This window comes from Thalia democratica, chromosome 8 (assembly GCF_965202585.1).
Source record: "Thalia democratica chromosome 8, ktThaDemo2.hap1.1, whole genome shotgun sequence".
NCBI lineage: Eukaryota > Metazoa > Chordata > Thaliacea > Salpida > Salpidae > Thalia > Thalia democratica.
The window spans coordinates 35,641,726-35,785,904 of NC_139172.1; the positions used below are offsets into that span (position 1 = coordinate 35,641,726).

Genomic DNA, 144,179 nt, shown 5'->3' on the forward strand with positions numbered 1-144,179 from the left:
AATCACCAACTATCAAATTTCCGGCAAAGTGGACTAGTCAACCTGCATCGAAAAAATTATTGCCAATCATTCGAACTAACTTTTGTTCAACACATTCTGACACTTCATCTATACAACTTTACAAAGTGTTGTTGCTTAAAGAAAGAGAGCGTAAAAAATTACTGGTGTTTTTATAATAAATGACTTTTTCCAGAGCTGTTTTTAAGACAGGAATAAACGTTTTATCTCCAATAGTGTGAGGCAGTCCTTGTTTAGCAACTATGAGAGACATATAATAAGAAGCTAATTGTCTATATTCAATACTTTGTGTAGATTTCTTGAACATGTTTGTGATTTTACACTGTTTTGTTTTCTCATCTCGACGTTTTCTGAAAAACTCTGCATTCTTATCTACATGTTCAGAATGAAATCTATACTTTACTTAAACAAAACGGATTTTTTTTGTTAAAGTTTTCCCTCAGGGTCAAATATTTAATGGAAAGCTAAAATAAGTAAAATAACAAGATAGAAAGTAGAAATTTTATGACTGCCCAAAATTATAAAATTGCCCCTCATTCGCCCCCTTACTAATTATCGCCCCCCCCCCCTTTCGCCCCTTTTCTAAAATTCGCCCCTCCAACATACTAAAATCGCCCCCAGGGGGGCGATATTGCCTACTTTGGGAAACTCTGTACTAAAGAGATGAAACGACACATTTAGCTAGCAATGTAAATCATTTACAAAAACTTCTAACTTAAAAACAGTTTTCAGCGCTAAAATCATCAAAATTAAACTCAAAAAGAATATAAACCACTAAAATGTTACAGTTAATTCAGTTTCCAATTGAATAAAATCATTATTTTAAACTGCAGTTTATACAGGTTTATATTTGTTTTTTCAACATTGTAAGTCCTTCCACGGGTTCTTATACGACCGGAACGATGCAGCTCATTCTCTGTCAACACTCAATCGTCAACAAAATCTTTTTAAGATAACCTAGATTTATTATTAGGATCCAAACAAGTCAATACATCATTTCTCTGCTTTGCAGAGGATTGGCTTTCATCCATGCAATTTGAGTCTTGAGATGGAAGGAAGGTAGCTGGTGTTGCTTGCAAATCTTGCCAAAGTTATCTCCAGCTTTGAAACATATTTCTTTCTGGAAGCGTCAACATCAAAATTTTCCTTGAAATATCTTTTCTCATTATTACCAGAAAAGGGTATACTATCAAAAACAACCCGTGTTCATAACCCACCCGATCAAAATCCACCCGTGTTCAAAATCTACTTGATTTTTTTTAATACTTTCTTTATTTATTAATTTATTTTATAATTTTTTTTCCAATTTTTTGTTTATTTTTCACTATCAGTTTTACCCCTAACCCTTGATCGGTAAGCGGTTCTCGAATTTGACTGGGTGGATTTTAAACATGGGTGGATTTTGATTGCCAGTGGATTATGAACGTGTCCCCTAGAAAAGACAAACTCCTGCAGTAGTATATTTACTTTTTCAGATAAGGGATACTACTTCGAGATTTGCAACCAGGAGGATTAAATTTTCTTAGAAACTTGCGATTTGGTACAGTTAAGCAAGCTGATATATCAATCTTTGACACCATAATGATGATAGTCCTTTATTTCCACTATTACTCCACTTTTTTAGGAAAGTTTGGTTTGGTATCATGGTATGATCACCACAATTCTGTGGTGGCAACGATTTTGTGTGCTCAATTAAATTTCTGAGAGGCTTAAGATAACAAGACCTAGAGCTTCTTCCTTTTTACTCCATGCATTACGCCACATGTTTAAGATCTGTGGGTTATTGTAAGCCATAAAACTCTTTCTGATGTAAGGTTATGAGTTTTTTAAATTTCGTCCCAAAAGAATCTGTGCAGGGGATAGTTTGCATCCTGAATCAAGCGTATTTCTTTGTATAAGTAAAGCTTGTACCATTCTGTTGTTATCTACTTCACCATTTTATTATTATATTGTTTGTTTTGCAATGTTGGACTTAGGTATCAAAACCTGAGCCACTTAAGGACACACAATGAGAAAGATTAAATTAAAATATTTATTTTCAACAACAAAAAAACATAATCAAATCATCAACATAGTTAAAATTATAAAAGCTCATAAGTTTAAACTTTTTGATTGATATAAAAGGCGATAACTTAAGACTTAGAAAATTATTTGTACATAATTGATAAAATTAAATAAACATTTTGTCAGGGGGAGGGGTAAGGAAATAAAATTAAGTAATATTACAAATAGAATAATGAAGAAATCGGTAGCTTATTTAGATGAGATAAATATTATACAAATCTTTATTTTTTTCTGTATTGTTTTTGTGAAAAGTTACTGAATTTTACTGATATTTATACTATTTAAATTAAATCTTTTTAGTTTTAAGCGAAAATGTTCCACATTCTCACACAATACTACATCCTGTGGTAATTTGTACCATATAGTCTTTGCTCTTTGAAAAAATAAACCTTTCAAAAAATTTGAACCAACTTTATCCATTAACAATCGATTCGTGGCTTTTACTGCTAATTCCGCCCTACCGTTTGACATAGGATGATACGCAGATAGCATACAATGGTATATACCTCATTTTTAAAAAAAATCTTTGTTAACTTTTGCAGAAAACTCTGGACCTCCATCTGAAGTTAATTTAACTGGAAAACCAAAAGTGGCAAAAATATGGTGCAAAGCTTAACAGAGCCCTTTTGAACCAGAATCATTTGTACATAATTTGATTACTTGTTGTTCTGTCCAGCCTGAAAATCTGTCAGCAGCTACAAATAATACCACCCTTTGAAATGAAAATTATCACAAACAATTGACTCAAAAGGAACTTTTGGAGTCAATAGTTCAATAGGAGGTAGGCGAGGATTGCTTGGTGCAATTAAGTTACAACTATTGCAATTTTCCCGACAACCTTGAATCTCATTTGTTGTTACCGGGCAATAAACAATCGATTTTGCAGTGACCCTTTGATGAGCAGAATGCAGCACTCCAAGAACCTCTTTTTTTAATGATGGATGAATAAAATTTCTACACACATCATCCTGTATCATACTGCTAGGTGATAGAAGCTTATTATGATCATGCTTTCTTTTACGATCACCACACATGATGACCCCATCCATCATAAACAAAGAATAGCTAACTATCCAAAACTCATGCAATTCTAATGGTAGGTGGTCTTTGGAAAACCAGCTTGAATATAATGATTAAGCTTCATCATTTGTTTATTTTTCAAGGTTTCTTCTTTAACTCTGTCAAAAGTCACAGCTTGAAAGTTGTCACCTACTTGATTACTTACAATGATACACCCACTATCTGGTAAACGTATCCCAGCTAAAATTTAACAAGCACTTATCTCAACTTTATCTTTTTGTTTTATAAATAGTTTCCAATGGATGACGTGACATTGCATCTGGAGCAAGGTGTAGTTTTCAAGGTTTATGTAGAATCTTGAACCGCCATAAAAGACATCTTTGCTTTAACCGGAAAAGGCGGGGTTTTGCAATCTCATCAAATGTTCTGTCTCCACACTGTTTTACCAGTGCTTGTGATCAGTCAGAACCAAAAAAATATCACATCCTTGTGTGAAATACCGTGATTGCTCAAGTGCCCAAACGATTGCAAGGCTTTCCCTCTACTGCAGCATAACATGATTCTGAACGTCTAAGAAAGCAAGAGCCTGCCAAAACAATACGCCATCTAGTTTGACAACATCCTGGCACAGCAGAGCGACAAGATCAATGTTTCTGCGACAAAAATAACTAATACCAGTTGTGAACCAGTCTGGTTGTATACAAGTGGGCTATCCTAATCAAAGATTTGTATTCTCTTTGTTATGGCTGCAACTATAGCTTATTTTAATTTTTAGAATGTATTATCTAGCTCATTGTTCCAGTAGAACTTAGTTTTGAGACTTAGTAACAGTTTGAATACAGTCTTCAAAGATGTCAACTAGTTATAATGTGATATTTGGTGCACTAAGCTAAACTATGATCGCACATGTGTTATAGACTTGGGTATAGGAAAATCCCTTATAGCATTAATGAACTTTTTTTTTGGCTTAATATCATATTTCGTAATGAAAATCCAGCAAAGTCAATTTCTTTTTGTGCAAACTGGAATTTCTCAGGGTTAGAGATTAAGAACAACTTCATTTTTTCCCATTAAATCTAAATTGTCAATCATACGACATCAATGATCAGCCAACTTCTCATGCCATAAAACAGTGTCATTAACGCATTTTGTCTTTCTAGGTATGTCAATTATAATTTCATCATACCTGCGCGTATATGCATCTTCGTTTGCCAAATAACCTTGTGGTGCCACTTAGTAGTAGTACCTTCTTCATGGAGTAAGAAATGTTGTGAGATGATGATCTTCCAGTCGAAGTGGTACTGAATGAAACCCATTCCATGCATCAGTCACACTTTTCCAAGTGTTTGCTGGAATTTCACTTACTTGAACGAATGGAGGCTTTACATGATGTGTTTCTCAAACACAATACTTATTTATAAGTGAGAGATCAACAACTCTTCTACAGCTACCATTAGCTTGAGCAACCACAACCATACGATGTACACCAACTGGAGTCTTACCAAGTACACCTAATCGAGTATCCCTATCCAATGTTTCTTTTACCTCATTTTCCCGATGTTTAGAACTGGGGAAGCTGTTGATATTGCTTAAGGAATGGCATCTGGGTCAATATAATTTTTCAAAGGTGGACCTGTCATTTCTGAAAGCAATTCATGAGTTAATTTATTAAATGTAGATGAAGCGCACCTAATTAAAAGCCACTCTCTCATCTTATGATTATTTGCAAGATTGCAAGCAAATGGCAATTCCTTTGGCCTATCAGGAGGAGGAGTTTTAGGTATACAATCAGAAGTTTGCAATTCTTCATGGACAGTGCAGGATTCAATGGTCGCACAAATGCGAGGAAAATCACGACTTATTATACAAAGTTTTATGCAGGCTTTTCTTAAAAGAAAAAACCTGTCAGTACATGGGCTGATATATACTATTTCTTTTGCTATATGAAGTTTACCTTTTACATCTTTTACATTTTTTTTCCATAAAGATAGCCCAAGTTATTTTGATCTGTTTTCTGTTGGCCGCTACCATTTTTCTTTTAACTGGTATAAGGTTTGACTTCTTAAAACCATGTTTTAGGTAACTACTAAGGTCCCATAAGCATGACTGTGCACCCGTATCTGTAACAATGTTGATTTTGTAATAATTTTGTCTAGGTAATTTTATATTCATCTGAGTGTATGCTTGTTTATCAATGGAAGCTTTTAGCTGAATTGTAGGATGTTTCAGTTATACTGATTCTTTCCATCCACTCAAAGAATCAAAGACGTAGTGGTCAAGTTTGAATACATTGATACTATCATAAACATCAACTGCTTAAGCAAAATTTTGTGTTTATGATCCACCAACCAGAAGTTCATTTGTCTCATCTGCACATTTGTTGTCACCTTGATAATCTTTTTCCTGGATTTTATCCAGCATTTATTACAGGCATACTTGTTACTTTATCAATATACTTGTTATTTTTTCTGCTCCAAATAAATTTTCTACATATTTTACTACATATATTACGAGTTATTTTACCACTTTTTTTTGTAGTTCATAAGGATTTGTTTGAGTAAACTGAGGCCGTAATAGCAAATTATGTCATTGCATCACGTGCCATATCTTTTGCTTCTATAAAACTGATTGTCTCAATGACATCTTCTCGTCTAGAACTCCTCATCCTAACACCTCTTTGCGGATATCCTCATCTGCTAGACCAGTTTTGAAAACTTTGCATTAATGTGAACATTATTGTGAATGATAAGCAAAGAGGCAGCTACAGAAGCATCGACATCTGGTGTTTGATACGTGCAACTCTCAAGAAGGCATTTAATCACAGGCATTGTTAATTTAATTCAGCAATATTTTTTCATAAGTAAATACGTTTCTTGCTTGAGTTTATTGACAAACTAATTACAAGAATGATAAAATCTGTTCTATGAAAGCTTAGTAAATACTTATTATGTTATTATGATATTATGTTATTTCATTTTATTATGGTTCAATGCACAACTTTAATAACATTTTTCACCCAATCAGAGCACGCCAATGCCTTGTGCAAGTCGTACGAATCGAAGCGCGACGATCTGCTCACCGAAGCGTTGCGGAAGAGTTTCAGGATGACGTCACAGTTGAAGAAGGTCGACTGGAAGCTGAACCCAGGGAAAAAGGGCGCGGAAAAGAGCGTTGACCTGAAAATTTTGGTGAGAAATTTAAAAAATGTTTTAATAAAAAATTAAATTAGTAGGAATTCTTTTTAGTTTCTATTGAATTCCGATTTTAGTCAACATTATTTTTTTTAATAAGTTTTAAATAGTTTGCATCGGCAGTAGTTGATTTAAAAAATTTTGATCTTGATTTAAAATATTTTTACTCTTCACGGTGTTATTATTACAAAATAAGTAAGTCTGTTTAGACTTGCCTGTTAATTTGATCATTAAAGTAATCAAACAATTCAACAAATTTGTTTGTTGTATAACTTACTATGTATCGATGCCGGTTACAACGAAAAATAAAAAACTTAAAGTTTGTTGTTTAGCTGTTTGCTTATTTAATGTTTAAAGTAAATTGTATTTTCTCCTTGTTTAAGAAATTTATTCATTAAAAAATATCATTTAGTTAGTGGATCCTGCCACTGATAAAGAAGAAATAATTTCCTTTACAACGTCTGCTACTAAATTGAAGGTTCTACTGCACGGTCAGTGTTTGTTGTTTTTATGCTTCTAAATTGATATGTAGATTAGGGTGCTTATAAATACAGCAGCTTTTGAGTTTTCAGCTGGAAAAAGTTTTACGTTTCGGAAAGATGACAGAAACACCCTGTGCAAATTTTAAGATTATTTGTAGAAACTTTCGCGTTGACGGAATTTGATTTTCTGACAACCAACCCGATTCAAACTGTTTGGGTCCTAAAAATTTCGACGTTTGAGTTTTTAGGTTGAAGTATTTTTAACTGTGGCAATTAATTACATTGTTCACAATTTAAGAAAATTTAAATATGGTGGCACTTAATAATTTTTTGAAAAGTTAACTGAAAAATCAAAATGCATCCTTAAATTTTCTTTAAATCGCTAAATAAATCGTTGAATAAATTGTGCAAAATGTGTTTATGTGAAAAATTGTCACATTAAAAAAAAAATTATGCAAAAAACTCAGAACATTCAGAAAATCGAATTCCACCAAAGTGAAAACTTTTTCAAATCATTTAAAATTTTGCACAGGGTGTTTTTTTGATCTTTCCGAAATGTAAAGTTTTTCCATCCGGAAACTCAAAAGTCCCTGTATTTATAAGCATCTTATACTTAAAACTCATAAAAATTTAAGTACTATTTAGTTACTTTGAAAAATATTTCTGTATAAGTGATTATAAAGAACATTTTAATGTGTTGATATAAAATTTTGTCTTTAATTTTGTAGCTAACACATAGAATTGGCTAAAGTTTTCAATTTTATTATTATATTTTTTCCATCAACTTTCATCTTTTTTTACTTATTAAAACTTTAAATAAAAATTTATACCTGCTTACTTTCTATTGTCCTTTTTACAGTTTTTCATACTATTTTGGCATCTAAGAATTGTTCAAAGTATTTATTTAAACTTTATTATATATTTTTTATATCTATATACACATTTTTAATTTTTATCAATTAGTTTATTACACTAAATTTTATAGAATACAGATATTACATAAACGTATGTATACTAACTTTATTATATTTTATTTGTTCTAGTTCTTATTAATTTGTATAAATATAAAACTCAAACTTTTTATAACAGAAGTAGAAGTCATCAAAGGTCAAATGGATTTAGTTCAATTATAGATATTTGTTTTGTTTTCTAAAACACGTGCAATCAGTTCATATTCAGGATTCTACTTTCAATAGATATTTCACTTCTTTATAGTTAATTGTTCAGTTTTTGTAGGTCTTTGACTTAAATTTTGTTTGTTTCCGGTTTTACATGATTTTTAAATTTATTATATGTATCATTATTTTTTATTATCTAATTCTATTCACCATCATGCAGTTTGAGAAGATTATTAAGATATATTAGTGTTTGACAATTTTTTTTCTTTATATTATAAAACTAAACGTATAAAAGTTTTGCTTTTTAATTAGTGACATTCTTAAATGTATGATGTATTTTTCGTTTTTGAAATTTTAGTATTTGTTTCACTACTAAGGTTTAAATTTTAATGACTTATGAACTTTAGTCTTAAGTGATAAGAATTTATAAATAAAACATTTGATTTTTTTTACATAAACACTTAAGTAAAATCATAAAAATTAAATTAAGGTCTTTGTACTACAGTTATTTTTATTAATTGTTTTAAATTATTAACAAATCATTAGTTTCATATTAAAATGAGTTTTAACTCTTAATTTCAATCAAGCTAGTGTAAAACTTATCAAAAAAAGATATATGATTAAAGTTGAAACATTTTAAGTTTTACAATTTTTATCAATCTTATTAATGATATTTTTAGTCAAAAACATTCGTAATTTTTTACTTACCTATAAAGTAAAGTTGAAAAAAAAATTGTAAAGAATTATCAAATAGCTTATATTTTCTGTTACCTTATTTAATGGTCTTTACTAAAATGATATTGGAGCTATTTTTTTACATTTAACGAGAACATTACTATATAATGTCTTCGAAAAAGCTTGATTGAGAATCAAAAAATATTTTAGTTAAATTAAATAAAACATAACTTCTTTAAAAAAAGAAATAGTAATTTTCAATAGTAAGAAAATATTAGTCTCAAATTATATCTTTTGAAACGATAAACGTTTTCTTGGGCAAAATCGATATTTTAATAGGGTAGGTGTAAAATATGCAGGAAGAGTCACTTTTAACGGAGGTACATTTTAGCACAAAGACACTTTGTACAATTTTGGGTTTGTATAAACAAATTCTATTAAACTACAGTTCGAAATAAATTATACGGGTTACTAAAATTATAGAACTAGCACAACTAGTGATCAGCCACGTTTTTTAGCTTGTTTTATGCTTTGCAAATTTTGATGTAGTAAAGCTATGTAATTCTAAAAATGGAATTACGTTTTGCTTAACTATCCAGGTCATTATCGCTACGTGTATTTGCTTACCCACGTTTTTTTACCAAGCTGTTTTTCTCACTAGACGCACACGCAACTAAATCTAGTTGTTTTAAATTTGTTAGGTTGTGTTAAAATATTCTTCATGCATTTAAATAAAAAAAGCCTTTACCTTTTGTAGTAGTTTAGATGATAAATAATACACTTGTTTTTGAATTAAAATAAAATGACTATGAGAAGCTAATCAACTTTTTTGAAAGATTAGTTAAAAACATAGTTTAATTTTATGCTGATACATTAGAACTAAAACGCCTATTTTGATTTAAATCACTAAACTTTTTATTTAAACAAGTAAAATTAAACATTTTTGATCACTACTTAAAACTCTGCTAGAGCAGTAAACTTTTGTATGAAGTTTGAAAAAAATATATACTACAATAGTTTTTTGTTTTTAATTTACACCTTTTAAAGTAACTACACTCAGATGCGACTGGGATGAGTTAAAGACGTAAAAATTAAGCTTATTTTTATCAAGCTTTATTAATTTCTATTACTAGAATTTGTTAATCATTAGTTTTAAACACACTTTAAAGCTTACACAAAAACAGAAGCTATAAAAAAAGCGAGTTTTTCTAGCAACTATGAACAAATCATTTGAATCAGGTTTCTTGACAGAAAATAACGGAAAGATCATAATAGGTTACCAATTTGTTGTCGTATATTAAAATTTTTTTAAGCTTTTGTAGCTTAAATTAAGTTAAATGTAGCTTTTACTTAATTAAAATAAGTTCAAGCATAAAATAATCTTAAAACTGATTTACGTTGTACTATCTAAAAATATTAAAGAACAGTTACCTATATCAACAAAATTTCAACGAACTTTTTTTTTTGGTTAAAACCATAACTCAAAAAAATCAGTACGCTAAAGAAAAGAACAATTAATTTAAATTTATAATAGACAAATTTGAAAAAACTAAACAAGTGTTCGCTCTTTTCTAAGATGACGTCTCTTTACTATTTGTTTACTCATAGTATAATTTGCTCACATATATGGTATTGCACCCTAGCAGCGTTAGTTGCCCTAAAGCTCTGTTTAAACTTTTTTTAAAGTTTGTAAACTTGAAGTTACCTCAAACTACGTAATAAAAGTATTTGGCATCTTGTGGTTCCTAAAAGGATAATAATTTAAGATCATATTTCAGAAACTTAAAATGTTACCCGTAACACCTTTGTTAAATTAACTAAAACTTCACATTAGATTTTTTTTAACAAATTTCAAGTGCGTTAAATTTGAAATAGCTTTTATTTGAGTTATTTATGTTTTTATTTGAGCACTTTAATAGAAAATCAAAAAATTAAATAGTGCTTTCGATGTTTAATTTTTAAATTACTTTAAAAAATATTAAGTATAGTTTTATCTGGTTTTACATATAATCTAGAACAGGGTTTCCCAAACGTTTTTTCAAAAGTCCTCTCTTTAAAGAAACTAAAAAAGCTATGGCCCCTCCGAAAAGATTTTTCAAAACATACCATTAAAAACGACTAAAACTTTTTTTTGTTTTTATCAAATCCAAAATATGTAGTATAATTTCAAATTATGACCTCTTTCAGTGGTCATGCCCCTCCTCTCGCTTTGTTGCTTATGGACCCCTAAAATTCTAAGGGGGACACTAAGCCCACTTTATGAAACCCTGATTCAGACATACAATCTAGTATGACATCATTAAAACATTTTAATAACCGTAAACCGTTTTAGATGTCAAGACCATACATTTCATTACTACTTTTTTGTCATAAAAAAAAAATTGTGCAGTCTCTTAGATAAAAAACAAATATATGAGAATTTATACTTTTTTATATGTTTACAACATTCTTAAACAACTAATTCTAGCCTGATGTTTTAGCCACAAAATTGTTTTGGCAGCTAAAAAAAAACAACTTTATGTTTTTTTGGCTCAAAACAACTTTTAGCTTGTTTTGAATCTTTGATTAAATCAGATTCCGGTACAAACATTTGATTTAATTTACTTACAAATGTTTTTATTTTGAAAAATATACCTAACTAGTAACGAATTAACTGGTAAAATAAGTTAATACATAAACTGAAAAGATACAGTTTAAATAATTGATCTTTTTAATTGTATTAATTTCTAAACCTTTTAAACTCGTAAAAGTCAGCATTTTACAATTTCATAAACAGACAGTTTTAAGTAAAATATTTATTACACACTAACGAAATTTTCTAATCTAAAGTTATCAGATTTCCTAGAGATGAAGCAAAAAAAAAATACACAGTTTCTCCAAGCAACACCATCTAAGACTGGTTTCTTGTATCATTCTTCTTTTTTAATGACCAGCTTTTTTTTCCCAATGTCTGTTTTGAAAAATTTAAAATATTAGAGTACTTAGCGATTGCAGTATGTTTTGTAACTTTTAAAATTAGCTTTTTTATAGTAACATCAGTTTGTACAGTACTTTTCTTTATTTTACTGCTGACATTTCTCTGTGTTAAACAGTCAACACAGTTTAACAGAATTCTGAAAAAAACAAGTACTGCAATAATAATAGAGAAGATAAAAAAAAATCATTTGTGTTCTTGAATAAACAAATTAATTTTTGTTTTGTAATGTAGTTTTTACAAAAGATAGTCTTATCATAATAATTAAAACACTTTAGAATTAATTAAAGTACTGATTGCTATTTTTTCCAAACCTTTTAATAGTCCACAGGTCACACAAAAGCAGACAACGTAAGCGATTACCAGCAAGTATATTTTGATGACGTCAGACCAAAATGCTTCTTCATCCTGAAACCATCCTGAAACAGTTAGCTTTTGTGATAAACAAGTTCTTAACATAACAGCATAACTTAATTAAAACAAATGAAAGCTTTACAGCTAAACTACATACAGTTGATAAATGGTTGCCACTTGTGTATTCAAAAAATTGTTAGAAACATTTGCTAAAATAAAAAACCAAAACTAAGAAAGTGAACAAAAAAAAAATTAACTGATGCATTAAAATAAAAATTTTAGGATTAATATTTACAAGTTATAAGATATTTTTTTATGCTAATTTTATGGCTTTAAAATCAAGTTTAGTTTTGTTTTATCTTTGTAAAGTAAAAAGAAAATTTGATATTTAGTACTTAGTAATTGAGCTTAGCTTATTTTTTGTACAAAAACTACAGATTTTTCAAACTAACGTACATAATTAAATTATTCTGAATCTAAACAATAAAAGACTTAAATGGAAATCTAACAGTTGGTAATGTACACTTTTATTCTTATATAATAAAAAAATCAAAGTTCATGAATAGTGGTTTTTGCTGTTTTAAGGTTTTTCAAAAAGTATGTACAACTTTGTAACTTTTTATTACTAATTTAATCAGTGAGATTCACATTATTTTAAAAAGATTACCTGTTGCTTGAGATACTTTTGTTATCAAATATTAAAATAGTAAAATTCATGACTGGAAGTGTATAGAAAATTATAGTTGATGATAAGTAAAAAAAAATATTTTCAAATACAGTATTTTACAAGTTACCAAATTTAGGTTGATATAAAAATGTAAATCATGAATAAACCTTATAAACATTTTAGACAAAAACGAAGTAACAACAATTAATATCAAGTTTTAACGGCTTGCTGCATTAGTAAGGTTTTAACATTTTGTTTATTCATTTTTATCTATTTTTCATTTTTAGTTTATTATCAAAAAAACAATGTTTCGCTCCCATATTGGCAGATAGGAGATCATCAGTTGTCATAAACAAAATTGAAAAAAGTTTTGAACAAAATAAATGGAAGTTATGTAAAATATTAAGTAAAACAAAATGAAATTTAAAGTTTTGAACTTATGGTTAAAAAGTATGTGGTTCAACACAAAACACAAGTGTGAAGTTAGCTTGGTAACGTTTTTCAAAAATTTTAAAAAAAATGCCCAAGTTTTAGACCCAATTATTTTCCTGATCTAATTAGCTAAAATTTTTTTTTTAATTCTAGATAACGGTTCTTTGTCTTTTAAAAAAAGTTTATTGGATCGGGGTTTGACTTTTAGTGTGGGGCCCCTTAGAAAAAATAAGTTTTGTTATCAATTTTTACTAAGCTTTTCAAATTTAATAGAAAAATAAAGAAACAAAAAATATTTTTCAAGATTTATATTTATTAAATGGCATACAACATTTTTTTTCCAATTTTTAATATTTTGTATTATTTGGCCTTATTCTAAATTTCCTAATTCTTGAATAAGGCCAAATAGTACGAAATATGAGTTTTGTTATCAATTTTTACTTAGCTTAAATTAAAAAAAAAAGTTAAATTTTTTTTTTTTTAATTTTTATATTTATACATGAATAAATGCCATTAAGGATTTATTTTTTCAAACTGTTACTATTTCGTTTTATTTGGTCTTATTCTGGAATAAGGCCAAATAGTACAAAATATTAACAATTAGAAAAAAAAAGTGTTGTACCGCATTTATTCACAAAAAAATATAAATATTAAAAAAAGTATATATAATTTTTTCTTTATTTTTCTATTAAGTTTGAGCTTAGTAAAAATTGATAACAAAACTTATTTTTTTCTAAGGGGCCCACACTAAAATTCAAAACCCAATCTAATGGTTTTTTTTGTAATTAATGAAAAAGAACCGTTCTTCAGAAAAAAAGTCTTTATTTAGCTATAAAGATAAGGAAAATAATTGGGTCTAAAGTTTGGGCAATTTTAAAAAATTCTTGAAAATGTTACCAAGCAAGCTAACTTCACACTCGTAAACAAAACTTAGTAGTACTAAACTTTAGTAAAAATTAAATACTTATGTTACATTTTATAGAATTTTATAAGCACAATAAACTAAAAGAAAATTAATAAACTAAAAGTTTCACATTGAAGTTACTTGCAAAAAATATAACAATAAACATAAATCGATTACAATCCTTTTTTTTTAATATATTTTAAATTTTGTTCAAAAACTTTTTTCAGAGTTGTTTATAACAACTAATGATCTCCTATATCCCAATATAGGAGTGAAACATTGTTTTGTTGATCATAAACTATAAAAACAAAAAATAGATAAAAATCTCCTACAGCTCACTAAATCGAGAACTTTTAATTGTTTGGACTAAAGGGAATCACAATATCATTCATATTATGTGTAAATACTAGCTTACTAGTATTAATGAGAAACAGTAAAATAACAGCAGTGCATTTATCAGTTTTAAACCTCTAACTTTAAGCAATATTAAAACTAAACCATAACCAAAACATGTAGCGTAACCAAAAAAAAATATTTGCGTAGTTAAAGCTTACAACAGACAAAAACAGAATTTTAGCCAATAAAAATTGAATTGTACTACTGCAGCCAGCAGGAAAAAAAAACTACTTCTTTCATTAAAAATATTTAAAGTAGAGTACCAAGTTAAACACTTTGGTTTAGGTTTTCTTAACGAACAGAAATATAAACATAATATAATTAAGTATGTAAAACATATTATTTTTATTTTGAAGTAACTTTTCGATAAAACTTTAGTTTAGATTGTGCTTGTTTTCTCAAAACATAGGCTCAACAGATCAGAGCAGTTTCAGAAAAAAAAAATTTTTATAATTTAAAGAAAATATGTGCCGATAATCTTTCGTACAACAGATAACTAATATATTAAACGATAAATCAAATTCGGAAGATTTTATTCCGGCGTTTTTAACTCTTTTAAAAAATTTAAAATAACATGTATTATAGAAAAACAAAAAAAAAAGAAACCGTTGTAAGTTTAATCAACAAGATTTTTAGATTGAAACTAAAAATAAAAAATAAAATGGTTGTAAAAGTTTTAGTGTTTTTCAACGCATTTTGAACCGTGTTTTTTAAATGTGCGTGGCCCTTTAAACATTACTTCAAGAGTTTAAATTATCTTCATTTGAGTTGCCTTATCTTGAACAGTCGTGCACACCAACAATACAAAAATAAGTATAATTTCAAAAATTAATGTGTAAAATGAGTACACGACCATTGTGTATATAACTATTAAACTTGCGAACGGGTCAAAGTTGCACGAAGACAAAGTTGCACGAGTTAAAACTTTGCTTGGTAGATAATTTTTGCACCAGAGTGATAAAAAAAAAAAAAGAAATGACAAAAGAAACTAAAAGATAATTTGAATAAAAAAAAACAAAAAGAAAATTAAAGTTACTAGCCGAGGGTAAGAGTTAGGGGTAACAGTGATAGTAAAAATAAAAAAAAACTAATAAAAAATTTAATCAAACAATATGGAAAAAACAAAAAAATGAAAATTAATTAATTATAAAAAAACTACTAACCGTGGATAAGGGTTAGGGGTAAAAATTAAAGAAAAATAAGGTAAATTAAAAAAAAAAAAATAAAATAAATAAAAATTTCAACTAATGCAAAAATGTCTCCATGCAAAATTTATAGCTTGTGCAAAAGTATCTTTCGTGCAGTTAAGTCCTCTCATGCAATTTTGTTCACTCGTGCAAATTTGTCACCTACCCATTATATTTAATTTTGTTAAATATTCTATATTTATGCTTAAAAAAACGAAGATTAACTTACTTTGAGGAAAGGATAATTTAAATAAATTATTTTTCTATTTAAAAAAAAGAACATATATGCATGATAAGTAAAAAAAAAATAAAACTATGAAAAGTATGTAATTAAGCTGAAACAAAATGTTTAAACCAATATGATTTAAACTTAAATCAGAGTTGTAACACAATCAAACTACTCTAGCCATTGGGACTAGTTTCAACCTTTAGGAGACCTTAGAGTAGTTTGTATGACCAACTTGTATCTTTTAAGTAAAAGATAATAAAAGGTTTAAAATCTTTTGAATAGAACTAAATCACCGAAAAGACATTGTAAGGCTACCTTAAATCTTTTTTGTAACAGATAAAACTCAGAGTCGTAACTGTTATATTTTGAACAGTTTTATAATTAATCCAAACGTATTTTACATATATTTAGTTAGTTGTGAAATTTAGAAAATGCTCGCAATTCTGCTCTAGATGATATATAATTTGTTTTTATATTTAGTAGTTATTTCTCTTGTTAGTTAAATATAACTATTGTTTAAAATCCAGATTTTAATTTTTTTTTCCTTAACTTTAAAATTCCGATTTTCATTTAAATTAGCAACTCTGGAAAATTTATAAGTATTAAAAGCTTTCTATTATTATTTTAAGCTGAATTGTGCATACAATTATATCTCATTAGCATCAGTTCTTAACAACTTACTATTTTAACAGTGTTTTATTTTCAACAAACTTGGTTTCTGCATTAAAAGACCTTACAGTAAGTTTCAGTATTAAACGTAGTAACTAGCTAATGATTAAGTTAAACATCTTAAGCTAAGTATGAACCAAGTCTTAATAAAGTCTTAGTTTGATTGTTCTAGATCAGTTACTAACTTAAAATGGCCCTAAAATTTAAGTGAAAATGTACAAACTAAAAAACTTTATAGCAAAAAAATGTATGAAAAATGTTTTCTCTAGGTTAGGGATGATCAACTTTTCAGGGTTGAACTCGTTTTTTCAAAAATTTTTCCAGGTTTTTCAAATTTCTTTAAGGTTTTTAAAAATACACATTTTTTGGTCAAAAATTAAGTTTAACGTAAGAAACTGTATTAAATAGTATAAAAACAATGAAAAGACACTGTAAAGTTACTAAGAATTTGTAAAAAAAATTATGATGACAAAAACATCTCATTTACAAGATAGATTTTTTGTGTCAAACCGAAATTTTACTACTGAACATGTTAAATTTATTAAAAATACAAGGTTTTTCCAGGTTTTTTTTCAAAATTTCTCAAATTCCAGGTTTTTCCAGGTTTCCAGGTATAGTGGCAACCCTGACTTTTTCAAAAGGTAGGAAAATACTATCAAACAAAAAGATGTGAGCCAGACTGGTTTAAAAAAAAGTTACTAAGAGGAGTAACTAGTAAAAATGTCTGCAAATCATAAAAACTAAACTACTCACATTAATACAAAATCTTTAAAATATTTAAATGGATAACTGCTATAAAATTTTCATCTGAATAGAACTATTGTATAGAAAACATCACATTAATATCAAGTATGAACAACGTTTCTCATTAAAAGTTTAATCTTATTTAATTTGAATAAGATGTTTTCAAAATAACGAATACAATGCGGCCGAAACTTTTAACTGGCTGGCAGTAGGTTTCCCACCTTTATCAAGGTGACAGCTTATTTATAAAAAAGGTTAATTCATTTATCTTGTGACAAAATAAACAGATTTCAAAAAGTCAAAATACCACGTTGATAAACTACAAGTGCTTTACCTTGGATTTATGCAGTAGGTACAGTGAAGACTGTTAAAATAAAATTTAAAACCAGAACTAAAGTCAAACCACTAACATATAAAAAGCAAGTTATTAAAAAAAATGAAAATAGTTTATAGTTACAAGCTAGATAAATAGTTTACACAATTTTTTTTGTTATATATGTTGTTTATAATTTTTTAATAATTACCTCAATATTTATTAATAATTAAAGCTCAGTCTACTTATCTAGTTATAAAACATACTAATTAAAACAAAACCTCTAATGTAATAGCAAGGAGAGAAATAACTACTTCCACACATTCTTCTCAGATAAAATAGTAACCTCACTTTTAGCTTTGCAAAAACTTTATTTGTTTAAAAGTTCAGTATTCAAAACTAAAGTAACTTTGTTTAGTCAAGGAGAAATTTTAAAAGTTCAAAATACTTGTTAAGAACTTAATAACGAAGTTCTAGATTTTTTTTTATACTATAAAACTTATTTGAAACATGTCTCGCAACTATTAAATTTTGTTTTACTTGTAGTTTTTTATCTTAAAATTTAAAACTTTTGATTTAGTAATTAATTCTTATTACCTGGTCAGAGCGATAAGTAAAACATATTTACAATATCACATTTAAAAAAATCTAAGTAACCATAAAAAGAAAATTTCGTAAAGTAAAAGTTTTTAGTTTTTACAATTTTGATAAAGTACAGAATAAAAAGGAATTAATTGTTTAAAAAAAGTATAATGCTTAGTATTTTTTATTCATTAGTATAGTGGAGATAAATTTTATTAATATATGTTATGAAATCTGTATAAATTATTGTCACTAGCTTTATACATTATGTTAATAGTCTTTATTGTAATGCTTTAAAAAAATACTTTTGCAAAAAAACTATTAATAGAATTAAACTAGAGATTAGTGGACGAGCTGTTTGAATATCTAATTTAAATAGTTGAAAGAAAAAAGTTAAGCAGGAAAGTTAAAAGCTTAAAGGATAAATCAGATAATTTATATTTTTTTTGTTTTATTCATTTTTCATTTTTTAAAGATCAATTTTTACTTTTTACAGGAAAGTTCTCCGAAACAAGATTGCATCGAATACTTGGCGAATACTAAACTATATGCTGCAACATCCATTTGTTTCTATTATGAAGATTAATAACCTAACTATAAATTTTTACCTTTGTATATAATACAAAACATCAGTCATAATTGTTCAAATTTTGTTGACAAAAAATTGTTAGTTATTTTAAATAACTCTTTTAACTATAGAATCATAGTATTAATGTTAGCATCTTAACATTTGAAATGTGTGTATATTTGCAAAGATTTTGTGGGTCTCAGTGTGATAACACTTTTTATCAGCCGACGAGTCTGTTTCGTAAACCCCAATGTTGAACTAAACTTACCTTGACTGCGTATTTTAATAATAACAAGCTAGTTTTGCTTAACTAGAAAGAAAAAAGTTTCAAGTTAAAACCTCTGTGTCTTCGTTTTCCTTCGTTTTATGAGTTTCAACTTTAATGATAAGGCTCGGCAACATTCATAAAAATGTTATAATTTTCTATAACAAACAAACAACGTTTTGCTTTATAGCTTGATTAATTTAATTAAGTTGATATTTCAGAAACAAACAGTCTCTTTCATTGGTTTAATTTTTGGAGGTGTCCGTTTATATAACTTAAACAAACTTTCTTGTTTTGAAATATCATAAATTCATTTTAAGACCACATCAGTCTACTGCCGTCATATTTTATTAACCGAGAAAACATTTATAGACTTTTGTAGTTTGCCTCAATAAAATTTTATTATTATTTGAACACGTGTAAATGTAAATTTACTTAACAAGACGCAATGAAATTCTGAAATATGTCTTGTACTTGTATGTGTAGTTTAGTTTTTATTATTTGCAGACTTATTTGCATCTGGTGTTTCTTTTAAAACAACTTTTATGTGGCATAATGTTCTTTATAAGAATGTTATTAAAGTGTTGAAAAAAAAGCAGTAAAACAAATATGGCGTATAAAACAATGTTATCGAGTGTTCTGTGAATTTTTTACAGATTTTATATTTCATATATTTATGTTATATTCAGTCATTTAAATACACTCATGTATCAAAATATTCTTACAACTTACCAAAGCAACTAAAAATATTTTTCTATATTTGCAAAAACAAGCAAAACTTTATATTAGAGAAAAAGTTTGAATATGTAGTTTTACTTTAACCAAAAACAATTCTGTAACTTTTACTTATATAAAGCATTTAAACTGTTTTAAATTTTTTGTTATATTTTATTGTAATGATAATCAATTTCTTTTTAGGATGTAGATTTTGTTTAAATACAACGAGCAATACTGCTAAATTTAATATATGTAGACTTAATGGACAAGTTCAACTTTAAAAAAAACTGTAAAAGAAAAATTTAATTTAAATTGTAAAAGTTAAACTAAAACTAAATTATTAGATATTTGAAGCTCAAAAAATTATTACGTTCAAAGCACTTAAAATCTATGTTTGTTCTAAAAATATATTTAATATAGCAATTGCGTTAATGTTACCAAGTTCAAAAAAAAAAAGGGCAGATAATAACGTTCAAAATAAGTTGTGTAAAAAACGTTGTAAAAGAAACAAATAATTTTCAAGTATATTTTTGAGTTTCGTCTTATGCTATTGAAAATACATTGTTTTCTTTTCCTTCTTTTCTGTAGAAAATTTTGCTTGATTAAATTAAATACTTAGGAAGTTAGTGTGAACAAGTTTTCAAACGAATTGCTATTAATTTTTAAAGAGTTAGCAAAAAAAAATCTTCATACTTTTTTCTACATTGACTGGTTAAGAAAATTAATTTTAACTTTGATAAATAAATTTAAATGAGAACATATGTTACAATTTAAACAGAACTCAAAGTTAAGTTTTCAATCAGAATTTTTAGAGTTCCCTTTTTACAAGAACTCTTCATACAAAGTATTTACATACAATATAAGCGTGATTATAATACTTTCAAGGACCGATATTTTAGTAGTACGTTTAATTTAAATACTAGATATTTTTTTAGCAAAAGTCATATGAAGTTTCAATAAAGTTATTTTTAGAAAAAAAACCTTTGGACTAAAAGCATCTAAAATTCAGGTATCATAACTTAAATTCTAATTCATTTGTTTTTGTAACTTCTGATTAATTTATGCACTTCAGACTGAGTTAGGATTTTTTTGGTAGGTAGTTTAAAAACTTGAAAACTTACAACGTCTTAATTTCGTTATCTTATTTTAAATAAGTTTTGGTTTTAAAAGGTCCCAAAAGGTTTAGAAAAATCTTCTGTCACCAAAGAAAAAGTTTAACCTCGTAATAGTATTTTTCAATGGCACTTTATGTTCATAAAAGTACTCGGCTTCCTCAATAGTTTCCATGGAGTCAATATGCCGAGTTTCTGGAAACAAAAGCGACACGATAACTGCTGAGAACCCTGTTATTGTTTTATGTTAACAAGCAAGCGAACAGTTTAGTAAATGTTTAGGTTAATTAAGTAAGCTGTAAGGCTAATATTAAGACATAATCAGCTTTTCGTAGGGCAGTATACAGCAAATATTATCAAACTTATCAAAAAAAAACAGTCTTTAAAATAGATTAAAATAAACTTAAAAAACAAAATATCAAAAGTATATTTTTTACAGTTGATGTTCAGTACTTGTAACTAATGTAAAACCAAGTAGTTTAGCCTAGTTTAATTACATTTGAAGAAAATCTCTAGAAAATCTTGCATATAAAACTACTACAAGATCTATTTTATCAACAAAATCTACACCAGGTTATTCTTATTTAATTAACAACTTTCAAACAGTACCTAACACTGTGTACACAGCACTGGGTAGCCAGCTGACCGACGTTTGGAGCATTATTATGAACGGAGCCGAAATGCTCCCTATTCGGATCGCAAAACTCATCATTCCCATCCCCGTGCTCCTTTGAAAAATTGATTTGTTTTTACCAGTTTCAAATTAACCTAAGTAGATTTTAGAAAATCTTTTGAGTTTTTCTGACCAGTTTGTATTTTGAAGTATTTTGAAATAAATTGAAGGAAGTTACCAAACAAATTTATTTGTTTAAATATCTCATAAACTTATGTTTATGTTTTAAAGCATTGTAGTATGTACTGTAAAACATGTTTTGACTAGAATGGACTGCTTTTTAGCATTTTTTGTGTCAGATGAGCTGCTCTGCAAAGAAACGACGTAGTACAATAAAAGTAAAACAAAAAAATTGTTCGACTTGAATAAAACCTTTAATAAATATAAAATCTGTTTAAAAGTTAAACTCAACAAAAAGGTTAATTTACATATTTGTTCATCGTTTATTGTAGAATAAGTTGTATCACAAAAATATCTAAAGTAATAGTTGTTAGTACTTTAAATCTAGCATTATTTTAAATAACGATTCTATTAATGAATAATTATCATATCAAAATAATTGAATAATTAATAAATCTCATATAACTTTTTTTTATTTATTTAAAAAAAATATTTAACAAAGATTATATCTAGTAAAAGAAAACTGTAACTTCTATACTTAAAAGCCAATTTAAAACAAGTGTGTGATTAAAAATAAAACTATAAAATATTTTTCTAAATTAATTTAATTTTAGTACTAACCTTATAACTGATGGATAAATTTCAGAGGAATATAAAAATATAAAGTTGTACGTTGCACTGATTCCAAACTTGCCAATGAAGGCAAATACAACTCCTACTATTTGAAATTCTAGACAAAGTATTTATTGAAACTTAGCGATTGATAAAAAAACATAGTTTTTTGCTAAAGATTAATTTACAAAGCTAAACATTAGAAAAACTAGATAATTAAAAAATTTTTTTTTGCTGTTTTATTTAAAAATTTGAAAAATCATGATCAATAAGACAAAACTCACTTGAGCTTTGGTCGAGAAGTTCAACAATGAGCAATGAGACAATGTTTCCGATGCTACCCACAAACAGCCCCCCTGATATGGTCGGTCTGCGACCAATCTTTTCCACTAAAATTCCTCCAAGAATTACAGAGGCGATTTCAACAATTGCATCTGAGAAACAATAAGGTTTACTAACAAGCTTAAACAGTTGGTATGGTGAGCTTGATAGAAAATGTTTATGATTTAATTATTTAAATTAAATTGAAAACTTGAGTTTTGCTACTAATAAAAAGGGTTTGCTTTATATTTGTTAATATTTAACTCTTACTTATTCCGTTGTTCAAAAATAAGTTTCCAGCAAGTTTTGCAGTATTTAATGAAATTCCATAATAAACCAAGGAAGTTGCACCACTGTTGAGTTTATAAAAAACTATTTGGTCTAAAATTATTTGTATAATATTAATGTTTTTTTTTTAGGAAATAAAACTTTATATTAAAGTAAAACTTCAAGATGGTTTTTTCTGAAAAAATACTATAATAATCGATACTTATAAAAGTATAAATAAAGTTTTGTTTTGACTTAGTTATAAGGTTTCTTATAAAAAATTGTACTTGAATTTTGTATCGTTTAGATATTTAATCTTATAAAATAAAAATTTTAGTTTAAATAAAAGAACAACAATCTTAAACATTTTAAAGATACGTGTAGTTTTATACTTAATGTAGTTCAAAATAAAAGTGCATAAAAAAATTATATTTGAACAAACTTAGAGAAATAATTGGTAAAAAAACAGTTACTCTAATGCTATTTATAGATAAAAACAACCATTCGAATTGAAAAATTTGCAAAAAAGTAAGGGAAATGAAAAAGTTTTTTTTTAGGTTTACTTACCAGCAAAACATTATTTTAAATGTTATAATTCTCAATTGAGGATTTGTAAACAATTCGATTGTAGAGTGTTTTTGCTTTTTCTTGTCCTAAAAGTAAACAACCTTTTAAAAAACTCATATCTAATATCTTATGATAATTTAAAAACGTTCCGTTTCAGCCATATTACTGACAATTTGTTTATTTTTCCACAAATCTTCATCACATGACTTTCTGCTTAGAAAAGCCATTCTTCTTATAACCTTAATACAAAAAATAAGACTGGCAGTTAATATAAACATTATAGAAAACAATGTTTTGTTAACTCTGATTCTCAGCAGATTTTCAAAAAATTAAAACAAGAGAATAAAATAGTTATATTTTTAAAAAGTAAGTAAAAATAACACCTATTTATTTTACAACCTGTTTTCCTTGCTTGTTTTTATTCTGGGCAAACAGCCATCTTGGAGATTCAGGGATTATAAAGGAAAACAAAAGGTAAGGAGTAGAAATTATATTCACTATTAACTGAAATAAAAGGTTATGTAAAAAATTAGTACCAAGTAACTTTGTTAGAACATTTAAATTTGTTTCAAAATTTTTTTGTTTCTATTTCGTTATTTTGTATATTCATGTTACTTATTTTGTTGAAAAGAAAAAGCATATATATTGTGTTTTTTTAAAAGCGTAAACAACAAGTTATGCAGCAAGTTATAAGTTGAAAAACTGTTAATAGACTTTACCATAATGTCATTCCAATTTCTGAACTTGTAAGCAACAGCCGACTCTATAAGACAAGCTAAACCGAACATGCTTTGATAATATACCATGACTTTTGTCCGGTGCTTCGATTCCGTGACTTCAGTTGCTAAAATTGTTACATTAGGAAATTTAAAATCAACTCATCTAGCTTCACCCTACATATTTAGTTTAGTTTAGTTTAAGTTTTAACCTGTAGTAAATAAAAAGTACGTAAAGTTAATTTTAACTTGTTTGCTAGTTTCAAATAACAGTTCACAATATTAAAAACTTATAGTCGATATTTTTCCAATAATTTCATCTTTATTGATTTGTTTTTTTAATTAGTTAATACCTACTAATAATTCTTATAATATTTCCTCTATTTTTTCTTATTAAATTTCTTAAGTTACATTTCATACTAAACCGAAAGTCATTGTTGAAATAATTATTCCGATGATGTTCACGGCAGTCAGAAACCGAACTACCATGTAACTTGCAATTGTGTTGCATTGTGACGTAAGAAAGCTGCAAGTAAGCGCACAAGCAACTGTAAGTATGCTCGTTCGTTTTCTTCCTATCCTGTGTAAAATGTTGATTCAAACACTTTTCAATTTTGAATACGTATATTAATATGTAAACTATAGCACTTTAGATTCTAAAGAACTTCTAAAACAAGTAAACTTTTTTTTGTTCAAATGATCTTTTTTTTTATTTACGGCAAGTTTTAAATGAGTTTTATAAAAACGAACGAAAAAAAAAATAAAAAGTGAATTTGCTAACTCGTTTTCTACCTATCCTGTGTAGAATATTGTTTTGAACAACTTATAAAACAGCGAATTTTTCTGAAAATATAAGTTAAATCACTTTTGATTCTGAAAAGCTTCAAAAAAAATTACACTTTTTGTTTGTGAAAATGTTTTGTTTCATTTACCAAAAGTATAAACGAGTTTTTTAAAAATAGAAGTTAATAAAAAAAGTCCAAAAACTACTGAACTTTTATCTTATATAGTCTGTGTAATTTAGAACTCATGTTAATTTTTTCAGTTAATGTAAATTATTTTCTAAACTTTAAAACAGTTGATGCAAACAAACATGAAAAAAGTTTTTAACGTTTGGAATTTTTATCCAAAAGGTATTTTATTCATTTAAACTTTTTTTTTTTTAACTTTTATTTTATTACAGTGAACATACTAAAGAATGTTTATCAACCTTTCTAAGAAACATATATTTTGTACATCATCGCGCCTTAGGTATACTATAACCATCTTTAATATTTTTATATAATTATTTAATTAATACTTTTATGCCAAAGTTGTTGTTTATTAAGAATTTTTAATTTTACTTTAAAAATAATTTAGTTTTAGATTTACATTAAAAAGCCTTTTTTCTTGTAAACCGAACCCTTTTAAACTTTAAAGTTTTGAAATTTTTTCGTAGATATTTATTGCACAAAAACGTTTAAATAAGTATATGATCATCAAAAAGGTTACGAAAATCCTACTTATCGGCCAAATTTCCAAACACAAGAGAGCCAATCAAACTACCGACTTCGTATACGCTTGTTGAAAATGATTTCAGGTTTGATCTGTCACATACCAAGTCGTACTGAACAAAATAAGTAAATTATAGTTCGAAAATAATGCTGTGTTAATTTACGTTTAGAGTTTTAATTTTAAAGTGTGTTTGAAGTAAAAGAACAGTTAATAACTGTGTTTTTAAATATCAAAGTTATATTGACTTTGACAGAATATAAAATTCCAAAAAATCAATTATTAAACAAAAAGTAAACAAATAAGTTTAAATAGACTTCTAAGTCATTCATTAAATAGAATATGTTTTAGATACTGTATTTACTTTTAGATTTATTTTAATGTCTCTTAAACAGTGATTTTGAAAAGAGGTTATTAGTTATTAAAGGTTTTTAAAAGCGATCTGTAAAATCGTTTGTTTGTTTAAATGTTTTAAAGAATTTTTATTGTCGATCATCTTCTTTATCGACCTTATTGACAAAGTATACATAAATAGTTTAGACAAAGCTAAAAATTTTAATCACCATCTAACTTCCAAAGTAGAGCACAATAAATTTAGTCACAAAAATTGATTTAAACTAAGCTAATATAAAAGTAACAAAACAGACTAATCAGAAAGTACAAATTACCTTTGTAACAATAGTTTCTGTGAAAATAGAGTCATCATAGATATATCCTTTATCACATTTAATTGTTGGTGCTGTTTTGTCTACACAACTTAAACTTGTTGAATTACATTCGGAAATGTTGTAGTTATACCTGATATATTACACAATTAATATAAAAGAAATGAGATTCTAAAAACTGACCTTTAGCATTTAAAAAACTTAGAATACTGTGGTGTATAAACTCTACAACAACTTGAAAGGTTTTAGCAAATTTAAAAAAGTATAATAAGTTACTTACAATTTTGAAAAGAAATGTTTTTTTTTTCTTAAAGTTAACTAAATAAAACAAATTTTTTTTATTGAAATTTAAAGTATTTATATGTATGATAATTTAATAAGTGAGAGTTTAGTTTTTTAAAGGAAATTTTAAAACAATTACAAAAAAAACTTAAAAAAACTTCTATTGTACTTTAAAAAGTTAGTTTAGATTAAAAATTCTTAGAAATATAAAGTTTATATCGATAAAATGAAAACACTAACTCAACTTAAGTTTTCCTAGTTTTAATTTACTACTACCAAAAAAAGTAAATAGATGTACTAAGTGTTACATAAATTGTTTAATTGCCTCATTATAATTTCCACATTCTACTTGTAGTCTTTACAATTTTTTAAACTACATTTTGTATCTTTATACTTTGTATCTCACCTATTTTTCGTACAAGCTGCTAGATTAAAATTTAACGAGTTTTCAGTTAATTAAAAATAAAATAAACTGTTTAAAAGATATTTGAAAAGTTATTTTTTTAACCTTTTGCAACCGTCGTATTCACCATTAATCATTGGGGTCGTGTAGTTTAATAAAATTGTTTCGTTTTTTATGTATTCGCTCAAAGGCGCTACATCGCATCTATAAATAGTATTATTTAACTAGTTTAAGTTTTAAAACTTCTATAAAATATTTTATTCTGTAAAAAGTTATAAAAATATACTTTTTAGCATAACTATAGAAAGACTCTGGGAGACTTATGTTTAAAAACGATGTTAAGTCTCTTAAAATAGTGATTAAATTTTTTTCTTAATTTAGTTGTTTCATATTTAATAAAGTTCAATTAATTTGTTTTCTTAAATTAAAAAGCTATAAATAGATCAATAAAATAAATTAAACGTCAAACATTTTAGTCAATTTAAATAAGTTTAAAAAAAGCCTTGATTTGAAAAAAATTAAATGAAGGTAGTTAATACTTTTGATACTTACTATAAAACCTTTTGTTTTAATGCCAATGCTTTTAAAAAATATCAGTAAAAGCATTTAAAAACAAATATAAATTTTAATCACTGTACTTATACTTATTAGTATTCGAAAAAAAGTATTTAGTAGATCTTTAGTTATAAACAAAAAAAACTATTTACAAAAAAAAAAAAATTAATAGTTTATAAGTTGCTCTCATATGTGTTCTAAACTGACCTGTAACTGGGTGAATAAGAAATAAAAACAGGAATAAACGTTTGAAATCCCTGGAAAAGCATTGCGTATGACAACATGAATATAATCACTAATTGGGCTTTTCCTATTAGTTTTGATTGTTTTGCGATAGCTTCATAGTCAATCATGATTTCAACGAGTTTTCAATAACAGTAAATGATAATAGTAACAACATCCAAATAAAAAACAGTCTATTTTGAAAAAAAATCTTAGGAGTATATCTTTGTATATTTTTTATAAAAATTATGCTTACTCTTTGAAGATAAGCTTACTCTATTTAAAGTTAAGTTTACTGTTCAAAATTAATGAAATAAAAAAGAGTAGATTTAAGTTTTGCTCGATTTTATACAAAATTTGAGTCTAGCTTAATAAAATTTGGTTATTTTGGTTTAAGCAAATAAATGAAACGGTATATAAAAGTCGTGTTTTTTATGAACATTTTTATAATGTTTGCCAAAAGGGATATATTTTTTAATGTACATTTAATACTTTAAATTAAGTAACACTATTCTGCATTGCAAAACTTTATTTTTTAATCGTAAAAAATTTTTAGGACTTTAAAGTTTTATTGATCTTCCACGTTAAAATTCTTAATATAAATTCCAAGTTCAAGGTGAGTACATTTAAATATACAAATAATGTAAACAATTTTGATATCATACGTCACAAAAGAAGTATAAATTTAACTGAGTATTTAAATATAAACAAACATATAACTACACCAGGTACTTAGACCAAAATTTTTGAGCGCTTTTTTATCGTAAAATAAACAATATTTTGTTTGCTTTATTTTATATCTATGCGTGTTTTCTTTTCAAGTGCTTTATTGTTAAATTTGCTCGAATTATAATTCCCGATTCCAACTTTTGCGCAATAAACCACAAAACAATAAGTCACAATAAAGCATATTGACAATAAATTATATGTCTTTGATCAAAAAAAACTTTTTTTTAAATAAATATATACTTGTATCTCAAATTTTATAACAATATATATTTTGTGCTTAACTCTTCAGTTTTTTGTTAAGCAAAAATAATAATGTTTCAAATCTAGCTTATATAGTCAAAAGGTAATCCATGTAAAAGAAATAATGCTAAGCAAAGGGTAACTAACAACACATAAGTACCAGTGGCGTAGCGTGGTATTTTGGTCAGGGGTGCGCAAACTTTTTTTCTCAAAAAATTCCTTAAACTAAAACTTTTGTAATTAGCTATAAAAAGATCTTTTTATAAGTAATATAATTGAAATAAATTCATTAAGTAAAAAAAGTTCGAAGTAACTGTTTGTTACTTTAAAGTTTTTAGGTTAAAAGTATACTTTTTAAATTTCATTTATCTGATTGTATTTGTTTGAAACAAAAATTGAAAACAAAGTTTATTTTTCATAGGCCGACACGGTTTTTTTATGTTTACAAAAATAAAGATCAGAAAACTAGCAGTAGTCTAAACATTCATTGTACAATAGAAAAATAACTTGTAAAATTGTTTAATTTTCCTTTAAGCGTGACGTATTTTTGTAAACTTTTTGTAGAAAAATCTGTCATAAGGTTATACTCTTGCGGTGCACTACATTAAATGCGTGCTTTTGGAGTCTAAATTCTTATGAAGTTATAAAATGTTTCCTTATGGAGTTTTCATCAACATCGGTGCGCATTTTCGCTTGCGCACCGAATCAGTATATTGAGTAAATTCCCTAACTTGTCACTAATTAGTATTCAAAATTTCGTTTAACTTTTCGAATACTAGATAAACATAGTTGAAAAAAGGCAAATTAAGCATTAAAAATAAAGGATAAATATATTAAATTCTTTTAATTATTTCTTTCTTTTTTTGGGTGGCACGCATGCGCCAGTGTCCCTCCCCACGCTACGCCCCTGATAAGTACTAACAATTACAATGCAGCTAAAGACAAATAAAACAATTTTTTAAATTTATAACACTATTTATGAAAACAAAGAAACAGCATAATCAAAACCTTTATGTTTACACAACTTAGGTTTTCTTATTAAAATACGTATAAGATTAAACATTTTTTGACACTCTATTAATTTATTTCAAAAAAAAAAAACACAAGACTCAAATTTCAAAACAATATATATTTCTGCTTAATTCGTCAGTTGTTTACTAAGAAAAAAAAAATTAAATCAGCTTATATAATCAAAAGGTAATCAATGTAAAAGAAATAATAATAGAGCAAAGGGTAACTAACAATACATACTTTTAATTAAAATGCAAATAAAAAATAAATAAAAAATACGTAACAACTTATAAAACTAATTATGAAAACAAAGAAACAGAATAATCAAAATCTTTATGCTTACAAAACTAATATTCTTATTAAAATTCATATAGCCTAAAGTTTAATTAAATTAAAAATTTTAAAACAACTTTTAATTTAGATTTTTTCACGATATAATTACTTGCACAATCATGGTTTTTAACTAGGTGTTCTGCAATAGTAGATTTTTTGTTTATGACATTTACTACTCTTTTAGATCTATTTTTCTTGTAACTCAATTTACAAAATTCATCAATATTTTTTGGGATATGATCGTTTATATTTTTACCATTTTTATATATTTGTTTATACAGCTTCAGTTTATAAAACATCGAGTAAATATCGACCGATGGCAAACAAATCGGAAGTTAGTTTTGATGTTGGGGAAACACCGGAAGGGAAAGAAAGTTCCGCAACTCCGATCGTCGTTGAGACGGAGAAGGAAAATGGAGAGGAATGTGATGATGGGGAAATAGATGGTGGTGAAAGTGATGATGAGCTGGCGCAGTTGAGAAGTAATTCGTTATTTTTTTAACTGCTTACGTATTAAAAATACTATTAACTTGATTCTTAGCGTCTCCTGTAAAAGCTGGTAGGCATTTTTTTATTAGATAATTTCAAAGACGATTTGCTTGATTCACTTTTGTGAAGGCGCAATTAGAACTGTTACCCCTAATCCTTACCATCGGTCAGTAACTTATTTTTTCTACTTTTTGTTTTTTTATAAACTTATCTTTTCGTATTTTTTTCTTGTTTTTATTTTATTTTCGCGCAAAAATGACCCTTCGTGCATAAGTGTCTCCGTGCATATTTGACCTGTTCCCATTTAAATAAAGCTCTTAAAACCTAAAAAAAATATATCTAAAATATTTGATAGTCTAAATTTATGATAAATTTTTAGTGGTCTACTTGGCATTCGACAACGAACTTTATTCATCTGCCTAAATAACTTGAACAGTCCAATTGGATGAATTGTGCGTCCTCTGATAATGCCAACAACAAAGGTAATAAAATAAACATTATTACTGTAAATACTACAAAAACAAACATTCATACCTTACATGACCAAAGCGCCGACAACAGTTGTGGTTTTCCTAAAAGTTATCTAAGTTAGCAAAACTAGCTTGGTATCGCTAAAGTACGCAGTCAAGCTCAGTTTCGTTTGAAATTGCGGTTTATGAAACAGACTCATCAGGAATGTATAAAAGTTGTGTTTTATATGAATTCAAACTTTTTTGTATTATTGTGCATTAAATTGAAAATACATGTCATCATGCTTAACTCTTATTAAAACTTTAACAATGCACAAAATAATGAGCAAGTTTGTTAAATGTATATTAATTTAAATAAACTTATAGTTCCACCGCATCTTCAGATGCACAATAATGCAAGCATTTCGTAACAGCAAATTTTATTTATTCATGCTGGCACTGGGTGTTCTGAAAGTAAAAGTTGTTAAAACATTAAGCGAACGTTTTAACAAGCTGAAGAAAAAATACAAATGTTTTCTCGGTAAACACAATAAAATATGACGGCAGAAGACTGATGTGGTTACATACATATATACTATATTTCAAATTTTAAAAGAACGAAGTTTGTTAAACACAATACGTCCAAAATTCAACCAATGGGTATGATTTTTCTCAACTTATCAACTCAAACAACGTCATAAAGCTATAAAGTAATACTTGTTTGTTTTCAAAATCTATGTTATTTGTTAACTGTTAGTACTGACGGTTGTGTATTGGAAACAATTGATACTACTGAGCCTTATCGTTGAAGTTTCAACTCATAAAGCAAAGGTAAACAAAGTGTTCAGCTTAAAAAAAATTAGAAAACTTTTTAACGCGAAAAGTCTTTAGTTTTTTCAAAGTACACGTTGTTTTTTTGCGTCTGACTATCTAATTAAGCAAAACTAGCTTGGCATCATAATTTACGTTTTCAAGGTCAGTTTAGTTCAACATTGCGGTTTATAATCAAACTCATTGGTTGAATTTTGGGCGTATTGCGTTTAACAAACTTCGTTCTTTTGAAATTTGAAACATCGTATATATGTATAGGTAACCATATCAGTCTGCTGCCGTCATATTTTATTGTGTTTACCGAAAAAACATTTGTACTTTTTTTTCAGCTTGTTAAAGTAAAAATAAAAACTTAGGTTTTCTTATTTAAATACATATAGCTTCAAGTTTAATTATATAAAAATGTTTAAACAAATCAACTATTTTAAATCTTTTCAAGTTGTAATTACTTACACAATCATGGTTATTAACTAGGTGTTCTGTAACAGCAGATCTTTTTGAAACATTTACTACTCTTTTAGATTTATTTTTCATATTACTCATTTAACAAAATTCATCAATACTTTTTGGAATATCTTCTTTTATCCTTTTACTATTTATAATCACTATGCAGTTTCAGTTTATAGAGCATCGAGTATATACCGACCAATGGCAAACGAATCGGAAGTTAGTTTTAATGTTGGGGAAACACCGGAAGGGAAAAGAAAGTTCCGTAACTCCGGTTGTCGTTGAGACGGAGAAGGAAAATGGAGAAGAAATTGATGATGGGGAACGTGATGATGAGCTGGCGCACTTGAGAAGTAATTTGTTTTCTTTAACTGCTTCATATGAAAACTACTATTAACTTGATTCTTAGCGTCTCCTGTAACAGTTGATAGGCAATTTTCAATAGACAATTTCAAAGACGATTTTCTAGATTCACTTTTGTGAAGACACAATTAGAACTGTTACCCCTAATCCTTACCATTGGTAAGTAACTTATATATATATATTTTTTATAAATTTATCTTTTTGTCTTTTTTGTATTTACTTATATATGAAAATACATGTCATCATACTTAACTCTTATTAAAACTTTAACAATGCACAAAATAATGAGCAAGTTTGTTAAATGTATTTTAATTTAAATGAACTTATAGTTCCACCGCATCTTCAGATGCATGATAATGCAAACATTTCATAACAGCAAATTTTATTTATTTATGCTGGCACTGGGTGTTCCGAAAGTCAAAGTTGTTAAAACATTAAGTGAACGTTTTTATTTTTGCTTTAACAAGCTGAAAGTACAAATGTTTTCTCGGTAAACACAATAAAATATGACGGCAGCGGATTGATGTGGTTACATATACATATATACGATGTTTCAAATTTCAAAAGAACGAAGTTTTTTTAACACAATACGTCCGAAATTCAACCAATGTGTTTGATTTTTTCTCAACATATCAACTTAAACAACGTCATAAAGCTATAAAGTAATACACTTTTTGTTGGATGGCTTGGCGTTTAGCCAACAGATCCTTCGATCTACTGAGCGCAAAAGATAGCTTTTTTAAAGATAGTTTTCAACGTTTAATAAAAGCTTACTGTTATCTAATATGAAAGTTCATTATCGTAAATAGTTAAGTAGCGATGAAATCAATGCGAATTGGAAAAATTAAATATTTATTTTAAACAGACATTTTTTCAAGTGTTTTTTAATGTATTATTACACTACACTTTATCTAACTTTCGCTATTTTTAAAAATTAGTTGTGTTGTTTTTTAGGTTAATATATCTAAATAAATACTATTTAGTTTAAAAATTACATGTAAAAATCAACCTTACATATTCAAAATTATTTTATATATAAATTAAATATTAAGTTAAAATAGTTTTTGTTAAATAAAACTTATAATAGTGATTTTTAAGTTTTAAACAAAAACTTTTATTATTTTTCTTCATTTAATGTAAAATAAAATTACACAGTTTTAAAACATTTTTAAGAAAAGCATCAATTAAAGTATTACCTTTTTTAAGTAAACTTAAATACACAAATAGATATTTTTAACATATATCAATTTATTAATTGTTTCTATTTTAAATATAAACTAATAAAAAGTAGCATTTACTTATTTAAAGTATAATAATAAGTTGTATATTGTTTAAAACCCGTTTTTAAAAAGGGTAAGTTTGTTTGTATTTCATGGATATGATTTTTTGGACGAAATTGGGCTTGAGCAAAAATAACAACACACTAAAGTTTTGAAAAGTATTAAACAATGTTCCAAAGTGTTTTGATTTTAATCTTAAATATTGTTTACAAATTTATTGTTTAAAAAATTCTAAATCTTAAAACTCGAAGTTCAACTTAAAATATTATTAGCTCACAGTTGGCTGAAAACGCTGTTTAACGGTCATTAACTATTTAGAAATAATTATGCTGAATCGAAAGTCGTAGTAAGTCTTAAAAATAGTTGAATAAGTATTTAAGTTTAAATCAAACCAGTTTTTCCCTTTTACAGTGTTATAACTGCTAAAAATTCTTCATATTTTTCTTAAAAAGCTTGCTTGTAGAATGTTACAGAAAATACCTGAAATACTTATTTATAGTTTTTTTTTTTAATTGTATCATGTATATGTAGAAACAAGTTAAGTTGTTAAAAAACTGAAAATTGTTAAATTATGAGTTTAAGCTTTTATTTTCAGATATAGTTACTAGAAAAAATTGTTTTTCGAAAACTTGGTAATGAAAAGGAAAATTATTTATACTTCTGTTTGTTAATAATTATACGCATAAAAGTTTAAAGTACATAAAAAACAAAGTTTTCTTAAATTAAAAGTTTATTGTGATTGTGAGTATCTAAATTTATTAGCTTTCGATTTAGAAAATTTCACAAAAACCGACTTTATTAAACCATAAAAAAAGGCTTTTTTAGTATTAAGTTTTTTTACACCCAAACTAGGGTGCCAATATTCGAAAGAAAATATAAAATGAGAAAATAATAAGAACCGTTTAGAACTTTTTGTAAAAAGTCTTTCTTATTTCCAATAACTTTTTTTATGCAGTTTGAAAACTTTATCGAGCGTTTTACTAATTAAAAATAAAATTTATTTGTTTACTACTGTTTTATTTTATTCCGTTGTCTACTTTCTTGATTACAATTAACAATTAAGTCGTGCAAAACCTAACATTTCTGTATTTTTTAAATTAAACCTAATTTGTTAAGTAAAAAATAAGTTCTATCATGTAATTTTCAGGTAAATTTTTAAAAAAGTGAAATCATAGAATCTTTAAAGTTATTTAAATATGTAATAATAAATTTATAATCAGTCAAAAGTACCAAATCAATATTGAGCAACGAACTTAGTAGGGCTAGAAAACAATTGGCTAGGTTTTTAAGTGTTAACTAGTTTAGATTATGCGTTAATAAAAGTTGCAAGTCGAGTTATGTATATATATATATAAGTTTTTATCCTCTAGAAATTTTTAGTTTATCAACTATATCTATAAAATTTCAAAAGTTACACCTGAGACATTATATCAAATTTTAGATTTTAATTAATTTCTGCCAAGTTAAGGTTAGTTAAGACATACACGTAAAAATGAGATCTTTTTAAACAAGTAACAATTCGATTAGTAAGAAATACGTATCATGTGTGATAGTTTATTTTTTAATTGCATATTCGCATTTTTGAGGTTGATACAAAAACAGTTAAATTAAATAACAAATAAGACATTATTATTAAATTAAAAAACATCCAATCTGAAAATTCTTAAGTAAACTGAACAGAAACGAATTTATATGTTTACAACTAATGCTCTACAGAAAGGATGGCAGCCTTATAAAATTAGCAAGCTGTATTTAATAGCCAAAGTCCATATTAGCAGCTATGTTAAATGTTCGCTTATCCTACTGTCATTATACTTAGTTTTGAATGCCTTTAAAACATTGTTTGCTCTTACTACAGTTTTTGTTTTTAAAACAAGTAACAGGTACTAATGCGAATGCTCTTCGAAAAGCTATATCTGTAATTTTATTGGTTTAGACTTAAAGCACGTACATTGTATACAGGTCATTTTTTAGTTTTGTAAAAAGTTGGTTGATAATGCGTTTGTGCTGTTTTAGTAGCTATGCTTGTTTTCTTAACTTCGATAAGAAGATTTAAATTGTTGTTGAATTATTCTTGCTTGATTTGTATTAAACAAAAAATAAAACTGTTTTTAACTTTTACTGTCATTTAATTTGTTTTTTTTTACCAACTTACTTTACGTTAGGAAAAAGAATCTTAGTAAATTAAAACCTACAAAAGTACCTGAAAAGTATAAAATCTAAAACCAGAAACAAGCACCTGTTAGCTTCATAAATATATTTAGTAAATAACACTGAATATTTTGTTACTAACTCGAAATGTAGTTGAAGATTTAAAATGTTTTTTAATGAAAAATAAACTTTTATCAAACTTTATTACATTTTATTTATAAGTCAAAAATAAAACTATATAAAAGACTTAAATCAACGTTTTAAAAGCAAAATTACAATTAAACAATGATTCATCGCTACTGTAAACCAAAAAGAAAGCTAAGAGCAACTGTAATAAAAACTTCTTCAAAAAACTCATTTTTATCTGTTTTACGGTATTTTTTAAAACGAAAAAAGAGCTGAGGGTCCGACACGAACCCACACCTTCATTTATAACGATGGTTTGAAACTTATCAAGTTGCTTAAAATATTACTAGCCCTTTTGAACGAGCTACTTGTAAAAAAAGTTTATTAACACACTATCGGTTTAAGTTTATACTCGGTGGTAGAATATTTCAACTCTTTAACTAAAAATAATCTTAATAACGTGGCCTAACCAATTAAGAATAGTTTGATTTTGTATTGAAACTTTGTATTTTTCATCTAAAAGTTTAAAATGCATAAACATTTTAATACTTTTTATATAAATAAATCTTTTATATAACGGACTGCTTCTTTCCGGCAGTTTTTAAATTCAAGCATTGGACTTACGCATTCTTTACAATACTACTTACTTTTTTTTATAACATTCACTAGAGCAATAAGAGTTGAACCAATAGTCCTTAAAGTATTAATACAAGACAATCATAAGTTAATTTATAAAACTTTATTTCAAAATGTACGCAATCAAACAAAGAGCAAAGTATAAAGTAAAAGCTGACGAACACAATTTAAACTTAACTATTTATGAACTTGTATTAAAAAAAAACATTTTTACAGGCAACTTCAGTACGCAACTTATATGAAAACAAAACTCGTAAAAACTAAAAGAACATTAATACGGTAGTCAGACTCGTCAAAAATGTTAGTTTGTGTTGAAATAGGATCTCATTTCCTGTTCAAAAAAATTAAATTTTATTAATAATAGTATAACCACTTAAATCGTTAGATAAATTCTTAAGTTTTACAGTACGTAAAATTAATGATATAAAGAAGTACATAAATACACTAAATATTATTAACAGTTAAATATGTATCGCATATATCAACCTTAAAGCCTTGATTTGTTGAGTATCATAATTGTACAGCTCAGCTGTAGATAATTAAAAAAAAAATTGAAACTATCTAGTTGATTGTGTAAGAAAAAATAGTTTAAACATAATTGCATACTTTATACAAATTTATATATTTTTTTAATTACTTTAAACCTCACCATCCACGTTAAGTTACGCATGAAAAATATGAAAAAATTGATTAGTGTTGTTCAAACTATTATTTTAAATTTTGTTTGTTTTATAATAGAAAATCCTTCGTTGTTTCGTTAAAATTAGATTTTTTCATTTTCAAATTAATAGTTAGAGTAAAACTATAATTTATTACCAAGATAAAAAAAAAACAATTACTTTATTTTTCTATTGTATTTCGAGGTGGACTTTTCTTTTATAGATTCAGCTTTTTTGTCTAACATTGGCTGTTTGCGGGACGTGGATTCTTGCTGGCTTTCATCCGGTTCAATCTTCTTCAGTTTTATACTTGAATCTTCTTTTCTAAGTTGATTTTTTACCTTTTTTATTAACGCTATTAGTTTAAAAAAGCTATTTTTGTTAAAGAAAAGAATGGTGTTACTGTTAGAGGATAAAATAAATTTAATATAGTATATGTATTTTGAAAATGAAATCCTAACATAGAGTTACCTTTTACTAATAATAATTTTCAGTACTTAACTAGTAAAATTAAAAAGATGCATTTAGGTTTAAACAGAATTTGCTAAAAACATACGGAGCAGTTTGGATTGAACGAAATTTCAGCTCTTACTTCTAGTTCTTGTATTGCTTCATTTCTATTTGATAATGAGCTTTTATCACGCCACAATCCTGTACTCCGATCATAATCTGTTCATTTTTCTAATGATTAAACAATCAGGTTTGAAAACTATTAATCCGAACTTAGCAAACAAGGCAACAAACCGTTAGTATGGGCTATAAACCCAAATTTATGTTCACAAAAGAAAGTTCCGCCACTTCTCAGGTCTCGCAGCTTCGACGTACTTCGAAAACCATAAGCTTTGTTGTCTCCATCAAAGTAAATGAAATAAAAATCCGATTTCCTGTCTTTTTTATTTTCATCTACTCGCATGAAACTATGGTTCCACTCAGGCATAGTGTAATAGTAAAACTTTTCAACTTTCACCTGCAAACCAAAAAAAAAAAGTATGTTCAACTGTCTGTTTGAATTAAGCTTATAATTTAAAGTTGTGTTTAGGATTTTATATTTTTGTACTACTAGTTAGCTAACAAGCATACGTACCTTAATTCTTGTGTCTGTCCTTGAGATACTTTCACGGTTTATAAATTCTTGCATTGCCAACCATATTTTCTTATAAAACTTAAGTTTGTTATAAAGAAATTTATCGTCAAATCTCTCTTCTACGAGTACATTTACGATTCCGCTTTCTTCTGTTGAAAAACTTTTCAAAATGATTTTTTCGGCTTCTTTAACCTGATAAAGTGTAAGTTGTAACTATATATCGCATACTCAAGTGAAGTTCTAAGCAATTGAAATCAAACAAAAGTTAACTAGTTGCAAGAAGATGTTACTTCAAAAGTACGAACTGGAGGTGTTTCAGAAAACTTTTCTATCCAATCTTTAAGATTGTCATACAAAAGAAGATCACAATTCTTATCAAGTTTTTCCGAAACAGCGTCCCATTCATCCATTGTGGTACAATATAGTTGCCAGCAGGGCTGTGGTGAATAATAAAAATTAAATGATACGATCGTTTTACTTGACTAAACTCACCTTTGAATAGCTATATAGTTTTAAGTCTATCTATTTATAAACAAAGAACAGCAAGTTTTAAAATTTTAACAATTATTTATGTCTTATATTTCAATCAAACTATATAAACAAAAATTCTAACCTTTAGAAACAGTCTACCATGACGCATTCGGTATAGTCTATAATTTATAAATACTTACATATATTTATTATCTAAAAACATGAACTTTACGTTACAAAGCAAACTTTGTAGTTTTTTGTTTTAAAAAAAAATTAAAAACTAAGTCATAGAAAAATTCAATTCGTTAAAGTTTTTTATTAAAAATTTTACTTTTAAAAAATTTATATATTGAATATAAGTGTTTTTATACAAAATAAGTTCAAAGATTTAACATCAACAAAAAGATAGGCACCAAGAAGTTTATAAATATAATTAGTTAATTACATTTCTTCTTAAAATTATCACATAGCTGTATAAAACTTAGGTGATTGTTTACTTTCTTAAGTTTATAAGTTTCTTACCTGGTTCCACAATAATGGAAGTATGCACCTTTCAGGCTGTTTGTTTCAGCAGTTCCGAGTTCAGAGCAACAGCTTTTGAACTGCTTCTTTTTGCTTTTGACTTCCTGAAAAGTTCAAGTTAACCAACAATTGCATGCATTATTATTTATTACGTTAAGATAAAATTGTTGAAAAACGAGTTTAGCAAAGACTAAACAAAAGTTTTTGCATTGGTAGCTTATTGATTCTAGTAAAGAAAAATGTTGGAAGAATTAAATAATAAACTCAAGATATAAACAGTTAAATTTAAAACGAACACATGGTTTTAGTATAAAAATTGCAACATTAAATTTAGATACTCGCTCTAGCTTTATTTTGTTGATAAAGATGATTGGTTATAATGTTTTAAACTAAAGTTTATGTAAACTAAAGTTAAGTAAATACTTATGTGCATTTTATAAAGAAAAGTTATTCACATAAATAATATGTTTTAAATAACATGCGGATATTTCAATGTATACTTTTTTGTGCTATTACTTTTATCAAATTTTTTTCTTAAGCATCATACTCATTTAAATAAAATAAATTAAACTATTAAAAATCTTAACTATACAATAAACTTAATGGTCATTAATCGAAACTTGGGAATAACATAATGCTTTTGTTTAAAACTGTTTTTTTAATTACAACTCACAGCGTTATCACATTTTACAATTTCTATTAAGCTGTAAATAGTTTCTAATTTTTCATTATCGTCAATATTATAATAAGTTGTTTTACGCAGTGCTTTTACTCTTTTAGGATCATATAAAAACATATCATTTTTAGAAACGAAGTTCCATAATTTTCTCTCCCAGTTTTGTGCTCTGTTATAAATAATTATGCTTTCAGTAAATTATACTAGCAGAGCTTAGTAGTCAAAAACTATTTAAAATATTGAACAGTGTTGATTTAAATTATTAGCCTAACAAACTGGTAATTTAAAGTCACAGTTAGCTTATTTTTAATTAGTGATTTTTGAAAATTGATTTACTTTGGTTATCTTAACAAAGCTATATATTTAGAAATTCTAGTTTTTTATCTTTAATGCACAAAAGCAACCGAATACCTTTTATTTCTCATAAACTACCAAAAGTATATCAATTAAAAAGTTTAAGAAATCAGCTTTGTAAGTATGCATAGTTCACAACTATAAACACGTGACAAAAACTTTCAACTAACTCAATGACGTCACTTCTGAGGCACAAGCGAAGCAAATCTATAACGATGTTGCTCAACAGCGGGTTTGGACGTCTATCCACATTGTGTATTGACGTTGACAATACTGCGTCTTCTAATTCCTGTAATGCAGGAAAGAAAAAATTAAACTCATATTGGAATCGTGTGCACACAAAAAGCACCAGTTCCTTTCTAGTAAAGAAAGTTCGCTGTAGCTAAGTTTTTACATATTTATAAAGATGGAACTATTTAACCTCTATTGTGAATTTTGTTAGTTGAACTTCTAATATGTCTCTGTACCCTTCAAAGAACTCGAAAATGAGAGTAATTTTTCGTGTGTTTTGGATATTCGCTAAAAAAATTATTATTTTTTAAACTACAGTTCAAAATACTGTCACTTGATGTACTGCTTAAAAAGTTAAGATTATTTCTTAAATTTATCTAACAATTTGGTCACTAATCATTCAGTTAAGCTTATGCAAATGCTAATTGTGCGTTCACATAAAATAATCTAGCAAATCGTCTTTGAAATTAATAAAATCGCCTACCAACTTTTACAGGAGACGCTAAGAATCAAGTTAATAGTATTTTTCATACGTAAGCAGTTAAAAAAACGATTTACTTCTCAACTGCGCCAGTTCACCATCACTTTCCCCATCATCACTTTCCTCTCCATTTTCCTCCTCTGTCTCAACGACGACCGGAGTTACAGAACTTTCTTTCCCTTCCGGTGTTTCCCCAACATCTAAACTAACTTCCGATTCGTTTTCCATTGATTGATGTTTACTCGATGATTTATAAACTGTAACTGCATATAAATTATACTTTAGAAAGTTAGAATTGATTGTTTGTAAGATAGATTTGAAAAGTTTGACCAGCGAATTATGGTACCTCAAACTTTTATGAAAGAAAAGAAGTTTTGTTTTAAATCTAATTTGCTCTTAACGTTTTCTTAGGTTTAATAGAATTTAATATGAAGACTTTAACTATTTTAAATATCAATATTTAGTTGTTTTAACATAAACAGATATTATTGAATATCATCATTAAAATAAATTTATAAAGACAGTTAACTCATATAATAACTTAGTCTTTATAAAAAAACAAATTCACTGCATAAAATCTTTAGCTAATTATTCAACAAATACTTGCGTTTGAAAAATAGTCGACTTTAATAAGTTAACTAATTGGACTTATGTTGTAAAAGTAGACACTACTTACTTTTTTAAGTACTTATACATATACACCTTAAACTTATGATAATAAACTAAAATTTTTTTTTCTGTATTAAGTTGTCTTAATCAACAGAACCACATACAGAAAAGTTAAATAAACAAATAATGGTGATCAAATGCATGAAAGTTTAAAGTGTCTTTTTACAAACTAAGCATCTAACAATTTAAACATTTATACAACAATTTATACTTATTCAAAGAATTAATGTTAAAGAAAAGTTATTTACATATATATTATATATATATATATAAGTGCCATTATGTTGAAATACACTAATGTTGTTTAAATAAGTATTTTACAAAAAATATAACTTAAAATAGCAAAAACAAAAGTGAAAAACTCAAAATTGCAGCAGCTATCAACAACACTGTATTTAATGTAAAATATTTTTTTGATAGATTCTAATAATCTTCTGTAAAGCTGTATTACTTTAAAACTTTACAGAAAATTTTCATTTATATTATTATATGTCTTTCAAAGTGTGCATAGAAATTTTAGTTTACAAATACATTTTTATTTAAGTATACTTGTTTATACTTTATTTTACAACAATTCTAAACAGTTTAATTGTTTTTATACAAAAATACGATTACATCGTAAAGTAATTGTTGTTTAATAAAAATTTAGTATTTACTTATGTAGTGTGCTGATAAAATTTATAGTTATCTAGTGCACTAGCATTTATTAAATCGTGTTTATTTACTTCAATTATGTTGTTGTACATTCTACTTAAAATGTACCAACTACTGTATAGCTATTGCAGCAGTTATTTACCAGATCCATATGTTATTATGGTTTAAAAATAGTAAATCTAATTAGAAACACTTGTGAAAATAAATTCAAGAAATAAAAAAAATCTATGTTTTTGGATGGATGACATAGTACAATAATTTCAAAAGTAAAGATTAGTTATAAAAATGTGCAACTATTAAAAAGTAAACTAAGTTCTCTATGTAAGTATTTATGTTTTCATTACTTCGTTAAGTGGTTCAAAAATTTTAAATAACCTTGTCAATGATCTGAAAAATATAATAGTTTCAAAACTATATTGCCTAAAGTTTATATTTGAACATATCAAGTAAAACGTAACATAATTAATAATATTTTTTCAGTATATTTATTACCCAAATCTAAATGTGCTATAACAAGTAGCATTTAGTTTATAAAATTTTACTTTGCTTTAAGCAATTTTAGGTAGTATAAAAGTGTATGCGTGCCGTTAATAAAGCAGTATAACATTTCATCTAGTACTTTTTTACAATTTTTTAGTAAAAACTTGTATGAACGTAACGTAGATAGACAAGATAGAACAAGAGCACAGTGGCAAAAGAAAAGTGTAATTATAAGAAATACAAGTAATTAAAAAAAGTGTTTTTAGTGCGCCTGTTTAATGTTTACTAATAGTGTATTTGAAAAAAAAAACTATTATATATAGGTAGCAGGAAACTTTAGTCGAGGATTTAAGTATACTGTTAAACAACACTTTTTCATGTAATGCTTGCTAGAGCGATAAAACGACTTCTACAATCATGAAATGTTTGCAATTACGACTTTGAAATTACCACGTTACCTTTATGAGTTATTTTATAATAGCTTTTAGAAATACTTAGCTGTTTACAAACATTATTTTTATACATAATTTTTTACTCATACTAGATACTTTTTTGTTTAAGACAAATATATCTCATAAAAACGCTATAAAAGGTTTTACTTTTGATTTTAATTAACTCCTTAAGTAATCAAAATATGCAACATTTAAATAGTTTAGGTATATTTTTTGTTTTTGTTTCATAACAACTGTTAAAACTTCATTCATAACATTTCTTTTAAATCGTTGAGTCTGTTTAATAAACCGCAATGTCAAACTAAACTGACCTTGAAAGCGTATTTTTATAATGCCAAGCTAGTTTTGCTTAATCAGATAGTTAGAAGCAAAAAACACAACATGTATTTTTAAAAAACTAAAGACTTTTCGCATTTAAAAGTTTTCTTTTTTTTTTGTTTTTTAAGCTGAACACTTTGTTTACCTTTGCTTTATGAGTTGAAAATTCAACGATAAGGCTCAATAGTATCAATTGTTTTCAATACACAACCGTCAGTATCAACGTTGATAAATAACATAGATTTTGAAAACAAACAAATAGTGTTTTATTTTATAGCTTTATGACGTTGTTTGAGTTGATATGTTGAGAAAAATCATACCCATTGGTTGAATTTTCGGACGTATTGTGTTAAACAAACTTCGTTCTTTTGAAATTTGAAATAACATATATGTATATGTAACCACATCAGTCCTCTGCCGTCATATTTTATTGTGTTTACCGAGAAAACATTTGTACTTTCAGCTTCTTAAAGCAAAAATGAAAACGTTCGCTTAATGTTTTAACAACTTTGACTTTCGGAACACCCAGTGCCAGTATGAATAAATAAAATTTGCTGTTACGAAATGCTTGCATTATTGTGCATCTGAAAATGCGGTGGAATTATAAGTTCATTTAAATTAAAATACATTTAACTAACTTGCTCATGATTTTCTGCATTGTTAAAGATTTAATAAGAGTTAAGTATGATGGCATGTATTTTCAATTCAATGCACATGAATTAAAAATAGTTTGTTTTAATTCAAGACATATTTTTTATTTTCTATATGCTTTATTGTGACTTATTGTTTTGTGGTTTATTGTGCAAAAGTTGGAATCGGGAATTAAAACCCGAGCAAGTTAAACAATAAAGCATTTGAAGAGAAAACACGCATAGATATAAAATAAAGCAAACATAGTATTGAGTTAATAACTTGTTTTTTCATAAGTAAATGCTTTGTTAAATTTATACTTACTTTGTGACTTATGATATCAAAATTGTTTACTTGGACATTAGTTTACATTAGTTTACATTTAGTTTACTTGGACTTTATATCAAGAATTTTAACTTAAAAGATCAATAATACTTTAAAGTCGTAAACATTATTTACGATTAAAAAAATAAAGTTTTGCAATGCAGAACTGTGTTACTTAATTTAAAGTATTAACTGTACATCAAAAAAATATATCCCTTTTGGCAAACATTATAATAATGTACATATAAAACACAACTTTTATACATTCCCGATGAGTCTGTTTCATAAACCGCAATGTTAAACTAAACTGAGCTTGACTGCGTAATTAAGCAATACCAAGCTAGTTTTGCTTACTTAGATATTTTTCAGGAAAAACACAACTGTTGTCGGCGCTTTGGTCATGTTAAGTATGAATGTTTGATTTTGTAGTATTTACAGTAATAATGTTTATTTTATTACCTTTGTTGTTGGCATTATTTGAGGACGCGCAATGCATCCAATTGGACAGTCAAAGTTCTCTAAGCAGATTCGTTCGTTGTCGAATGCCAAGTAGACGTATCATAAATTTGGATTATCAAGTATTTTAATATTTTTTTTCGGTTTTAAAACCTTTAACTAAATGGGAATGGGTCAAATATGCACGAAGGGTCATTTTTGCACGAAAGTAAAATAAAAAAATTATATAAATAAAAACAAGAAAAAAAAGTAGAAAAAATAATTTACTGACCGATGGTAAGGATTAGGGGTAAACGGGGCTAGTTGTGCGTTCACAAAAGTGAATCTAATAAATCGTTTTTGAAATTGTCTAATAAAAAAATTGCCTACCAACTGTTACAGGAGACGCTAAGAATCAACTTAATAGTATTTTTGATACGTAAGCAGTTAAAAAAACGAACTACTTCTCATCACTTTCACCATCATCACTTTCCTTTCCATTTTCCTTCTCCGTCTCAACGACGACCGGAGTTGCGGAACTTTCTTTCCCTTCCGGTGTTTCCCCAACATCAAAACTAACTTCAGATTTGTTTGCCATCGGTCGATTTTTACTCGATGCTCTATAAACTGAAACTTCATAGTGATTATATATGGTAAAAGAATAAAAGACATACTCCAAAGAGTATTGATGAATTTTGTAAAATGACTAATAAGGAAAATAGACCTAAAAGAGTAGTAAATGCTTCAAAAAGATCTACTCTTACAGAACACCTAGTTAATAACCCTGACTGTGCAAGTAATTACAACTTGAAAAGATTTAAAACAATTGAAAGTTGTTTAATATTTTTCATTTAATTAAACTTGAGGCTATATGTATTTTAAAAAGAAAACTTAAGTTGTGGAAACACAAAGAGTTTGATTATACTGTTTATTTATTTTCATAATTAGTTTTTTAAGTTTTTACGTATTTTTTATTTACTTTTGAGTTGCATTGTAATTAAAAGTACTTATGTATTGTTAATTACCCTTTGCTCTTTATTATTAATTATACATTTATTACCATTTGACTATATAAGCTAGATTTGAAAATTATTTTATTGCTTAATAAACAACTGACGAATTAAGCACGAAATATATGTTGTTATGAAATTTGAGTCTTGTGTTTTTTTTTGAAATAAACTATTGAAGTGTCAAAAATTGTTTAATCTTATACGTATTTTAATAAGAAAACCTAAGTTGTGTAGATATAGGTATTTTGATTATACTGTTTCTTTGTTTTCATAATTAGTTTTATAAGTTTTAAGTATGTTTTATTTATTTTCAGCTGCATTGTTATTAATAGTACTTATGTGTTGTTAATTACCCTTTGCTCAATTAATATTACTTTTACATTGATTACCTTTTGACTATATAAGCAAGATTTGAAACATTTTTTATTTTGTTTAATAAACAACTGAAGAGTTAAGCACAAAATAAATATTTTTATAAAACTTGAGATACGAGTATAAATTTATTAAAAAAACGTTTGTTTTAATCAAAGACATATTGTTTATTGTCAATACGCTTTATTGTGACTTATTGTTTTGTGGTTTATTGTGCAAAATTTGGAGTCGGGAATTAAAACCCGAGCAAATTAAACAATAAAACATTCAAAGAGAAAACACACATAAATATAAAATAAAACAAACAAAGTATTGTTTATCTTACGATAAAAAATCGCTCAAAAAGTTTGGTCTAAGGACCTGGTGTAGTTATATGTTTGTTTATAATTAAATACTCACTTAAATTTATACTTCTTTTGTGACTTATGATATAAAAATTGTTTACTTTATTTGTATTTAAAATGTACTCACCTTGAACTTGGAATTTATATTAAGAGTTTGAACGTGAAAGATCAATAAAACTTTAAAGTCATAAATATTTTTTACGATTAAAAAAAGTTTTGCAATGCATATTTGTGTTACTTGATTTAAAATATTATTAACTGTACATTAAAAAACATATCCCTTTTGGCAAATAGTATAAAAATGATCATAAAAAACAAGACTATAGATATAACAAACACCCATGTTATTTAATTGCTTAAACCAAAATAACCAAATTTTATTAAGCTACACTAAAATTTTATATAAAATCGTGCAAAACTTAAATCTACTCTTTGTTATTTCATTAGTTTTAAACAGTAAACTTATCTTTAGAGCTTCTGTTTATGAACTAAGCATTACTTTTATAAAAAACTATACAAAGAAATATTCCTAAGAACATTTTTTTCAAAATAGACTGTTTTTTTATTTGGATTTTGTTACTATTATCATTTACTGTTATTTAAAACTCGTTGAAATCATGATTGACTATGAAGCTATCGCAAAACAATCAAAACTAATAGGAAAAGGCCAATTAGTGATTATATTCATGTTGTCATACGCAATGCTTTTCCAGGGATTTCAAACGTTTATTCCTGTTTTTATTTCTTATTCACCCAGTTACAGGTCAGTTTAGAAAAAATATGAGAGCAACTTATAGATTTTTAAATGTAAACATTTTTTTTTAATAGTTTTTTGTTTATAACTAAACATCTACTAAAAACTTTTTTCGAAATACCAATAAGTATAAGTACATTGATTAAAATTTGTTTATTTTTTTAAATGCTATTACTGATATTTTTTAAAAGCATTGGCATTAAAACAAAACGGTTTTATAGTAAGTATCAAAAGTATTAATTACCTAGATTTAGTTTTTTTATATCAAGGCTCTTTTTAAACTTATTTAAATTGAATAAAATATTTGACGTTTAAGTTATTTCTTTATTATGAAATGTATTTTTGACTTTCCTATCTATTTAGAGCTTTTCAATTTAAGAAAATAAGTTAATTGAACTTTACTAAATATAAAACAACTAAATTAACAAAAAAAAAATCACTATTTTAAGAGACTTAACATCATTTTTAAACATAAGTCTCCTAGAGTATTTCAATAGTTATGCTAAAAAATATTTTTTTTATAGCTTTATAAACAATAAAATATTTTATAAAATTTTTAAAACTTAAACTGATTAATTAATACTATTTATAGATGCGATGTATCGCCTTTGAGCGAAAACATAAAAAACGAAACAATTTTATTAAATTATACAACTCCAATGGTTAATGGTGTATACGACGGTTGCAAAAGGTTAAAAAATTAACTTTTAAAATTTTTTTAAAGAGTTTTTTTTTTAATTAACTAAAAACTCGTTAAATTTTAATCTAGCAGCTTGTACGAAAAGTAGGTGAGATACAAAGTGTAGTTTAAAAATTTGTTAAGACTAGAGTAGAATGTGGTAATTACAATGAGGCAACTAAACAATTTATGTAACACTTAGTACATCTGTTTACTTTTTGAAGTAGTAGTAAATTAAAACTCAGAAAACTAAAAGTTGAGTATGTGCTTTCATTTTATCGATATAAACTTTATATTTCTAAGAATTTTCAATCTAAACTAACTTTTTTAAATACGATAGATTTTTGTTTTTAATTTTTTTTGCAATTGTTTTAAAATTTCTTTTAAAAAACTTTGATGTTTTTTAATTTTTGTTAGTTTTGTGACTGTTAACAACTTGTGTTTTTATTGCTTTTTGTAAATCTTAATAATAACTTTTTAACTTTTTAGTCTCTTTTAGTTTTAGTATTAAAACTATCGAATATATACAAATCATAAAGACTTACTTTTTGAGTTATCATAAATATAAATACTTTTAATTTCAAAACAAAAACTTTGTTGTATTTAGTTAACTTTAAGGAAAAAAAACATTTCTTCTTAAAATTGTAAGTAACTTATTATATGTGTTTAAATTTGCTAAAACCTTTTCAACTTGTTGTAGAGTTTATACACCAAGTTATTTTGTTATCAGTTTTTTAATGCTAAAAGTCAGTGTTTAGAATCTCATTTCTTTTATATTAATTGTGTAATATATCAGGTATAACTACAACATTTCCGAGTGTAATTCAACAAATTTTAGTTGTGTAGACAAAACAGCACCAACAATTAAATGTGATAAAGGGTATATCTATGATGACTCTGTGTTCACAGAAACTGTTGTTACAAAGGTAATTTGTGCTTTCTAAATAGTCTGTTTTGCTACTTTTATAATTAGCTTAGTTGAAAACAATTTTTGTGACCAAGTTTATTGGGCTCTACTTTGGAAGTTAGATGGTGATTAAAAGTTTTAGCTTTGTGTAAACTATTTATGTATACTTAGTCAATAAGGTCGATAAAGAAGATGATCGACAATAAAAACTCTTTAAAACATTTAAACAAACAAATGATTTTACAGATCGCTTTTAAAAACCTACAATAACTAATAACCTCTTTTCTAAATCACTGCTTTAGAGACATTAAAATAAATCCAAAAGTAAATATGGTATTAAAAACATTTTAACAACTTTTTAATGAATGACTTATAAATCCATTTTAACTTCTTTATTTACTTTTTGTTTAATTAATGATTATTTGGAATTTATTTTCTGTCAAAGTCAATATAGCTTTCATATTTAAAAACACAGTTATTGACTGTTCTTCTACTATAAACGAACTTTAAAATTGAAACTCCATACATAAATTTACACATTATTATTTTTCAATTATGATATACTTATTTTGTTCAGTTCGACTTGGTATGTGACAGATCAAATTTGAAATCATTTTCAACAAGCGTATACGAAGTCGGTAGTTTGATTGGCTCTCTTGTGTTTGGAAGTTTGGCTGATAAGTAGGAGTTTTTGTAACCTTTTTATTGAACACATAGTTTTTTAAACTTTTTTGTAATATGAATATCTACAAAAAAATCGTCAAAACTTTAAAGTTTAAGTTTTAAAAAAGGCTTTCTTAATGTAAATGTAAATTAAAATTATTTTCAAATTAAAGTTACATAATCTTAGTTAACAACAACTTTTGATTAAAAATACTTATTAAATAACTTATTTAAAAATGTGAAAATATGTTTATAGTATTCGTAATGCACGATGATGTACAAAATATCTATTTCTTAGAAAAGTTGATAAATTTTCTCTAGTATGTTTACTGTAATAGAATAAAAGTTTTAATAAAAAATAAAGTTTTGAAAATACAATACCTTTACAGTTAAAATTCAACACGTTAAACACGTTTTTCATGATTATTTGCATTAACTGTTCTAATGTTTATAAAAATACATTAACTGAAAAAAATAACATGGGTTCTAAATTACACAGACTATATAAGATAAAAATTCAGTACTTTTAATATTTTTTTATTTGCTTTTAGTTTAAAAAAAAATCGTTTAAAAGCAAAAAACTTTTGGCAAATAAAACAAAACATTTTCACAAACAAAAAGTGAACTTATATTTTTGAAGCTTTTCAGAATAAAAAGTGGTTTAAATTTAATGTTTAGGAAAATTCGCTGTTTTTAAAGTTGTTTAAAATAGCATTTTCCACAGGATTGGTAGAAAACGAACGAGCATACTTACAGTTGCTTGTGCGCTCACATGCAGCTTTCTTACGTCACAATGCAACACAATTGCAAGTTACATGGTAGTTCGGTTTCTGACTGCTGTGAACATCATCGGACTAATTATTTCAACAATGACTTTCGGTTTGTTATGAAATATTGTTTAAGAAATTTATTAAGAAAAAATAGAGGAAATATTATAAGAATTATTAGTATATATTTACTAATTAAAAAAACAAATCAATAAAAATGAAATTGTTGGAAGATTATTGACTTTAAGTTTTCAATATTGTGAACTGTTTTTTGAAACTAGCAAATAAGTTAAAATAAACTTTACGTACTTTTTATTTACTACAGGTTAAAACTTAAACTAAACAGTTCCCTTCTATATGTAGGGTGAAGCTAGATGAGTTGATTATAAATTGCCTAATGTAACAAATTTAGCAACTGAAGTCACGGAATCGAAGCACCGGACGAAAGTCATGGTATATTATCAAAGCATGTTCGGTTTAGCTTGTCTCATAGAGTCGGCTGTTGCTTACAAGTTCAGAAGTTGGAATGATATTATGGTAAAGTCTTTTAAAAGTTTTATAATTTATAACTAACTGCATAACTTGTTGTTTACACAATAAAAAACACAAATATATGCTTTTTCTTTTCAAAAAAATAAGTAACATGAATACACAAAATAATAAAAAGGAATAAAAAAAATTGAAACAAGTTTGAAATGTTCTAACAAACTTACTTGGTACTAATTTTTACATAACCTTTTATTACAGTTAATATTGAATATAATTTCTGCTCCTTACCTTTTGTTTTCCTTTATAATTCCTGAATCTCCGAGATGGTTGTTTGCACAGAATAAAAACAAGCAAGGAAAACAGGTTGTAAAATAAATAGGTATTATATTTAGTTATTCTTTAAAAATATAACTTATTTATCATCTTGTTTAAATTTTTTGAAACTCTGCTGAGAATCAGAGATAACAAAATATTGTGATATGAAATGTTTATATTAACTGCTTGTCTTATATTAAGGTTATAAGAAGAATGGCTTTTCTAAAAAGTAAGTCATGTGATGAACGTCTGTGGGAAAATAAACAAATTACCAGTAATGTGACTGATACGGTATGTTTTTCGAATTAATACAAAATGCTAGATATGAATTTTTGAAAACAGTTGGTTATATTTAGGACAAGAAAAAGCAAAAACACTCTACAATCGAATTGTTTACAAATCCTCAATTGAGAATTATAACACTAAATATAATGTTTTGCTGGTAAGTAAAACTAATAGTAAACTTTTTCATTTCCCTTATTTTTTAGTAATAAGCAAACTTTTCAATTCGCACGGTTGTTTTTATCTATAAAGAAATATTGGAGTAATTATTTTTTCTCACCACTTACTTCTCTAAGTTTATTTAAGTATAAAATTTGTAAGTACTTTTATTTTGAACTCAATTCAGTATAAAACTACACGTATACTTAAAATATTTAAGATTGTTGTTCTTTTATTTATACCAAAATTTTATAAGTTTAAATATGCAAACGATACAAAATAAACAATCAGTTTTTTATTAAAAAGCTTATATCAAAGTCAAAACAAAACTTTTTTTCTTCTTTTATAAGAAATTACTGAAGTAGTATTTTTTCCGAAAAAAAAACTATCCTAAAGTTTTACAATAACATAAGTTTTTTTCTCCTGAAAAAAAAACATTATCAATATACAAATAACTTTAGATCAAATATTATTTCATAAACTCAACAGTGGTGCAACTTCCTTGGTTTATTATGGAATTTCATTAAATACTGCAAAACTTGCTGGAAACTTATTTTTGAACAACGGAATAAGTAAGAGTTAAATATTACCAACTATAAAGCTAACCCTTTTTATTAGTAGCAAAACTTAAGTTTCCAATTTAATTTAAATAATTAAATCTTAAACTTTTTCTATCAAGCTCACCATAATAACTGTTTAAGCTTGTCATTATCCTTATTGTTTCTCAGATGCAATTGTTGAAATCGCCTCAATTATTGTTGGAGGAATTTTAGTGGAAAAGATTGGTCGCAGACCGACCATATCGGGAGGGCTGTTTGTGGGTAGCATCGGAAACATTGTCTCATTGCTCATTGTTGAACTTCTCGACCAAAGCTCAAGTGAGTTTTACTTTTATATAATAAACATCAAAAAAAATCTTTATGGTACTTAAGATACAATGTAAATTAATCTTTATGATTTTTTTTATTAATTGCTAAGTTTCAATAAAAACTTTTTTTAGATTTTCAAATAGTAGGAGTTGTATTTGTTTTCATTGGCAAGTTTGGAATCAGTGCAACGTACAACTTTATATTTTTATATTCCTCTGAAATTTATCCATCAGTTATAAGGTCAGTACTAAACTTAAAGTATAACTGATTAGAAAAAACATTTATAGTTTTTTTTAATCACCACTTGTTTTATGTAGGCTTTTTAATATAAAAGTTATAATTTTATTTTTCTAGATATAATTTATCTTAAATGTTTTTCATAAGCAATTAAAAAATATATAGGAGTTAAAAAGATATGTACTAATTATTCAATGATATAGAAAAAATATTCATTGATAGAATCGTTATTTAAACTAATGCTAGATTAAAAGTACAAAAAATTATCAATTAGAAATAAAATTTTGGTTTAAAACCAGCCATTCATTAGCTGATTAAGATATAATTACGTTAGTTTTATGATACAACTTATTCTGCAATAAACTATGAATAAATAAGTACTTTAATTTTTTTGTTGAGTTTAACTTTTAAACAGATTTTATATTTATTAAAGGTTTTACTCAAGTAACACTATTTTTTGTTTTCCTTTTATTGTACTACGTCGTTTCACTGCAGAGCAGCTCATCAGCACAAAAAAAAAGCTGTAAATCAGCTCAGTCTAGTCAAACCATGTTTTACAGTACATACTATAATGCTTTAAAATATAATTTTATGAGATATCTAAACCAATAAATTTGTTTGGTGACTTACCTCAATTAATTTCAAAATTCTTCAACAAACTTGACTCAACCACATACAAACTGGTCAGAAAAACTCAAAACATTTTCTAAAATCTACTGAGCTTATTTTGAAATTGGTAAAAACAAATCAATTTTTCAAAGGAGCACGGGTATGGGAATGATGAGTTTTGCGATCCGATTAGGGAGCATTTCGGCTCCATTCATAATAATGCTCCAAACGTCTGTCAGCTGGCTACCCAGTGCTGTGTACACCGTGTTAGGTACTGTTTGAAAATTGTTAATTAAACAAGAATAACCTGGTGTAGATTTTGTTGATAAAATAGAGCTTGTTTTATATGCAATACTTTCTGAAGTTTTTCTTCAAATGAAATTAAACTTGGAAAAAAATACTTGGTTTTATTTACATTAGTTACAAGTACTGAACATTAACTGTAAAAAGAATACCTTTGATAGTTTTTTTTTTAAGTTTATTTTAATCTATTTTAAAGACTGTTTTTTTAAAAAGTTTGATAATGTTAGCTGTATACTGTTCTACTAAAAGTTGATTATACGTTAGTATTAGCTTTACATCTTACTAAATTTACTAAAACATTTACTGAATTGTTCGCTTGCTTGTTAAAACAAAACAATAACAGGGTTCGCAGCAGTTTTCGTATCTCTTTTGTTTCCAGAAACTCGGCATATTGACTCTATGGAAACTATTGAGGAAGCCGAGTACTTCTACGAGCATAAAGTTCCATTGAAAAATACTATTACAAGGTTAAACTTTTTTTTGTTAAAAGAAGATTTTTCTAAACCTGTTGGGACCTATTAAAAACCGAAACTTATTTAGAATAAGGTAACAAAATTAAGACTTTGTAAGTTTTCAACAATTTTAACGGCCTGCTAAAAAGTCTTAACACAGTCTTAAGTGAATACAATAATCATAAATACATTACCAAATTAATTAGAATTTAAGTTATGATACCTGAATTTTAGATGCTTTTAGTCCAAAGGTTTTTTTTCTAAAAATAACTATATTAAAACTTTATATGACTTTTGCTAAAAAAATATCTAATATTTAAATTAAACGTACTACTAAAATATCGGTCCTTAAAAGTATTATAATCACGCTTATATTGTATGTAAATACTTTGTATGAAGAGTTCTTGTAAAAAGAGAATTCTAAAAATTCTGATTAAAAACTTAACTTTGAGTTCTGTTTTAGTTGTAACATATGGTCTCATTTAAATTTATTTATCAAAATTAAAATTAATTTTCTTAACCAGTCAATGTAGAAAAAAGTATGAAGATTATTTTTTGCTAACTCTTTAAAAATAAATAACACTTCGTTTAAAAACTTGTCTACACTAGCTTCTTAAGTATTTAATTTAATTAAGCAAAATTTTCTACAGAAAAGAAGGAAAAGAAAACAATGTATTTTCAATAGCATAAGACGAAACTCAAAAATATACTTGAAAATTATTTGTTTCTTTTACAACGTTTTTTACACAACTTATTTTGAACGTTATTATCTGCCATTTTTTTAATGAACTTGGTAACATTAACGCAATTGCTATTTTAAATATATTTTTGGAACAAACATAGATTTTAAGTGCTTTGAACGTAATAATTTTTTGAGCTTCAAATATCTAATAATTTAGTTTTAGTTTAACTTTTAGAATTTAAATTAAATTTTTCTTTTACAGTTTTTTTTTAAGTTGAACTTGTCCATTAAGTCTACATATATTAAATTTAGCAGTATTGCTCGTTGTATTTAAACAAAATCTACATCCTAAAAAGGAATTGATTATCATTACAATAAAATATAACAAAAAATTTAAAACAGTTTAAATGCTTTATATAAGTAAAAGTTACAGAATTGTTTTTGGTTAAAGTAAAACTACATATTCAAACTTTTTCTCTAATATAAAGTTTTGCTTGTTTTTGCAAATATAGAAAAATATTTTTATTTGCTTAAGTATGTTGTAAGAGCATTTTAATATTTGAGTGTATTTAAATGACTAAATATAACGTAAATACATGAAATATAAAAGCTGTAAAATATTCACAGAACTCTCGATAACATTGTTTTATACGCCATATTTGTTTTACTGCTTTTTTTTTCAACACTTTAATAACATTCTTATAAAGAACATTATGCCCCATAGTTATCTTATTTTAAAAGAAACAGCAGATGCAAATAAGTCTGCTAATAATCAAAACTAAACTACACATACTGGTACAAAACATAATTCAAAATTTTCTCTGCGTCTTGTTAAGTACATTAACACGCGTTTAAATAATAATAAAACTTTATTGAGACAAACTATAAAAGTCTATAAATGTTTTCTCGGTTAATAAAATGTGACGGCAGCAGACTGATGTGGTCTTAAAATGAATTTATGATATTTCAAAACAAGAAAGTTTGTTTAAGTTATATAAACGGACACCCCCAAAAATTAAACCAATGAAAAAGACTGTTTGTTTCTGAAGTATCAACATAAATGAATTCATCAAGCTATAAAGCAAAACCTTGTTTGTTTGTTATAAAAATTTATAACATTTTCATGAATGTTGCCGAGCCTTATCATTAAAGTTGAAACTCATAAAACGAAGGAAAACAAAGACACAGAGGTTTTAACTTAAAGAAACATAAACAGTTTAAAAACCCTAAAATATAATAAAAATATTTCAAAGTACACGTTGTATTTTTTTCTTTCTAACTATCTAGTTAAGCAAAACTAGCTTAGCATCATAAAAATACGCAGTCAAGGTCAGATTAATTTAACATTGGGGTTTATGAAACATTCTCGTCGGCTGATAAATAGTATTATCACACTGAGACCTACAAAATCTTTGCAAATATACACATATTTATGTTAAAATGCTTGCGTTAATACTATGATTAGATAGTTAAAAGAGTTATTTAAATTAACTAACAATTTTTTGTCAACAAAATTTGAATAATTATGACTGATGTTTTGTATTATGTATAAAGGTAAAAATTTATAGTTAGGTTATTAATCTTTATAATAGAAACAAATGGATGTTGCAGCATATAGTTTAGTATTCGCCAAGTATTCGATGTAATCTTGTTTCGGAGAACTCTCCTATAAAAAGTTAAAATTGGTCATTAGAGATGAAAAAAAAATAAAACAAAAAAAAAATTAAAATTGTCTGATTTATCCTTTAAGGTTTTAATTTTCCTGCTTTACTTTTTCTTTACACTATTTAAAATTGATATTCAAACAGTTCGTGCACTAATCTCTAATTTAATTCTACTAATAGGTTTTTTTGCAAAAGTATTGTTTTGTAAAGCTTTTCAATAAAAACTATTATATACTATATTCATACTTTATACTATAATGTATAAAGATGATGACAATATTTTATACAGATTTCATAGCATATATCAATAAAATTTATCTCCACTATAAAAAAGAATAAAAATACTAAGCATTATAGTTTTTTTAAACAATTAATTCCTTTTTTTTTTCTGTCTTTATAAAAATTGTAAAAACTTAAAACTTTTACTTAACGAAATTTTCTTTTTATGGTTACTTAGATTTTTTTAAATGTGATATTGTAAACATGTTTTACTTATAACTCTGGCCAGGTAATAAGAATTAGTTATTAAATCAAAAGTTTCAAATATTAAGATAAAAAACTACAAGTAAAACAAAATTTAAAAAGTTGCAAGACATGTTTCAAATAAGTTGTATAGTATAAAACAAATTTAGAACTTCGTTTTTAAGTTCTTAACAAGTATTTTGAACTTTTAAAATTTCTATTTGACCAAACAAAGTTACTTTAGTTTTGAACACTGAACTTTTAAACAAATAAATTTTTTGCAAAGCTAAAAGTGAGGGTACTTTTTTAACTGAGAAGAATGTGTGGAAGTAGTTATTTTTCTCCTTGCTATTACATTAGAGGTTTTGTTTTAATTAGTATGTTTTATAACTAGATAAGTAGACTGAGCTTTAATTATTAATAAATATTGAGGTAATTATTTAAAAATTATAAATAACATATATAACAAAAAAAAACTGTAAACTATTTATCTAGCTTGTAACTATAAACTATTTTCAATTTTATTAATAACTTGCTTTTTATATAACAGTGGTTTGACTTTAGTTGTGGTTTTAGATTTTATTTTAACCTTGGAACAACTTCATTTTTCAAGAAATAGAATGTGAACACTCGCAACTTAGGGCAATGGATTGCTGTAGAGAAAGACCTTTTGGTCATCGAGCCTCACTTCGTATGTTTTGTAAACAGTTTTAATTATGTCACGAAAAAAATTGATATCAATATTTTTTAAGTTTTATAACAAAGTTAAATCTAAAAGTAAGTAGTATGCATAGTCGTCTTTTTTGACGAACTTTTGCTAATTTGCATATATCAAGATAAAGTACCGATGAACTTTTTAAAATTAGTTAACCTTTACGGACTAACTTTAATTTTTAATCAAAAGTAATGTATTTTAAAGCCAGTATGTTAAATCCGTACCAAACTTACAAAATGTAACTTCTTTAGCGTCATCTAGCAGTTAATTTTTTATTATTATTTATATTTCTTTTATTTGTATTAATGGACAAAAATAATGTTTAAAAGATATATATATCTATATTATAAAGATTAATAATATAAATTAATAAAAGTAATAACAAATACATATTAATAAAATAGTGAAAACTAATATAAAATGAATTGTAAAAAATATTTTTTTTTTCAATAATAAATAATACCTAAATGAAATGACATAAACTTATATGAAAAAAAATAGTAATAAGTAAACAAACACATATATATACAAAGAATACACAAAGAAAGTAAATATTAAATACACCTTGATATAAATGTTTGTCACCATTCTCTTTGGAGTTTAGGTTATAGACCTCTTTTCATGAAACTAAACAAATTTTACGCCTTTCTTATAGTCAAAAATTTTAATAAGAAATATTTTTTTAACTTAGTTTATTATTGTTTTTAGTTTTTTATTGTTAAAGCAATGTGTGGTGTGCACCATTTCAACAAAAGTTAAAGTTTGTAACGACGGTATTTATAAGTATATTAAAAATTTAAGATCTTCTAAACATTTATACTGTAAAACACCTACACTTGTTTTTTCGATGAATAGGCCATATTTTTAAACACTCTCACACAAACAATTCTCAACAAAAACATTATATTTTCCGTGGGCATCTTTTTGTCCAGTCAAGCAGAAATTTGGAGTTTTAACGGGTATGGTGAAGCGTTTCACCAGACTTTGTTCTCCTTGCTTTCTTGAAGGCGAGTTAAAAACACTTCAAAACACTTTCCTTTCCCTTGGTTATCCAGGTAACTTAGTTTTGAAAGTTATAACTAGAGCTAGAAGTTCAACAGCTTTAAAAATAGTTGGCTCTCAGTAGTAGCCAGTATATTGCAGTATGCTTAAAACTTCCTTACCTTGGAAATATTTCTGAGAGGTTTTTAAATAAAATTTCAGAGGAAATAAACCAAGTTTTCAGCTCTTTTCATTTAAGAACAGTTTTGTATACTGATCGACCTTTAAGCGGAATTTACAATGATATTTCTCCCACTCATTAAAAAAGTAACATTATCTATAAATTTAGTTGTCACTGTGGTAGTGGATACGGGGGAAAACATCTCAAAGGTTTCATGTAAGAATCGATGTTCCGAAAGTCTTGAAATAGTGGTTTGATGGCCGTTCTGTGAAACCAACGAAAAAATACTTCTTGGCGATTGGGCAACATTTGTTGGACAATCCTGAAAGCGTTGAAAATTATAAAAAGGACAATTTTTCAGTCTTAGTGAGAGCGGAGAACTCTTTTTAATTGCATATTCTAAAAGCCTTATGTATTCCACCTTTAAGGCCCAGTTTATGCAAGCAAAAAAAGTTCGTTTACCTAACTAGACTTTTTAAATCCTTATATTAGTAATTTTAAAATAGTTAGTTTCTTTTTAAATTTTATTTTTAAATATAGTTTTTATTTTTATCACTTTTTTATTTAGATTGTTAAAATTCTAACGAGTTTTATTAGTATACAAAGTTTATTGACATAAGCGCTTAGTATTTTATTTTTATTATTTGATTATTACGACATTTTATATCTTAAAACTTTAAACTTCAGTATGATATAATTTTAATTTGTATTCACTCCAATTCAGTAAGAAACTATTTCTGATGAGCCTTACTACGAAAGTACTAAAATAAATTTAAAGAAAATGAAATGCATTCTGTTATATATCTTAAATAAGTTATGCACCAGAAAAAAGCTGTTCAAGTATAAAAGTTCAAAAGATCGTACCACTCTTTATACAATAATTAAAGCAAATATAAAAAAAACATGTCCTAGTTAATACATTAAACAACATGTATGCAAAATTCTAACTGATTTTGTTAAGAATTGTTTGTGTGAGAGTGTTTAGAAATACAGCCTATTCATCGAAAAAACAAGTGTAGGTGTTTTTAGTATAAAAGTTCAAAAGATCGTAAAATTTTTAACACACTTATTAGTACCGTCATTACAAACTTTAACTTTTGTTTAAATAAGGCACAGCACAAACTGCTTTTACAATAAAAAACTAAATAAAATAATAAACCAAGTTACAAAAAAAAAAAAATTTCTTATTATAAATTTTGACTATAAGAAAAGCGTAAAATTTTTTTAGTTTCATGAAAAGAGGTCTATAACCTAAACTCAAAAGAGAATGGTGACAAACATTTATATCATTGTGTATTTAATATTTACTTTTTTTGTGTATTCTTTGTATATATATGTGTTTGTTTACTTATTACTATTTTTTTTCATATAAGTTTATGTCATTCCATTTAGGTATTATTTATTATTGAAAAAAAATAATTTTCACAACTAATTTTATATTAGTTTTCACCATTTTATTAATATATATTTATTATTACTCTTATTAATTTATATTATTAATCTTTATAATATAGATATACATATTTTTTTTTTAAATTATTTTTGTCCATTAAAAAACATAAATCAATAATAAATAAAATTTAAAAATACCCTCTAGATGACGCTAAAGAGGTTAACTTTTGTAAGTTTGGTACCGATTTATCATACTGGCTTTAAAATACATTACTTTCAATTAAAATATAAAGTTAGTCCGTAAAGATTGACTGGTTTTAAAAAGTTCGTCGGTACTTTAACTTGATATATGCAAATTAGCAAAAGTTCGTCGGAAAAGTTCGTCGAAAAAGACGACTATGTCCTTTGGTAGGGATTAAATATTGTTTTATAAATTAAGTAATTTAACTCACTCAAGCATATAGGTAAAAAGTTGCATGTATACAAAGCAGCTACACTTTCTTAACACTTTTAAGCCTCCATTTTGTACTGTTAAAGCTGTTTTATTTATGTATAATTTTTATTTAAAATGAAAATGATAACTTATACTTTTGAACTCTTGAAGTAAAACAGGTAAACCTGTAAGTGTTTGTAAACAAGCAGTTGACCACCTGAATTAAGTAACATTATTGTTTAAGAGAGTTCAATGCTTAAAACTATGGTAAATTGAATTGGTGTATAAAAAGATCTTATGGTCATTGAGTTCCACACAAGCTACTTTTTATACAATGTTTGAGCTAAAGCTATATATAAGTAAAGAGTTTTTTGTTTAAGTAAAAACTTATAAAACAAGATATCATGTGTGCCATGCTAAATCAGTTTTTTTGGCAATATTGACAGAATATTAGTTTTTGTCATCACTTCAAATGCTAAAAAAATGTCTAAATAGTTTAAAGAAATTTCAGGGTTGCTAAACACTCAGTATAACTTAAGAGTATTTCAAATTTGTTTATTTCCAGGCTTACTTATAATAATTTTGTTTTTTTCCAATAAAAGACTTAAGGTAGTTTTAAGATTTCTGAAAATTTAAGACTTATTTTTTTTCTGGATTTTAAATGAGATTTAGTTTCAATGTTCAGTTATTTTATAACCAACATAGTGGAAGAACTTTATTTTTATTGACTTTGGAAAGGATTTGAAAAGCTCAGAATGACTCAGCTCTGTTGGTAAACGCTCAGGACAATTTTCTTTACTGAAAGAGTAGCAACTCTGAAATTGATAATATTTTTTGATGTTGATGCTTTTGAAATTGCAGATTTCATTCTTCATAAAAGTATGCTAATATATAATATTAAAGTATATAATGTAATGTTAAATGTATGTAATGTAATGTTAAAGTATATAAAGTATACATAGTATATAATGTTTACTAAAATGCAGTATTTGCATAATATCAGGATTTGTCAGTGTGTTTATATTTTTTAACTGCTTCATAATTTTTAGATTCTTAATAAGAGTTGAAAACTTCAGGGTTGCTACTCGGTCAGGAAAAGTCAGGAAAAATTTTAAAAAAGACAAAAGTCAGGAAAAAATGGGGGGTTTGAAAAAAAGTCAGAAAATGTCAGGAAAATTGATAAAATTAAAAGAAAATTCAGATTTTGTCAGTTTTAATTAACAAAATTCCTTGTTTTCCAAAGCCTTCAAATGGGAAAAATTAATTAAAAATTATTTTAATGTCAGAAAAAAATTCCAAAGTTTTCCTAGAAATTTAAAAAATATTTAATTTTATTTCCAATGCCTTCATCGGGTATAAATTAATAAAGTATCCTTTACAAAACTGCAAAAATTTTCTATTAACATTTTTAACAAGTACCCTACTTAAACAAGCAGATTTTGTAAGCTTTTTAGTATTGATGATCTGTAGCATGGAACTTTCCATAGTGAACACTTCCATATAATATACACAAAAGTTTATCTAGCATAATTTTAGAATCAAAGTGTTTTTTGTTTAAGTAAATAATTGTATATTTATAAATTTGTATTTTATGTAACAAGCTAATGTGTATACTTTACCTCTTTATAATTTTTTCAAAGTTGTTTAAATTTATAAAATAAGTTATAAGAGAGGTGTATGCCAAGATTAAGTTTACTTATTATTTGTATTTTTCGTAGAGTAACTTAAGTTTTTAAAGTAAATAAGAGTATATTTATTTGTTACAAATTTTATACTAAATGATAAAAGGAAATATTTTATAAATAAAAGTAAAATAAATGAGTGCCAAAAGAATAGAAATGAAGCCCACAAGTAGTGGCTTGATTTAGAGAAAATATTCTCTTCAACAAGTGTAGGAGCAGCAGATGAGAGCGATTTAAATAAAATGAGGCAAGTTATTTTAACTGCCAAGAAAATGAAGCGGAATGCAGTTCAGATGAAGGAAACCATATCTTCCTTAGGTGAAGAGGTTGAAGTGCTAATAAAAAAAACAGAGAAAATAAATTTTACTTCATACAATTAAAAAAAAAGTTTTTGATTAAGTCCTTTAATGTTTAAATTATTTAACTGTAAAATTTTGTTATTTTTTTTGGGTTTAAGTTGTGGAAGTTCCTTATTGATTTAAGGTTATAATTGTAAAAGTTCCTTATATGTCGTTTGTTCATCTAGATACATTTATGCCTGGAAATGCTAAAAAATTGTGTCTTTTTTCAGACAAGCTGTGTTTATAAGGTGATAATACAAGTATTTTGCTGATAGAGCTGTTTATTAAGTACATCAATCATACACAGATGGTTTGATTGATGTACTGGAAGTTTGATGATAGAATTCAGCAAAAAACTGTTGTTTTTAACCTGTATTAAAATTAGATTGAAAGCTTTATATAGTTTCAATTATGTATTTTAGAATTAGTTTAATTTAAGAGTTTGATTTAGAAAAGTCAGGAAAATTTTGATAAAAAGTCAGGAAAAGTCAGGAAATTTTTCTCAGCTTGATCAGTGGCAACCATGTAGCCTATTTTTTGTATTATAATTAAATATTAAACTTTTTACTAATTAGCATTTGGTTTTTGTAGTCAGCAATCTGAAAACAGAATATACATATTTTCTGTAGCACTAACATGGCAAATCAAGTTTGAAATATTTTTTATGAAATTTTTAATCACTGCAGCAGGGTTCGTGCGCGTCAGGCTAAATCAGTTTTTTTTATTTAAAAATTTGAGAAACTCAGTTTTTCTCAGTTCAAATGCTTGAAAATTTTTGATTAAAAAAAACTGAGAAGTCTTCATAAGGTCAAATTGAGATGTGAATTTATTTCTAAATAAAAATTTTGTTATTAAAGACAAAATCAGTCAGTATTTGTAAAAATAAATGCTAAAAACCTTTTGTTAAATATCTATTTTTTTTTAATAATCTTCATTATTTTGTTTTGAGTTGATTATATACGTCATAATTATGAAAATTCATAAAAAAATACAGTTTAAACATTACAGTTTAGTTCAACAACTTAGTTGTTTGTTTAAATTTGTTTACATCAGCTATGTTTTTCAGAGCTTAGTTGGATGAACTGTTTTAATTTCTAATTTAAATGCTTTATACCAAATACTTTTAGATTAAAACTCTTAGGAGTTTATTCATATACTTACTGTTTGTTTTAAGTTATTAGAGGTATTCGCAACACTTAAACTTAGCTTTAAGATATAAGTACTAAGTTTTGTGGGAGTACAAATTTAAGGTACAATTAATTTTTCACCTTTTGGTTGGTTGTCAATCGCCTTTTTCACAATTTAGCCTTATTTTATTAAGTTGTAACGAAGCTATGAGTTGCTTTTTGCAGATTTTAAAGCTCAAAATATTTTTAAAATAAAGCTGGTTGAAGTAAGAGACTACAATAGTACTAATCAACACCCCCAATACCCAAAATGACTTCTAATGGGGATTTTCCTTACTTTGAAAAAATGTCAGGCTAAACTGGTCTCAGTCAGGCTAAATGAAAAAATTTTGTGCACGAACCCTGCTGCAGGCTCTTGGAGCAAAACTTAGTTTGCCAAATTAGTTTAAAAAAATGTATACTTTTACAAAGTAACAACCTCCAATTTTACAAATAATATGCTAATGCAACCACAAAAATAAGATATTTCATCTTGATATAATCCCAGTTGGGTGTAGACAAAAAAGGGTAAGGAATGTTTCAGTCTAAAATTGCAAGATTTGTGTACTGACCCTGTAAAACTTATGAATCAAATATCAGTCTTACAGTTAAACCTTGTTAAACGTAGTCATTTTTAATTAAATTTTCTGGTACGAACCTAAAAGCTTAAATTTAGAGATTTAAAATAAATAAAATACATTCAAACTGAGATTTGGCTGGATCTTGATCCAAGTTTGGAAAGACTTTTTTCTTCAATCAGCTTACTTTTATATACTTAAGTTATTGTATTTTGAATAATTAATGTATATATATATATATTTAATTAGTCAAGCAAAGCAGAATAAATAAAGTTAAGTTAATTAAATCATTTGCTGTAAACATACAGGTACATACATCCATTAAAGTAAAAATAGTGAATTATTAATTTAAGGGCATAGAGGGATCCAACAATTTTTTTACTAAAAACAACATTGTATCTTAAATTAAAGCTTAAAGAACAAACTACAAGCCAGTTTTTATAGAGTTTAAAAATCTTATTTAATTTTTGAGATATTGTAATTTTTATAAAAAGTTTCCTATACATAAGTATGGACCGCAAATTTTTCAGAGTCCATTTTTTTGGAAACTTTTTAGTTTGCGCCTTCCATTAGGAACCTATTGAGGTCACTAACTTTGATTGCTCATATCTTAAACAATACTTTGAATTTTTTCAAGAGGTTAAAAATGTCTGATAGCTCATTTAAACTTTTAAAAATAAGATCTACATGTATTACATTAATATAAAAAATTAATGTATTTCAATTGTTAAAAGTCTTGACAATTTTGATTTAACCATTTTTTTCTCATTATATATTAAAAAATGCAAAAATTCTACAAGTACAGCTCATTTATTTGGTTACTATATTTTTAAGAGGCAGCAGTTGTTCAACAATTTTTTTAATTTTAAATTCATCATTTTACAAAATAAACTTCTTTTTAGCCCTGGTTTAGATAAAAAATAGTATGTAGTAAAATAAATTATTTGTGTGAAAAGTTTAAAATTTTATTGAACAACTGATTATTTATACATATAAAGTATTTTCTTTAAGATGATATTTATATAAAACAAGAATGGCAACCACAAACTTGGTATACTAAGTACACTCAAGATAACTGTTTTTTTTGATTTGTTAAATGTTTTAGATTACTCAAGAAGCTAATGCATAGTTAAACATTTTTTAAAAACTAATGCTAACTATTTTTTTATAATAAACTCTGGCTAGTTTTAAGAATTTTTTAAAGTTTACAGCTCTTTTCTTTAGATATTAAATGAGAATAAAATCAACTAGTAACAACACTTTGTTATTACTTATTTTGTTTTATGTAACCAACTTTATTCAAAAACTTGATTATATAAACAATTTAATTTTTTCTGGTTCCTGCGGCTATCTCTTTTTACACTTAGACAAATCATCACAACATAAGTGTTAAATAAACATCAAATTTTGCAGAAGTTACATATTTTTTCTTATTTTTCAAAAGAAAAAAATTAAAAGGTTTAAATATGTAGAAAGAGGAATATTATTTTTTGGACAATAAAAATTCAGAATAATTCAGGCTAGTTTGAGGTTACTAAGTTAGTTTTTAGTTTTTCAGTTTTAAAACTTAAAGGGAGGCAACCATATTTTAAATTTTTGCTAAAACTTTAATTGATTCCCTTGTTTAACCTGTATCAAACACATATTTGACTCAGGGTTATGGCTAAATTAACAAACTTAGAGTTATTTTTACTCAAAAAAAAATTTAGGATACTTTCTACAAACAATTCCATCATGATGAAATACTAAGTACTAACAAGTTTTTTGATAACTTATTAACTAATTTATAGTAAAACTAGTTAGGTATTCTAATCAGAAATATAAAGAAATTAAACTATATACTAACAGAAAAGGTATTTTACCTAATCAGTTGTTGCTAAAGAATCTAAAAGTAATAGCTCAAGGTTTATATCAATTTTATAAATATCAAGTGTAATTAAAAGTTTACTCAAGTTCTTCTGTTTGTTTTAATATTAATAACATAAGTGTGTAAGTATGTTATGATGAGTTTGGTTAAGAGTATTAACAAATATTTAAAATTACTGCTTTTCTTAGTGTTTCTGTACTAAAATATATATCTACTATTTTAATATTTTTAGCACCTATTTCCAGCTTCTAAAAAAGACAATCTTGAAGCACTTTACTCTAATTTGTATATAATAAGTTATGCCAGAGGAAATACACTTTATTATAGTTTTTAATTTATTATATTTTTAACTTAAACAATATTTTTTAATCTTCAACAAATAGATAAAGGTTTAATGACAGCTTACAATTTGAAAGTTTTTTATATTTCTGACAAATTTTTTTAGAAATTTTTTTAAAAACCAAAAATGTCATCTGACCAAATTCCCACCGACGTGGCAGCCAGCATGCAAAACTTCCAGCAGGCTCTAGACGACATGACTTCAAACTGCCAACCGCTCATGACAACAACCAGGAGTGACATCATTCGTGACGTCACTGCCATGGAGTCCCTGAAGATCGATCTCACCACTGCACTTGCCGTCAACTCGCTGTACTGGGGTCAGTTTGAAATTTATGATAAAAAGTCATTATTTTTGATGAGATTTGTTTTATATCACTTTAAAATTTTAATCTTTAATACTGTTTTATTGTTCAAAATGTTTATTTTTTTGTAAATCTTTATGAAATGGTCTTATGACTAAGTTTGGAGTAAGTAGATGTTTTGTTATTTTATGTACTTTGAAATTAATTTTAAGTACTCTGTATTTAGTTAGCTAGTAGAGCAACGTATTTTTGATAAAACTGGTATGAAATAATTAAATAACAATTAAAAAAAAACTGATTTGAGTTGTTTATTGCTACAGCGCTGTATTATTTCAGTATAAAAAAAATCAATTTTTTTATTGTTTTTTCTTATATTAGACTATTTAATTTGTGAATTGAAAGAGAATATTTGTTGTCTTAGTATTGTTTGATATGATATTTATTGCAATTAATTTTTAAGTAGATATTGACGCATTTCAATAGTTTTATTAGTGTTTTTATGTGGTCTCTATGAAATGTATCTTGTTTTTTTAAACTGACATTTTATAAAACAACTGCTCAACTAGGGTCATTAAAAAAAAGAGAAACTTTACTCACACAATTTATTTTGCAATGTATATAATTATTTTTTATTCCACTATAAAAAATAGCACTACTGCTTAAAACTTTTTATCAATGTTTTTAAAATATTTCTACTGATCAAAACTAATAGTGTTAGTACATATCTTCATTGTTAAAAGAATTTGTTGTTTTTATCTAATGTAAATTTTTTTTTGAAATACTTTAATAGCATATTTATAACAATTATTATTATTTTCAGCTTTTTTATCATCTCATGGAGTGACGCCAAAGAATAATGCAGTAAAATCAGAAATTGATAGAATTAAGGATTACATGGGAAGAGTTAAAATGATTGAAGATAAAAAGAAAGGTAAATGTTGCTTTTCTTAAAAAAAATTTTTACAAATAAACTATAAGTTATACCTAAATATATATATATTTAAAAAGCAACCATTTTAAATATAAGACAAGGGTTGTTAAAAAACCTGGAGTTCGAAAGTTTAGGCAAAAAAAAAACAGTTAAAACATAGAATTTTTAACCATTTTTTCATGTAGAATGATAAAAATTTAATAAGATCATGATATGTCTATCATATAAAATTTTTTATTTGATTTTTATTATTACTCAACACATTTAAAGTTTCGTTATGTACATCATCTTTTCAACATAACAATGCCATTTAGAACGGTTTTTTACCTTTGACTTAACGTTTTACTAAAGATAAACAAAAATACTTGTACTTTCAAAAACCTGACAGAAATAACGAAAACTTTAAAATTTTTCATAAAAATTTCTGCAACACTTATAGGAGAATATTTTTTCTTATTGTAAAATTTTTTTATAGCATCCAACCTCTGATCAACAACTAAACAGTATATTTTACACAGCGCCGCGTCTGGGCAAGCAGGCGGCCAAGAGGTTCATAACCCACTCGCTGTGGGACCTGGACAAGGCGAAGAAGCAGAAGAAGATGCAGGAGAAGGAGAAAAATAACAATGACGTCATCACGATCAGCGACAGTGAGGTCACTCCGCAGAAGGAGGACGATGACGTCGTAGAAGTGGCGCGGAAAGAGTGCGACGAGATTGAGAGGAAAGAGACGCTGGAGAGGAGAAAAGAGAGGAAGGAGAGGAGAAAGGAGCAGAAGAGGAGGAACAAAATGAACAAGAAGAAGAAGCAGATGATTACCGAGGAAAACTGCTTGTAAAACTATCAGTGTTTAGAAAAATAAGTTTTATAGTTTAAGTGCATTGTAAGCGCTCTTATGTGCAAACTACTGAGTTTTAAAACAACTAACTTTTTAAATTTTGTTGTAGTTTCATGCATCTTTTTTTTTGAATAAACTAGGTTTTAGATTTATTAGGTAAATATGTGTTTTTGTTTTTATGGTTATATAAGTTGAATTATTTTGATAGTTATTAAAAATAACGAAAAAAATTCGAAAAAAATGGTTTAAATGGTTACAAATGTTATAGATAATATTATACACGTAGAACATCTGTTTAATTTAAAAAAATTAAAACTCTTTTAAAAGGTTGATTAAGTATAGATTATTAAATAAATGAGATTCCACTTGTGGCTTGTTTTCTAAATTTTAATTTTATAGAAAATATTTTTTTATAGTTCAGGTTTTCTACCAATTTGTTAATAAAACTATTTCAAAAATAAAAAATCTATAGAACATTCTTGTAAATGTTTTTGTTGATGTTTTTTCCTCATAATGTTGGTTTACAAACTTTTATTAATGCTTTTTAATTTCACAACTTTACATGAGTAGTAAAAACAAAAACAAAAGAAGTTTTGTCAGAATTGTTATACTGAAGTACTACTGATAACAGTGTTACAAATTTAAAGTGCTCAAACATAAAAATAGTAAGCAAAAACATCAATATTAAAGGTAAGTTACTTGATAGTAAAATGTTTATATGCTGAAAGCAGATCATAAGGTACAAATAAATAAACAATGATTTAAAACATTTTAAGTGTTATAGTTAATAAGTAACTTAATTTAACGTTTATTAGAATTTAGAAAGCAACATTTAAAATTTAGTTATTTATTAATTCTCACTAATTGAAAACTTGGAAATAATTATTTAAAAACTCATTACTTGAAATTGCTTATTATGACTAATTTTAAATCGATATAGAAATAGTGCTCTTAATCATTGTTTATTTATCATTACTTACTACTTATTGTACAAATACTTATGAAAACTAAATCAAGCTTTTGTATCTAAAAAGTTGTACACGTATACAGTGTATGACAAATTTAGCTAATATGAGTTGTAAGCATAAGTGTTATTTTAAACTTGTACCTTTTTATTTCATTTATTTTCCGAATGTATAGTAAGGAATCCCTAAGATAAAAGTAAAGTTTAAAATCAATTAAAGATTTGTAACACACATTACTCGATGATAAAGTCTTTCACGAAATTTAATCTGTAGTGCTGTTTGAATGAAGTTTTAATGATGCTTACATAGTTATAAGTTGAAAAAAAAAATTTGACGACAATATGAGTAACTGGTACTGTTGTTATTAAATTTTGGAATCAAGATTACGTAAAATACATTTAAAATTGCTATTAAGTTACGGTTACGACTCACTTATGACAGTTTAAAAATTTGCAAAAAGCTCAAGATATCTCAGACTAAATTTAATTTTAACTTCTGGCTTAATTGAACGTAATTTAAGCCTCTAATGTTAATCTTTTTAGATTACATTAATTATATATTGTAGTTAATTTATAGCAAAAGAAGTAAAACTTTATAACTCTAACCTTCCCACTACTGCTTTTTATAGAACATTTCAAAAAGGGATTAACCAGCAGCGTGTTAGGACAGGTTTCCCGGGTAACCCCTAAAAAGGAAAAGACACGAATATTATTTAATAACGTTAACAGATTTGGTTTTGCTTTTTTACTAAACTTTATAATAATAAATGCTCACTTTAAGACATATAAAGTTTCAAAATTTGCTTGTGTATCACAGGAAGTCAGCTGAAATGTGTTTAGAACTTGATTGTGATATCTTATTGATTTTTAAAAACGGAAACTTACAATATTTTAAGCAATATGTAGTATTTGTCTAAAAAAATATTTACATGAAAGTACAATTTTTATAACGTTTGATTTTAAGTTTGTCTTATTGTCCTGGACAAGACGTTAAAAGGTATCCGTGGTGTGCGACTCGATAACCGAAGGCTCTTCGTGCACCAAATATTTTTAGCGTCTCTTTTTTTTGTTTAATAAACTATAAATAAAGAATTGTAAGAAATGTGGTGATCTACAGGGTCAAGATCCGGAAGCGGCCGGATCTTATTTTTTTTTAAAAAGAACCAGATCCTAGCTGAGATTTGGTCGGTTCGGGATCCAGTCAGTTCGGAAAGTTTTGTTTCCCGCTATCAGCTTCTTTCAGTTTTATACACTTATATTACTGTGTTTTGAATATTTGATATACAATTACAGTTACCTCTCGCATCTTTACGTACTCTTGACGTTACGCACTCTCGTTTAGTTACGTATTATAGAATTCCAAAAATAAAATTCTTTAATTTTTTTAATGTTGCACAAATTAATTTTATTGTATATTTTTATTAATAAATATGTTTTTTAATGCTAACTCACCTCTCTATAACTTTAGACTTTGTAGTTATACCTCAGTATATCAGAAATTTTGTTAACATTAAGAGATCAAATTTTAAAAAAGTTGTAGTAACATAAACAATTTTTATTAAACATTTTTCTTGGATTTTACATATTTTTGTTCAATAGAAAAAAATCAATTACAGCCCCAAATACATATTTTCGTAAAAGGCTATAGAAACAAATTTAAAATAGGCACCACATCGTTTCTTAATTGTAAACAAATGCTTAATTATAAATTGAATTTGTTAAGTAGAACATAATATAAATGTTTAGTATCAAGTTAGTCACATATAAATAAAAATAAAATTTACTTATTATTAAAACTAGTAAAATGTTTCTACAAGTATTCTTATTTTATACAAATTTAAATCTTTTTTTATTAAATATATGTATAGTTTTATCTTTTGTTTTCATGTCTATAAATAAAGTAAACAAATTGTTAAAAAAATTAAAGTCCCCAGTCTGCTTTTAACTATAAGCAATATAAAAAAACAGCCATTATAGTAAGTGTATTTGATATTTCTCGTATCTGTACGATCTCTCGTACCTTTACGCATTTTTTCTAAGGACACAATGTTCGTAAATAAGCGAGAGGTTACTGTGTTTGCCTTAACTAAAAAAGTATATTATAAAATAAAAAAGAATATTTGATATATATGAAATTAAACAGACTAACTAAATACTTTAACTGTTTTTTGTAAACATACAGGTACATACATCCATTAATGTAAAAAAATGAATTGTTAACTTGAAGTATCTTGCAGATTAAATTCTGCTACTGACTCTATAGTTTAGTTCTATATATAAATTAAGAAATGCTTAATTTTTAACCAAATATATATCTTAATTTTGATGTAATTCAAAAAGTCTTGACATTTTTAATTTAATTATTTTATTCTAATTATATATTAAATAATGTAAAAACTCTACAAATACAGCTCATTTAACACTTGGTTACTAAAACTTTAAGAGGTAGCAATAATTCAACAACAAGTTTTCTAAAAAATGGACCTGGTAGATCACTAACAAAAAGTTATTTTGAAAGTATCTCATTTTCTTTTAAATTATTTTAACTCAAGTAAATATAGTTAACTTTTACAGACTATGTTTAAAAAGTTGTTTAAACCTTCTGAAGCTTCACTTGATGTTAAGCAAACCTGTGAAAAATGTTGCATCAACTCTAAAGGTTATAAATTTGTTGAGCTGTCCAGAAAAGTTTCTTCTAAAAATCTGCAGGGAACAAAGAAATCACTACTAAAAGGTTATAATTGAATGGTATAAAGTTCTAGTTTGTTCTACTAAAAGTTTTACATACGTGCAATTTTTTGTTAAAATTTAAGATATCTTTAAAGCTATTTTTATAAAACATCTCAAAATTTAGTACTATGTAAAAAGTATCCGAAGTACCATATAAATAATTTTGATGATAAATATGCTTTGAATTTTGTTCATTTAAAACTTTTATTTAAAATTTTATGCGTATTGATATATATATATATACTCTATTCAAGAAAAATAATTTGCTAAATCACTGCATTGTTTGGTTACATGACAATTTTTTGAGACAAATATACATTACTTTTTTTATTTTAGCCGTTTCAAATTTTTATTAAGAATTTGAATTGTCGGAATTTGAATTGTCCGAATTTGAATAGTCGTGCATCCGCATTGTTTAGAAATTTAATGAGCTGTAATTAAATAACATAACTAAAGTTTATTGATGAATTAAAAATTCTAATTTACGGTAAAAAAAAGTATGCTAATTTATATATTCAGAGCTTTTAACTTCTATAAGAATGTTTTTCAAAAATAAACTATTTTAAAATTACTCTAAATACAATTTATTAATTACGTACTTATTATGCCTTAATGTTTTTATTTTACAGATATCCTAAGAAAAAAGAAAAAGAAAAAAAGTGAACTTCAATTTCATTTAAAAACAGAAAAGCTTTTGTTGCAGCAAAAAGAAAACAAAACAATTCATAAGTGGCTTAAAAAATGTATCAATTTTGATAATGCTGCATTAATTTACAAAATATCTTCGCTTTACCACCTCTCGTCCTCAAAAGAAGCTTCTCTATGTTACGTTGAAAGATTTTTCCCTGCAGTTTCAGAAACCCGAAACTTTTTAGAGCTGGACTTCGAAAGTGTTGCGCAAATACTTTCAAGCGCAGAATTGCACATCGACACGGAAATCCAAGTTTTGAACAAAGCAGAACTTTGGTTGGCACACGACATTGTGGAACGTAACGAATTTTCAAAGCAGCTCTTGCTGAAAGTTCGTCTTTTTCTGCTATCAGAGCACGCTTTAAGGAACCTTCTGAGTAGAAATTCAATCATCTGCAACAACGAAGAGTGTAAAACAATAATAGAAAGCGTTCTGTACAAAAAGAACTGTTTTTGTGGAACTGAGTCAAGCAAAGTTAGTAGGTACTGCAGTCGAAATAAATTTGACATAATCATTTGCGGAGGATGGAACAGTGAAACAGACTTTCCTGTGCAAAATATTCACACTACCAACATTTATGAAATCAAGAACTTAAGTGGGTTTCAACTGCCAGAAGCTCGAAGGTTTCTAAGAGTGGCTTGCATCAAAGGGGCAGCTTATGTCTTCGGCGGTAGGGATTGCGACCACAAGCGTGTAAATTCTGTCATAAAATATTCACCGCGAACCAACAGTTGGAAACAAGTGACTAACATGCGCGACGAGCGCGAGTTCTTTTCCATTTGCACTTTCATGGACGAGGTCTACCTGATAGGAGGCAACCTCAGAGAAGGAGACGCGAAGTACACCAGCACCTGCGTTCGGTTCAACACGAGCGAGCGGACTTGGAAGGAGTGCGCCCGCATGGCCGAGGCGAGGACGCAAGCGGCGAGCGCCGTTTTTCAGGGGAGGATAGTGGCGAGCGGCGGAGGCAGCAACGAGCAGAACCAGGTGAGAACCGTCGAGTCGTACGACCACGCGGCCGACGCCTGGTCGGAAATGCCGCCAACGGTGCGCAGCAGGCGGTGGCACGCATTGGTCGCCATCAAAAGCAAGCTGTACGTCGTCGGAGGCTTCAAACGAGAATGCGAGGTTTTCGATTCCACTTCTAACAGGTTCGTTCTCGTCAGAACGGCTCCGAGCGTTTTGGAAGAGTACAATGTCGCGGCTTTTTCCATCGGAAGCAATATCGTCGTGGTGAGCAGTTGTTACGACACGAAACTCATTTACGACGTCGAGGAAAACACTTGGAGGGAAATTGAATTTGATTATACGGAAAAGATTTTTGGGTTCGGTTGTGCTAAAGTTCTTCAAGTCTAAGAAACAAAAAATGAAACAAGTTTTAATATTTAAAGCATTTTGTTTGTTGTTTTAACCGTTTTTCTTTTAGACTAATTGTCTATAATTTTTAAACTTATAAATATCTTTTACGTTTGAATAGTATAAAACTGTTAATAATACTTTTTAAGCATTTACTAAATCAGTTTAGAAAACAGTTCTTCTTAATTATAAAAAATAGTTTATTTTTGCACGTTTGTCGAATTATTTTATAATAAAATATTTATCTTGACAATACAATCTTACCTAAGTAATGCAAGTATTTTAAACATAAGTTTTTTTGACTCTATAACAAAACTTGTGGACTTAGTAAAAAAAACCGTCAAAGTGTTTCAAAATATCATTATAAATTAATAATTTAACTACTAGTGTATTTTTACACATGTTTTAGCGAAATAATTGTGGAAACAAAGGAACTATTTGGTAAATTATTTGATTTTGTCCTGGACAAGACGTTAAACTATATATAATTGGTGTACGACCGAAAGAGTTTTTCAGTCCAGGTCTGAGGACCAACTGTTTTAAGCGTTTTTATGCGTCCAATAACAATATAACTATTGAAAAATTTATTTATAAGTAGAAATGAGTAAAAATTGATCATTAAACGCTTTATAAAATCAGTTTTATTGATTAAAATGCACTAGAAATGCTCAATTATTGCTTACATATTGACCATGGCCTGTTTTTTAAACAGGTTTTGGGATAGGTTTTAAAAACTAGGCTTCGGTCTTATATATTAAATTTTATCAGACCAGATGAATATCCAATTGTATTCAAAGGTAAAAAAATTTTCAAAAAAAAATATTATGCATTAATTTGTAGAGGTTGCATTTTTACTTAAACCTATTGTTTAAAATTAAAATCAAACATCTTTTCTATTTAAAGATTAAATTTTATATATTGTTATGTCTATTTTTAACAATGAACAAACATTTTCAAAAGGTTCACCAGGTCCTAGAGCCAAATATTTTGAACGTTTTTTTTTATTCTTTTTGTTCAATAAACTATAAAGGTGTATAAATAAGTTAATTTTCTAATTAACATACTATCTTATGACAATAGACTACTTATTTTCTAAATATCATAACTACTTTGAAGCAGTATTATGAATATTCTTTTGTTTTCTTAGAAACAGTCGATGACTAACTGGATGATTAAGAAGTTTCTATTTTTTCCTAAATTAACCTTTTAATTTTTTGAGCCAAATCTAAGCCAGGATTTCGGGTTCATTATTAAAATCAATATCCGACCGGGTCCTGATCCAGATCTTTTTAAAAATTAGGATTCGGTAGATTACTACTCTAATCATTAATATTAAAGACATGGTTATTCTCGAGTTAATGAAAATAAAGAAATTGCAGCGTTTGTAATATCTCAATTATTTTTAAGGTGCTCAATATTAAATGCAGAAAAATCAACCCTAGCAAGAGTTCACTAAGTAAAATAAGCAAGAACATACTTGAAAATATTGTAACTCAAATAAAGAAGAAAACAACAATAATCCAATGGAGCACATGTTAAATAATAAAATGGTTTGATCAAACAGATGAAAAATCTAGCAAATGTTTTGTCAACTTTGACATTTAGAAATTCTATCCAAGCATCAAACTAATACACCTTAATAATGCAGTACAACCTGCAAGAAATTTTACAGAAATAAGTGAAGAGCATATAAACATCATAACCCACAAATGTAATTCAGTGCTTACTTACAACAGAAAAACATCGACCAAGATATATCAAGACCCATCTTTTGACGTTCATATGGGGTCATACTTCGGAGCTGAGTTATGAGACCTCATTGGCCTACACATTCTCAATAGATTGAGAAAAACATATGTGTCGAACCAAATAGGCCTATATAGGGATAATAATTTAGAAATCATCAAATACAAAAACAAACAGGACCTTGAGAATATAAAAAAGTAAACGATATAGATCTTTAAGACATCGGTTTAATATCACAACAGACATTGGAATGACAAAAGGCAAAATTTTTTGATATTACTTTAGATCTAGCTAACAGTTGTTATAAGCCATACAGAAAAGAAAATTCCTCAATCAGATGCATCAACAATAATTCTAACTATCTGACGATAATCAGGAAAAACCTACCTAAAATGATACAGAAAAGATTAAAAAGGCTGTCTATAGACCCGCAAACCTTTGAAAATGCAAAGCATAGCTACCAAGTTCCCTCTACGTCAATCTAACTTCAAACACGAACTTCAATATGAAAGAAAACCAACCCTGTAGACGAAAAGAATCGAAAACAAACAAGAAAAACTATGTACTTCAATCCCCAATACTACCAATCACTTAAAACTAATATTGGGATAAATTCTTAAGTCTAATTGACAAACATTTTAAAATCGAGAGTATGAAATTGATTTGTATATAAACAGCTGCAAAGTATTATACTGTTGTATGGAAAATATTAAATCATTAATAAGTGGTCATAACAAGAAGATAATAAGTAAAACGAACCGTAATAAAAATAAAGAGTTAATGTGTGCAACTGCCGCAACAAAAATTCCTGTCCCTTAAGTAGTGAGTGTTTGTATGAGAATGTGGTTTACAAGGCGACAATCACTGCTCAGAAGGAAACCAAGGACTACATAGGATTTACGGGAGGCCTAATAAATTTGATATTATTATGGTATTATAGTGAAAAAAAATAATCAAATTAGCTTAAAAGACAAAAACAGTTAGACACAACCAAACTTGTTTAGAAAAAATACCTTTGGTAAAACTAAACATTAACAAAATGAAAAAAACACGGCTTATAAATAAATAGATTTTACGAAAATAAAGAAACATTGTACTTTAAATATTTTTGAGTGCACACATAAAGTTTCTTCAATATAAACAAATTGCTTCCGGTTAAGTTTAATCGAAAACATTAATAAAATTTTTAATCTATTTAAATCTGCTTAAAATAAAACCATTTGAGCATGAAAGGTTATTTATTCATTTTTATGAGAAAAAAAAACGTTTCGAAGCATTTAAATTAATAAAATAAACAAACAATTTATTTTATTCCATATATTAAAAGATGTAATTTATAAAATTAATACTAATAATAACCAAGCGTTAAAATTAATTCTCCAAAAATAGTTTTTTTTAACTCACAAAGATATATTAGATAAACCGAATGATATTCAAATGTATTAATTTTTACGAATTAAAATCTTTATAAGCGATTACATTTAAAAACGCTTTTGTATTATGCTCTAAAAACAAACAATTTTGAAAATTTTCCTTTTATAAACTTGTTTTGACAGCTTTTTTCTTCGTAATTTCTGATCCCAGCATTTTTGGTGACAAATAAAAGTGTTCTAAAAAATATATTAAAGTTTTACTTACTTGAAAATCATGTTTTAAAAGATGTTTTAATTTAATTAACAATCCTTAAAACAGCAATTTTTTATTTTGGATAAAAATTTTAGCACTCTGTGTTATTTTACTCGAAACAAACTGAATCTTACCTGTCACGATACAGCAAAGCACCAATAGTAAGAATGAAATGGAAAACGACAAAAAAAATGACTCGGTATGAAAAGGTGTGAAAGCGAAAGTAATTACTTAATGCAATAATAAATAATTCCGATAAAAATATTTTAGAGTATATATTATAAGCCCGAAATAATAAAAATTTGCATCCCAAAAAATTGAATACTTTCTTGTGGTTGAACTTGTACCTGTGTTCATTTAAAATTATTAAGTTAAAAAGTCAGTAAAGTTCGAAGTAACAGTTAAAAATCTATTTTAAATGAAAACATATGTATTATTGAGCAAAATGGTTTTGTAGACATCTTTTCTTGATACACACTAGAATAAAATACTATATGCATCGAAATTTGATACTTTTTTTATATAAGTAAAACTGTTGGTTAATAAGAATGAGATAGTCATATAACTGTGAGTTTATAGTAAAACTTTGTTAAAACTTTTTGAAGTATTTCAAAAAAGAAAAAGAATACAAATTCACCTGTAATTGCATATGGAACATCGTTTTCTGTCATTTTCTTCGATCCATCTTGTTAAACAACTTTCATGCACATACTTTGTACCACCTTAGTTGATGGTTATTTTTAATAAATTATTTTATTTTCAAAACCAAACAGTTTCTTAAAGTGTATAAATTAAATTTACAGCTTTGGTTGTAGTATTAAAATAAAAGTTATTCTAAAACTAAAAAGCCCTTCAAAAGTTAATTAAAATTAGGAATATGTTTTATATTAAATATTAGATAATCTATTAAAAAACAATAAACAAGACTTTTTATTCATAATAATAAAGTAATTATACTACTTTGTAAGTAAATGGAAAATACTACGAAAAGTATTACTGATTTTTTTGATAAAAATGTAAAGATGTCTTTTATGAAGTTTTTTGCACATAAATAGATACTTTAAGAGTTTCAATAAATGCCAACAGGTATGGTTATAATTTTGTCACAAACAAGAACACAAATAAAATCAACCTTACCTTTGCATCTACACGGGAATATCAATTTTTCATTACCTTTATCCATGCAAATGTAGCAACCTTCAAATAATTAACTTGAATACTAGTTCATAAATCAAATTAAAAACTATCATTATAATAAACTTTTGTTTTTGGTTTATTGCGTTTTATTAAGTTGGTTTTTTAAAAAGTTGTTTATTCATGAATATTTTAAACGCGTTTAAATATGTTGTTTCGTAATGTTTAAAGGTAATAGTGATCTTCACAACATTTCAGTAAAGTATTTGTAATTTAAAAATACATAACCAAAATAGCTCACAACATTAAAATGAAAAGTATGTTTCAAGCAGGTGTTTATTTTAATGTATATTATTATAATGTCTTAATAATTTTAAATTTATAGACATTTATTTATTTTGTTTTTTTTTTTTGAGTAAAAAATAACAGTACAAATAGTTTAGTTTTAGAGCTTTGTTGAAGTTGCATTAAACCAACAATTTAAAGCAATAAAGAAGTGTAAATTAACATTAATTTTAATATTTAAAACCAATACATTTTTATTTACAAATAAGTTTGACTAACATGTTTCTTCATCCATTTTAGTATATTTGTATTGTTAAGTTTTTTGTGTAAAGTTATGCTGTAAATAACTAAAACTGTACATAAAAACGATTATCAGAGTTAAGGCAAGTTAGCATTTTGGAAATGAGTTCATATCTTAAAAAGTTCATTAAGCCTGAAATAACTCAATAAACAAAAGTTTTTGAGTATTCAAAATTCACAACTTTTAACCATGTTTCCATAAAATAATTAAAAAATAACTTTTTCAATTGTTTTTTAACTAAACATATATCTATATATAGTTTCTAATAATTTAGATGTAATAGTTTGAGTATCAGCTTTATTTTTTTTTAATTTAAAGGCACGCATAAGTCTATTTTTTTACTAAACACTATTTAGAATTAAAGGGTATTTTTAAAAGACTTTTTTTTTTCTAATACATCAAAAGACATTACAATAAGGAAAAGCTATATAGTGAAATAAAATAGATAATATATAGATTGTTAAAGTTTATTGCAAACAAAATACAAAATAGAAGTACTTTTCGGACACGCTCTTCAGTATTTTTTCGTGTCAAAACAACCAGAAGTCTTCAAAGAATTATTAATATTAGCATGTTGTGGAGTAGAATTTAGCTTTAAAAATCGTATGTATAAGCAAATTGACGGTATATCAATGGGGTCGCCACTTGGTCCTATTCTCTCAAACATTTTTGTTGGTTTCCATGAACAACAACTCATAAAAGATATCTCTCCCATTTATTACAAACGTTATGTAGATGACACGTTTGCCATCTTTACAGACGATAAAGACAGAGATGAATTTCTATTAAAACTGAATAGCATGCATGCAAACCTCGAATTTACTATGGAAACAGCAACTGAAAACAATTTAGCATTCTTAGATGTTATGGTCAATAGGGAGAATCAAATGTTCTATACGAACATTTTTAGAAAAAGTACCTTCAGTGGGGACTATGTCCCTTATAACTCATACAGTCCAATGAGACAAAAACTAAATCTAATCAGTTGCCTTACATATAGAGCAATGAAAATTTGTTCTGAAAAATATTTAGAAAAAGAATTATCAAAGGTGGAAAGAATCTTTGCGACTTTAGGTTACCCTCTAGACATAATAAAGAACACAATACAAAAAACAAAGACAAGGTTTGAGTCAATAAAATTTGGTCCAAAAAAAAGTCCGGTATACCTTAAGTTGCCATACAATCAGAATACAGTTTTGCATAATAATTTGAAGAAAATAGTAGAAAATGGCTATAGATCTGTTAATTTACGAATAGTATACTCAACCAATAAACTGTTTCAGATTAAAAACATAGATAAATTACCCATCCTAAACACCAGCAATGTAATTTATAAATTTGTATGTTTATGTAAAAAAACATACGTGGGTAGAACGAGTAACAATTTGATTGCAAGAATTAACCAACACATACCAAAAAACCTTTTAAACAAGATAAAGTCATGTAACGAGGAAAAGAAATTTGATGATTTGGAAAAACTAAATAGTAGTTCAGCGATTGGCTAACACCTGATTACTAATCCTAAGTGTGTCGAAAACTATAAAGTGGATAACTTCAAAATAATATCAGTTGCTCGTAATGAATTTCACCTAAAAACTTTAGAAGCTATATACATTTTAAGCTTAAAGCCAGATCTCTGTAAACAAAAGAAATTTGTTTATTCGACCATTTTGTTTAATTCGTTGAACTTAAATTAGTTGATTAGTAAAGTTGTGTTACATTTATATTATTTCTGATTAAACGATTGCCTTAATTTGTTAATTATTACTATTGTGTTAAATTTAATTTGTTTTCTTAAATACTAAGTTTTATTAGTTTTTATTAGTAAATCATTATTTCAGCTTGTTTTGACACGAAAAAATACTGAAGAGCGTGTCCGAAAAGTACTTCTATTTTGTATTTTGTTTGCAATAAACTTTAATGTATAAAAATTGTGATTTTTATAATGGAAAAACCATTATTTCAACATATAGATTGTTAGAAAAAAAAATCATTAACACACAGCACAATTTTATAACAATCTCATATTTAAAAGAATAACTCCAATTATAATTTCAAGTTTGCCCTTCACAATTAAAGATCAGATAAATTCTGAGAAATAGTTTTAATTATTATTTAGTAAGTTTTAGAGTAAAATTATGGAGCAACCATAAGATTTAAAAAAATTGAAAAAAGTACGGTTGTTCATAGTCTAATGTAAAACCACACAAAAAATTTTACTTGAACAAGGTTTTAATAAAAAAATAAATTAGTTAAAATGGCTGAAAAAGTGAACTGTTCTAATTTGAAAAAAATTATTGAGAGGATGGAGAAGACTTCAAACGATAAACTTGATATGCTCAAGAAGGTGATCAAGGAATTTCATGAAAAGCTAGCAAGTCAAATCGCTCAAAAGATAAAATCAAAGAGATATGTGATAAAATTATTCCTATGAAAAAACTTTCAAAACCTGAATTAAAACTTTAGTCAAGACCTTGGAATACAAAAGGTATTTTTAAATCTATAAGGCATAAAAACAACCTATACAAAATACTTTGCAGAAATAACTTTAGTTACATGCACCAAGTTTACAGTAAAAAGTTAAGAAAAAATCTCAAAAGTTCAAAGTTGTAATAAAGATTCAGCAGAGACTTGGAAAGTAATTAATAATATTAAAAACAGACAGAGAAAAAAAAACATATATTTCGTCATAAACTAGATTTAAATTAGAAATCTTTTGTTAATCCAGATGAAACTGTAAATAACTTGAACCTTCATTTTGCCAATATTAGAAAGCAAACTTATTCAAAGTAGGAAATTTATTTAAACTTTTCTATTGTTTCTACACAATAACAGTTTTGTCTGGTTTGATGTACATAAAATGAAATAATTAGTATCATAAAAAGTTTAAGTTCAGATAAAGCTAGTGTTGTAGGTAATATTTCTTTTGAAATCTTAAAGAAAATAAACTATCATATAGGTCCAGTTATTAGTGAACTAAGTAATCAAGCATTTAGGAAGGTTAGTACCTAAATTGTTTAAAATTAGCTAAAGCTATACCTATACTATTGAAATCAGGTTCAAAAACACTTCTAGGAAACTATCGACCAATTTCACTTTTATCAAATATTAACAAAATTATAGAAAAAGCCATATATAGTCGCTTATACAAGTTTTTTACTAAGTTCAATATCTTAAATTCTTCTCAGTTTCGATTTAGGGAGGGCATTCTACTACCTTAACTCTTTCAGAGTTTGTGGAAAGCACATTGTCCGTCATTGATAAGAAATGCAGTTTGTGCTATTTTATTAGATCTAAGCAAGGCCTTTTACTGTGTGGATACAAAGATTTTGTTTGACAAATTAGAATATAATTGAATAAATAAAAAGATGTTAAAATCATATTTAACTGAAAAAAAGCAATTTGTTAATTTTTGAGGCCATGAATCATATTGGAAGGGTGTAGATGTAGGAGTGCCACAGGGTTCTGTATTGGGACCACTATTGTTTTTGGTATATATAAATATTCTTCAAAACAACACCATATTAATTGTATTAAATTTTGCAGACGAAACATTATTATATACAAAATTTAAAAAGGACAACTAAAAAACAGACACTACATACCTTAATTCAGAACGAGATAATTGTCAAAATGGTAAAATGATAATAGGCTAAAACTAAATACTAATAAAACAAGGTTTCACTCTGTTTTTTTGTTTGATGCTCAACTAAATGAAAAAGCAGTGAATTAGCTATTAATAATTAGCTTTTATTAATAGGTTGAAGCTTAGACTGTACACTTTAAGTATTTACTGTTTTATAGTGTAACTTTAATTTTTTACTAATTAAATTAGCTTAACATATTTTTTTTAGACACAGAAAACAAAATGCTTTAAATGATTAAGTTATATCCAAATATTTGTTTAATTTTTGGATAAAAATAGTTTAAAAACAATTGTAATAAATGTATGAAGACTTTCTGGCAAAAAAAAAATTAAGTTAGATAAGAAAGTGGATTTTTATAGTAGTTTGCATAGTAAAAAAAAATGTTAAAAGTATATAAAAAAGTGAAAAATGCATTTGAAAGAACATATTACGTAAGATGAAAACTGAAGTAAAAAATAAAATTTGCCCAGTATTAAGCCCGACTAGGCTTTTAGGGTGGAGGCGGGGACGTAGTGGACCCGAAATAGCGACACCGTGTGGTGAAAAACATGTAAACTTTTTTAAATATTTTTTTTTTCATTATCAAAATCTGTGCAATCTCAGACAAAACTATGAGCTCAGTGGCGGATAAAAGCCTTGTAGTTAAAATAAGTTAATTTAATCACTAAGTATAAACTAGACTTTAATAATAACCAATAATTAACAACATTTATTATTATATTTAATTAACTGGCTGCAACAGTAAAGCTTTTGGCTAAGGAGCATACCATTGTTTATGTCCTATAAATTAAGAAAAACTAATTTATATAAGTAACTATGGTCTGATAGAATAGTACAGTATCACCGTGTACCAACAACTTTAAATACAATTTAACTTACCGACCTTCCTCGAATATCTTAATTTTAAATATAGATTGTTTTTAAAGGAGTCAAACACAAAGTAAAAATTTTATTTTAACATCTTTAGTTGTAACTAAAATTTAATTTCATTATAATTTAACAAAATAAATTTGTGTTTTTACAAAATTTAAAAACTGTATCATAAATGCCCTTATGTGTGAGAAGGTGTTTTTTGTATGATGATTTATTATATTAACATACTTAACTGCAATATGTCAGTTTTCTTTAAAATATAAAAATTCATAGATGTAGAGAGCATCAATAATAAAATGAAAAAAAAAAGTTAAAATAAAAAATAATTACAAACTTCGAATTTGGCACTTTAAAATTTTTAACATAAATAAATTTTTAAACAGATTCTTAATAATATTGCACAAGAAACATTTCTTAAATACTTGAGATTTATTTTTAAGCCCAGAAACTTAAAAAGTAGAAGATAAATAGTTCATGGGCTTTTAATTTTGCAACCATCAATTAAGTTCTATCTGTAGTTTTATAAAGTGTTTATACACTAAACAAAGTGCTATTTAACACAAAACCTTCTTTATAGTAACAGTTAAAATTTTGCAGACATGTTCTTAAATGTACAGTTATAAACTAATTAATGTTATATATAATCAATTTATGTATAGTTTTATTATATTTATATAGCTCAAACTACTGTATTAAATTTTTTTAAACTGAATTTTATTTAAATTAAAAAAATTTATTTTCATACTATAAGCCATTGACCAAAACACTCTATAACAAACAATTTATTTTATAAAATCTAAACTTTCCAGATGAGTTGAAAAATGTACATTTATGAACCTGTTTGTTTTTTATTGTTATAACAAATACTTTAAAAATTATACCACTCTTTGAACTTTGGTAAATAAAGAGAATTACTTTATTTTTAATTAACATATCACAGCAGTTGGAATTCTTTGAGGAAAAAATTAAAGCCAGCCTGAGTTATTTGGGTTTATAAAAAAATTGTAAATATTAAATAGTTAGTGACAACAAGTGAAATGCTACTGGGGAGCAAGCTTTAATAATTTTAACAACTAAGTTTATTTATTAGAGTTTATTGACTAGTAGAGAATTTGGAGTTGAACAAAAATAGTTTGTTGAAAAAAAACTATCTTGAAAAATTTGAAGAAAAATCCTGAGGTTTGCACAAAACGCTTTAAATAAATCTGGTTTTTTATATACATTTCTCAAATTTTTAGACTAAAATTTTTTTGAAAAAAAAAAATTTAAACTATCTAGAACTTATCTGAAACAAATTTAATTTACAGAATAGACCTTACAGATTTACCTTAAGTTTTCACAAAATGTATTGAGATTAATTTTAGCTCAGACCAAAGTCATATAAGTAAATTTATTTCATTATTTACTGAAGACATTATTTTAAGCTCTCAAAATATACTTTATCTCTTAATTACACAAACTTTATAGCATTAAATTTCTACTAAAAGTCTTTAAAACTAAATCTCCATTTCTTTTTTCAGAATTAATTACAGACATTGTACACTGTTCGAAATTTCATTAAAAGATGTAATGACAATGCAAAATACAAAACAATACTTACAATTAACATTAACAAAATAAGTTCAGGAGCAGTTGTTGCTTCCAGCTGTACAAAAAAAAAACTGACTAAGTGCTCACATGTAACTGTCTCGTCATGTTTTTATGTTTTGTTGCATCAGTATTTAACTTGAAACATTTCGTCATTGTACGAATATGGCTGTTTGTTCTCTGGCTCGTGCATTCAACCGTATCAACTCTAAATACTTTCTAAAACAATGACACAATACAAAATACCTTGCATAATTTCATAATTTTTCTATTTCTAAATAAAATACTTTTTTTTTTGAAAAACAAATTTAGTGTGTTAAGTTGATCTTAATTATATTTTAAGTTGACAAAAATATATGTTTATTATATGAGGGTTGCCAAAGGTCAAGCTGAAAAATTCTGACTTTTCGAAATAAAATTCAACCGATTCAATAATATATAACCAAAGACTGAAAAAATAAATAAAGATTTCAACGGATTCTGAATAAAATATGAATTGCAAAAGCAAAGTTTTTAGAAAATTATATTAGCTAAATGGAATTTCTAGTAATAAAAACTTTCGTATTATGACCATTTTCATACCAAATTTCCTGGCTTTTGTATTTTTTCCTGTTTTTGTGGCAACCTTGTAATATGCTTAACATCCATTGCTTAAACTAGAATAAACAATAAACAGTTTCAATATATTAAAAGATTACAACAATTAAGTCTAAACTTTTAAAATGAAATCTAACAAACATTAGTTTAAAATCATAAAATTTTTGTCATTCCACGTTGTTTCTTGTTGTTATCATTGTTACTTACAGAATCGTTAAAACTTTTTTCAATGAGAATTTTAAAAATATAGCTTCACTCTTATATATTAATTAAATATTCCTAAATTTTGCCCACTCAACTTACAGACATTAATAAGAAAGAAAAGAAGTGCGCACTCAAGTAAGGTACATTTTAAATCTCCAAAATGGAAGGGTCAAAAATAGTTTCTAAAAAATAAAAAATAAAGTTAAATAAACAAAATATGATTTTGAAGTGATTAATGAACATAATACAAGATTATTAAAAAAATCTAATATTTTTAAATAAACTAGTGTAGACAGTATTTTGTTAAAACAAACACTATTTGGTCTGAGATGGCTTCAAAAACTGTAAGGTACGCATTCTTTTTTAGGTTAAAAGTGTGTACCTCACCAATGTGCCCCAAGGATTGAAACTACTTACGTATAGGTAAAACAAGAAATGATGATAATATTAAATCATAATTTACAGGTATGCACAACAATTCAAGTTATTACAAAGTAAGAATTAATAATTATTCTCTAGATAAAAACTTTATCATGCTAAAGGTTTTAAAAAAATTGTTTATAAGTTTTGTTAATTGACCTAATGCATTTTCCACTCTAAGACTATCTCTTAAAAATTAATTTTTGTATACAACTTTATGTAGCAATATACAATAATAAATATATTAGATATCTGAGCATTTTACTATCATAGAAGTACATCGGCTGCAAGTAAACATACTTACTAAAAACTAGGCATAGTAAGTTTATGTACCTACATAGTTCTTAAAAAAAAAGTAAATTGTAACAATGAACTAACTATTAATTTTTTTCTACAATTTATACTAGACAGCAGTTTAAAATCACACGTTGATTTACAGAAGCTTCCTGATACTTAAGCCAATGATTTCATCAACAGACAGCAATTTAACTACGAAGGAAACAATTCGCCAACGCATTTTTTAAGATGTAGAATTTAAATACTATCTTTGCTTTTGGTATTAAAATACAATTATTGTACATTCAATTTTTTAACAAAAAGTATTAACTAAAGCACTACATGCGTCTACAATAAATTAGTAAGAATTTAAATACCAATTTTTTGCTTAAAGGTTTTAGCTGAACTTTGTAAAAATTAACACTTCTAATTCATTTACTAAAATGTTGTATTTTTATCAATGAAATGAAAAAATAGTCAAGTATCTTACGTAACAACATTTAATTGTTTATAACAATATTCTTTGTGAACTTTGGTAAGCAAATATGTACTATAAATGCTTCAAAACTAAATGCCTTGAAGAAAAAGCAACCCTTATATCAAAAAGTGGAAAATAGCACATGAATAAAAATAAGTTCCTTATACGAAACAAAATTTACAGTTGAAACTAGCACATAAATTAAATAAGTAAGTTGGTTAATAAAATAACGTTTGAAATCAGCACAAAAAAATTAAATGTGTTTTTAACTGACAAAAGATTAACAGTAGAATACTGAATAAAACAATACAGATTTATGTGTGCAATTAATACCAAATAACGTACGAAAAGCATGTTTCTAAAACAAACATTTGTAAAAACCTATAATAAAAACTACAGAACTTAAACAAAGTATCAAAAATAATAAACTTATGATTCAACGTGCTTGGCAATGATGTCGTTGTTGTTCTTCAGTTTGTAGAACCTCCACACCATTATCTGCAGCACTGACACAAACAGTGGTATGAAACATAGAAGGTCGAACATCATGTCGTGTAATCGTTCCGCTTCGGTGATTTTGTCAGAGTCCATTTTCGTCGGGTCCTTCATCGACTCGTACCCGTAACTATTTTTTCGTATTTATTTATTTGTAAGTAGCTGCATAAAAAAGCTTTTGTGGTTTTTGCGAAACAGAGTCCTAAAGTAAAGGATAGTTTTGCGCTACTGATGATATGCTTTAAAATTATTTTTCTTAAGCTGTAATAATTAGTAGTAGATAAAAAAACAGTATTATAATATTTTTTTTGAAAAAAAGATTGTGTATAAGTTTGCAAAACAAAGCTAAATAAAAAACTAAACTGGTTAAACATTTTTCACAGCTGTTATACAAAGTTAAAGCTCAACACTACAGAAATAACTTTTCAAGAAAAAAACCCAACAGCGTTTCAAAAACAATTAAGTATTAAAGTATATTTTTATATATATCAAACAAACTTGTTAAGTACTGCAACGACGAGCATGGGGGCAAGGGAATTACCCGGTTTGGTGAAAAGCGCGTTGCTACCGTACACCATGGATGACTGTGGTTGTCTGTTTACATGTTGTTTTAAATGTATATAAAACTACCTATATATTAGGTCAGGGGTTCCCAACCAGGGGTGCTCGCAAAACTTGGGGGTGCGAGATGGCTTTTTATATTTGTATGATAAATTAGGAGATTTTCACTCTCTGATAAAGTCTATAAAGTTAAAAAGTACATTTTGTTATAAAAAGAAGTTGGCGCTAATTTTCTGAAAAAATTAATTTCAATAATACGTCATAGAGCAAGAACGCTTTTCTAGAAGTAAATTCATTTTACTAATTTCATTTAATAGCTGTTAGTTTAGAATTAACATTTCAGTAAAGCTTTCTTAGAGTTTTACACCTGTGAATTTTAATCATCTATTCTTTAAATATTTTATTTTACTAACTGGCCATTAATTGTTGAAAACAGTTTATGAGCTAGCATCTATTTTAATTGAAACACTTAGATAAAAATTAGTATCTACAGCAGGTTTTTTATTAGCTGTTAAGAACAAGTTCTGTTAAGTCTATTACAAATATAAAGTAATCTTTTATTAAGCTTAGTTGTGCAGAAAGTGGTGCTTAAAGATTTAACATCAGTAAATTGTAAAGTTCACAGCAATTACTGTATGTTATACGATTTAAGACTAAACATCTTTTAACTTTTTAAAATCTTAACTTAAAACTTTATTATTTTGAAACCTCCTAGCTGCTAATAGTTTTGAAAATAAAACATTACATAAGCTCAACTTAGAACTTTACTTTGTTAATATAGTACACTATAACAAAAATTAAAATAGAAATCTTTAACTGATGGAATCAAAAATTTTATAATCAAATTATTAATAAATAATTATAGCATATAGTGCTAGGGGTGCGAGATCAAATTAAGAGACTTTAGGGATGCGGGGAATCAAAAAGGTTAGGCACCACTGTGTTAGATGTTTGTTTCGCAAAATTTCAATTTGTAGTATGTTATACAATCGCATAACATACAACCAATACAACCTTAAATATCAACTTTGAAATGTTTGTTAAAACATCTTAACTCGATAATAATATTGTAGTAAATCGACATTTGAAAAACTTCTTAGAAATTTTTACAAGAAATAGGCTTTATTAAATTTTATAAGGCTATATCAAAATTAAAACAAATTTCTAAAATTGTAATAACGAAATAAAATAAACCAACTTTCTGTGGTGTTTATGCTGGTCATCGTCTATGATATCCGACAACAAAATATTGAACAAATTGAACGTTGCTGCTGGAATTGTTCTGTTTATTTTATTTTAATACAACTTAATATTTCTTCTAATTAAACAAGAAATCATTTTGTACTTATCCAAAAAACTACGATTTGGTAAAACAAAGGTATTTTAAACCTAAGAGTTAGTTAGATAATTTATATACAAAAATACTTTTGTTGAAGACTACTAGAACACTAGTTGGAATTTTCACATTTAAAATCTAAATGCTAGTATAAAAGTTTATTAGAGACAATTACTTTTAAAATAAAAATATAAAATTCTAACTTTAAATTAAATATAAGGTTTAAAATAAAACTAAACTTTATCAGCAAAATAATAACTAGGATATGTGTTACCAGAGTCTCCATAAAACCATTTACATTTTCCAACTTCTCAGAGTTCAAAACAATCGCCTTTTTAATATACAATTACCCACTTTGTTTTTGTCATGTTAATAATAGTTAAAATCGCCCTCAAGGATATACATGGCAAAGTTTGATAAACAACTCAAACTAACAACACAAACATTTTCAACTCACGCATCCAGTATGAAGAAGGCGGCAAGCAATGTGGGGTTTTCCCTACCGTGAAAGTACATGAGCAGGGAGGTGATAAGTTGGAGGAAGAAGGAGGACATTGTGACGTTGTAAGCCCCAAACTTGGAAATAACTCTGCCTCCCAGCAAGATCAAGCACTGCGGAGTTGAAAAAAAATATTATTTTACTGTGCAAAAACACCTTTAAACTACTGGTAAATTTTTGTTTGATGAAAAGTTAAAAAAATATTATGTCTTAAAATGTAAATAATTACCAGTTTTTTAAATATACTACTCTTACTTTCCCATGGACAAAACATAAACAACTATCAGTTAGTACTAAACATGAACAAATTTAATCTGAAATCATTTAAAAATCTGACTTGTGGAAATAGGTACGAGGCACCGTACAAAACGCTCATGGCAAGGCTGGGAAGAACTCCTGTGGGAATCAGGTGGTCCACGAAAATTATCAGGAAGTTTTGACAGAACGTGCAATGGAACACCTGAATAAGGATTATATAAAATAAATTTGCATTTAAACTGTCATGAAAGTGTTTATTTTATTATAGCACTACAATACAGCTGAATTATCAATTTTAATATTGTCAATAATAAAATAAACTATTAGTTTATAATTTCTATCTAAACCAAAATTTAGATCTTTATCTATACGTTCTAAAAAAACAACGGTTAAAAAGAAATCCTTATTCTAAAATAGCACTACAAAAAACGACTAGATTATTTGTAACAGAATTGTCCAGACACAAATGAAAATGATCTTTTTGGTTAAAAATCTCTTAATAACCGAACGTTAATTTGTTTTTTACTATCCTTAACTGAAACGACAAGTAAGCGAGAAAATATCTAAAACTAAATGCCAAAGTACAAGTTTACAAAAGTTTCAAGCTTAATTAGTTCAATCCACACACCTGCAGTAGGTTCATGCAAACGAAGGACACGAAGTTTCTGTTCGAGAATATCTCCTTGGTTATCTTCCACGCTCCGCCAGCTCCGAAATCTTCCTCTATAATGGACGTCTTCTCCTGGCCAAGTGATTCGTACTTTGTTTGCACGTTCCTACCCGTGTACCTGATTGTATTTATTGTTTATTATTAATTTTAAGTTCACTAGCTATCATGTTTGAATAGTTGTTGGTTTACAAATATTGTTGTGATGATATGAAATTTTGAATAAAAAACAACTTCTCCCAAACAAAAGCTTTTTCAAAGGCTAAAAAAAATCCCAATCAACCTTAGCATGCATTAAAGTTTAAAACCTAGTGGATTAATAAAACAATGTATTGAGTGAAGCTAATCAGGTAATAAATGTACATATTAGAACAGGGTTTCTCAAAAGGGGCCAAAGGAGAGGCATGAGGGGATAATTTGAAACTTACACTAGATATTTTGGAGTTGATGATGAAGAGCTGACTAAAAGCAAAAAAAAGGTCTTAAGTGATTTTAATGGTAGTTTTAAAACTTATTGTTGGATATTCTGTAGTTGAAGATAAAGAACAAAAAAGTCTTAGGTAATGGTAGTAACCTTGTTGGAAGGGGCCATAGCTTTTTTAATTTCTAAAAAGGGGACTTTTTGAAAAAAAGTTTGGGAAACCCTGCATTAGAACCTCGACATTAGCATTTATTACTTAACAAACAACTTTGTAAACTCAAACTAAAACAACTACCTCATACAGATGACTGCAGTGATTGCGACGAAGAAGCAGAAAATCTGCAAGTTTTTCAAGTCCTTCATTCCATCAGAAACAACACTCGACAGAAAGACGCTCGTGCTTCCCAGCACTGATGCTACCTTTAAGAAAAAAAATGTTTGCATATTTAGTGTACAATAGATTGCTTTTAAGTTAAATAGTTCTTTATTTGAACAGCTTTATTTAGTGATAAAATGTTGTTTTGGAGTGATTGATTGGTTAAAAAATGCTTTAAAATTTTGACAAAAATAAAACTTTAAGTTATTGTCACTTCTCGCTAATCTACGCACTCTTTTGCTTACGCACTCTCATTTAGTTACGCATTTTTGAATCCTTAAAAAATATATCTTTAACATTATAAATTTAAAGAAAAATCAGCAAAGTTTTTCCCAAAACTACAAGATATAAGCTTCATGTAAGGTATGCACTTTTCGGAAAATTCTTAGGTTGTATACATATATATGGTTTTAATATTTATTAATATGAGTTTTGCACTTTTTTTAAATGCTATCTTTTATTAAGTTAGTTCGATTTCGAATTTTTAAATGTTATTTTTTCTAAGCGCCAAACTTTTTACTGTGTATTAGTTAATATACATTAAAAGCTCTCATCTTAATTTAAGTGTGTATATAATATGTTACATTGCGTTATTACTTTACAATCAACAAAAACTTTAGCGAAAGTCTACGAAGCCGAAGCCTGAACTTTCATATGCCGTGAGACAAGCTCAATTTAACAAGGTTTGACCATAACAATTCGATCATTTAAAGGTCTAATGATTGAATTGGAAGTAAGCACATAAACTTAGCAAAATGTTTACGTTTGAATTTTTTTTAATACACCTATCCAAAATACCATACACTATTAATTAAATTAGTTAATTTTTTAATTTATTTATTTACAAAGGCTACAATGTTTCTCCCCTAAGGGATCTTCAGGCCTGTAAAATAAGATAAACATAAGACGATGGACAACTTAAGAAAATACAATAATGCAAAAAATTATAATTGAATTCAAATTAAAATTAAAAATGTATAGTGCTATTACTAGATAATTAGTTAACAAAATTAAAAGTTTTATAACAATGAAAAAGACATTTTAAAATTTTAAATATGACTTATACTTACAATAGATGATTTGTTCTATATAGATTTGGATTTAGCTTATAACAACATAAAACAAAATGGCGCTTAACAAATGAGGGTACAAGTAATAACAAAAACAGAACCAAGTGATAAAAGAATTAATACGCTAAGTTTTAAAATAAAATTTCCTAAAGTGCGGGCAGGTGTAGAAGAGCTCTTGTCTTTTGTTTAAAATTCGTTTCTTATTAGCAAGTGCTATTTCTATTTTTTCCAAATTGCAAGTCTTACAGATTTTACCTATATTCTTCATTTCCCTGATCTTGTGCATTATGCTCCAATATTACCAAGTAGTATTTGTAAATCAAATATAAGAAAACAGCCAATATAGTAGTAGGTATATTTGCTACCTCTCTTTTAGCTACGTTACCTCGTACTTACGCATTTTTGCTGTGGACACAACGTGCGTTGATTTGCGAGAGGTGACCGTAATTACTTTCAATCAATTTATACAAAAGTAAAAATGTTTTTGTAAAATTTTAAAACAACTCAAATTCAACCTCAACAGCAATTCAAACCTGATGGTACTTGGTCAATTGCAGACGGTCGTTGAAGTCCTCGGATATTTCCGTGAACACGGCGCAGTGGGCTAATAGTACGAACGTGAGCATTGTGTCGTACGCGCACAGCGTTATCACCAGCTGCAACCCCGCAGTCCAACCGCCACCTGTTTGCACGTAATTTTACAACTAGTTTTTTACTTTGTCTATAACAGCGCTGCTTTGGAAAACTAATTAGAAGAAGTGTAAAGCAAACATATTAAAAGTAATTTGTTCTTGCAATTACAGTAAACTTTCCAACTAGGTACACACTTTGAACACAGCACAAAAATACCATACCAGCAGTTTGTACCTAGCAAATGCGTTTCTAGTTGGCAGGTCGCTTTATGTCAAAAGTTATTTGAAAAAGCTTTGACTATTTTTACCATAACTCATGGCACATCTGTTTTGCACTTAATAAAATTGTACTTTGATTTACAAACAAACGGTAGACCCGTTGTGAAATATGACAAACCGTTTGTAGGAGGGCAAATGCAAATTTCTAAAGTTGCAACTGAATGACGAGTGTCAATGAGAACAAAACCCGGGTCTCAGACTACCAAAAGATTTGTGATTTGATGAAAACCAAATGTAAACTTGAGCTTGCCTCACAGCACATGAAAGTCCAGGCTTTTGCACTGATGACTTTTGCCAATGTGTTTTTTAAAAGAGATAATTTTGCATATTAAACTAGTGAATGAGTTTTTTTATTGTAAAACTAAAACTCGGTTTGTTAGTCTATAAAAAGACCTTAAAGTTCACCAAGAGTTTTAAGCAAGTCATTGCTGATGTGGTTTGAAACATCAAGTATGATTTTGGCTGGAATTTTAAAGCAAGTCAATGGTGTAAGAATGAATTCAATAACTGGTTTTAAAATAATGATATGTATTTATTCAGGGAGACTTTGGAACGCATGTTTATGTCAAAATCATTAAATTCAGCTGATGTGCATGCACCATGCATGTCCAACCGAGTTTATTTTAAAAAATAAAATCCATTTATTTTTAAGTAAAGCTTTTATATTCTTATACATTATTAAAAAATATCACACAAACATATGCTTGTACTTTAACATAAATAGATACCTACAAAAAGTTATTTAATTGTGCTTGTTAGATTCGTTGAATATTGAAAAAAAGCATATGTAATATTATGGGTGAGCATATTTTTACTTTTATTTTTGTATAGTTGTTCAGCCTTTCAACATTTTTTCCAACTCTTACCGTTGATTACAATAATATTTAAAAGGTTGTGAACTTGCCGGTTATAAAAATCCTTAAACTAGAATATAACAAGCTACAATAAGTTTGTAACTCTAAACTTATTTAACAACACAATTGTTTATGTGACCACCTTAACTTTTAACAAAATACAAAAAAAAATCATAAAACAACTACTTAATTTCAACAAGTTGAAATGCAAATAACTTGACATGTTAATATAAATACAAATTACAAATTTCACTGAACATAAATTGCAGAATATAAGCTGTTAAACATTGATTACTAAATGAATTCAACCTTGCAAAATTTTTCAGAGGTTTTCAAAAAACTTGTAAACTATCCGAGGTAGACTGAAAAAGTGACAACTCAGTAATCCTTGTTTACTGGAATACTATATTGTTGTAAAACAAGAACAGCTAAAAATTTACTTTTTATTCGTTGATAAGCTTACAAAGTAAAAATAAATAAATATTAAAAAAAAAATCATTTTAAGTTAAAAAAAAACCTTAACCTGAAATTTTAATGTTTAAATAAATGTTTTCCTGATTTATTCAAGTATGTTTTAAAACTAAACCAAACTTAAAAAAATTGATACTAATTTAATATTACAACAATTCTGTTTATTTCCATACTTTTCAAACTACAAGAGTGCAGTAGTTTTAGTTATAAGAGTATAAAAAAATTTTATTGCTTGTATTATACATTAAAAAACCAAATGCTAAAAAGGTAAATGAATCTTAACTAAAATAAAAAATACAATAACTTTAAACTCCTTTACAGGAATCCATACAAATTAAGAAACTTAAAATGTGTTTAAAATAAAACCATTCAGATAAAACAATTTTAAGTTTTACATATCAAGTGAAGTAAAAACTCACCAAAAAATTTGGACCAGTTAAACCAAGGTAGCATAAAAGTAAACGCCCAAACAGGAGCTCCGTAGTAAATGGACATTTTTCTCTGCCTGAACACAGGCCAGTCAGAATTGTCTTGAAAGTAGCCAAACAACGGGTCATTGATGGCGTTCCAAATCATGTAGCTGATCTGTTTGTTTTAAATACTTGTTATACTTATCAGTTTATTTATTAGTAGTAAGCTTTAACTTTTTGTGAAAGTTAAAATAAAGTTGTTATAATAGTATAGGCTCATGGTTTAAAAAGAACATTTAGTTTTTTTTTTCAAAACAGCAAGTTATCAAAAGTATTTCAACCTTTGTTTTTCCTAATGTGATACTCACAAAAGAAGTTTTTTTTTTCTTTGTTTAAATTAAATTTGAAGAGCTAGTGTACAATTTAAATTAAAACAACTATAGCAAACTTGCTAGTTTATTCACAGTGCTCTGGCAAGTGGCCATTGACCATTTTAGTGACTTAAAAATTAAACGAAGAGATTTACTTAGTTGTTTTAGAGCTGGGCTTCCTATTTTAAAAACTGGGTTCAGTTCTATTTTGCTTTAAGTGCATTAAAAGTTATGTAAGCTTAAATGTAGCAAAATATTGTTGTTTTGAAGTATAAAAATAAGTTGAAAAAACACCAAATTTATGTCAAAATTAAGGACTACAGCAACTGCTTAAATACCTTTAAAGCTTTTATACAAAGATATTTATGGTTTTTTTTTTCTTATTTTTGGTTTAGTGTTAATAAAAGAAAAATTTAACTCTTTGAAAGTTAAAAAATAAAGTGTATTATTTCTCATTCAATTAAACTTCAATTCTTTCAAAAATTTTATTTGTGTATTTAGGGCAATATAGGGTATTTTTAAGAGAGAATATTTCAATTGCCTAGTGCTGATTTACATTCTTTTTTTATGTTTTAGCAAATATGTAAACGATTCTATACACAATTTTATAAAAAAATAATCATTTAAAATATATTTTTTTTTAGGTTTATGTAAGCAATATTTTGATGCCTTTTTGTTTTATTTTTTTTTTATAATCAATTTTTAAAAACAAAAAAACTTTTTTCAAATAAGTTCTACAAGTATTTTTCTGTAACTTTCTGCAAGCGATTTTTGACAAAAACTATGGAGAATTTTGAGCAGTTTTTCAATAGTAAAAGGCAAAAACTGGCTGGATTTAAACTTACAAAGCTTTTTAAATACTTGAAGTAGAAAAATAACAAAAAAAAATTTGAAATAAAGAAATAAAGTTCTGTCTAACTATGTTAAACAGTAAGTTTTTTTTTACAACAAAATCACTTAGTTTTAATCAATGGGTGCTTGAACCCTGTTTTCAACCCACTGTGTAATTGAAACCTAAGTTATTGATAGCTTTTAAGGCTGTCTTTATTATTTAATAAACAACATTTTTAACCCATTTCAATGATTATATCAGGGTTGCCACTGGTTTTTGAAAAATTTCTTCAAGGTTTTTAAAAGCACACGTTTTTTTTGGGTCTATTTTTAGTTTAAAGTAAAATTTTTGGTTAAAAACTGTGTTAAGTAGTATAACAACATTAAAAAAATATACTGTAAAGCTAATTGAAATGTGTTTTTAATAAAATTCAATTTTGATGATGACAAAAATTTTTATCATTATGATAGATTTTTAGTGTCAAATAAAAATTTTATTACTTAACATGTAAAAGTCATTTAAAATACTAGGCTTTGTCAGATTTTTTTTAGCTTAAATTGTCAAACTCTAGGTTTTGTGGCAGCCCTTTTATATACTAAAACTTACTCAAGCATGAAGTTACATATAAAATTGATATTTTAATTTATCAAAAATACTAAAACTAATGTATTATTTTAACAACTTATACTATATAAGTTTGAAAATAGTCTATGATAAAAACTTAGTTTTATATTTCACTATATGTCATTTTATTATTTGGAACATACTATAAATTTATATTGTTTAAACATAGACAAAGTAATTTTTTTCAATTGTTCATTATCATAAATAACATTAAGATGCAACACTAACTTTAAATGTTAAGGTTAAGGCTTATTTATATTTAATCACAAAAATTTTTCACAGAATCGTTTTGTTAAAAAAACAAAAATTTGAATAAAAGTAATTAAAAAATGCTTATTAACTAAGTTATCAAAACACAGAGTTTTATATTATTACTTTGGAGGTGTGGGTTATTAAAAATAAAATTTAATTGTTTAACAAAATCCCAGGGTAAAAAATCATTATTAAGAAACAATTTTTTTCTGCTTGCACAGTTGTGGCACAGATACTTATAAAAAATTTTATACATACTATTGATTAACTTTTAAAACCACTTCTTAGTTGATCCACTCAGTAATCATGACATAACAATAAAAAAATTGTATTTAGCTAAGAACCTTATATGGTAATGGGTAAAAAGTGCACGAGTGCACAAAGATACTTTTGCACAAAAGTAAAAAAAAACAGAAAAAGTATAAAATAAAAAAAAGCTAAAAGATAAAATTAAAAAGAAAATAAAAAAGTTACTGACCAAGGGTTAGGGGTAACAGTTATATTAAATAAAACTACTTAATTAAAAAAAAAAGATACAGACCGGAGTAATGTTTAGTGATAGTAAAAAAAAAACTAAGAAAAAAAATTAATAAAAAAATATTCTTTGTAAAAACAGTTCAAATTTATAAAATTTGTTATTAAATGTACAACACAGTATACATTTGTTTATTATACTTCTAACTTATGTATTAAACTTTTACAATCGTCTAAATTGTTACTTAAAAAAACAACTACACTTGCTTATTCAAAAAATAGGCCATTATCCAAAGCACTCTAACACAAGGCAAACAGTTCTTTATAAAAACAGTTCAAATCTTTCAGACCTGTTGTTATATGTACAATGTAGTACACAAATGTTTTTTTTATAATTTAAACTTACGTACCAAAAATTTTACAACTCTCTGAACTGTACCTTAAAAAATACCTATATTTGTCTAGTCTGATTTTTTCCAGTGGAAAAACGTTCATGTTCTTATACAAACACTGAAACTGTCCTCTACCAGCCCTCAATAAAGATGTAAACATTAAGTAGTTAAATTATGTTGTAATGATGGTAAAACATACTAAATAATTTATAAGTAAGAATTGCCACAAAAATAACATTTTTGATGCTTTAATTTTAATCTAAAAACATTTGTAATTTTCAACCTATTTAATATAAAAGTATTTTTGTTAAAATATAGATTTTATTTGTATGTTGTTGGCAAATGTTTGTTAAAAATATCAGTTATTAATTATGACTTACAGAATTATGAACGTTACAGTTTATAAGACTAATGTTGTACTTATTTATTTAAACAAACTGCTTACCTGGGCAAACTGGAACCACGCCTGTGACACTTTGTACTCCACCAAGAAGAGCTTCACATAGTAGAAAAAGAACAGAGAGTTCATGCTGGTGGCCGCGAATGAGGTGGCTGCATACGCAACTGCGTTCTTGTTCAACTTCATTGTTGCTTGAAACTTTACTGAAATATACTTAACAGGCTGTGTAAAATGTTTTGCAAAAATAGTTTTAGTAAAACACAGAAAGTAAAACATTACAAAACTTACAAGAACAGACAAACTAAAATTAAAACAATTTGAAAATAATATATATTGAAAAAACGATAAAAAGTTTAATAAAAGTTCAGTAAAAACTTAAATGTTACTAATAAAATTACCAACAAACGAATAAAAAAGTGAATTTTGCACATAAACTGAAATTAATGAAAAATTATTAACTAATCCAGTTGAGATTGTAAAAATTTAAGCTACATACATTTCTTAAATATTGAAAAAAAAAACTTGTTTAAATTAAATAAGCTATCAAAATTCTTTTATATATAGTCAAAAAAGTTACTATAAGAGTCTTGCCTGGTTTGAGATACATAAAAAAAGTGATATCATAAAAACTAAAGTTCTGATTAAGTTAATGGTGCTGACATATCTCAGTTACAATTCTTATACTGGTAAACTCTCATACTTATAGCTCAAATAATTAATAAACTAACTATTTTGGCATTTCATTCAGAGAGAAATGTAATGAGCAGAACATGCCTTTGTACATTGCTTTCATTGACCTCACTAAAGCCTTTGACTTGGTAAGTAGAGAAGGACTATATGCTATACTGCTGAAAATTGGATGTCCTCCAAAATTATTCAATATTGTGAAGTCTTTTCATACAAACACAAGGGCAACCATTCAATATGATGGTAGTGTATCTGATTCATTTGAAATCAAAAGTGGGGTAAAGCAAGGCTGCGTACTTGCTCCAACTTTGTTTGGAATCTTCTTTTCGATGCTATTAAAGCATGCTTTTAATTCATTAACTACTGGAATCAAGCTTCATACAAGAACTGACGGACACCTTTTCAACCCTTCAAATCTAAGAGCTAAGCGAAATCTGAAGAAAGTCACCATACGTGATCTTTTATTTGCTGAAGATGCTGCACTCGTGGCTCACTCTGCCCAAGACCTGCAGACACTGCTGAATCAGTTTTCTTCGGCATGCTCGGATTTTGGCCTTACTATAAGCCTTAAGAAGACTAAAATTCTAAGTCAAGGAACAAATATTTACAAGAGAAGAAAATCAATACTTTCCACCTACAATGCCTTTGTCGCATCCTTGGAATTATATGGCAGCAAAAGATAAACAATGAGGAAGTATTGAGACGTACTGGTCTTACCACTATGTACTTTACCCTCAGTCAGCGCAGGCTTCGCTGGCTCGGTCATATCCTGAGAATGAATACTGAGCGGATCCCAAAGTTTCTATTGTATGGCGAGTTCGTTGTTGGCAAACAAAACCGAGGATGTCCAAAATTACGTTTTAAGGATGTATGCAAGCGCGACCTAAAAAGCTTGAACATTGGAACTGATGATTGGGAGTTGCTTGCAGATGACCGTGCCAAATGGAGATCAACTATACACAAAAGACTGCAAGAAAGAGAAAAGGAATATTTTAGAAAAACGAAGAAGAAGATGAAGAAATAAGAAGCAGAATGAATTTAATTGTTTTTTTTTTTTTTGTGTGTGTTTGTGTTTTGTTTATAGCATCACTGTGTATGTTTCTTTTTTTTTAAACATGTAATTTTTTTTGTTTTTTTCTTCTCTGTGCACAACATGCATAGCCGATCTCGGCTAATAGCGGGCCTTATTATATTTTGGGATTTCAAAAATTAGATACCCTAGTTGCTAAAAATTAGTCGAAGTATTACCAACATTTAAATCAGGTTTTAAAATAGTTCAAGGAAATAACAGACCAACTTCACTTTTTTTGAACATTAATAATTATATTATTGAAAGGTCAATATGTAGTTTATTTTTAGTAAATTCAATATACTAAAAAGTTCCCAGTTTGGATTTAGGGAGGGAAATTCTACTACTTAAGCTTTACATCAGATTTTGTGGAGAGTACTTATCCTGTTTTGATAAAGGTAATGCTGTTTGTGGAATTTTGTTAGATCTGAGTAAGGCATTTGACTGTGTTGACAGAAACTTTTTTTGACAAACTAGAATATTGTGGAGTAAGGGGTTAAATGCTTAAAGTCATGCAAGATATGGCTTATTGTGTTAGGGTAGGGAAAGTAGAACTAAAGTAACTGAAATTGATAGAGCAATAAGGACATTTTAAAAGTTGAAATGAAAGTTTTAGCAGTTAAAAAGTAGCAAAGAAAATATTAGATGTTGAAAAAATGTTTAAGTATAAGTTTGGAAAATTTATGCAGAACTTCAAAAGATGCATATCACCATTTAATTTTAAGTCTTTCTTTACAAGTATAAATGAAATTCCCAGTTATTCAACAAAACTTTCAGAAAAAAAATATTTTTCTTAGCGAAGTAGTCTTTATGGTTCCAAATCCTTATTCTTTCTTGTATGAAAAGTATGGGAGGAAATTCCAAAAAACAGAAAAAGTACAAAACTGTTTTACAGATTTCAAACAGGAATGAAAAATGAAGTACATAGAAATCAATCAGATAAAAGTCAAACTTAATATACTTTTTTTTAAATAAAAAATGTTACTAACTGTAGGCTAACCACTAGTAGTTTTGCCGGATGAGTGTGAGCAGAAATGGTTTGGTGTTGGTTATAGTTCTGGCATGTTAAGTTTTTTAGGTCACTCAAAATTAATTTTTGCATCTAATTCAGAAGTAATAAAGTGTGAAATGATATTTTTAAATTGTAAACTTTATTTCATTTGTTTATTTTACTCTTGTCAGAAGTGACACTCTGTGCAAAAGTGACCCTTATTGCTAAAGTTTCTCTTTGTGCATAATAGACCTGTTCCCGTAGTCGTTAGGTCTACTTTATTAGCCATCAAGTTTTTAAACAAATGTAGTTAAAATTATTAGTTAACTTTTACTTGAGATTCAATAAATTATATTTAAGTTTATTATTTTAGTTAAAATTAGCTGTAATGGGTTTAAAAAAGAGGGTATAGTACTTACTTTTAAATTTAACTTTGTTTAAAAATTAAAATTTTAAAAAATTGATATCAATTTTTATTATGATTTAATTAAAACGGATTAGGAACTGTAGTAATTACCTAGTGTGATGTTACACCAATATCAAACTAAAATGTATTATACTCAATGTTATTTTTAACCATAATTTTTGGCCAACAATTTTTATTTTATAAGTACACAAATAAAATTAAATTTATTTATCATAAACTACTAAAACTTAAATATTTAATCGCTTTTATTTGACAATATAAAGCTATAATATCTCTACAATAACTTATATTGATTACAATATTTTATAATAAAGTCAATTAAATGTTTTATTTTATCATAAACAAATTTAATTCTCACTATGTTATTATATAGCTTGTTTAAGAGTATCTTTTTAGATTAAACATATTAGGCTTAAAACATTGATTTTTAGCATATAATTATGATTAAAGTTGACATCAAATATAATATATTTTCAGTTTAATATTGGTGTAACATCATCCTAGGTAATTACCAAAACTGTTTACAAGACATATGGTGTGAGGCTCAATGACCAAAAGGTCTTTAAGTTAACCAAAAGTTGTAAATGTTCACATTTTATTTCTTAGAAAAAGTACTTGTTGCAACTTCAAGCATTTGTAAGTTTGTTTATATTTCATGGATATGATTTTTTGGTCGAAATTGGGCTTGAGCAAAAATAACAACGAGCGTAAACTTAGCTTGAGAGCGTATTTTAGGAATTTTATAAAAACGTCCAAACTTAAGACCCAATTATTTTCCTTATCTTAATAGCTAGTTAAAAACTTTTTTTTTTATTCTAGAGAACAGTCCTTTAACTTTAACTAAAAAAAAGTCCATTGAATCGGGGTTTGACTTTTTGATTAGGGCCCATTTAAAAATTTTGTATTTTTTTCTGTTTTTTTATCTATACAACCTTTTCTACAATTTTTTTTTTCAATTTTTTTTTTTCAAATTTTTTTAAACATACTTATTGTTTGTAAGCAGTTGAAAAAAAAGATAATCTTACAAAATATAAACTTTTTGGTTAAGAAAGTACAAAAAACTTTTAAAACAATAAATAAAGGTTTTTATCACATAAATTTAAAAAATTGTTGAAAAATGTAAGCTGAGCATAATAATAAAAAAATTTACAATAAATTATTTTTAGGTTCAAACAACGACAAAAGAATATTTAAAACGACTTTAAAGTTGTTGTAAACATTTTATTTTAAAAGTAATTAAGTCTGTACTGTACTGTATCTTATGTTTGTTTGATAAATTCATTTTTTATTTGTTTTTTTTCTTTGTAATATTAGCAAAATAGATGTATAGTTAATTGTTTTATCACTTACATTTTAGAATATAACTGCAATGCAGAAATCTTTGAAAAGTTTCTTAAATTATGAAATTAATAAAAGCTAAATATGAAAATAATTACACAAGGTCTAATGGCCAAGCGGTTAAGGCGCTAGCCGCTAGGCCTGTAATTGTCATAACTTAACATGTAAGGGTTCAAATTCTTTCACGGCTAAGTTTTCATCATTAATTGATGATTTGCTGGATCCGGATCCTAAACATTTTATGCTTCATGTAATTTTAATAGAGAAAAAACTTACATACATAAATTAATTATAAAATTTTTTTTATATATAAATTATCTTATAATGTATATATACTCTAACTTTTAAAAGAAGAGTCAACGTTAAATTAAAAAAAATCAACTCCCTATAGCCTTAAAAAATGGATAGTTTGGTCATAAGCTTTTTAACTTTTTTATCTAACTGTCGAAATAGGATTTTCTCTACTTATGCATTAATCAAAAAGAAGATATAAGGTTAATTTATTTAAAAAATAAAAAGACAGAATTTTAGTAATTTTCTTTTTAAATTTAGAGGAAATCGCCAATGTCAAAATGTTCTTCTATATTTCTAGGAAGTTTTTTATATAAAAGACTTTATCACAAAAATTAATTAGCAGTTTTTTATCTGTAAAAACTATGTTATGGTAATTAATTATCTTATGGCAAATAACTTTAGCTTTCATAAACATATTTAAATCTAATAAAAAAATGGATAAAGGGTTCAAAAAGCATAAGAGTTGTTTTGGATTCACAAAAAAAATTTTTACTCACCTTTTGACTCAAAAAGTTTTGAGTCTAACTCTAAATTTTTTGTTTTTAAAAAAATTGTTTCTTAAAAAAGTCAGTATAGGAATTAGATTAGCTGATATAAAACAGGGCTAATTGAAATTAGCTTACTGAAATTTTAAGATTTTAATTATAATGTTTAAATTCTTCCCAATATATATTTTTTTTTTCGTTTTTGTGATAAGTCAGAATGTAAGCGTTTACAACAGTGTTTTAGAAGAAAACAAAGTTATAAAAACTAGAATACTGAGTTTCCATGAATTCAAAAAAAAATCTTTCAAAAAAATCAAATGGTCTTAAAATACTATAATATTCACATTATTATCACATTCTTAGATTACGCTAACAATAACTTTATTTATTTATGTGCTGTTAACTGTGTCACCATTACTACGGTCTATAACAGGGGTCGGCAGGCAGTTGGTGCTCGCGGGCCAAATTTCAAGTTTCCAAAATCTTCGCGGGCCGCAGTTTTAGTTTTAGTGACATTTGAATAATATTTTGGTTTTAGTTTTAGTCACATTAAAGAAAGTTTTACTGTTGTTCACTTTATTAATTTTAATGATAGTTAGCTACACATAGAATGCCTGTTTTAATTATAAAAAATTATTGGAGTAACAGTTACATTGACAAATATACTTTAGATTTAATTAACTATGTACTTTTTTGTAACATAATTAACGCTCGAACATTCTAATAAAGTACCTTATTAGTAATTAATTAGCTTTTAACATGGTTTCCACTTTAAAAAAAGTTCAAAAACTTGCAACTAACCAAGCTCAGATACCTTGCTAAAACATCATCAGTATTAAAATTACACAACGTATAAGTAGACAAGAAAAAATTACAATTAGTAAACTACACTAAAGTCATAAAAAATGTTCTGAGAATTCGAAGATTTATTAAAAATGTTTAAAATAAAAGTTTACCTGAGTTTCTTTTAAATGTCTCAAACAGGTTTAACTTAGTTTGAATTTTTCAAATTTTTAAACTAGGCTGTATGTTTGGCAACCTTTTTTAAAATAAAGTCACAAAATAAAGAAATAACAAAGTATACTAACAGTGAATTAAATATATAACAAAAATAATGTCATAAGTCAGCTTGAATGGACAATTACGTTTTTTACACATTTTTAACAGAATTTAAAAATTTATTAAGCCAAAAATAAAGTAGAAAAACTTAGTTTTTGTTGCACATTATAGCAATTCTTTATCTGCAATAAAGATGTTGTATTTAAAGAGTAAATGTAAAATATAAGACGAGCTATAAAAATTAAAAAACATTACTTAGGAGTTACTGCGAGAAACAAAAAAAGAACAAATGGCTATAGTCAGTTTCAACAAAGCAACAGAGCAGAGTAATTACAGACTGATCAGAAAAAACTGTTAAGGAAACTTATAAAGCAGCAAAAGTAATTACTAAAAAAAAGATACCGTTTAGAACTTTTTTAAGAATTTATGTTGCGATAGTAGAATATTTTTGTTCTTTTCTTCAATGACAACAATTAGTCGTGTTTATTAAATCTCTGAAGATTATAAAGCAGCATTAATCAAATTAGAAAATTTAAATCAATCTGTTAAGATAAGAGAATAGGTACAACAAATATTGCTCATCTGAGAGTTTTTATTAGAGGTGTTTTTACTGACTTTGATTATTTAGAAAAGATTCTAGGTTAAGTTCCAATGTACAATAATAGGTGAAGGCGTTTTAAAAGCAAACATGCAATGCACTTACATAAAGTTTTTAAAAATATAATTTTCTGCTTCTTTTTTTGGTATAAAATTAAATTACATGTAATAAAAAACTGTCTTTAATAATATAGCAATACTAAATAGATACTGTTAAGCTACTTTTAGTGTGTTAAAAAAAAGTATCTATTAAGTAAATTTTTTGTGTCAAATCGAAATTTCATTACTTTACACGTAAAAATTGTTTAAAATTCCATTTTTTTTCATAAGTTCTCAAATTCAAAGTTTTTCCAGAATTATTAAGCATAAATTTTCAAATTCCAAGCTTTTCCGGGATTTAAGTTTTTTAGCAAAATTAATTGTTCACACCTATATGTATAAAATTATACAAATAAAATTTAAAATTTTATCAGCTGCAAGACTTAAAGTTTATTATATTTTATAATTCAAACCAACACTGTAAATTGAATAAAACATACATCATAAATTTAATTTGCCACTCTTAAAGCAAAAACGCCAGCCTAAATGACCACAAACTAGCCTAATATTTTAGTATACAAATATTTATTAAAACTAAAAAATGACTAAATTGACTTCAGATTTGAAATCTACAGATAGTCATAGTTTAAGTGTGTGGCAATGTTTATTTGCTTGAATTTTAACTAGTTTGATTAACAATATACAAACCTTATAAATTTACCATCCCTAAATTTAATTTGTATTAAATAAACAGTAACTGTATATATTAGTTCATAAAAACTAACTTAGTTTGTTGAAAAAACATTGTTTTGTATATTATAATGTATACCTATTTAAAAATCTTTTAACTTATATCATGTATTGTTTTAAATGTGTCTTTACACACCTAGATACTACATGTATGTGTAAACAATAATTTTAGAAAATTATGAATTAACTAAACTAAATCTAGTTTAAGTATTAAATAAAACTTGTCTAAAAATGGGAACCGCTCATTTCCAACCCGCAATCATTTCCCACCCGATCAAATCCGATAACCGCTTACCAACAAAGGATTAGGGGTAACAGTGATAACAAAACATAAACTAATAATAAATATAAATAAAACAAAAATATTAGAATAAAAAGTAATAAATAAAAAAAGTTTAAAACATTTTCGAGTGGGAAATGATCCTAGTGGGAATCGTCAATATGTCGATTAAAATATGAGTATCTTTGTACATTTGTGTGCATAGGAATTAATTTAGAATGCTAAAATAATTTATAAAATATCAAAATGTGTAAAAATCAAATAAGATAAACCTTTTTTCTTACTAATATGTAATTTTAATGTTTTTGTGCACACTTAAGTATAACTTTTAGTAATAAAACGTCTATAAAAGAAACTTAGTTTTAAAGAACATGTAAAAAACACCTAAACTTGCTGTTGTAAGAAGAAAATTATGATAAAACTGAGAAAAAACCTGGTGGAATGCTAATCTGCTTTTTATTACATTTGTAATCTGATACTGTAAAGTTTTTTAATTGTTTTAAAACGTTAAACAGGGACTTAAAACATAACTAATAAAGTTAAACATAAAACCAAATTAAGTTTAACTTAAAATTTTTTTTTTGTTCAGCGGGCCACATTTACATGCTCGCGGGCCACAAATTTTTCTTCCGCGGGCCGCATTCCATTCAAAAAATAAACGTGCTCGCGGGCCGCAGATTTACCCTTCGAGGGCCGCATTTGGCCCACGGGCCGCAGTTTGCCGACCCCTGGTCTATAACTTCAAATACTATAAGATTTATTGTTTTACTCGAAAAGTTTTATGTTGTGTTTCACTGTTTAGCTCTTAGCATCAATCTATACGGTTGAATGATTTCACCTTATTTAAAAAAGCTAACTTTCTTGCTCAGTAGAGCGAAGGATTTGGTGGTTAAACGCGAAGCCATCCCAGCTAATTGTTAACAACATATGCTATTCTGAGCTATAAATTTCCTTTTGTAAGGCGTAACGACTACAAATGAAGCTCATTATTCACATTCTTCTTATATTTTAACTATTACAATGTTCATTTGTTCACAACCAAAAGTAAGTTTTATGCATATTAAAATATTGTGGAGCAACGTAATATAGCATAGATGAAAAAAAAATAGTGATCAAGAATATATTACTGTAAAACAAATAAAAGTTTGTATTATCTTAGACATTTATTTCAGTTGTGAGTAAAAATTAATCTAAATATTATTATAAAAAAAAAAAACTTTGTGTACTTGAAGTGCGCTTAGAGTATTATAGTTTTTGCACCATAATTTGCGATTAATACCCTTTTTTTAGTCTTTCTTATTTTTTATTTTATTTTTTTCTTTTAAATAAAGATTTTTTCAATTGTTATCATTTTTTATCAATACTTATTGTCCACTTCAGAGATGTTAAAATGCTAACAGTTACTATGGTAATTCAGCAATGAAGTGTTTTATTTTTGGTTTGTTTTAAGTTAATATTTTCACGCTTGAGTAAACAAAGCAGAGCTTTTTAACATGTCTGGTCCACTTATATTACCACATAAGTTTATTGCCGTCTTTCAAAAGTTTATCAATTCTCACGCACACTACCTTTTTTTAAAAAATTTGTTTATTAAAACTTTAAATATTATAATACAGTAATTGTTTAGCGCTATTTTTGTAGAAAATTTGCAAGCATGATTCAATATGTTTTTGTTTTTTAACAGTACTTTTTAAATTACTATTTTAATACAACAAAGTAGCATTATATTTTTTTACTTACCCAATTTAAGTTTATATTATCTAAAATTATATTCTAGGTTTATATCATAAAAACTACACTTAATTTTTTACATAACTAATTTATATTTATTAACTTAAAAAAATACCATTTAGACTACAAAAAAGTAGGTTTTAAAGTGTTGTGAAAGATAAAAAAGACAATATTGTCCCTAAAAACTTTAAAGCTAAAATTTAAAATTTACTTTATTTAAAATTACTGATTTATTTAAAATTGTAACTCAGTACTTTAAACTATATCTGTAGTAGTAATTTTTTCTTAACAAAAAATAAATTTTGTCAAAAAAAAAACTGTGTAACATAAAACTTTAATGTTACTCCTTAATTTTTACTAATATACACTTTAAATCGATTTTATATGTACATACAACATAAGTTCTTTTATTTGTTTGAATTACTTAACTTTGTAAGTTTAATATTCTTTAAGACCAAATGTTGTTGCACTAAAATATTTCTTATTTAATATCTTTTGTAGACAAGTAATAATGCAAGCATTTACAAAATAAGTAAACATAATAAATCTTTGTAGTAACTTTTTTTATGTAGTTAAAGTTTTTACAGTACTATATTTTTTTACCAGATGCACTCATTAATTTTAAAAATTTTTCTTACTACTTGTAACTTTAAGAAAAAGTTTAAGTTGCGGAATTTAAAAAAAAAAAAAAAAACAATCTCACTCTTTCTTTGTTACATATCCCCCATTAAGTTGTTAATTCTCTATTTACTTGGGAAAAAAAAATCCCCCAAGATGGTGATTTTGCCTGCTTTAGAAAAACCTTGCTGTCATAGCTTGCTTCAAGTTAAAATTCGGTACTGTAAAATCTTTTGCTTAAAGCTATTAAAGTTTAGGAATTTCAAGTATAATTTTTGAAATTTCAACTTTTCTACCTAAGATATACTACAAAATGCTGCACTTTACAAGTAAACTTAAAGGTATTTTTGAATTAATAAATAGTTCATAAAGTTTTGTTTTTTTTAGAAAAATTTAAAATATCTATATAAGCTAAGTATTTACTAGTTTAGTATAAGTTAAAAGTATCTTTTTAACTATATTTAATTTTCAAAATAAAAAAGTGTAAGGCTAATTTTAGTTTCTAAAATTTGTTCATTGTGTTTGATGCTTTATAAAGCAAATATTAATATAGCAATGAATAAAAAAAATATCTATTTAGGTTTTGTTTAAATAACAAAAACCTAAGAATCAACATGCAGATTTGTACCACATACCAGAAAAGTGATGTGACCTTGAAACTTTTCAGTACAAAAAAAAACAGCATCTAGTTTAACATCTAGTATAACAAAATTTAAACTAAAATAAAAGGACTTAAACAAAACATGAAAACGAAACAAGCAGTTTGTATTTGTAAGTAAACAAAACCCATTATGAAAAAATACAAAACAAAAAACATTATACAGATAGGTTTACTATAATTTCTAATCAGATCATTTCTATCCAGATTATACATAACCAGATCATATATAACAGGATCACATCTAACTTGATTATTTCTAACCCGATCATTTCTAATTAGATCATTTCTAACCCGATCATATCTAACTCAATCATACCTCACCCGATCATTTCTAACCCGAACGTTTTTAACCCGATCAGTAAAAATTTATTGTTTTACAGATTTATTTCAAACTGTATTTATTCTGCAAACAAACAAATTTTAACTAAATTATTTTTATACTGAAAAAAAAATTACTGTGAAATAATCAAAACTAATGTTAATATAGTTTTAATTTAAAACTAACTTTCAACAATCATTTTATGTTAATTTACCATATTTTCAAACTAGTTTCCTAATCTAACTTTTCGTTTACTTCAATCTGATAAAATTGAACTTTTTTTTGTTTAAATAAGATTTAAGGGACATTCTGTTTTGTTGAAATCTTGAAATAAGCTATTATAACTATATCAAGTTATGCATTCTTATCATTCACCTAACTAAAACATATTTTTAACGCAAATAAACTTTAAAAGTTAAACTGTTACTAATGTAAAATTCAGATACAAAGATATTCATATTACAGTATATCTATAAGCTATGATGTAAGTCTAGTCCAAGCATTGTACAGTTGTTGACTAATTTCTTACTATTCAACAACCGGTAAATTTTCACTTTCAGCTTAAAAACTTGTAAAAATTGTTCTACGACTTGCACAGACGTTTTTAGGTAATAGAATTTAAACAAACTTTTATCGAACTTAAATACTTTTGTTTTATTTAGTCGAAATTCATAACTTTTAGATAGAACTACTTTAAGAGAGTTGTTACCAATATAACAAGTTCGAGAGTTAACAAATATCGTCTAATTAATTTTCTTAAATTTTTTCACGTATATTAAATAACATTTTATGTTTTGTTTTTTAGAAAACAATTATTAATTTTTCATCTTTTAGAGAAGAATTTTTATTTTTTCAAGATTTTATAATGTTCCGGTCAAGGACCTTGTCAGTGCTTGTATAAAAATCTTAAAAAAGTTTTGTAACAGTCATTGAGAATAGTATTTAAAAACTCAATTGAAAACTTTTTTACGGAAAAAACTAAACAAATTAATTTTTAATCTTTAGGTTGAATTCATGGTAAAATACAAATTTTAGTTATTTTTAAAAAGTTAAAATCTTAAGTAGTTTTAAATCTTATCAACAAAGTAAAACAAGATGTTTATATTAACAAGAATTTTAACTTGCTTGTACTTAAAAAAATAATCTTTTACTTTCGCTATATAAAAATAACTGAGTAGTTAATAAAAGAAAAACTAGACGATATTTGAACATCCTCGCTTTCGTTTTATTAACAAACAAGTCTGTTTAAGTGACTTATTTTTTCTCTAAGTCTAGGTGGACATTTATTAATAAAATAAAAGTTATTCGGTCAGTCGGTACTACATGCATTAAATGACATAGTTTTTTTAAGTGCTTTATATATAAAAATTAAATTTAAAAACTATAACTTTTTCATAAAAAAAGAAAAGTATTCAATTTCGCCGAGAGTTTGTTTTAATTCTATTATCAAAATAAGTCTGGGTAACTTATAAAACAGTTTGTGCAAGTTTTAAAGTCAAAAATGGATACTAACCGTCTTAAAGTATCAACAGATTATTCAACTATTATTAAACGTTTGCGCTAGACCTACAGCCTAGCTTATAGAATATAGACTGTAAGTGAAGATTTTTGTATTTGAATATCACTATTGTAAAAATTATCTTAAAATAAATTTTTAGGTTTATCATTAAAAATAATCTAACTACGTAAATGACACGAAGATCTAATTTTAATATAGTTATAATCCTACTTATAACAGCTTACTTTAAGAATCCTACTAAGAATATTTTTAAAAAGTTTTCAAACTGTTTAGTAAAAACTAGAGAGTTTAGAACAAATAAATAAGACACAGTAATCTATCCACTAATAGGAGATTGATAATTAATAATTTATTATTTTTGAGAATAAACAATTACTCAGTTTCACCGCAGAGCGGATTTTCAAATTGTAAATCTGTGGTAAAATAATAATATCAAAAATGACAAATATTTGAAAATTGGTTTGAGTTAAGCTGATATAAAAAAATAAAAAATAAATTAAGAATTATATTAATGTAGAACAACCTTTAATTTTAAAACTATCAAATTATAGTCTACAAACAATACAATTAAATCATAGTATACTGTGGGGTATTGATATCTAATGGATTTAAAGAGATTAAAACTTTTACAGAGTTAGAAGTTATGGAGTAGTATATACATATTATTAAGCACACAGTTCTAATAATAAATTAATAATGTAATAATGTTCAAAATAAAACCAGGGAGTAAGCATTAAAAATTTTTTATGAAAGCATTGTTGTTGTTATTGTTAACAGAGTTGTATTATGATGACAAAGTATAAAATGGCTTTTTGTGAAAAATTTTAGATAAGCGAAAAATAGAATGAGGGTTAGATTTCAGATGTTAAATTTAAAAAATAAGATAAAAAATAAGATAAAAAATTGAATATATTTAGTTGAGAGATAATCAAAGAGAGTATAAACTACTAATAATTCAACTCAAGAAAAAAAATATATGTATACTAATTCTCCAATAATTATGATTTACAACTGGAAATGGGTATATTATAATATATGCACAATTTATCTTATATCTTAATAAAATATATTTAACTAATCAACAGACTTGAAAAAAAAAAAATAAAATAAAAAAAATTGTTTTAACAGTTTAAGACTGAGAATGGGAATAGTATTATAATATATGCACAAATAATAAAATATTTTAATAAAATTGATACCTGTGTGAGATATAAATTATAAATATTCATTTAAGTAATGTGGGCATTGGGTTATCAGTTCATTTCTCTTGTTTAAGGTTTTTCTTTTGTCTGCTAGGGCTATATGGAGTCTTTCTAGGTTACATAAAGTGCACATGTTAGTATGGTTTGTGTTAGATTTTACTGATTCTACTATTTTCCATTCAATTGAGTATTTTATATGGTTACTGTATAGATCCCATAGGTGATTTGCAAGTTGGGTACAATTTTTGGGTTTACTTTTAAAAGGTTTTGTGTTCATTATATCTAGACTTAAATGTTCTTTTGGTTGAACCAATATAAATTTTGTGGTCATTTACGGATGTGGAGACTTTAGCTTGATATATTACATTACTTAGGCAACACTTGTTATCAACGGGGCAGTTTGTTTTTATTCTACAATTACAAAGTTTTTCGTTTTTATCTGATTTTTTCGTGAGTTTTTTGTTGTGGGAATTTATGAGGGCCATAATATTAGGTGCGCAGCAGTATGATATTTTTATAGAATTTCTGTTGATTATTTTGTGATAGATGGTGTCTTTCTTAAAATGTTTATCTACCAAATCCAGGAAAAGTTTGCCAATTTTAGTCTTTACAGATTTACAAAAGGGGGGATTGTAATAAATGCAATTTCTTTTTCTAATTTTGTTAATGTTTGTACTATCAAATTGTTTGTAGGTTAAATTATATTTAAAATTACTTTTATTTAATGCGTTTTGGTATAAGCCTTTGATGTTATTAAAAACTTCTTCATTTTTAGATAGTTTGCATAATCTTTTTTCAATCATTTTTGGTATATTGTTACGTATATTTTTAGGGTGGTTGGAATTGTTGTTGATGTAGTTAGTTTTGGAATTAGGTTTACGGTAGGGACTGTAGGTGTTTAGGGATAGGTCCAGGGAGACGTCAAGAAATTCTGTACTAGTGTTGCCAATATCTATTGTAATTTCAAAACCTATTGAAGACATTTTTTTTATAAGGGACTTTTTAATTTTTTCAAGTGTGGTTCCAGAGGATTGTTTTATAATTGCAAGACCATCATCTCTATATAAGCCTATATTTGATGGACCTGTGATTGGGGATATTTCGCTTAGGATGTATAAGCCTATTAAGTCGCAGACCTCGGCGCCCTGGAATGAACCCATAGCTATATCAAAGTTATTGTTATTTGTTTTTTTGGTCCAGATTCTGTTGTCATAAAATATAATGGTTTGGCAAGTGTGCATAAGGGTGTCTATTTCTTGTTTGTTGAAGGTTGTGTATTTTTCTGCAAATTTAATAGCTTTGGTGAGGTGTTCTTTTTTTATTGAAGGATAAAAATTTTTTATATCAAAATTAATGAAGCATTTATGGGATTTATCATTGAAATTATTGAACCACTTGTTGTTTAGTAAAAACTACTATAATTTAAAAATAAAGGAAAATTTAAGACAGTTTTCTCAGCTTAAAGAATTTAGTACGCAACAATTTTTTTTGTTAAAGAATGCTTTTACAGAACTTGATAGCTAAATGATACAGCTAAAACGATTTACGTTTGTTTTTTTTTGAGTAAGGGTTTATTGGGTTAGTGCTAGTGCCCATAAAAAAAGTTGGACATTTTGGCTTTTTTTAGTCTGCGTAGCATATCTCGAAAAATACATATACTTGTTATTTTGTTTTTTTTTAATGGATTAACTTTCGTATTTAGTGTTATTGTGTTTATTTTTTATGATATTGGCTATTTTATTTTTCCGGTTTTCGTCTTTAATTAGGGTCTTTTTATTTAGTCAACAATAATTTTCAAGAAAATCTAAGTTCACTGACGAATAAAGATACTTTTCGTAAACTTTAAATAAATATAAAAAATCTACTATTATGGTTTTTTGTGTTACGCAAACTAATATACGCTTATAAACCTTTTTGTGGTTTTTAGTTTGATTAGCATGTTGGACACCAACATGATGGTCTTATTATTTTCGCGTCTGTTGTCTTAAAGTCGAACTTATTTAAGGTTATTTAAGTAAAAAATTTTTGTTTTTTGTTAGCTCATAAAGTTCATTTCTATAAATATCGCTTTGATTGAAAAGAAAGACGTATATAAACAGCCGAGCAAACGAGAAAGCAAAACATTCAGATTTCGACGAGAACAAGAAGAATTACTACGCCAGTTTCCAGTCTGACGTGACAGCCGCTATCTTGAAATTACAACGTCAATCGAGGGTTCTCAATTTTTTTTTTTAATTGTTACGTCACAATTAGTGATTGTGTCCGTACAAGCACTTCAACTTAATCACTCAAGCGTTTTTGAACTCGACTTTAGTTTGTAGCTCGCCTTAGAGAATTATAGATTATAACTAAGCCATTTGAAATGTTAATTCCTAACGAAACCATTACTAGGGTTAGTATTATGATTAAGCCTTTGTTTAGCAATTCAACAAACAAAAGAGTGTACATTTTTATTTTAAAAATGTTTCTTCATGTCAATTTTAATTTATTTTGCTATATCGCACGATCACGATTCAACGACCAAGACCAAGAGAATGTGCTCTCTTCAACCCTTCGAGGTCAACCATCACAACGGAGTTTGAGCAACCAGCCACTCTAAACACCTCAGTAAAAACGGAACCGAAAGCATATTCCTGTTGTTTATGCTAAACTTGCTGAACAGTTTCAGTTATTTGTGTATCACTTGTTTATATTTATATTTTTTTATTTGTAGATAATAAACTAAAACTATAAAAACACCTTTGGATCTAATCTAATTAATTTTAGTAATGTCCTCTATTGAAAACCTTGAAAAAGGTTTTATAACCGCCCCATACTCGGTCACGGACCGAAACCGTGAACGTTACATAAAAATTCCCCGAAACCACCGCGAATCTAGCTCCTGTCGAGGCTGCCGAACCTGTTACAGGGGTGGCTTCAAAAGAACCTAGCGACGCAGGTAAAACGGAGAGTATTAAGTGAATAAAAAAAAAATTTAACAAAAATGATTTTATTCGTGAGTAAATTTAAGTAAAAAAAAAAAGACTAAGCAAGAAGACTGAAATTTAAAACTAAAACTGAAAAACACATTGTTTACAATTAAATTTTTAAGTGTGATTTATACAAAAAATAGTTAAATATCATGAAAATATCTCAACCAACATCATTATTGTTTCTTTATCAGATTACTGTAGTAATAGACTTAAATTAGTTATCAAAATGAAGTTCCAAATGGTAGTGTTAAGTAAAAAAGCCAAAATTGTAAAAGAGAGCCAAGCTTGAAATGGTATCTGTGTAACAATTAAAATCTGCAATGTTGAAAGTTTCATACCTTATGTTTTGTTAAGTTTATTTGTACTACTATAATCATTTAGTAGTAGAGAATAAATATATTTGTAATGTTGTGAAAACTTGTTTGTGGTATGAGATTAAATATTGGATTTTTATACATTTAAGACTGATGTTTTTTTCAGTCTGATTTGAGACTGATGTTTCTTTACCATTAAAAAAAAAATTTTAGACATTAACTATGTGAGACATAGAAAATTTATTTAACAAGTGTTTCTCAAGTGACTTGCAAAAATTATTTTAATTTTCAAAAGCTGGTTATAAAAATGTTTAATTTAAAGTAGCAGTTATTATTGAAAATAAAATCATATATGATTCTCACAGCCTTTGAAAAATTAAATGAAAAAAAGAGAGTGGTATTAATGTTTTATTTTTCTCAAATAAATCAAAGTGTAGTCAAGAAAAATAAAATAAATTTTGAAGAAAAACTCTAAATTTTATCAACATTGTTGTATAGTTAATAATTTAGCCTCAATAAACTTTTCTTACCTACCTCCTTGAAAATTATTAATTAAATTGTCAAGAGTTAATGAAAATAGGATAAATCTTGAAAAAAAATTGAAGTAGAATGTAACTTAGCTAAACTTAAGTGAGATTATAATTAAAAAACAAAATTATAAAGAAGTTCAAGTCTTTTTAAAAAGGAGAATCATCATTACAACAAAAAAAAATTGTAAACTAAAACTAATCCTTTATTGCAACAAAATTTATTACATATACAGAAAAAAACATACCATAGTTGTTGTTGCTGCAACATAATATGAAAAAAAAATTCAATTGAGTTAAACATTTTTAAACATTGTAAAAACAAATGTATGATTTTTTTTCGGGTTTTTTACTTAAATATACTTAATTCATCATGACCCATAATAAAAACTTTAACTCAAAAAACAACTTTAAACAAAATTTACTACTGTAAGTTCAGATTCAAGATTATATCTTAACAAGAATCATAATCAAACTTAATCAAAATTAGGAAAAAACCAAGGGTAGTTACTGGTCATTTAACCTTATAAATCATAGAGTTGGAAAGTTTAAAAAAAATAAGGGTATAGGGGGAGGAGTTAATTTACCTTTTTAAATTTATTTTATTGAGTTTTGATAAAACTATAAGTTGCTTTTAAAAGATTTTTAAAACTAGATTAATTTTGTGATGTATACGGTTGTAGTTGTAAACTAAAATTAGTTTCTTATAGGAGACACAAATTAAAAAAGTAAATAACTAGAACCACTAAAAATCTACTGTCTCCTACGGTTTTTGAGATAATTGCGTCAAACTTTTAGGGAATGTACCTTACAATATCTAGAAAGTTGTGTCAGAACAAAATAGAAAAATAAAATTTTTGACAAAAAAAATCAGTTTTTTTTTTTTTTAAATAAAACTCTTGATTTTTAGTGTTTTAGTTATTGCAAAGAACATTTCTTGAAAGTTTGAGGTATTTATCTCAAAAAACATAGAATGTAGATTTTTAGTGATATAGTCTTTTTATGCCTTTGTAATTTGGGCTTCCTATAAGAAACCTATTTTAATCTCTGACTTAGACTTACTTGGCTTTATATCAAAAATTATTTTTAATTTTTGAAATCTTTAAAACAGAACTTGTAGCTTAGTTAAATCTCAACAAAATTAGATCTAATTGTAAAAAAAAAGGGATATACTACTCCCCCTATGCCCTTAAAGTAGCTATGCAGTATCCTTTCAATGTTCTTGTACTATTTAACACAGTGTTTGAACTTAAGCGTCACTTTGAACTAGAATAGATTTAAAAACCTGGAAGAAAATGTGAAAACTTGTGAAAGCATTGAAATCCTTAAAAGAAGATTTCTATTTTATACTAGGACAGAAATGTTAAGGCCTGAGGGGTGGGAGGAAGGTAAAACACTTTTTTTTAAATGTTGGTTTTCTTTTCAAAATCCTTAATTTAGCTAGTAGTTGCATTTTACGGTTTTGTAAAATTGAAATTAGCTTTAGAGATTTGACAATACAAAAAGTTTCTTATGAAAGGAACAAAGTAAAAAGATAAAATAACTATTTTATTAAAAATATATCTTCTACTATTTTCAAGCAATTCTTCTTAAACTTTCTCAATTCAATCCCATCTTATTAAAAACCATCGAATATATGATTTAAAAAAATTTTGAGTAAAAGTTTTTAGTCTATAAAAGCATTGATCATTATTTTAGTTTTGGTTGAAAAATTTCAATCCTAAATAATTTTTTGAAAATAATTAAAACATGGTTTTTTCTAGTAATGCAACGAACAATTACTAGAAATTTAAGGTTAAATTATTAAAAAATGAACAATAAGATATATTTTTAGTAAATATTATAAAGTTACAAGAAAATTTGCAATATTTTTTTGGTATATTTATATCAGTTTTGTTTTTACGGTTGACAATATCTAAAAATGTTATCAATATTGTTTTGTGCTTTGAAAAGTATCTAGTAGTACATAACTATAGCTTTCATATAAAAGTCATAAATAATTTATGTAAAAAAATGTTGGGGCTCTGTATGGCCTTTGTAAAACTGTTATTCAAATTACAAACTATGAACTCAATATTCTGTAATTTGTAAAACTTGTAAATAAAACAAATACTTTTTTAAATAAAACCTTTAGAATACAAGAACACTCAATTATTTTATTCAACTTGACATTTTTACAGAAGCTTAATAATTTGTTATTTAACTTGGAGTAGTCATAAAACCTTGAACGTAGAAAATTATAGAATATAAAAATTTTGGTAAAAAAATGCTTTAAGATTTAAAACGTTAGAATAACTAGTAATTTGAATAAAAAAAGTTTTAAAATAGTTCTAAGTTTTAAAGTATTTTTTGGTAATCTACTAACTTATAGGAAGAGATCTTTTCAAAGCATACATACTTAGATAAACAAAAGAAGTGACCTTTACTTTTGAAATGTATAACATTTGAAAAAAACTTAAAAATATACTTAATTTTAGTGCAAACTCCATTTCCCAAGACTTTTGAATAAAGGTATAAAGTCTCATTCATTGCTTCTTTAGGTTCTAGTGGTTATTTGGTCTATATTGAAAAAAGAATTCCTCTTTTGTTCGTCCAAGTGTTGATGCTTTGAAGTTTTTGAAAAGTAAACAAACTAAATAAAAATAAAACATTTAATATAACTTAATATACTCATGAAACAAATTCTAGAGCAGGTATTATCAGCCATTTATAAGTATTAAGTCAGTTTTCCAAGAAAAAAACAACTTACAAATTACACTGTATATAAATAAAACTTACTTGGCTGCAGTTATTTCAAAAATGGTGTTAAAATTCAGTTTCAAAATATTTCATAAACCCAAAATGTGTAAAAAAGCAAAAGAATATTAAGAGCCTAATTGTAATTTTTACAACAAAAAGTTAGTATTTTGTTGTTTTAAATACGTAATAATTTTAAGTATATGTATTAAGCTATACAATTAAAAAAACCATGCTGTAGATTTTTTATTAAAATTTGTTGCATTAGTTTTAATGTGGTTATATAATACCACATTATACATTAAAGGTATTTTTATTGAATTGGAATATTTTTTTATATCTCTTATTTATTTTTAACTTATGTTTCTAGTGGTTAATGTCAAGCATAACTATAGAATGATAAAAATTACTTAGTTGTGATACTTGAAGTTTGTGAATTTTTTTTTTTTAAGAAGTTATGGTTGTGCTTGAAGTAATGGTAATTGATGCTCTTTACATACTCAATATTTTATTTTTATGTTGAATAATTATTTAAAGCCTTAGTGAGATATCCAACAATTATTTAATCAAAAACTAGCATTGACTAAAAAGCTTAAAGTATATACTTTAGCAGAGTAAAAAAAAAACAAATTCATTTACTTATAAGAATATTAAGTTTTATAGAAACACTGATAAAGATCTTAAAAATAGAAAATTGATGGCTGGTTTTCTAATAACTTTGAAAGAAATACTAAATTTCAATCTCCTTCATTTTGTAAGGCTGTAAAATTTCAAGTTTCAGGAAATGTTCTTTTTAATATTACAATCAAATTGTAGAAAGCAAGTTTTCGGTTATTATATACTACCAAAATTAAACAAAAATCTATATTTATGTTTATTTTTAATGAAAAATAATTAAGAAAGAAGTTGTGGTGTAAGTTTTTTACAAATTATTATTAACTTTTTGACTGAGAAATTAAAAAAAAAAGCTCGAAATCTGTTGGGAGAGATAGTTTATTGTGAAATGATATACCTATGTCTTAGTTTGTTCATCGTATTAAAATCCTTTCGTACTCTGTAGCTTTTATCTTTTATATCTTAAATTTACCTTAAATTTTAAGAAGCGGTAAAATCTAATTGCTTACTTATTAATCTAAAAATAAGATTTAGAAAAGAGTACTACTTCCCATGGCTCTGTAAACATAAATCAAAATAATCATAAACTTTGCTGAAAAGGTTGTTATAGTTGTAGTTAGGAATGAAAGTTTTTTTTTTTAGTTTAAGTCATATAAGGCTAATAAATAGCTTTTCAGAAATAGTCATACTTATTACAATAATACCAATCTAATTGTTTAAAATGTTTACTACTTTTTAAAACTATAAGCAACTTTTAAGATATAAGCTAAAAAAATTTCAAATGTTTGATTGGTTCCTTATGTAAGGTATAAAATAAGAAGGTAAAAAAAAAGTTTTTTTAAAACCTATTTTCTCTTACAGTTTTTCAGCTATTGTTTTCTAACTTTTTAATCTGACCTTCATAAAAAATGAATAGATGTAGAAAGAAGTTTTTAGATTGACAATTCAAAAAAATTAAAAAGTAAATAAAGTAATTTATTATTTTTGATTATAAAGTATTTACTTTCTATTTATTTTAAGATTCAATTTATGACTAGTTAAACTTAATATTTTAAAGAATTATCCCTGTAAATAAAAGATAAGTTACATTGAAGACGTAAAAGAAAGAAAATGTTTATTAATTTTTGAAAACTAAAAAAGTCTCAAATTTTTTAAAATCAAAGTCTGTTTATAGAACTCATAGAACTCTTTTGTTTGTTGAAACTTATATACTCTCTAATAATGTCTTATTAACTTATTTCAAGCTTTTACGTAGTTAATTTTTATAATTATATTCCACTCCTTTATGGTCTTGTTACCTTTGGTTATAAGTATTTACAAAACTAAAAACAACTAAAAACCACGTTTGAAAATAAAAATAGTTATTAGACAAATATAACTTAACAAAAAGTATATTGTTTTGGAATTAGATGACATTTTTTGCTGGACGAAAACAAATTGAAGGTGTGTTTAAGTTTTTAAGTTTAAAATTTAATCATTTAATAAAATATTGACTTGATACAATAAAAAACATTTTATGATGTTTGTGACCGTTTAATTGAATTATTACGTTTATTTAAGTTTTAACTTATTACTGTAAATAAATTAAAAATAGTTTGTTGTAAAATGAATTCAATAATGATTTTAAATACGTAGTTAAGATTTTATAAGTATTAGTAATTGAATTTATTTAAGTTAAAAGAAAAATACCAAATAGTAAAAGTCTATCTAAATCAATATCAATATTTTCAGTTTCACTGTTGTAACAACAACTTTTACAGAAAGTAAATCTTTTTTGAACACAATACTTCCAAAAGTGTAAAAGATTCTTCATGTTATAAGCTTCACTGTTTTAATAACATAAACACTTTTTTTTTTATTTTGGGTAAGATTGCATGTATTTTTTCAGAAATAATAGAAGTGTTTCTATACTTTTTTATTTGAATCCCTTTAGTCTGTAAATGTATATAGTTTAATTTTTTAATACATATTTGAGTTATATTTTACTTATAAGTGTTTTATTTTAATAAGTAATACTTGAAGTGTTGTATGTTAAAAAAGGAGAGAATATTTAGTATAATATTTCGTTTAATTGATTTTTGAGAAATGAAAAAAAGTACATATATACATTAATACATATATACGTTTTAGTTTTATTTAATTCTAGTGTTACACAAAGTTTAACTAAATTAAAGTTAATGTATTACTTACATAACATTTTTGTTTGTTTGTTGCAGTTTGTTTTATAAAGCATCTTTAAAAAAATGTCAAATGTAAAAGATGTAACTGCAAAGCTTGATTGCTTTAACATTAAAGGTTAGAAGTAAACAGTTTTTGTTTTACAAATATCTATAAAGTTATTTGTACCTTTTTGTAGCAGAAAAGAAAGCAGCTTAAATCAATTTTATAGTTGATTTTTTTAAGTGATTTTTTTTTTGTTTAATTTTTTTTTGTAAATGGACTAGAGTAAAGTGTGCAGACAAATATAGTTTAACTTAAACAAATATTAATTTAAACAATAAAAAAGATCTTCAAATGATACTGAAATAAAAACGTTATCATTTGCTATATATCAAAACTAAAAAGTTTTATTTTTTCTGATAATTTTTGCATTGTATATGGTCTGACAAAGTATGATTTTAAGAACTTTTACTTAAAAGATCAAGGTAACCATTCTTAAGGCTCTTTTTATGAAAAAGATCTTAGGCTTTATTACGATTATCAAAATCTAGCTTGATGCCTTTCACACTAGTCTTTATATTTTTAAGAAATTATGGGTTAAGGTTACATGACAATTCAAATAATTTTAAGGCTTCCAGAGGCAATATCTCAAAAATATTTTTAAATTGAAAAAAATCAACTTTTTTAGAAGTAACAGAAAATCCAACTATTAAGTAAAGAAAAAACAAAAAGTCACAGTTCACAATCAATCAGAATCAAAAATTGAACCCAAAGATTATAAAACCCTGCCATTAACTTTTAATTACTTAAATGGAGTATAATATAAAGTTAATATAAACTTTTTCATGTTTTTCTAAATTGTAATAACTAAATCTTTGTTTTTTGATTAATTTTTAATATGTTTGGGTAGATGGGTTAGGGATAACCAGCTATGCAAATCAGACTGTCATTTAAGTATACTTTCTGAAATAATGTTTGTCACATTTTGCTACAGCACTAATAAGTATGCCAACATATTTAAGTTATGGTTGAAGTAGTGAATAAAAAAATATTAACAAAAAAAAAAACTAAAATAATGTCACAAATTTGAAATTTTATTGGAAGTATTTTACAATATGTTTTAAAGGCTGCTATGATATTTAATAAAAATAATAAAATTCTTCTGTATTTTATACTTGAAACTTTTAACTTTTAAAACTTATTTTGTATAACATAATGTTTTGCTTAAAACAAATATTTTTTACCCCATGAAAATAGTTTACTAAATCCAAAGCAGCCAATTCAAAAAAGTATGACAAGTTTTTATAACTTTTTTATGTTGTTCTTAAAATTAAAACACGGTTTTTTATTTTCCATATCACGCAGGCTTGTTTTTCACAGACAAAACAAAACCACCCACTAGAGTTTCAAAAAAGGTATTCAAAGCGAGAATGGAACGAATGATCGACCACCTTAGGCAGGAGATGAACAAGGGTGTCGCGCCGGCCACTCCCACCTACTGCATCGGCTTGCTGCAGTACGCCAAGCCCAACTACTTTGAAACCATGGTTTTCAGCAGGCTTACCGAGGTATGTTGAACAACAACAAGTGGTCTTTCTTTTACAGCCTTTTAATAGTTTTGCGTAAAATGTTTGTTATTTAAAATTTTGTATAGTTGTTAAATATTCGTTTATATAAAGTTTCACAACAAGCTCAAATAAATGAGCTAGTTTAAGATGTGTTTTGTTATTAAGAACTTAAGTAAGCTAGTCGTTTTTGTTTTGTAGAAACTATTTAGCTCTATACTTGGTAAAAAAGCAATCTTTTGTCGTTGTTATAAAGTTTGTTCACTTGTTTTTTAAAATGTTTTTTTTTAAAGGTATCCACAAAGTTGAATTTGTTTAAAAAAACTTACAAGCCTCCACCACATGTTATTGTCAATTTTTTTACAGCATCTTGATTTTCCCAACGAAGACCTGGAAAATGTGCGGGGCTTGTTCGAGGACAAGGAGTTGAGCGATAAGGAAAAAGAAACTTACCAGCAAATCGACAACGAGTACTACACCAAGGTCGACAAGCTCATCGAGCGCATCCGTCCCGACATCACCACTGAAGGTATTTACAGTTTAAAGCAATATTTTGTTGTGTAATTTTTCAATCTCAATATGAGCTTTGGATTGTGAAAAATTCCACTGTTTTGTTTTTTTTTTAACTTTTTCTGCAATAATATTAGATGAGCAAATGCAACCAAAAAATACAAAACCTTGTAGTTTGTATTGATTTAAACTAGGGTTTCCCAAGTTGGACCAAGTGGTCCGCTGGAGGCTATGACAGAAATTTAGGGGCCAGTTGGGGGAGAATTATGGTATGAGTTGGGGTATGAGCTGAAAAGGAGCCATAGAAGGGCTATAAGGTCATAATTCGATGTTTGCAATAAATATTTTGGAGTTGATGATGAAGAGCAAAAAAAAAAAGTTTTAGTTGTTTTCAATGGTAGTTTTATGAGTAATCTTGCTGTAGAGGGCCATAAGCCTTTTTAAATTTCTGTTTAGGGGGCCTTTTGATGAAAGTTTTAGAAACCCTGTTTTAAACCTTTAAGAGAATAAACAGCTAATATCACAATGAATAGATCTAAATAGTATATGCAATAATAAAAGTAAAATATTTTATAGTTAAGCAATTTTAAAATGCTAAACATTACCAGGTTTTTTATATTGTATTAGGTACAAAATTTATATTTTGTTGTATATAAGGAAATATTATTTAACAACAGGAAAATTTGTTGAGAAGCCCTAAGAGTTGTTTTATCTTACTATTAACTTGTATCATTTTAGCAAGAATAACTCAAACAGTTTCTTGCAAATTTGTTTTTCAGTGAAATATTTTACTATTCCCATATAGAAAGATTTTATTCTTTTTTACAGTTATTGACAATTAAATTCAGGATCAAAAAATTATATTATTAAAATATTTTTAACAAACTTAGACACAGTAAACTATCATAAAAGTTTCTAAATACGAGTATTGACTATGATTTACGAATTGAGTTTACTTTGTTTGATCAACTATATAGATAAACAGGTTAAAATTTTTAGTTTGTAAAAAACAAAAAAAAAAGTCGAGATTCAAAGGAAGTATTTGTTCATTACATATATTATAAAGCCAACAAAAAGTGCTCAACAAAAACGGCTAAACATTGTATTTTTAACACAACTCAAAGCACTTGTATAAAAATACATCTCAAACATTATTTCAGGAATATTCAGGAAATCGGGTAACACCGGTCGCATGCGAACTTTGCGGGAATCTCTGGATGAAGGAGGCCAAGTTCCTGAAAACATGAACGTCCATGATTGCGTCGGAGTGCTGAAAAAATTGATTAAAAGTATAAAAGTACGCTTTTTATGTTTTATTAAATTAATTTTCAAGTACAAAGATTCAGTGAAATGATGTTTGCTTTGTGTAAACCTAAGCTGACTTATAACTCTGTTTTTTTTAAACTTTAGTTTATCAGTAAAAAATATCACCTTGAAGCCTTGAAATCTTTTTTTTTTCGTTTTTTTGCCGTAAAATATTTATTTGATCATTTTTTAATTATGTTACCAAAGATTTTTCTAAATATTGCATGGAAATTTCCTAAAAACTTATGTTTTTATCTCAATAAACTTTAGACAAGATAAACTCTACAAAATAAGACCAAGTTGCGAAAAAATTTATACACCCTGCGGCCTCAATCAGATAATATTTTGCTTGTTCACGCAGGAACCGCTGCTGGTGCCGAGCAAGTACCTCGGCGCCCACAAGCAAGTGTCCGCCATGACGAGCCATCAAAAGAAGCTGCACGTCTGCCGCCTCCTCCTCCTCCTGCTGCCCGCCGAGAGAATGTACATATTCAAGCCGTTCGTGCGATTATTACGCGAGATTTCCCTGCGCTCGGACGCCAACCAAATGACGTCGTACAACCTGGGTTAGAATTTGTTACCTTTAGAATGTTGATTTAGTCGGGTGATGCATGAGTTACTGCTTTTTCTCTGTGATCGCCTTGTTCGCAAACAGTATATTATTCTTTTTTTTCAACTTGTTTAAGACTATGAGGGTCTGTCTTGATTTTTATAAGTTGATCGTATTTTGTAATGTTTTATCCTAGCTTTCAGATTTTTTGTGATAAATCGCATAGTGGGTAATAAAGTATATATATTTTTAAATTATTAGTTTATTTAATTCCGATAAAAACGTATATACCGAGACTTTTACATTTCAAAATTTCTTAAAAAATATTATATTTTGGAAAAGACTGTTTCTCCTTCAATTTTTAAGTAATTTACCTCAAATTTTTAGGTAATTTTTTTATACAAGTGTTTTGCAAACATTACAAACGAAAATCAAAAGTTATAATTTATGAACAAAAGATCAAATAAAGTTTTTTTTGTTATTTAAATTTAAAAGAATACTAGTCTACATAAAAAATTCTTACAGATAGTACGATATTTTATTACTAAGATAACATCAAACTGAGAAATTCTGACCCCAATTCAAAAAACAGGTAGATTTAAAAAAAAAGAATTTTTTCAGTTTTTTTGCTTTGCTCTTCCGTAAAGAACTTATTGAACTTTCCGACTTAAGAGCTTTTTTGCTCAAAAACTAGTTTTTTTTTTTTAAACTGAGCAAAAATCATCTTTCAGCTTAGTTTTAGATCTTAAAGAAGAACATGTAAAATAAGCTTTGCCCTCCTGTACTATTAAATAAACTAAAAGTTACTTTTGAGAAGTAGAAAATCATACTCAGTTACTTGAACAGGTTACCTATCAGATGTGCAAATCAAAGAGGCTATAAAGTACTATTTTACTAAATATTTACTTCGATTTTTTTTTTACCCAGTCTTCTTCAAAACTTTACACTTAGTCTTGACTAAAATTCAAACAGTTTATCAAAAAAATACTTTGTGTAAATTCATCCTTTTTTTTTGTTTTTCTGCTAAAGTTTTCTTTTTACAATATTTAAAAAATTCTATTAAATTTTTTTTAGAGAAACGTCTCCTGTAAATTTAAGGTCTTTAGCACACAAAATAAAATAGTATTTAGATTTTTAATAAGTTAATATAGATAGTCGTAAAATCCGGGGTCAGTAACAAATGCCAATTTAAAATATTTCACACAGCTTTTAAACAGACTGTCCAAATGAAATAAACAAAAAAAATTTCAAAGTTTTTGTCCTGCATTAAGACGTTATCAATGAAAAAACTGATGAAGTTTTTTCTATTCAAATTAGCCATTTTTAATTGATTTTGTCAAAATAAAAGACGTAAAACATAAGTTTATATCATTTAGACAGTCTGTTTTAAAGCCATATAGCATTGGAAAAATGCATTTTTAGTAGTTTTTTGAAGTTTCGGTTGACTTATTATGTAGATCAGGGATTCCCAAAGTGGGCCATACCAGAAATTTAGGGGGCCATAAGCTTCAAGGTGAACGAATAAGGAAGCAATAAGCTTCAAAGTGGCCGAAGGGAGGCCGAGAGTGGTAAAGGGGCCATGGGATCACGAATTGAAACTTACACTAGATATTATGGAGTTGATCATTTAAAGAAAAAAAAAATTTAGACGTGTTTAAGGGTAGTTTTTTGAGAAATCTTGTTGGGAGGGCCATAACTTTTTTATATAGTTTGAAGGGGACCTTATGAAAAAGGGTCTGAGAAGCTCTGATGTAGATTCTAAAAGAAAAACAATAAATTGATGTTTATTGCAGTTATTAGATCAGCGTTTCCACAAAACCTGGAATACTGGAAAAACCTGGAATTGGACAATTTAGGCTAAAAAGCCTGGAGTTTTAAACAATTTTTACATGTAGTTAAGTAGTGAAGTTTTGATTTGATACAAAAATCTATCATTTAGATAGTTTTTTTTTTGTCATCATCAAAAATGTTACCTTATTAAAAAACACATTTAAAGTAGCTTTGCAGTATTTTTTCAATGTGTTATACTACTTTAAACAGTTTTAAACCTTAAACTTAATTTAAACTGAAACTAGACCCAAAAACGTGTACTTTCAAAAACCTGGAAAAAGTTTTTTAAAAACCAGTGGCAATTCTGTTATATAAATACTTACTATCATATCAATAAATTTGAGTCTTTATGACGACACTGATCAGTTGTTTTAAGTTTATTGTTGTATATGTGTAGAAGTAATTTTTATTACAGTTGTAAATGTTTAATGTTTATTTTCAAGTAGTTAATAGAATATTTACAATATATTAAAAGTTGCTTAAGAATTATTTTGATTATAGTTTTCGTATGGTTAAAAAAAAAATTATAATATTTAATTTTGTGTTCTGTATTTAAACTAAAAGCTTAAGTTAAGAAATAGCCAAGTAGCTAGTATGGTAAGTTATTTATATTTATATTATTAGGAAATTTAACTTAGTAGTACTTTATTTTTCAAATGCTAATACTTTCTTTGACTTGCTTTAATATTTTTTAAATTATTTCTCATTAGTACAATAAGTCTGTAATAAAAAGTAGTTTTATATAGTAAATTGATAAGAAAATAGTATAACGCGTTATGGAAAACTTCAACAACAGTTTGTGATTTTTTTGTAAAACCTGTATTTTTTGCTGTTTTAAACTTATTTAACAACTAGACATTATGTAATTGCAACTAGTTTTACTTGTTTTATTTAAACTGTTTTAAGTTGATAAAGCACCTTTCTAAGCTTATATAATGTTAATTAAATATACGAACTTGTTAAAAGTACTTTACTAATTTTATTAATGTTTGTTACATTAGTTAAGTATATTTAACTTATTAAAAAGACAATTATTAAGGTAATAAAATTAGACTTTTAATAACTAATATTATATACTGATATGTAAAACAAACTTGTTAAGCATAATTTGTTGGCAAGCAAATAAACCAAGCTGAACACGTAATAAATATCGCAAAATATTATCACATAAACTAAACAGTTATTATTTTCACGATTTTGTAATTACAAATACATAAATGTGTGTAAATTTTTTTAATAACGTAATTTCAAGTACAACACGTGTTTTAGGTAAGGTCTTTCTCCCCACTTTAGTTTCCACGATTTTACACATTAAACACACAAACGTATACTGTATAACTAACAATTATTTTTATTCAGGTACCGTAACAATAGAACAAACTGAATAAAAATTGCAAAATTAATCATCACAGAAACATTTGTTCTTTCTGCCATTTTTAAAATGAACGCGCTTAAGTGCATATAAATATACATACAAGTATGACTCCGCATTTTGACGCATTTTTTAGGCAAACGTAGCCGATTAAGTTAAATTAAAAAACAACTAGTTAATGATCTTGCTGACAATGTTCTGCTGCCTTTTGCATCAGATATAAAAAAAATCAATTTCACAAAAAACAACTAATTGTTGATCTCGCTGACAATGTTCTGCTGCCTTATGCATCAGATATAAAAAAAATCAGTTTCACAAAAAACAACTAGTTAATGATCTTGCTGACAATGTTCTGCTGCCTTATGCAGCAATTATCAAAGCAAAAATAAATTTTAAAAATACTACGCATGTTTCAGGCATGGTAATTCATCAAACATACAAACGTACAAATTGGCAACATCAAACCTGTAAACGTACATTATAAAAATACAATTAATTTTTCCAGGAACGGTCGTCCTTCCCAACCTGCTGTACGCTCCCGACCACGACGTCGCTGAGATGAGAGATGCCGGTTACGATCTGCTGTGCAGGCACATGGCCTTTTTGATCGACAACTACGAGCAAGTGTTCCAGCCCCCAGACCACCTAGTGGAACTATCCTTCAATGCGTGGGTCCAGATATTCAGGTTGGTTTTTTTGTTTTTTCAATACGAGATAGCAATGCTTGGTGCGGCTTTAGTTTTTTAAATGATCTCTTATAACAATTGTTAAATTTCTGACTAACTTTTTTTTATTAAAAATAATAATAATTTTTGATTTTTTAGTCACAAAATTTTGATTTGAAAAAATATTATTTTTAAGAGGTTTTTTTAAAACATTTCAAGGAACATTTCCTGAAAATTTGAAGTATATAATCTCAAAAAATGTTGTAGGAGATAAGTTTTTACTGAGATAGTCTTTTTTCGCTCTTTTAGTTTGCGCCTCCTATAAGGAATCTATTGTATTCTCCGACTTTAACTGGTTGTATTTCAAAAAAAAGTTTGAATGTTTAAAATCTGTAAAAAGCAACTTCTACCTTTTTAAAAACTCTACAAAATTCCACCAAGTTGTAATAAAAAAATTAACCTTTTATGCCCTTAGTATAATAAATATACAGGGTTGCCAAAAAACCTGAAATTTGACAATAAAGGCTAAAACACCTGGAATTTGAGAAATTAATAAAAACCTGGAATTTTAAATAATTTTTACATGTTAAGTACTAAAATTTCGATTTGACACAAAACATCCATTATATGGATAAAAAAATTGTCATCATCAAACATTTTTTATTAAAAAAACACATTTAAAGCTTTTTAGTATCTTTTCAATGTTTTTATAGTAATTAACACAGTTTTTTACCTTAAACTTAGTTACTAAAAATATACTCAAAAGCGTGTACTTTTAAAAACCTGGAGAAAACTTGCTAAAAACATTTGGCAACCCTAAATGTAGCATGGTACTTAGAATGGGTAGCTGTCAAATTTTCACTAACGTACAATATTGCACGAAGAAACTTTTGCACGAGGGGATAAAATTGCACGAAGACATTTTTGCACGGGTTAATCTTTATATTATTATTTATAACTATTATTTATTTTTACTATCACTGTTACCCCTAACCCTTACCCTCGGCCGGTAGCTTTTTTTATAATAAGTTTTATTACTTATTTCTTTATATTTAATTTTACTATCACTTTTACCCCTTACCCTTGGTCAGTGACTTTTTTTTCATGTTATTAAATTGTTTTTCGTTTTATTTTTTTATTTTTCTGTATTTTTTTATTCTCGTGCAAAAATGTAACTCGTTCAAATTTGGCTTCATGCAACTTGTGCCCTCGTGCAATTATGTTCTCGTGCAATTTAGAAACCTCGTGCAATTTTGTCTTTGTGAAATTTAGACCCGTTCCTATTTAGAATATATAAATATTTTTGAAATAAATATTTTGAGATCGGAAAATCAGAATTTACCACGGTTTAAGTTTTCCGAGAAATCAAAAATTTCAAATAGATAATCAAGGCAGAATAATGTTTAAGCCCCACTGCGAAACTGTAGTTGAAATGTTTCTCACCATCAAACTTACATTCATCGTAGTAATTTTCATAACAGCAACATATAAATAAAAAAACATAGCTTGGAAAACCCTTAAATAAGAAAGATGGTTATTTGTTAAGAAAATAAAAACCGTAATCAGACAATCGTAAACATAACGCATAGTTTTAAATCAAAAAAAATAGTGCATCCAGTAAATAAAACGATTAACTCAAAATTAAACAAGAAATAATTAATATATAATAGAAAAATAATTAATTATGTAACGCAGAGAAGAGGCAGCAAACGGTGTTTTTTGCGAGTCGAACCTGGCCAAGCCCTCCAACGCCATCAAGCGGTCGAATTCCAACGTGAAGAGGAACAACATGACCAACGAACAGGTCAGCATACTCATCAACTCCATGCCGCTCAAGGAACGAGAAAAGTTGTTGTTTTTTACTTGTTTTGATAGTAGTTGGGAATTTTGATGTTACTTCATTCAAGGTTTTTCAAATTGTTTTGATAGATGTTCTACGTACTTTTGCAAGAAATACTAATTGCTGTTCCGTTAAGTGTGTCTGAGCAGTATAAAAAACTTGTTGTTCCAAGTGTATGAAAAATACACCGTAACTTTTTTATGCTTTTAAAGTTGAATTATAATAGTTTAATTAATGTTTAGTTTGTGTTTTTAGATAAAAAGTAAGGAACTCAATTTTGGATATGTAAATACTTTTTTTCAATTTAAAAGTCTCACTCCATCAATCTTTTAAAAATTAATCTAAAATCAAGACTAGCATTTGTTGTAGTTATCTGTTCAGTATATATATTATATGCATACAAAGATATATATATATTTGTATGTAATGTGCATTTGATTCATTTCGAGTTCAAACAGCTGAGGACTATATGCTAAAGTATGTGTGAAGCAATTGTGCAGTTTTCTTGAATAATATACCTTCTAATAGTATATATATATACAATCTATAGAGAGTTTAACCTTTAAAATAAACAAAACATTTGTTATATTCAAATTTCGAATCTATACAGCTGAATATTACAGCAGTTAGCTATATAAAACAATTGTTATGTTTGTTTTGAATGTTACATTTTGCAATCATTTGTTAAAGCCCTCGAAGTGGGCTAAGTGAAAACTGAATAAACTATTTTAATTCTATTTTGTTCATATATATATATATATATATATATATATATATATATAAAAAGGTTTATTCAAAGATGCAAAACTCGAAGAACTCAAGTTTCGTGATTACTCACTCATCAGCTTCAAAACAAGTTTAAAATAAAGCACAAAACAAAATCACTAATGAAGGTAAAAAATTTTTTGCATAAATAGATTATGACGTAATTTTGAAACTATCAAAAATCGTGCAAAACGGCTTGTGCAAAAACTAATCTACCAACAGACAATAAACTAGCGAAAATTCATATAACTTCAGTGAGTAACTACATATTAGGACAGATAATTGGAAGAGATAAAGATAAAATTAAGATGTAAATTGAAATTTAGGTTATTTTAAGATGAAATTAAAACTTGTTAAACTTTAAAAGCGACTTTTTTATATGTCTACAAGACGATACAAACTCGCTTCTTTTGTTCAAACATCTTTTGTCTTTCAGTGCATATACAACGGCTGATGCTTCTTTGAGACACAGCCTACATATCGGGCTATTGCCGTCGGCTATAGGCTGTGCTCTTTTTATAACTTCCCAGGATATTTCGTAGTCAATGCCGCTGCGCTTTAAGCCACAAACATACTTCGAAAGTTCAGTGTCATTTTCATATATGCCGCCTTTAAAAGATTTTTTATGATTGGCATACCTGAATCTAAACTGAGTCGAGCACAAGCCGACATAGAACCTCGTCTCAACGCCAGAGTTAACTGTGGCCTTGTAGACGATGTTCTCTGAGCGGCAATTACCCCCTTTCAAATTATATTTACAGCTACCAGCGCAGCCGCATTGACTTTGAATTCCTGAGTTTTGATTTAAAATTTTTTGGTTGTGTGCCTTAATGATATTCTCCAAATTTGCCGTACACGAATAACTTATTCGCATATTATGTTTGTTGAAGATTTTAGTTAGCGGATTTTGTTTATTGAAGTGTTTCTTGACTAGATTTATAAATTTTCTTCCAATATTAGTTTTTACAGAATTGCTAAAAGGAGGGTTATACCAGATTACATTTCTTTTTCTTTTGTGTTTTTGATTATTAGGTTGTTGCTCAGGTTTTTCGAATTTAAGTTTGTTGTCATATCCGCATTTTTTCATTATTTTTTCATATTCGTCTTTAGTCTTTAAAAAATTTTCTTCTTTGCTTGATCGTTTATTTAGGCGTTGATTTATTATGTTAGGAATTTGTTTTATAATGTTTTTAGGGTGGCTTGACTACGAAATATCCTGGGAAGTTATAAAAAGAGCACAGCCTATAGCCGACGGCAATAGCCCGATATGTAGGCTGTGTCTCAAAGAAGCATCAGCCGTTGTATATGCACTAAAAGACAAAAGATGTTTGAACAAAAGAAGCGAGTTTGTATCGTCTTGTAGACATATAAAAAAGTCGCTTTTAAAGTTTAACAAGTTTTAATTTCATCTTAAAATAACCTAAATTTCAATTTACATCTTAATTTTATCTTTATCTCTTCCAATTATCTGTCCTAATATGTAGTTACTCACTGAAGTTATATGAATTTTCGCTAGTTTATTGTCTGTTGGTAGATTAGTTTTTGCACAAGCCGTTTTGCACGATTTTTGATAGTTTCAAAATTACGTCATAATCTATTTATGCAAAAAATTTTTTACCTTCATTAGTGATTTTGTTTTGTGCTTTATTTTAAACTTTTTTTGAAGCTGATGAGTGAGTAATCACGAAACTTGAGTTCTTCGAGTTTTGCATCTTTGAATAAACCTTTTTATTAACAAAGCCCTCAAGGTGGGCTCAGTGTGAAAAATATAATTTATTAAGTTAAATAACTTAATTCTATATATATATATATATATATACTTGTTTTGTGAAGTCCGTAGACGGTAAGATATTTTCTTATTGAAAGTTTACCTTGCTGAATGAAGCGTTTAGAGCGCTGATACAGCTATCCAAGGCAAAAGTTTAATTGTTATAATATACTCATCTATTATTTTCAAGGTATGAAAAGAAAGGGAAGAAGTTGGCGGAACTGAAGCAGAAAATAGGAGAAGAAGAAAGGACCTCCACCCCCCAAAAGAGGAAAATTAACTTTTCCAGTTTCTTAACCCCCAAAGGTTCTAAAAAGCACAAAGTATAATGACAAGTAATACAAAATTACTATTTTTTTTTAGTTTGCACTTTCTTGCTGTTTTAAAGAGAATCTGTTTGGTTGAGGCTTAGTTTTAGTTGCCTGGTATGTTTAAGCCGAGTTATTTAATTCCTTTTACTCAAAAATGTTTGATATCTTTCTCAAATGTATCTATAATTAAAAAAAAAAGTATGAGGTTTTTCTACATTTTTTAATTTTCCAAAAAAAAAAAAGGTTTTTTTTAAGAAAGAGTAAATAAGTTTAATATTTTTTAGAGACTAAACATTAAACATAATGTCTTTATTTTAGCAAGCTTAGCTAGTTGCTTTAAAAGTAATTTATACTTTGCCAAAAAATATATTTGTGTTCCGTCCTTGAATTAGTTTGATTATTATATATATAAATAAATTTTAAATTTCTAAGCTAAGCGTAGACAGAACACTGTTAAAAAAATGATTTATTTTCTTTTATTATTTTTATAAATAAAATCTTCAAGTGAATCGAATTACGCATTTTCATAGTTTTATGTTAAATGAATTAATTTAAGTTACAAATTAGAATAAAACTACAACTGTGTTTATCATTCCAAATAAAAGTATATTTTTAGATTTTGACGATTAATTTTGATTGGAAGCGTTTACTTCTCTTTGTACATAATGTTTTTCAGTTATCAAAAGCTATAAATGTATATAGTATTTAAATTTTAATAGTTTCTAATTTCTAAGCTGCCAAGTTATTACAAAATTTAGTTGAATAAAAGGTTTGTTCAAAGTTCAAACGACGTTTTTACTCGAAATTCCTTGTGTATCTTTTTTTTTTTTTCTTTTAGAGCTTGACATGAAATGTCTTAGTGATTAAAACTTACTTCTAGCTACTAGCAATATATATGGCTCTGTTTAAATTATTCTTTTATTTGAAGTTAATAATAAATTCTGCCTTATTTTTTGTTGTATGTTGTATACAAATATATTCGTATATTAAATTTTAAAGTAAACCAAACACATTATTCAATTTTTAAACGTTGATTTAATTTATAAAAAGGTGCTGGCTTTAAAATTTTTGATAACAAACATTTAGTTTAAACTCAAAATTAAAAAGGTTCATAATACAAAAATTAATAATATATAATTAAACTATGTTTTATTTAATTTTTATGCGAAAAAAAGTACATAAAGTTTGAACACATTTTAATCTTGCTTATTTTCTGAAGTAAAACAGGTAACAGAATAGTCAATTGTCCAGTATGCTTTAAATTGATCTATTTTTTTTAATGTACCTAAGGAAGATTAAGTTATTTTTTTTAAGGTTTATATTTTAAGTAATAAAAAAAAACAAAAGTGTATACTTGGTTTAAAATGCAAGGTGAAAACCAGATACTTTATTTTTTCCTTAAACAATCGGTCTTATATATCGTCAAATGTGTATAATGTACAAAATTTATTCATTTTTATAATAGGTTTTAAAATGATTCAACGCGAACGTTACCCATATTTTTATTTAAAACTATCCTACTCATATCTACAGTTTAAGTTAACATACTAGAGATTAATATTCCTAGGAGTCTATGTTCGTATTATGATCCTAAGCATTACAGTATATAAAAATAATACCGATAAAAAACCTGTGAGTAGTTATATAAACTATTTTTATTATACGTTAGCTGCCAGATGAAATTTAACTTCTTGAGTTGTAGTAAGTTTCTTGATTTTAAACATAAAAAAATATTATTAACTTAAGCATTTTAAATAAACTTATTTACCTGAGAAATATTGATAATTTTCTTATAAAAATATGTTTTACTAAGTCAAATGTAGATTTAAAAAAAAGGTTAAACATACATGTTGTAAAACCATAAATTTTGGTAATTATACAGTTGAAAACTTATTTAAAATAAAGTAAAAAATTAGCTGTTATAAAGTTCATTATTAGATAAACACATTTTAAAATTCTTATTTATGATTTCAATGAAGATAAAATTTTTAGTTTATCTACACTTGAAATATACTATACTCAAAAAAGTAACCATTTTTAATTTCACAACATCGAATAAACTAGTATATTTCAATTTTTATTTTTGGCACAACTTTTAAAACACTAGTTTGCTTCAAAAAAAGCATAGTTTTTGAATAAAAAAAAAATTAACAAACAAACCAAACTGTTTACATTTTTTCTGCTTAGTTTTAGTGCAACTAAAATTCAAGTACTTAAAGTAATTTAAAATTTATGATAAATATTTTTTTATAACTTAAAAGATTAAATTTTTTATCAGCTATCAACTAATAAAAGAAGAACAAATTTTATTCAAGTACCGTTATAGCTTAAGTTAAAATTTTTTTTGAGTAGAAACCAAAATACACGTATTTTTAAGTTTTACTACAGACTTATTTCTTCATTGACTAACAACACCGGCGAGTTTTGACTTCCAAAGCGTTGATTTACTAGGGTATAGATTTTTCTGCGATAAACAAAAACAAGCTTTATACAAACAACACCAATGACCGCTACAAATGTCACGATCAAAACAAAGCCCGTCGAATGTAAGTTGTCATGAGTTTTGTCGTTTTGTACATGGCTGTTGTTTTGATTGTTATCTTTTTTGAGATTTGTAAGTAACGCTCCTAATGATATAACCTCTTTTGTGGACGCTATCATTTGTACTGTCTGTTTTGATATTGAAAAAGAACAATAAGTTAGTGTAATTTAGTTTTTAATTTTAAGACTTTAAGTTTGGCATAAACTTTTTAACTTCATTTGTATGAAAACGATAATCACTTTAACAATCAGTACTAAAGTTGTAAGTTTGAATTGTTAAAGAAATTAAAAAAATTGTGAAGTTGTCAAAGTTTACGACTAAACTTTTAATCAGTCCTCAAAACGTTAATTGATATTATCTTATTATTTGTCAAAACCATGTTAAAAAGTTTGACAACGAAAACTTGATCTATTCAAGCATAAACATAAAACATTTTATTACCGTGGTGTTTAAACTGTATTGCAATTTGAAATTGTTTTTTAAGTAGCTGTTGATTTTTTCTAAAATATTCGGCACATCTTTCCAATCTTCATCGGTTGTTGAGGCTGATTTTTATTTTTAATTGAAAAGCATAGAAGTTTATTTTTTTAAATTAAGTATTACTATCAATTATATCAAGTTCTTTAGTTTCTGTTTGTATTGAAAAACGATCTGATACAGTTGTAAAGAATATCTCAATAGAGTTGTTTTTGTAAATGTATAACACCTAGCGTATGATTTTTTTAAAATTCTGATTATAACAATTAACAAGTTAACTATATTTACTTGATGAAGCTACTGGCAGTATAGAAAATGTTGCATATAAGTCTTTAGCTGTTGAAATAAATTTTACATCTGAGCTTATTCTAAGAATTCTAATATCTCCTGCTTCGGCTATCTTCGAAATGAAGTTTTCTGGAAGATTTAGTTTTCGTTCAAAAAAAAGTTAAAAGTAGAGAGTTTAATATTTAAACTGGCTTTGCTATAAAATAGAATTTTTTGTTTAAACAAATGTTTAGTTATTTATAATTACAACAATGTAATTTACCCTTTCATGTATTGTTTTTCGCATTAATTATGTTAAGTATATTAAAGAAAAATTTAAAAATATGTTGTTTCTGGTGTACCATTTAATTTAATTTTTATTGATATAAACCTTTTGACTTAAAAAATAAACTTACATAAGTTTAAAATACATAAATTATAAATTAGTACTTTCAAGAAAAAAAAAAGTTACACCTTACCTTTAAACATTGATAGGTCATTATTAATCGTCTTCAGATGCGATATATTAAACTTGACAGCATAAGTATTCACAAGCATGTTTGTGTAGCATTGTGAGACATCGAAGTCTTCTAAACTAACATTTGAATCAACTAAATTCAGTATGATTTTCGAAGTATGCGTCTATAATAAGTTTGTATATTTAAAAATAAGGCATTAAATAAATATTAAAAAATATCGATTAATACTTGTGCAGAATACTTTACGAACAAGTATAGCAAACAAAATATATTTCAGATTCTAACATTCATGTTTTTAATAAAAATATCTAGATTATGTAAGAGATGGTATGTTAGTTATTATAATAGAAGAAACTAAATAGCTTTAAGTGTAGCACAAGTATTCTATTATTCTTAATAATTAAGTTTCTTTTAAAATTTATTAAAGATCAAGTTTAATGTATCGAACTTATTTAAAAATTTTATTGTTTAACAGTATTTTATCTTTATAAATCTATATTTTTTTGCACATTTGTCTTTTATTTTAGTAATTAGGTTTTAATGTCAGTATATTATTAAAGTTTATTGAACGACAAAAAAGACGCTCAAAATATTTGGTCCTAGGATAAGGTTCATGAAAAACCTTTTATTTATCAATTAATTTGAAAAAAACAAAAAAAATACTATAAAATATTTTAAATTAACTTGTTTAAAATTAAGTGTAGTAGTTTGTTTACCATACTTTAGTCTTTTGTTCCTGCATAAAAGTGTTCAATTACAGAAACTTAAAAACTAGCTAATAATATAATAACTAACATCCTTTTTCCGATAGTTTCTTACAGAGTGTTCAATTACCTTCGATAAGATTTCCTTGTTGTTCATGTTTTGCCTTATAACTAACGTGTTTCTAAATAGAAGATACTCCTAAAGAATTTTATAACATGCTTTATTAAATTCTCTTTTTTAATTAAAATCTTTTTAGCTTTGGTTTGATTGTTATACTAGTATAGTAATTCTTTTTTACAAATTAAAAAAACATAAAGTACAAAATTTTTTTATTTTCAAATTTTTTACACATGATTTATTTAAATAAAAAACCAAGTGAAATGATTTAAGCTAAGTTTAAAAAAAACAGAAACGTGTGATATAGTTTTATCAACAACAATAAAAGTTTCACCTTTATGTAAATTGAATTTCAACTTACAATGTTAGTTTTTTATTTATTTTTAGAAAATTTATTGATGGTGTGAAATACTCTCAAAACAATACTAATACAAATATGCATTGTGTTATAAACTTAATTCAAAAAAGTAAACAGGTAACATTTATTCCTTACTTCGTAGTTAGTGTGGTTTTGAATGTAGTAATACGTTCTGAATGTGGTTTCGCCTTCTTTTTGTTCTTTGAATCCGGCGTACTTATAAAAATTGAAAGACATGAACTCCATAATGCTGTATTTTGAAAACTGAAACAAATAAAAATTAGGTTTAGTTTTCTAAAACACTTTGTATAAAAAAAGCTAGTTTTTATCACAAATTTAATTACAATGTATTAAAAAAAGTTATGAAATTGTATTAACTTTTATTCGTTCAAATAAGGCAAACAAAAGGTTTTTACCTAGGAGACGTTTTATGAATACAAAAAGGTTATTGTTGCTAACATTTAGTAAGTAATGATTGCATATAGGTTTTTTACACGTACTTGAAACAAAAACTAACAAAAGACATAATAGGAAACACTCCATTATAAGTATACCTTAAGGAAACACCTTTGATTTCGCACTTTCCTTTATGTATTTTGTACTTTATTCCATAATTGTCATCAAAAACGCTACAAGAAATTATTTTGTTTTTTTAATAGTGAAAATTTATATTAATACATAGTATGTCATCAATTAATTATAACAAACTTTTTACTAAGTAACGACTATTCTTAAATGCATTTTATAGTTTTTGTTTTTATTATTTTAAATTTTTAAGACTTTTATCAAAACACATTATCAACTGTTTATAGCATTTTTTATGTTCCTGATAAATTGAGCTACTTTAACTTTTAGCATATTTTATAAGGAAAACTAAAATCAAACTCACTATTTTATTTGATCATCTACGTGTATTCTAGCCAATTTTTTGTCAAAGTCGAAATACATGTCTGTTGAGACCAGAGGCTTATCTCCAGACATTTCAGTTGATAGAATGTGCATCTTTGTTTTATTAAAGTGAAGGGATATATTTGATTCATCCTTTCTCCCTAAAATAAGCAATTAAGGTACAAAAAATAAGCATGTTTCAAAATATACTGCTAAATCAGATGTACTTGTTTGTTCTTATGAAGGTAAAAATTTAAACAAAAGTTAGAAATTTTTAGTAAAATTAAACTAAAGATTGTTATTTAGCTAACAGCATCTACAATGTGTTTTTTAGATAGCATCCCTTTTAAATAAACTTTTATTCTAACTTTAAGCACTTATTAAAGATTGGATTACAAAAGCCGATAGTTTTTTAAGTGTCCATTAGGCTTTTTTAATGTAAAAAATTAAGAAAAAATGAAGTATAACATTATGTTTAACATACTGCAAATCTTAATCTTTTTAAAGTAGCAATCCCTTTTCAAATATATACAGTTTTGCTTTGGTACATATTTTCTATTCTATTTAAATAACTTAAGTATTTTTCATGTAGTTAAAAAACTTTAAAACCTTCGCACACAACATTGAAAGGTTCTACCGGGTTGTCTTCACGAATTCCCATTGAGATACTGAATCTACGCACTGTGACATTTCCGTTCTCAAAACTCACCTAATATTTTCGTTTCTTTCCTTATTTCATTTTACCAAAGCTAACTAGGTCTAGATACAGTTGAAAAATACAAAAAAAATATGCTCTTCGTCATTAATTTTTACTGTTTTTCTGTAGCAAGAGCAGTTTAAACAGAAAAATTTAATTATCTCGCTTGAACTGATCTTTTACTTACAATAAATGTAAATAAAAGTATTTTTTGATTGTGTTAAAAATTATTTCTTAAAATTATAAACTTAAACTTGATTGTTTATTTCAGCAACTTATTATATGTCATTATAAATTCACTTGCGAAAACAAACAAAATAAGGTTTCAGAGAATTTCTATAAGTTTTCAATTTGATCACAACTTATCTTTACTTGTTTTCATCAGTTAGCTTCTGTTATTGATTAAAAATCGCCAACCTTCAAATTTACGTCACTGAGACCGTTTTCGTTTCTGTACCGATTGTGCTCGAAAATGGCTGTTGTTTCGTACATGACCGTGCCATTGTCGAACAAGAAGCAAGACTCGTAACTGTGTTCTTCGTACCCGCAATGAAACCACGGACAATTAGTGTCGGACTGAAAGAAAATAGTTATCTGGTGAATTTACCAGAAAAAGAATCTGTGCTGATGGTCTGGAGTTTAAAAAATCTTGCTTTAAAGTTAAGGTTAAAATTTTTTATTGCTACTTTATAAAGAACTTTAAACGAACATAGTTGCTAGATGTCATTATTGCAGGATAGTTTTTGTTGAGAAAAAATCCGTATTTATGACTGTCCTTTATGTTGTCTACATCAAAATCATGATGGAATATCGTCGATTCGTTGTACTTGATAAGCTCCATTTTACAACTTTCTTTATCTACAATACATTTTTTAATACTTATAATAGCTTAGATAGCTAGTCTAAACTAGATATATTATAAGAAATTCCTTTGTGTTTTTATGCGTTTTTGTATTGTTTACTAATGTTTTTTTCTTTATTAATTGTTGTTCAGACGCTATAAAAAATTGAATCAGCAAGTTGATATAAAAAAATTATACAATATAAGCTAGTCACCAAAATTTTCAAAATAATTTACTGTGGAGATATATAAACCAGGGTTTACAAAATAAATTTAAATAAATATTTCCTAAGCTGAAATTTAACAAATAATATTATTTTATTAGCTCAGTATGCATTTATTTTTTCGCTGCCTTGTAAAGTAACGCCCTCAGGTAGCCACAATCGGGTATACAGGGGCGATATTACCCGCTGCAAGAAGGCCCAATCTAAACAAATATTTAGAATTTTTCATATAGTTTTAACGATCGAAAAGTATTTATAAAAAAAATTAGTTTTACTTTTTTCTGTTTATACACCTTTACAGTATCACATTAAAACAAAAAAAATAGTAAGATAACTTTTAAATAAATATAATATGAAGTTTTTTTATTATTAAAAGTGCAAAAAAAACACTTGTTATTTTATAATTCTGAACAACATATGGTACATGAAATTTATCTTGCTTAAAATGGCATTTAAATGAAAATTTACCTTGAAAGTCGAAACGCCGACCGGACTTGTAATTGATAACAGATATTTTCGTGTAAGGATTGTTTCTCCTGGAAGGTCGATGTAGGCGGTGGTACAAGGTTTTCACGTTGCTTTTCAGATTGTAGCTGACAACAGCAGAGTCTCTTAAGTGATATTCTGTACGAGGCCTAATATATTCTGTTTAAAAAATTCTTTAACTCAAATATGCTTTATAAAATCTTAATTTAAAGGCTTGTAACTATTGCTCACGACAAAAACGGGCAAAAAATAAGTTTAATACTAAAACCTTTAAAACCCTTTAAAAAATTCAAGCAAAATTTAAATGAAATTTAAGAGCTATTTTTATTTTAAGCAGTTTACTTTTTTTTTGTAATTTAAAACAGACCTCTTTGTAATGCATCAATTCTTATAAAGTCGCCATGAAACGTAGGCACAGTTGAATTTGCTTTCTTGTACTTATCTGGGCACTTCAATGCAAAAATAAAGGGAGAAAAATTTAGTAAAACAAAATGGATTAATGTTCCTTTGAACATTTTGAAATCTTTGTAGTTATTTTTTTCCTTTAATCTGCTTAAAAATCTGCTTTTAATTTGCTTTATAGTTCTAGGTAGCAAAGTAGCATTTTTGTTATAAAAGTATTTTTTACAAAACTTAGTTGTTAATTTTGTTTTTACTTCTATCTAATTCTAATTACTTCTATCGATAAAAAAATTCAGTAAAATGTTATTGTATAATTAAATGATAATTTCATACAAAAACTTCTCTTGTTTCAAAATAAATGTTAGTCG

The 144,179-nt window shown here is 26.5% G+C and overlaps 7 protein-coding genes across 7 annotated transcripts in view; 5 read left to right on the plus strand and 2 right to left on the minus strand.

Moving 5' to 3' along the window:
• LOC145842393 (COMM domain-containing protein 4-like) overlaps window positions 1-8,035 on the plus strand; it is an 18,441-nt gene extending 10,406 nt beyond the window's left edge. The window contains exons 6-8 of the mRNA XM_082949822.1: window positions 6,127-6,290; window positions 6,706-6,784; window positions 7,865-8,035. Coding sequence (XP_082805948.1) covers window positions 6,127-6,290; window positions 6,706-6,784; window positions 7,865-7,908 — 287 coding nt within the window. The 3' untranslated portion in view covers window positions 7,909-8,035. The remainder of the gene's footprint in view (window positions 1-6,126; window positions 6,291-6,705; window positions 6,785-7,864) is intronic.
• A 12,076-nt stretch (window positions 8,036-20,111) lies between these two features.
• On the minus strand, window positions 20,112-27,706 carry LOC145843188 (solute carrier family 22 member 21-like). Its single transcript, XM_082950648.1, has 13 exons — window positions 27,561-27,706; window positions 26,904-27,002; window positions 26,117-26,246; window positions 25,460-25,563; window positions 24,383-24,537; window positions 23,961-24,085; window positions 23,641-23,745; window positions 23,387-23,480; window positions 22,371-22,520; window positions 22,096-22,204; window positions 21,291-21,409; window positions 20,789-20,912; window positions 20,112-20,151 (listed from the first exon to the last, which is right to left on the minus strand). The coding sequence occupies exons 1-13, from the start codon at window positions 27,704-27,706 to the stop codon at window positions 20,112-20,114; spliced, it is 1,500 nt and encodes a 499-aa protein (XP_082806774.1).
• Window positions 27,707-47,443: 19,737 nt separating this feature from the next.
• On the plus strand, window positions 47,444-55,001 carry LOC145843189 (solute carrier family 22 member 13-like). Its single transcript, XM_082950649.1, has 10 exons — window positions 47,444-47,589; window positions 49,056-49,185; window positions 49,744-49,847; window positions 50,554-50,708; window positions 51,009-51,116; window positions 52,570-52,719; window positions 52,842-52,950; window positions 53,709-53,827; window positions 54,203-54,326; window positions 54,962-55,001. The coding sequence occupies exons 1-10, from the start codon at window positions 47,444-47,446 to the stop codon at window positions 54,999-55,001; spliced, it is 1,185 nt and encodes a 394-aa protein (XP_082806775.1).
• Window positions 55,002-66,921: 11,920 nt separating this feature from the next.
• LOC145842631 (nuclear nucleic acid-binding protein C1D-like) lies at window positions 66,922-68,979 on the plus strand. Its single transcript, XM_082950105.1, has 3 exons — window positions 66,922-67,114; window positions 67,920-68,030; window positions 68,549-68,979. Exons 1-3 carry the CDS (start codon window positions 66,922-66,924, stop codon window positions 68,866-68,868), a joined length of 624 nt encoding a protein of 207 aa, XP_082806231.1. The 3' UTR covers window positions 68,869-68,979.
• Window positions 68,980-72,409: 3,430 nt separating this feature from the next.
• Window positions 72,410-74,609, plus strand: LOC145843190 (kelch-like protein 7). Its single transcript, XM_082950650.1, has 2 exons — window positions 72,410-72,566; window positions 73,249-74,609. The coding sequence occupies exons 1-2, from the start codon at window positions 72,410-72,412 to the stop codon at window positions 74,607-74,609; spliced, it is 1,518 nt and encodes a 505-aa protein (XP_082806776.1).
• A 13,140-nt stretch (window positions 74,610-87,749) lies between these two features.
• LOC145842142 (solute carrier family 68 member 1-like) lies at window positions 87,750-99,674 on the minus strand. The gene is made up of 10 exons (XM_082949532.1): window positions 99,503-99,674; window positions 96,122-96,287; window positions 94,000-94,148; window positions 92,316-92,440; window positions 91,561-91,720; window positions 91,012-91,134; window positions 90,633-90,787; window positions 90,038-90,121; window positions 88,777-88,872; window positions 87,750-88,408 (listed from the first exon to the last, which is right to left on the minus strand). Exons 1-10 carry the CDS (start codon window positions 99,641-99,643, stop codon window positions 88,213-88,215), a joined length of 1,395 nt encoding a protein of 464 aa, XP_082805658.1. The 5' UTR covers window positions 99,644-99,674; the 3' UTR covers window positions 87,750-88,212.
• Window positions 99,675-124,310: 24,636 nt separating this feature from the next.
• LOC145843191 (rho GTPase-activating protein 19-like) lies at window positions 124,311-135,346 on the plus strand. The gene is made up of 7 exons (XM_082950651.1): window positions 124,311-124,415; window positions 124,779-124,941; window positions 126,083-126,183; window positions 126,589-126,793; window positions 130,485-130,665; window positions 132,340-132,492; window positions 135,208-135,346. The coding sequence occupies exons 1-7, from the start codon at window positions 124,311-124,313 to the stop codon at window positions 135,344-135,346; spliced, it is 1,047 nt and encodes a 348-aa protein (XP_082806777.1).
• The last annotated feature ends 8,833 nt before the right edge of the window (window positions 135,347-144,179 follow it).

Excerpts from the sequence above, each read along its gene's own strand:
- LOC145843188 (XM_082950648.1), bottom strand. The coding sequence starts at position 27,706 with ATGATTGACTATGAAGCTATCGCAAAACAATCAAAACTAATAGGAAAA. Across the intron at positions 26,247-26,903 it reads GAATACGACGGTTGCAAAAG|GTATAACTACAACATTTCCG; the intron begins GTTAAAAAAATA and ends GTAATATATCAG. Across the intron at positions 23,746-23,960 it reads GAAATTGGAATGACATTATG|TTAATAGTGAATATAATTTC; the intron begins GTAAAGTCTATT and ends CTTTTATTTCAG.
- LOC145842142 (XM_082949532.1), bottom strand. The coding sequence starts at position 99,643 with ATGAAGTTGAACAAGAACGCAGTTGCGTATGCAGCCACCTCATTCGCG. Across the intron at positions 91,721-92,315 it reads ACTGCAGTCATCTGTATGAG|GTACACGGGTAGGAACGTGC; the intron begins GTAGTTGTTTTA and ends AAATACAATCAG. Across the intron at positions 90,788-91,011 it reads CCTCGTACCTATTTCCACAA|TGCTTGATCTTGCTGGGAGG; the intron begins GTCAGATTTTTA and ends TCAACTCCGCAG.
- LOC145843190 (XM_082950650.1), top strand. The coding sequence starts at position 72,410 with ATGTTTAAAAAGTTGTTTAAACCTTCTGAAGCTTCACTTGATGTTAAG. Across the intron at positions 72,567-73,248 it reads AAAGAAATCACTACTAAAAG|AAAAGCTTTTGTTGCAGCAA; the intron begins GTTATAATTGAA and ends ATTTAAAAACAG.
- LOC145842631 (XM_082950105.1), top strand. The coding sequence starts at position 66,922 with ATGTCATCTGACCAAATTCCCACCGACGTGGCAGCCAGCATGCAAAAC. Across the intron at positions 67,115-67,919 it reads CGTCAACTCGCTGTACTGGG|CTTTTTTATCATCTCATGGA; the intron begins GTCAGTTTGAAA and ends TATTATTTTCAG. Across the intron at positions 68,031-68,548 it reads GATTGAAGATAAAAAGAAAG|CGCCGCGTCTGGGCAAGCAG; the intron begins GTAAATGTTGCT and ends TATTTTACACAG.
- LOC145843191 (XM_082950651.1), top strand. The coding sequence starts at position 124,311 with ATGAACAAGGGTGTCGCGCCGGCCACTCCCACCTACTGCATCGGCTTG. Across the intron at positions 126,184-126,588 it reads ACATGAACGTCCATGATTGC|GAACCGCTGCTGGTGCCGAG; the intron begins GTCGGAGTGCTG and ends TTGTTCACGCAG. Across the intron at positions 130,666-132,339 it reads GCGTGGGTCCAGATATTCAG|AGAAGAGGCAGCAAACGGTG; the intron begins GTTGGTTTTTTT and ends TATGTAACGCAG.
- LOC145843189 (XM_082950649.1), top strand. The coding sequence starts at position 47,444 with ATGATTGACTATGAAGCTATCGCAAAACAATCAAAACTAATAGGAAAA. Across the intron at positions 49,186-49,743 it reads CAGAAACTGTTGTTACAAAG|TTCGACTTGGTATGTGACAG; the intron begins GTAATTTGTGCT and ends TATTTTGTTCAG. Across the intron at positions 53,828-54,202 it reads TGCTGTGTACACCGTGTTAG|GGTTCGCAGCAGTTTTCGTA; the intron begins GTACTGTTTGAA and ends AAACAATAACAG.